The sequence below is a fragment of the Myodes glareolus genome, chromosome 2 (assembly GCF_982192425.1).
Source record: "Myodes glareolus chromosome 2, mMyoGla1.1, whole genome shotgun sequence".
Classification (NCBI taxonomy): domain Eukaryota; kingdom Metazoa; phylum Chordata; class Mammalia; order Rodentia; family Cricetidae; genus Myodes; species Myodes glareolus.
Genome location: NC_142027.1, coordinates 88,393,647 through 88,515,542, shown reverse-complemented (window position 1 = coordinate 88,515,542; position 121,896 = coordinate 88,393,647). Strand labels below are relative to the sequence as shown.

The following is a 121,896-nucleotide window of genomic DNA, read 5'->3' as shown; positions in this document are numbered from 1 at the left end:
GTAGCGATAATATATTTATGTACACATTTGTGTGGAGGAATTTAAATTTAGTAATAATATGCAGTTAAAGGATGAAAACAAAAAGCTGCAGGCTTGAACGGCAGAGAAGATTAGAAAACTGGAAGAACAAGAATGGCGAACGGCAATAATGGTACAGAAAAACCCAGAAGCAGGCAAAGAAAACATCACTGCCATTGTGGGGCTAAGCAATTTCTAGCGTCAAAAGACACAGTTTGTCATATTAAAAGGCAGAATGCCTCTCTGGACAGGCCCTGGAAGCAAGCTACAAAATCAGACTGAAGGTAGGAGAGATGGCTCGGTGGTTAGAACCCTGGATGCTCTCGCAGGGGACCCAGGTTCCCAGCAACCTCAGCGCAGCTCACAACCGGCTGTAACTCCAGTTCCAGGAGATCCAGTGCCCTCTTCCGGTCCCTGAGGTTACCAAGCACGCACGTGGTCACATTCATTGTGCACACAAAACACCCCCCAACACACAAAATTTATAAGGAGAAAGTAAAAAAAAAAAACAAAAAACAAAAAAAAAAAAAAAACAGACTGAAGGTTAAGACTGGAGAGTAAGCGTAGCAGGGGAGAGCATTGCGTAGAGACAAAGAGAAAAGAGACAGATGAATGCTATGTTCATAGGGATTTTAATGCAATTCAGTTTGAAAGCAAGAACCGAGTTTTTAAAAAGAAACAAGTTTTTCAAAAGAACTGAGTTTTTAAAAAGGACAATGTAATGAGGAAGTTAGTCAGCAGAAGCATTTTGCATAATCTCAGGGTCAAAAATAAAGCAGAGGGGGCTGGAGAGGTGGCTGTTTTTCCAGAGGACTCTGATGCAGTTCCCAGCACTCACAAGGTGGCTAACAATCATCTGTAAGCCTAGTTCCAGGGGTCAGACGCCCTCTTCTGGCCTTCCCGGGTACTGCTTGTATGTGGACTGTGCATATTCCTGCAGGTAAAACACCCATACAAGTAAACTAAAAATAAATCATTTATTTATTTATTTTCAAGACAGGGTTTCTCTGTGTAATCGTTCTGGTTGTCCTGGAACTCACTCCGTAGACCAGGCTGATCTTGAATTCACAGAGATCTGCCTACCTCTACCTCCCAAGAGCTGAGGGCTGGGAATAAAGGTGTGTGCCACCATCGCCAGGTCAAATATTTATTTGAATGAAAATAAATCCCCAAAATGCAGGGAGAGATCAATAAGGTCATGTTTATTATCTCATGTCTTTAACATTATTTTTCAGATCTTGACAGTTCAAAATATAGTAAGGCAGCAGTAAGAAGGACTTCAAAGTACATAAATAATTTTTTCTCATAAATTGTTGTAAGGTATAATTATATGCTGGATTAAAACATACTTCGAAACTTTGAAGAAGTCCCCAAAGTGGAGACTGCTTTTCTACAGTGTTCAAAACAAAGATCAATAATAGAAACATCTTTAAAATATCTTCATTACTGGGAAGTCGAACCTTCTCTGGAGAGGAACTCAAAACTTGAAACCAAAAACGATAAAAATAAATAAATAAAAAGAAGAAAACATGTGTCATCAAAACCTATGAGACACAGCTAAAGCTGTGTGCGGGCGTAATTTGTAACTTTAGCTGATTTCACTTGAAACTGGTACACTGCAGTGCGTACATACCCATACTACCCAATCTATTTGGAGCAATTTCACCTATTTGTCCTCCGCCATTAGAAAGCGACTGGGCTGGGGTGGGCGCGTCCGTTGGTCTCAGGGTCTCTTTCTGTGGCTGCGTTTCCCTTTCCCATTTATCCCCTCACCAATGTCACAATGCGAGTGAATGAAGCGATCAAGAATTTGTCTATCTGCCAAGAAAGAAAAGCAGAGGTTTCCAACTTGAGTATGAAGAAGCAAGGTCTTAGAGCAAGTGTCTGGTAGGAGTATGCTATGTACAAGTTTGCTATGAGAGAGTAATTTGAGGGTACCGTGTATAGTGTAGAGCGCCCTGGGGCCTACTTGTTCTGCGTGAATCAGCACGCTCCCTGGAAAGGGCGTGGGCTTACGCCACGGTCATCTGTCACTCTTCCTCTTCCTTGGTGTCACAATGCCGGCTGAAACCAGTAGCTGAAGGTCCCAGGTGCGTGTGTGTGTGTGTGTGTGTGTGTGTGTGTGTGTGTGTGTGTGCACATAACTAGCCCACCAAGGACCAATCTCTCACACATTTTTCACACCTTGTAAACTTTTATGCAAAGGAATTCAAAATTTTTAACTCCCCTACCTGGTAAAACTTTGTTCACGGAAAGTCCTAGTGCATTCCCAGACTTGATGGCTGGGAGCACTCACTCCTCCCTTGCTTTCTTTCTTTCTTGTTGCTTTCCAATCAAAAGTAGCCTATGAGGTCAAAGCACAGCCAGAGAGGAGGCACCAAGTTCCCCTTGCGTTAGAGATGGGAGACGCAGGCCACCTTGGTCTTGGGTGCCTGCTAGCCCAGTCTGGGTCACAGTATACATTTTTTTTTTTTAAACAAAAACAAATTGCCTTGCCAGCTTACTTTCCGTTTCTCTTGTGTCTCTTTGTGTGATACCAACAAGGTTATCTTTTCCCACAGTGTGGAAATGTAGCCTGTGTTCTGTCCAGCCACAGCTGCCTCTGTTTGTGAGCTGTTCCTACTCTATCCTCCCCCTCCCTTGGTCCCAGTACTTTTCCACTCAGCTGTGGCTCCCATGAAATGAAATGTGCTGACCTGACTGCAATGTTTGCAGGTGACATGTGACCTGTTTGTTTCCACCACCCAGGAAGTCCTTCTCGATGCTTCCCAGGCAAAACTGTTAACCCCAAGACAGCCTCTGGTCCCATTTCTTTCACCGTGGATGAGATTTACCTGCTGTGGACTTTCAGATAAACGGAATCCGTACAGAAGCGCCTGTTTAACGTTTGGATTTTGTTGTGGCTCAGCATCTTGAGTGCCGACATTTTGTCTCATGTATCAGGAATGTGCTCCCTTTTATTGCCAAGTTGTTAAAGCATCACACCTCGTCCATTTCTCCTGTTGCTGGAGATGGGGACTATTTCCAGTTCTGGGATATTGAGAATGAAATTGTATTTTTATGCAAGTCCTTTTGTAGCTGTCCGCCTCCTTTTCCCTCAGGCCAATATCCAGAAGTGGAATTTCTAAGGCGTGACGTAGGCATATGTTTAACTTTGTAAGATGCCATCGGAGCATTCTCCAGAGTGATTCCACTACTGGATACTCCCCTGCATGTGGGAATTCTGGATGCTCTGTGTTACCCCCAACTGCTGCCACCCAATTGGCTCCTTTTTCAGCTTGTCTGTAATTTTGAAGTTTATATTGAAGTATAGAAGCAACAAAGTGCCCTTCTTATAATAAAGACATGCATAGAGTGTAAATCAAACTGGGCACATATCAGCCAAAACAAGATGACCCAGTGTCCATCAAACTTAATGTCAGGCTGCTCAAAGGCCAACTGGGCTTTGGCTGTTGTGTTTGCGGTAGCTGACGCTGATTGACAACTTGACTGGATTCAGCCTTGCCTAGGGTGCGGCTGTGGGTTTTTCGAGGGGCATTTCCAGAGACGATCAATTCATGGATGGGTGAGCAGGTGGTATCTTTCAGAGGATGGCTTGGATGAAAAGAAGTCTAGAAGAAGCATCAGCCAGCAGGTGTTGATAAATACCTCTTCCTGGGTCACTGTGTCTGTCTTGCTGCTGGCATCCTGTGCTGACTTCCTTGACCTTCAAGCATAGACTCAAGACTCCCCAGTGAATGTCTGGACTTAATGCGGTTTCCTACTGGGAGTGCCGATCGGGTGCTTCCTGAATTGGACAATTATCTCATTCTCTTTACCTCCAGGTGGCCATGGTTGGACCACCCAGCCCCTACCCTATATGGCAAGCTAATGAATCCCCTTTTATACAAATATTCTATTGTTTCTGTTGTGGACCTAGGGCTGACAGCACCTCACACAGCCTTATTTCTCTAATGGTGATAGATGTCACTATACTTACACCTCTGTCTTCCACACTAGATGGTGAGTTCCCTGTTAGGATGGATTTGTTTTTATTTATCTTTATATTAAGTTAGCATGATAGACATGCAACCAATGATATTTGCTGAATGAGTGACTACACGTATTCTTTTAAAAATTATTTATGTTTGTGGGTGTTCCGTCTGCATGTCTGTCTGTCTGTGTGCCATATGCTTGCCGTACCCATAGAGGTCAGAATAGGGTGTCAGGTTCTCTGGATCTGAAGTTGTTGATGGTTGTGGGCTGCCAGATAGATGCTGGGAATTTAACCCGGATCTTCCAAGAGTAGCCAATGCTCTCAACCACCGAGCTATCTTTCCAGTCCCAATCCTTGCAATTCTAAAATTCTGAATTACGGGCTTGAGAGAAAGACATTACAAATTGTACGTCGGTGGAAAAAATAGGGAGAGAGTCACAGCTTAAAAAGATATCGAGAAAACCAGCTTTCAGATAATTTTATCACTCAAGTGGGAGGACAGTGGGCGGATGACAGGGTTTTACCAGCAGATAACATATGCAGGAACTGCTAGCTTCCAACTTGTTGGAATCAAACTCAGGGAATAAAATAACTCGGAACATAGATCGTCCACTAATGAACACAGTCTGAGCTTCTCAAGTTAGAAACGAACTCAATATGGGCTTCAACATCCTCCTTCCAAAATGCTCAGAACTCAAAATGGTTCAGATTTTCTTGGATTTGGGAATATGGGCATATACGTGGTGAGGTCTCTGGGAGATTGGCTCCAAGTCCAAACACAAAAATTGCTTCTGTTTGCTATACGCCTTGCAGACACAAGCCTGGGAGAATTGCATGCAACCCTTTTAGCATGCCTGTGCTTTAATGTTGACACGTGGTGTGAAGTGAGGTGTGGGAATTGTCCCCTGTGGTCCCAGGTGTACTCACAGGAGTTCAGATTTCATGGGAGAGATGTTTGTACTAAACAACAGCCTGCCTTCAGTGTCCCACTCTTCCTCCCCAGTTCTGATCTCTCCTCTACCCTTGCTCAGCCTGTCCACTCTTCACCCCAGCCTGGGATATCACTTAGGGGGGAAGACTAGTGTCTCCTCCCACCCACCCCACTTCTCTCTGTCTCTTTCTCTCTCTCCATCCTTCTCTGTGTGTGTGTGTGTCTCTCTCCCTGTGTGTCTCTCTCTGTCTCTCTCCCTCCCCCCTTCCCTCTCTATCTTTCTCTGTTCATCAAAATACCACTGCTGTGGTCTCCTAGCCCACAGAAGCTTACTACATGACTTAAGCTGAGCCAGTAATAAGTGAGCCTAAGACATCTTAGGTCCCTCCATTCTGACATCCAGCTGAGCCCCGCTGTGAAGGTGCTGCTGGGATGGTCACAGCTGACAGGCCTTGCCACCATCCCTGCCACTAGGAGATGGCAAGAGGTTGGCTGCCTAAAAACTTTAAGGGAAACGCCTACTTGCCAGTCGCCCCCTAACAGCTGCAATGATGGGTGAGGGATGAAAGTAGAGTTGAGACAGAGTGGCTTCTCCAGCAGCCCAGGGCATGGTGGCACAGTTCTGGGGTCTGCCCCCAGTGCTGCCCTGGACAACCAAGAAGAAACAAAAGCCTAACTTGTCCCAAAGCAAACCTGGCTGGTGACTGGATGGACAAATGTCGCTGGCTGGAAAGTCCATCTCATGTGGGAAGGACAGATGGCCAGTTAACAGCACATAGCATAGGAGCCTCCCCCACCCCCACCCCTGCACCTCCGCTCACTCCTAGGGAACAAGGCCAAGCAAGCCTCAGCTTGCACACATACAGAGAGCCAGAAACCAGGTGTCTGGCCTGTGTGATGGTCGCATCTGGTATGGCCGGTCCCTGATCCCTGGGCAGAGGCCAGCACCTTCTGAAGGAAGCACAACCTAAGGGATGTGGCTCTTAAAGGTAAAGCGAGCTTTCTGTAAATGCAGAGGGTGGTTTTACACCATTAGCATGGAAACTGAGAGCAGGCAGGCAGCCTGACTTTGCTGGTGGACTTCCCCTGTGTCTTCAGGGACTTGCTCAGCAGGTTTCCAGAAGGCTCTCAGTCCCTCCTGAAGAGAGAGCCTGGTCTTGAGGTGTTGAGAGGAATGAGGTTTCCAGAAGAAAACATACTTCTGCTTCCATAGGAGGCAAAGCAGCTGCTTAACCTATTTCCCTGATGCCCAACATCCAGGCACTTGTTCTTTTTCTTGGTGTGTGTGTGTGTGTGTGTGTGTGTGTGTGTGTGTGTGTGTGTGTACACTCAATCCTTAAAAGCATTTGAGAGGCTAGAGCAATGGTTCCGTGGCTAAAATTGTTTACTTTGCAAGCCTATGGACCTGAGTTTGAGTTCCTATTGTACACATAGAAAGAGCCACCCATGGTTTCAAGGGCCTATAATCCCAGCACTGGGAAGCAAAGATAAATGCCTCCCAAGGAGCTTACTGGTCAGTCAACCCATCCCTTGAGCTTCTGATTCAAGAGGAAAAGAGAAGGATGGGAAGCAAAGGAGGAAGACTCCCAAGGCTTCCTCAGACTTCTGTGTATGCACACACAGTAGGGTTTCAGTCTTGTTTGGAGCAGGAGGTCTTGGTGCTGGGGGTAGTCTTTGCCAAGGGAGGGGTTACGCTGGGACTGACGAGGAGTGGTGATTAGGGATGGAGGGGACACAAAGCGGGCCGAGAAGGAAGGGTGACATCGAAGAGTGAGCAATCAGGCCATCTACAGCAAAGGCCTGATTGCAGAAAAGGAAGAAGCTGGTGGCCTCACATTGCCTTGTGCACAAAGTTGGGTGTAGGAGGTATCTTAGGAATGTGAAAATATTAGATCCTCTTCTTATGTTTCTTTTACTTCCTCCTTGAAACTAGTGTGTTTTCTGGTGGACAAGCACATCTGTGGTATAAAAACTTATACCTTGGCCTGGAGGGATGGCTCAGCCGTTAACGGCTGGGCTCACAACCCAAAATATAAGAGTTCGGTTTCCAGCACCCATGGCTGTCTCTCTAGGTACTAAAAAAACAAACAAAAAGATGGGGGGGGGGAGACAAAAAAATAGGAAAAAAAAACTTATACCTTATAAGAATACTCACCTACACTGGGTTGTGAGCACACGCACACACACACACACACACACACATACACACACACCAGAGACCGCTGACAGGCAGCTCTGGGAAGGAATGCTTCCTGTCCTGAAACTTCTTTGTTTCCTTGTTGACATATACTTTCCCAGGTGACTGGACATCCCAGAGCTGGTCTGATAAGCTTGCTACAGGGACTAACTCCACTCTGTCCTGAGATGGCACTTGCTATTTGGGGGTGTGAAATATGAAGATTCTTGTGTGTAAACAGCCTGTCAGTAACAAGTACAACCAAACAGGAAGTCGAACGTCAACAAAATACAATGAAGTTGTGAGACAGTACAAAAGCTAACTGGAGGAAAGGGAAGTTACCCCAGCGCACAGACATGCGCCTCAGCCACCTGTGAGGTGAGACCAGACGCGTTAGACATAGAGCTGGCTATGTGAGCAGTGGACTCTGGTGAGCCTCTTAGGAAAAGTTTTCAATGATCAAGGTTTGCATGGCACTGTGGATTTCTTTTTTAAAAAAGCAGTTGTGGTGGTTTAAAAGAAAATGGCCTCCAGAGGCCCACAAGGAGTGGCACTATTAGGAGGTGTGGCCTTGCTGGAGTGGGTGTGGCCTCCAGAGGCCCACAAGGAGTGGCACTATCAGGAGGTGTGACCTTGCTGGAGTGGGTGTGGCTTTGTTAGAGGAAGTCTGTCTCTAAGGAAAGACTTTGAGGTTTCAGATGCTCAAGCCAGGCCCAGGGTAGTTCACTGTCTCTTCCCGCTGCCTGAGGATCCAGATGTAGAACGCTGAGATTCCCTTCTGGCACCAGCCTGCCTGCGTGCTACCTTGCTTCCCAACATGATAAAGGACTCAATTTCTGAATTTTAAATGTTTTCCTTTATAAGAGTTGTTGTGGTCATGGTGACCCTCCACAGCAATAAAACACTAACTAAGACAACAGTCTTTGTCTTTTTGTTTGTTTGTTTTTGGAGGGGGTTGTTTGGTTTGGTTTGATTGGGTTTGGTTTTCATATTCAATTCCAGTAGTTAAAATGGGAACAGCTCATTAGACATGGGAATAGCATGCTAAGAAAGGCATTCACTATGCTGGTAAATGAATGAGGCCTCTTACCTTTGTAGGAAACACTTTGCAGATACTTGTGGATTTGGGAGGGGGAGAATGAGTCTAAGAACATCAAGAAGTCCAGGCAGTCTTTCCCATAGTCACTCTCGTATGTGGTCTGATTCTTCGTGCGTTCCTGGTTCCGCATATAGCTACGCAGCACAGACGGCACTACAGGGACACAGGGCAGCAGCACAGGCTGTCAGCAAGCCAAAATGTCGTCCTTGTCTGAACACACCCTCACACTGAGCCCAGCCTGGAGCCTACTCAGCTCCAGGATACCACCTAGTCATCCTACCATCGACCAGGGGCTGTACCGAGTGGCTGTGGCTGGTGATGCTAGAAGCACAGGGATGGGAGACATGGCCCAGGGTTGAGTATGAGCACCGTTTCCAGAAACTCAACTCTTCAAGAGGTCTGCTCTCAACACTGTGTGTAATGTTCACCACTTGCTTAATGCTAAACGGACTTTGTAAATGTTTCATTGTCTCTCAGAACCTCTCCCTGCATCCTCAGAGGGGCACGTGAAGCGACCCATTTCCAGGGACTTGGAAAGCCTTAGGATGAGCACTTTGGAAGGAGGGTGACATTTACAGCAAGCATGTGCTGTCCATTCAGAGGGGCCAGTCAGAGGGGCAAGCAACTCCAGTCACTCACATTTGATATGAATTATGATTGGATTAATCTGGATTCTGAGATTTGTGGAGTTATTAATTTCAATAATAGAAATATGATGTTTTAATAAGTGATTTTTTTATAAGTGGCCCAACTTTTGTAAAACACAAACACCCTAAATACTGTCCCAGTCCCAGGCATCCCCTTCTAAAGGAACAAATGTGAGGAACAGGCTGGACAGGAGACCTAAGCCCTCCCCCAGGAGAAGAGCACCAGGGGCTGAGAACTGAGAAAGAGAATTTATGTCCCTCTCTCCCATGCTTCTCAGGGTTCCTTTACCCTGTGGCTTCACAGGGTGGGAAATTTCTACTCCTTAACCTCTTGGGAAGAAAGCAGCTACCAGCCCAGAAAGGACTGTCCCCGCTGTGAGAAGATTCAGGCAGATGGGATATCAGATTATGAGGGTACCACCTTGGAGTGTGGAGCACTGCCCTGGGTGTACACACAGGGGCAGGGGCAGCCCTCAGCAAAGGTGGGTCACCCCTCGTTGCTACCACTTGAAATTCACTCATGACTCAAGGCTTTAGACTAGGAGTCCGTGTTCCCCTTCCATCATGTAGGTCTGGAGTCTTGAACTTAGGCCATCAGGCTTGGCTACAAGCATCTTTAACGGCAAAGCCACTGAGAGATTTTCTTAACGAGCAGCTTAGTGGTTGCCCGGCAATGGAACTCGTGAGACATTCCTATCAAAAGTGATAGGGATCAGAATCGTGACAGTTCGCTGGGACAGGATGGGAACTGATTCTGCAAATGCTTACAGAGCATGCCACAAGCAAAGACTGAGTGATTGACGAGTCTAAAGGGATTCCCTCTAAGCTCGGTCACTTTAGGGCATCTCCCGACTCCAACCGCTGCTCCACCCAGGCAGAGTGCCATCAACTTAAGGCACAAGCTGGCAGTCTTCTGAGATTCACAGTTCCCTTGCCCTGAGACTGGGCACTACAGTGGCACAGACGACGTGGCCATTATCAAAACTGGCTGCCAGGGCCTTCAGCAACATCAGCGTTCATAATGGCAAGCTACTGAGAGTGCTCACAGCAGCATCAAACCATAGCAGCAATGGCTGCTAAAAAAAAAAAAAAAAAAAAAAAAAAAAGGCTGGGCAAACTTTTCCAGGCTCAGGCTTTGGTAGGACCCAGAAGTGGGAACCTGAAGATGGAAGATGGAGAAGCGGTTGTGAGGGACCAGACACAGTGGGTTAAACTAAGAAGAGGCCAGAGATGTCCAATCACAATGCATGTACAATTTACAACTAGTTCTGAACACTGGATGCCAGAGCAGATCAAAAATCCCAGGTTCAGGGACTGGAGAGACAGCTCAGTGGTTAAGAACTGAGCTCTTACAGAGGACCTGGGTTCAATCTCCAGGACCCCCATGGTGCCTCACAACCACCTGCAACTCCATTGCCAGGGGGTCCGATGCCCTCTATTGGTCTCCCAAAGCACAAATGAGCTACACAGACACAAACGCAAGTAAAACAGCCATGCATATTTTTTTTAAAAAGTCCCAGCTCCTCGTTCCCCCTCACCCTGCATTTTGGTCTGCTTGCTAGTGGACAATATGAGAGAAAGACCCCATTCCTCTACTTGTCAGTTAATAGCAATAAAACTTTTTTTCAAAAGTCAGCACCATAGTGTTGGCATCTATGTGTCAGGTCGAGAGCCCTAGGGGACCACTATGCATTTGTAATCCCTAAAAGCTTCCTTACCTAGACCCTGGGAAGCGACAGGCAGGCTCGAGTAGCATCCATATTTGAATTCCTGCAATTCAGGAATCTTAGCTGGAATTTGGTAATGGTGCCGGAATTCGGTGTCCAGAGGCCGGGGAAGGAGTTCTTTCCAGTCCAGGGACGTGGGAAAAGATTTCATGGTCTTCTTAGCTGGGGTGAGATGGGAAGACAATGATTACCCCTTGTCAACTGTCTGAGTGGCTTGCACTGCACCGTTTCAGCCAGCAGCTTCCAAAGCACACGGTTAAACTGACTCTCCTCGAGTTTAGAGGATTAGTCTGTGTACTCTATGAGTGCTTCAATCACGGAACTATTTCCACTCTCGGACATGGAGTATATGCTCAACTGGTCATGGTAGGTTTGATCTGTTTTTTGCTTTGTTTTGTTTTTACTCTTTGTTCTTTTGGGGGCCTGCCACCCAGCTCCCAAATAAACATATTGAGGCCTACTCTTACTTATGAATATCCAGTCTTAGCTTGGCTTGTTTCTGGCCAATTTTTCTTAACTTCAGTTATCCCATCTAGGTTTTGTCTCTGGGTTTTTATCTTTCTCTTTACCTTTCTTTACTTCTTACACTGTGGCTTGCTGTGCTGCTGGGTGACTGGCCCCCCGGAGTCCTCCTTTCTGTCTCCCTTCACTCCTAGATCTCTCTCTCTCCCCAGATTTCCCCTCCTATTTTATCTCTCTGCCTGCCAGCCCTACCTATCCTTTCTCCTGCCTAGCTATTGGCTATTCAGCTCTTTGTTAGACCAATCAGGTGTTTTAGACAGGCAAAGTAACACAGTTTCACAGAGTTAAACAAACACAATGTAAAAGAATGTAACACATCTTTGCATCACTAAACAAATGTTCCACAGCATAAACAAATGTAACACATCTTCGACTAATATTCCACAACAGACCATAAGTCGTTTTTGAATGGCTAGATACTCATGGCCATGAGGAGTCCTTAGGAACATGCTGCTGGGCACAGAGACCAGCAGTGACCCTGCTGGGGTCTTCCGAGGCCTTTTCAAGGCAAACCAGAGAGAGAGGTTTGGGGTATGGCCAGAGTTGCTGTGTGAAGCAGGATTCTCAATTAAATCTGAATGCCATAGTGTAGTGGTGATCATATCTGTTTCCATGCTGACAGTCCTAAATTCAATCCCCAATGGAACCATGATGAAAAGCGTTTCTTGGCCAGGTGTGAGGCCAGCCTGGTCTATACAGTGAGTTATAGGCTTGCTAGCTAGGGTTACGTAGTGCCATCTTGTCTCAAAGTCAAACTAAGACTCTGCAGAAAGGCATATCCTAAAGGTAAAAATAGAAGACCATCAAGATCAGCACCGGAAACATGAACTGTAACAAGGGGAACTGGCTTTGCGGTCTTCACATGCGGCTCTCATTTGTCTCATTCGTCAAAGCCGAGTTCTCCAAGCCTGAACGTGAAAACAGCCACTTTTCAGTGCTCCGCATCTTCATTTGCTTTAATTCCTCAAGGAACACTCAAAACCACGGCACAGCTCTCTGCTTCAGAAACGTAAAGTGGTAAAGACGTGAACTCAATATAATAACATGTGGTGGATCCTGTAAAAGTTGTTACAATGGAAACACGCATACACACACAAGAGCGAGAGAGACAGAGAAGGAGAGAGAGGAGAGATCCCCAAAGCCTAGACTTAGATGACAGGTCAAACATGGAGCATTGCGGAGGAAGGAAGTAGCATTGTAGACAGCAGGCAGCTTCAGGGCCCTGGCGAATCTGTGGAGTGGGCAGCCGGGGAGAACAACAGAGAGGGGTCAAGGACCAGATGACACAAATCGTGTCAATTGTCAATTGAGGCATTTAGCTTTCGCCTTGAGGTCAACAAGAGTCCACAGAGAGTCGTAAGCCAGAGCTGACGTTGGCTTGCACATCAATGAACCCACTGTGACAGACCAAAAAAGAGAGCAGGATAAGATGCCATTCAAAGAGAGAAACTGGCGCCCAGAACCAGGGCTGTGAAAAGGGCGAGAATGGGACAGAGTAAGAGACAAAGGAGGAGTCTTGATGGGACTCAAGTTTGCCTGCACGTGGAACAGCAGCGATTGGCTTACACTGAGCAGAAGAGAAACATGATTTTCATAAAGAACAGAGATCTGGATGCTTCTCAATGGTCCCGATGTCTATCTACAGATAGCATTGTCCTTTGATCTTACACCCGTCTAGCTCCAAAATAGTGTTTTCCATACATTCTGCCATTCAGCAAGTATTTCCCCAGCTCTTTCTAGCTACCAAGCCCTTCACTGGCTATGAGTAAACTAGGGCCTCTGGAGAGGGGTCTTAAACCAAATATGAAAGATTAAAACAAACAAAAACAATGACGACGAAAAGAATCCTTGATAAAAGGGGCTGGGAAGACGGCTCAGCTGTCAAGAGTTCTTCCTGTTCTTGCAGAAGACCCAAGTTGGTTCCTAGCACATCATGCCAGCTGACTCACAACCACCTGTAATGCCAGCTTTGGGGGATCCAACATCTCCAGCCTCTAAGGACACCAAGACCCTCAGCAGATAGAGTCCCTGTATCTACAACCTTCTAGCTTCCAGCACCATGAACCAAACTATGGTTTATAAATTCCTAGTCACTCATCAAATCTGTGACCCAATCCATAAGGACAACAATCTGCAGGAGAAAGAACTTATTTGGGGGGGGCACAGTTTCAGGGATTTTTGTTTATGGTCAAGCTGGCTCCATTGTTGCCGGGCCTTGGTGAGCCAGAGCATCATGGTGGAGAGGATAGGATGGAGCCGAGATTCTCACCCCACGGCAGCCAGGAAACACAGAGAGATGGAGAAGGGTCTGGATAAGATCTGCCTTCAAAGGTCCATCCCCACCAACCCTACTTCCTCCAGAGAAGCCCCTCCCACCTAAGTTTCAATTATCTCTTAAAATAGTACCACCTGCTGGGGACCAAGCTTTTAACACATGAGCTGTGTAGATACTCAGAGTGCCCAGACAGCAGTGTTCCGCTACAGGAGAAAACACAGACATTTCCCTTTGTAGGAAAGGGAATTAATACAAAAATCACTTTATGGTAATGAGCCTGAAGGTATAAACATCACACAGAAAGGTTGATGGAGTGACTCAATGACTTGTCCAGTCTCAAAACACTTTCTTCTTTCAGAGCTGTGTACTTAGGACTCAGAAGAGGATGGGAGGGACAATGGTTAGGAGGAGAGAGAGACTAAATACTGCTCGTCAGCCAAGAAGACCTCAACGCCTCCCTCTCCAGCCTCCCTCTAGCCCAGCAGTCACGTGCTTAGCCTCCTAGTTCTACAAGCACCCTCTTCTAAACACGATCATCCCCGTCTCTCATTTAAACCAGCCGCCAACTGGGAAGGTGTCTCCGGGCGTGACTCTACGCAACTAGTTCTGGATCACCCTCTGGGAATGGGAAGGGGTGTCTGTTCTTCTTTTTCCCTTTTCCCTCCCTTCTTTCTTCTTCTCTCCTCTTTCCCCTGTTCCTCTTCTCTTTTCTTTTCTCCTTGCTTTGTGCTTTGAGACAGGGTCTTGTTATACATGTCAAGCTAAACTTCCAAGTCCTCTTGCCTTGGCCTCCAAAGATGTGGTTAGAGGCATTCACCACCATTCCTGAATGACTAATGGCAGTCTTCTTCAGACTCTGGATTCCGTTGGGATAGACATTCATAGCAATGCACATTTATCTGCTTGTTCGCCTTTCAGTGCTAAGGATCAAAACTGCTACCACTGAGCCATGCTCCAGGCACCACCCCCCCCCACTCCCATGCTTCTTACAATGTGTACCTTGTTGGTAAAATTTCTTGCCCCACACTAGCTTGGGAGTTCGTGTAAGAGAAAGACTACCTCTGTGCCATTTGCCACCACGGTGGCAGTACCCAGGCCCATGCCCAGGGAAAGAGGGAGCACCTGCTTACCTTGAGCCACATCCACGAAGTCCCTCTTGGTATGGGAAACAAATTGATTTGCTATCGCCTGCCGGACTTTTTCCATGGGCGGAGGGACTATCCAAGGGAGGGGGCGGGTTGGTTTCCCTTTGGGGAGTGTCCACTGAAAGAATTCCTGTTAATCAATGCAAGCACGGTTTTAGTAAGAATTCAGGAAGGCTCGCCTCATGGAGTCGAGAATACCCCTGAGTGTTTGTGTGTCCGTAGTCTTTGGAAGCCTTGTAACCAGCAGCTACGCTGCAGCTGCCTATACAGAGAGTGTGGCAAGAGGGCCTGGCAGTTACAAGCCGTAGCACAAGTCCTGGCTCGGCTACTTTTCTTGCTGTGACAAATAGCTGACCGAAGCAACTAAAGGAAGGACGGGATTCTTTCTTTCTTTTTTTAAAGATTTATTTATTTATTATGTATACAACATTCCTTCTATGTATGCTTGCATGCCAGAAGAGGGCACCAGATCTCATTATAGATGACTGTGAGCCACCATGTGGTTGCTGAGAATTGAACTCAGGACCTCTGGAAGAGCAGTCAGTGCTCTTAATCTCTGAGCCCAAGGACGGGTTTCTTTACGTCGTGGTTTGAAGGTTATAATTCACTGTGGTGGAGAATGCAAAACTGAGAGGTGGCTGGTCCTGTTACATCCTTAGTTGGGACATATAGGCAGATAAATGCCTGAGCTCAGCTAGCTTCCTCCCCGCCTCTGTTTATTTAGTACAGGACCAGAGCCACCAGGGATGACAACCACTCATATTCGTGGTGTATCTCTCCTCAGTTAAATCTCTCTGCAAACTCTCGGACACACAGGCCAGGATGTCTCTGATGGGGTTCTAAATCCAGTCAAGTTAACAATGAAGATTCAACCATCACAGATAACCTCTGTGTGCTTGCTTTGACCTTTGACACTGACAAGAGAAGAAGACTGTCAACTTCATGTGTTGAGAGCAGAACTCTTGTGTGAACAAGAAGCATGTTAGTTCTGATTCCGGCGACACATCTGTAAGGAGCAGAAATAGTGTCTGGGGTCCCTTTGAGTCTTAGAGTGTAAAACTTTAAGACAATCTGAAGCCATTTCTGACAATTCTGAACCCTCTCAGCCTCCGTGCCATAGTGCTTACCCTCTTCCCCTGGGAACCAAGGACCTAACAGCTACACATGCACGTATGTTCTCCAGAATTTGGGGCAAGATAACCTTTAAGATGTTGACTCAGTTCCTGAACAATTACCCATACACGTATGTTTTGATTCAGTCCCCTGGGAAACTGGGTCAAAATGACCTCTTACCTCATCTGATCTGACAATAGCTCTCCAGCCAATTATTGGTATTAGCCCTTTTCGAATAAGTCAATCATAATGGTCAAAGAACAACCCCCCTTGCTTCTGTGGCTTTCTCCTTTAAAAGTAGACTGTACCAGCTACTCGAGGTCTCTCGGCTTCCCGGATGCTGAGGGACCCTGTCATGACAGAATTAATAAAATCCTCATGCTGTGGTGTGTGAGATGGTCTCTGGGGGCAACTCCTTCTCGGTGTTTGGACACTAGGTCCAACAAGAGGAAGAACCTCCCTCCCTTATAGAGCTGCAGCACAGTGATGAAGGATTTAAGGAGGGAGGCATTCTCCTCTGTTCACCTTCACAGATAGCCAGTGACTACATGTGCTGAAATCACCTCCCGGTCTCTCTTCTCACCTTCCTCTCTCATGACTGTGTGTTACAGGTAATCTTCATTGTCAGCTTGGTTGGATTTTGCATCATCAAAGAGATGCTTCCTACGTATCCAGGAGGCATTTCCAGAAAGAGTTACGTGTAGGGGTGAGAGCCAACTCCATCCTGCTGTTGGGATGCTCTGCTAAGTGCAGCCAGGAAATCATGGGTTGAAGAGTGAAAGCCTGAGTCACATAAGTTACCTCTTCTTTCCTTAGGCTGTCCCTGCCTGGTGCTTCATTTCAGCGACACAAAAGCAACCTCAGAAGATGGTACCGCCAGCCTGAGAGCTCCGCGGTGCGGTAGGAAATGGCTGTGGTGAGAAAATTCGAGGTGTTCCCAGCAGGGTCCAAGGCCAGCACTCTCCAACAGTTCTTACTTCAGCCTTGAAACTTCAGTTTCTCTCTTTCTGCTGGGTGGCTGCCACCAACCAAAAGAAGCCCGCTTCCCTTCCTTTCAGAGAAAGCCCTATCTCCATCTCCCTTTCCCCTGCATCGAGGAAAGTGCTTTTCAGAATTGCATCAAAATTCTGCAAGATATTTATGTGCACCTGTGCTTTGCAGCACCCCTTCGTCCCTTTGTGACTTGTCCTCTGTAGAGTGCAATTACCAACGTAATGTATGTGTTGGAGATGCCACTGGGTGTACAGGTCCTCTGTCTGGATTTCGTTGATTGCGTACTCAATGTGTTATTTAGCGAGTGTCTGTCCCCCGGTCATAGACTGAAGGCAGAGTCCTTAGGACAGACTGTCAGCGATGTCTGGGCAAGACAGAATGAGTTACATGATAGATGTTGTTTCTCTATGTGTAATGGTAGCAGCTGTTGGCACTCAGTGATGAATAGTGTCCAGAGTCTGGCGCTAACACTCGCTGGTTGAGAGCACAGAGGACAGTTGACACACCAACTCTCACTGTCTGGAAGCACACACGCATCTGACATGCTAGCTCTTGTTGTTGGTTGAGAACTTTCAGGAACGCCACGGTAACACTCGCTAAAGATCTTTAATAGGGAGCAATTAAGAACACCGGCTGCTCTTCCAGAGGACCCAGGTTTGATTCCCAGCACCCACAAGAAAGCTTACAAACATCTGAAAATCCAGTTTCCAGGGATCTACTGCCTCCTTCTGGGCTCCCTGGGCACCAGATACACCATGGTGCACAGACATACATACAAGCAAATATCTATATACACAAAAAATATCGGAAGTCTTTAGTAGAACTTTAAAGAAAGATTTATGACTGTGTATGTATATACATTTTAAGTAAATATAACAAATTATTTTACATTATTTTTAATTTTTAAGATTTATTAAGGCTATGTAGAGTGGTACACATCTTTAATCCCAGCACTCAGGAGGCAGAGGCAGGCAGATCACTGAGTTCAGGGCCAGCCTGGTGTATATAGCAAGTTCCAGACCACCAGGGCTACACAGAGAAACTGCTTGGAAAAAAATATTTACTTACTTCTATTTTCTATGTATGAGTCTCTCTCTCTCTCTCTCTCTCTCTCTCTCTCTCTCTCTCTCTCTCTGTATATATATATATATATATGTGTGTGTGTGTGTGTGTGTGTGTGTGTGTGTACATGCCTGGTGCTTCAGTTACAGGTCTCCTGGAACTGGAATTATGAATCATGGTTATGAGCTGTCATGTGGGTTCTGGGAACTGAGTCTGGACCCTCTACAAGAGCATCAAGTGCTCTTAATGGCTGAGTCAATGGAAGCCTAGAGAAGACAAATCCAATGTGGTATGATGCATGTCCTTTGGAGCCTCAAGTCTACGTCTCCAGCTCATCTACCTGCCCGTCAGCCCTCCGACCAGTGTGTCTTCCCATCTCCTGTTCTTTAACCACCGCACGGAGTCCATCCAGCCCAGTCTGCTGCATCAGCATTGCACAGACAAGTCAGAAATGTAAACGGGAGTCTTCCTCTCCCCCCTCTTAGCCATCAGCACCATCCACTCTTCCACCTTGTCATCTACCGGACACCCCCAGGTAGCTCCAACCCAAGCAGCCTTCCGGGTAATGAAACCCTTTACACCAGAGCCTTTTGTGATGGGAGAATGGGAGGTGCCAAGGAAACACAGCCGGAGGATCAGCGACCTCTGTCTTGTGGGGAAACGAGGGGTAGATCTTTGAACTGAGCGGTGAAGAAATGGAAGGGAGGCTCCTTTTGGGCAGAAGAGGGTATTCTAAAGAGAAGCAATAGTGATAAAGGGCAGGATGGCCTGAGCGTCCAGAACATAACCTTGACCACAAGCACTCCAGGGCATACCTGTTCATGCAGTGCTCTGCCACAATAACCAAAAGGGAGAACCAATCCAAAGATAGATCGCTGGAAACACAGATGGGAAAACTGCGGAGCACACACCGTATTATTCAACTGTGGATGGTCCTGATGCTGCTCTCACACGGGGAGCCCCAGAAAGAGAGACTAAGTTGAAGAAACCAGAAACGAAAATCACGCTACATGATCGCTCATAAAAATTATCCAGGAATAGGTAACGCATAGGGCTCAGAGGGGATGGGAGAGGGGCTGGGGAGATGGCTCAGTAGTTAGAGGCACTTGTGGCTTAGTCCCCTACCCATACATAGAGGCTCACAATCATCTGTAACTCCACTTTCCAGAGCATGTGGTGTACTCTTCCGACCTCTGCAGGTACCAGGCGTGCATGTGGTACACTCACATGAAGGCAAAACAGATACACATAAAATGACAAGTCTCTTTTGGAGCATATTGGAAGGTGCCAGGGTAAGGGACTAGGGAATGAAAGTGGCTGTTTAATGGGCATGGTGTTTCCTTCTGGGATGGAGAAGACGCTTTATAAGATAGCGATGGTAGACACACAGCGGCATGAATGTACTAACTGCCCATTGTAGTGGCTAATCTTATGTTACATGAATATCATTTCAGTTTTTAAGATCTCTGAACTCTAGGGACTAGAAATAGGGGGAAGGTGAGACTGTAAAGGCAGTCTGAAGAGAAGCATGGCTCTCACTAATGCAGACAGACGGACAGTCTCTCTCACTACTGCAGACAGACGGACAGTCTCTCTCACCACTACAGACAGACGGACAGTCTTTGGAGGCTCTTACAGGCTTAAGACAGTGTTAAATCCAACAGATGAGTAGCTGATGTCTTACTTGACCGAGATGCGCTTTATGGGTCCTTACTCCTCTTGAAGTCCCATTTTTTATCATTTTTTCTTTTGCATAAGTTTTCCAAGAATATTCGTCATTGTAAAGTGTCTGATTCAGAATAGGATCACTAAGTGAGTAGGTGTATCCCAATCTTCTGGTGCTCTTTGGACTATAAAAACAAGAAGTAGAGATTAGAGTAAGGGACTGTCTTGGTGTCCTTTTTTGTTATGGTGACAAAAACCCAGGGGAGAAAGAATTCTGCCCCACAGTCCGAGAGCACAGTCCACCATGACAGGGCAGTCAAGGTGACAGGGACTTGAAGCAGCTAGCCACATAGCAATGGTGCCACCCACAGTGGGTGAGCCTTTCCACCTCAGTCAATGCAACCAGCATCATCCCCTTGCAGGCATTCTCCAAAATCTGTTTCCCAGGTGATGCCATCAGGTTTTATCAAGATGACAACATTAACCATCAAAGAGACCAAGTACCACATCCTACAATGACACACATGTCAAATTATTGTATGCATTTTACAATTTTTTAAAAGATTTGCTGGCTTAAGACTTGCCAGATATTATTTAATATTCAGAGTCCCTTAATAAAATCAATTCTCTAAGTTAGGCTGATACTTAACAAAAAAAAAAGAGAGTGACATAAACGGAAATGAAGAATAAGTCTAAAATCTATCTTAGTGTTTTAAAAGAGTTCCAGGTTTTTGTGTACGAAGACTATTTCGATGCATCTGGATAACTGGTGAAGACAAGCATCTCTCTAGAGAAATATTCTTACAGGCTAAAGGGAAAGATGTAGGAATTGGGATGTTGCTATCTTTTAAACATTAAAACATGTTGATTTATGTGCATGGATGTTTGGCCTGCCTGTGAGGCACATATGGCACCTAAGGAGACCAGTAGAGGCAACCAGTCCCCTAGAACTGGAGTGACATAGTTGTGAGGCCACAGGTGGGTGCTGGGCACTAAACACAGGTGCCCTGGAAGAGCAGCCAGTGCTATAACCACTGAGTCATCCCTCCAGGCTGGATAGTCTTCTTCCATGTGCAAGTCCCCAGCGAAATGCATGCTGCCAGCACTGTAACTCAGCTCAGAAAGAGGACACCGAATATCATCGCCAGCTGTTACCACCCACGGCACCCCCTCCAAGGATCCCCCCCCACGTGGTATTATCATGAGATATTACAGCCAGATACCGTGTGCTCCTGGACATTTTATACCACCACCCATAAAGTAGGTTTTCTTTTTTGCCAGAATAAAAAATAAGAATCAACTGAAACCTTTAGATTATGGAATCACAGGAAATACATGAAAGGGAGAGAAAGGCAGTCACTGGGAGAATCCTGGTCAGAGAGCTTTCAAGGAAGTGTGCTTGTCACTCGGCCTCCACGCTTGGCCAGGGCTCATCCTCTGTGGCAGGTGTTTCTGTAGAGTAAAGGATGGTGCTGGGGCCTGGGTACCGCAGGCAGAACAGGATGCTGCAGATTCCCAAGCCAGAGGCAACCTGGCTGAACAACATCTGGATCCCTGTGTTCTAACGGCTATAAAATGTTCATCAGTCTTGAGGGGGAGGAGAGCTTCTGCGAAGACAACAGAGCATACAGGGTACTTTAAATGGCTCTCCCCCTCACATAAGTAAAGATAAGCAGATTTGTTTTTCAACTGCACCAAAAAATTCCTGGGAAATGTCATTAGCTGGAGCGGAAGACGAGACTGAATGCAGGAAGCTGCACAAGCTGCTGCGGACGACTTTAAATAGAACTAGACTTTTCTTTTCAAAATTACCGCACAAAACTGGTTCCCAAGAATCGTGCTATTCGATATCTTTCAGGGTTTGCGCTCATTGCTCGGCAAGGTGTTTTCACCTTATTTTTAGTCTAATCACAGTTTGAAATACTCACTGCGATCTAGTCAATTCTTTTGTGTTATAAATCAGTGAAGTTGTTTCTGATACAGAGAGAGACAGACAAATGGACAGACAGACAGCCTGGCCCTCAAACCAGTCTTCTTTCTCAGTCCCCTGAGTGCTGGGATTCCAGGCATGGGCCACTTTGCCTGGCTAACTCTGACTTTGTTATTTATTCTCAGAAGTTGAGCACGGTGTTCTATCCACCAACATACTTACCTAGGGACTATCACCTGTTTGTTTGTTTTGAGACAAAGTCCCATTACATAGCCCTGGACAGCCTGGAACTCGCACAGTAGACCAGGCTGGCCTTGAACTCACAGATTAAAAGGTGCAAGACACCACACCCAGCCTACATTGTTTTCTCCAATACCCCCCAGTTCATGGGAAACATACATGGTTTGGTTCTTTCTTTTGGATACTTAACTATAGTTAATCATGCGAAACTTAGATTGTTTTATACTTCTCTTGTTTACTTTTAATAATCTTTTCTAAGGAAAATTTATTCCTCGATATTATTCTTAATATTCCTTAAAATACATATTAACATTTATGTGAATAATAAGTGTAGGTAGATTTCGTCTTGACAGGAAACATAGTTTTGTATCTTTGGCAATAAAAACTGATTTTACCAGGTACACAAAGATGGCATAAACCGTACAAGCTAAAATTTTGGTTCCAAGATTTAGACAAAAATGTATTTAAAGTCAGAGATAGTTGTAAGCCTCTCTTTAAAAAATTCTGCCAAGGGCTGGAGAGACAGCTAGAGCACTGGCTGCTCTCGCAGAGGACATGGGTTCAGTTCCCGGCACCCGCATGACACTGACATCCACCCGTAACTCCAGTTACGGGGGCTCCAGAGCCCTCTTCTGGCCTCCGCAAACATCAGGCGAGCACATGGAGCACAGACATAAATGCAGGAAAAACATCCATACACATAAAATAAAAATGAATTAAAAAAATTTAAATCTATCCAAACACATTTGTCAAAATTCCTGCTTCTGTTTTCCAAGTCTGTCATGCGTTAGATGACATTTTTGAAGTTACATCAGCGTAGAAGAATAGGCATAAACCAGTCGCTCTTCTATTCGGGGGAACTGTTTGTTCCCAGACTTTGACAGCAGGGCTAACTCAGTGAATGGATGACAGGCCATGCCATTTGCTCTCAATAAAATGGGAGGGACTCCCCGCCAAGCCATCAACAAATCAGTCATTAATCTGATGACACTCTGGTATTGGTTCTCTCTCTCTCTCTCTCTCTCTCTCTCTCTCTCTCTCTCTCTCCCTCTCTTCTTTCTCTCTCTCTCACACACAATCTGTTCATTTATAGATGGACCATTTTTCTGGGCACTAGCGTCTGTACATCGGGGAAAAAAAAATCAAAGTGGAAAGACGCGGATACCAGGTGCCCTATCACCCTAAAAACGACACAGGAGGCTGGATGCATCAGCTCATTTATCTCATCAGCATACAGTTTCTCTAAAAGTACTTTTAATTTATTAATTATTAACTTCATGTATAATATATAAATTGTCTTATAAATAATATATTTATTATAAGCTTCATATAGATTGCTTTGAGCAATTATGTGCTTAAAATAACGGTGGTAACTCAAATCTTTAGGTCATAGATAATGTTTAAAACTTATTTCCAATTAATATAAAAAGAAGTATAATAGGGTGATCAATAAATTGCTTCCACAACCTAAATGTCCTTCCGCTGGAGAATGGATAGAAGAAACTGTGGTATATATACACTATGGAATACTATTCAGCATGTAAAGAAAAGTGAGATCATGAACTCTGCAGGTAAATGGGTGGAACTACAAAAGATTGCATTAGGTGAGGTGAGTCCAACCCCAAAAGACAAACATTGCCTGTTTCTCTCTCTCTTTCTGTGGTTCCTAACTCCAAATCTTCATATACAAGTGTATGTCTCACTTCTCCTCAGAGAAAACATTTGCAACAGAGGCCATTACACAAAACTATAGCCTATCAAAATGCAAAGAGCAAGTAGCTGGGTGGTGCCCCGTCCAGTTGGAACATCTTCACCGCAAACCCTGCACCTGAGGCTCAGGGGTAACTGCCCCAGCTGACGCATCTTCAACGCAACCCCGGCACCTGAGGCTCAGGATACGTTCGCTGTGAGTCTGCATCTCCTAAAAACGTCAGCGAAGCTACAGATGTGAAGTCTCACCAACGTGGCTGACTAAACAAGACCAGAACAAGGATGACGCCAATAGATATGCCAACGTGGAAGAGAAATCCAACAGGGCCTCAACCCTAGACAAAGGACTACAGACAGCTATGGAACTCTGAGAATGAGAGAAATAGTCTTCTCCAGGGAAGTGCACACCAGTTGGTTAACCAACGTCAAGTGGTCAACCATGAAATCATGCACATACAAGCAATATTATATGGACTAAGCAGCTTGTAGTTTTATATATATATATATATATATATATACACACACACACATATATATGAGACAATAATTAAATAAATAAATAGGGGTCATGAATTTGAGAGAGATCAAAGGGGGTTAAATGGAAAGGGTTGTGGGGAGGAAAGGAAGAAGTGAAATAATAAGAGAGAATAAACATGTCACAACAGGAGGAGCATTTGCGGACAAGTGGAGCACTTAAGAAGGAAAAAGACAACCCTTGAGAGGTAAAGTAAGGGGGGTGGATTTGAGGGTAACCTGAGCTATTTAGATAGCTACAGTTAATATTAGTGTGCTAAGACATTTGAAGTACCCACTGAGGATGGTTAAAAGCTTATTTTGAAATATCAATGTTTCGATTAGACTAGAAGTATCATCCTTTACAGCTATGAAAACTTTAAAAATATGTGTATCTGAAAACTCGCTGAATGCCTCTGGTTTTGGCTTTTATCCCAAACGCTCCCTATTTAGACAACCGTCAGAGCCTGTGAACCTGGCATCCTCCTCAGGAAAGGACAGTGATAACTTCCCCAGCTCAGTGGGACATCAGCAACTCAGACCTTAGGAGTCCTGCAGCCTTGTGCTGTTGTAGGTCTACCCGTTATTTTATTCGCCTATAAGTGGAAATGACTAACATCTTTGGACTAATTGCTCTGTGAGGGGCTTGAGAACTCCTTCCATCACTGGAGGATCATCGTACCCTTTGTACAGACAGGTAAATCGAGGCATGGGTGGTGTGATGCCTTCCTGGGTGGCAGAGATAACAAGCGCAAGCCAGAAGGTTGCTCATAATCCACCTGACTTCCCAGGACCAACTCTAAAGGGCAGATTCTCGTTCACGGAATCGGTTCCCAGAGTGAACACAGGCCTTGGAGACCCATCGAGGGTCATGCAGTGAAAGACGGGACTGCCCCCCTCCCTGCTCAGTCACCGTGGTGGTTTAAATGAGAAAGGTCTTCCACAAGCTCGGGTATTTCAGCACTTGGTGGCACTGTTTGGGGGGTTATGTAGCCCTTAGGTCGTGCATGCTTGCCGGAGGAAGTGCATATCTGTGGGGAGGCGGGCTCATCGCTTAGCCCACTGGCAGACTGCTCTCTATCTGCTTCACGGTGAAGATGCACTCTCTCAGCTTCCTGATCCCGCTGCCTGCTGTCACCTCCTTAACATTCCAGAACCATGAGCCTAACTAAGCTCTTACTTCCATCATGGCAACAGAAAAGTAACACACACACACATATCCACACGAATGTACGCATGAACGCACGCACACATGCACACACACCACTGAGCTCAGAAGTGGTCCAAAAACCCACAGCCCTCAGCTCACATGCACCTAAAGGAGAAGCTTTGCATGCTAACACTGCAGTAACTGGGAGAGTGGAGGCCGAGGACAGCTGTATGAGTTTCCAGGACAGCACACGTGACAGCGGTGACAAATGTCCTCCCATGCACTCATCCACGCACTCAGCAGCCACCGCATTGCCTGCCTGCTGTAGTTTATGGGAGGTGTCCGAGTCATTTCTAATGTCTGTCAACACAGGTCTACAGCAACCCACAGTGTTCAGCGACGTCAGGAAGAACAAGCGGGGGATTTTCTGACTTCCTTATAGAAAGGCTGGCTGAAATTTGAAAGGTGGGTTCTCAAGATAAGCAGATGACCGCAGAGTGGATGGTGGGCCCTGCTCTACCCGTGTCTCCAGTTGCTATTTCTACTCGTTTTGGATTCTGATTAACAAAAGACAAAGTCAAGGTGCAAAGGGTCCGTGGATGTGACACAAGCGGACACCTACCGTATTAAATTGGCCACCGCTCCTGCTTTAGGTGTGAATGCTGTCTTCATGGTGGTAGCATAGGAATCCCAGTTGGTGTCACCTGCTAAAAGGACACCAGGGTGATTTGAAATGTGGCAAAAAGCAGAAGATCCCGACCAGATGTTGTTTCCATAACTAAAATAAGACCGCAAATGAAAGAAAATCTGTACAGTAACTTCATCTTAGGGTCCAATGAACCATAAGGGTCAACTGATGGTCTCAGTAGGAAGGGGAAGGTGGATTTATTTATTGGGTTTGTGCCGACATTATAACAGGCTAGTCGCTTCTCCTGAGGGCTATTTCTCAATTTAGGTATGTGTGAATGCACGCATGTGTGAACGTATGTCACGTGAGCTAGTGACTGAAGAGGCCAGAAGAGGGCCAGGTGATTCTGAACAACCCAGTGAGGAGCTGCACTTGGGTCCTCTGACAGTGAGAGCTGTCAGTGCTCTTAACCACTGAGCCGGCCCTCCAGCCCCACACACACGCTATCTTAACAACTCTAAGGTGTTTGTTTGACAGTGTGAAGAAAGTTGACGTGAGTTCTACCTTCAAATGGCCCCTATTACATTTTAGTGACCCGCTGGCGCCATGTTAGGAAAATATGTGCACACGTTGGCATCTCCCCTTGTCTCTTCCTCTCGTGCCCACTGCCACCCTCCTCCCCAGTCTTCCTTCCTGCCAGCCCGTGTTAGCAGTCCTACCTATTGTGTTCCACAGCTGTATGAGGCCGAAGACAAAGAAAATTCAGAGGAAACAGGGACTTTTGCCTGCAGAGAACAGGCATGTTTTACCAAAGAGACGTCAAACAAGGATGTTAAAAACAACAAAAGCTTCGGGCCAGAAGTTTACCGTATGAGATCTCCCCAGTCATCCCTAAATCTATACGCACAACATAAAAACTTCCTTAAAATGTCAACTCCACCAGACATTCTTCATGCAAGAAAGAAGTAAGCTTGCGTATATATCGTTACTTAATTTTTAGATTTTATTTAAATTTTAAGCTTTGCTTAATCGTTAAACTATGTTGTAAATTACACCCTTGGAATGCCGTAACTTAGAAAGCCGTGGGATCATGTGTATGAGCTCACTGTAGACAGTGAAGCCGGGGGCTCCCTGGGGAAGCCCATACCCACACTTGGATATGTCTCATTCTTTCTCTAAGTGCCTCTCTTTCTCTTAACCCTGATGCTTAAGGTCCATGTTAGAAGTGTCTTTAATAAATTCCAGCTCTTCATCATATGCTTGCTCATTGAAATGCCTTCCGCAGTGGAGCTCCTAGGACCTGTCTTTCAGGTAACTCTTTGGATGCTGAAGGCAGCCCCACGGGACTGTGTCTCTGCCTCCCCTGGCATGCGCGCATGGTCATGTGATCATGCTGAAATATATGCATATGTGTCAACACAGACATAATGCATTTGGTGGTTTGAGTCAGAATGCCCTCATCGACATATATTTGAATGCTTAGTCACCAGTTCGCAGTGTTTGAGCAGGATTAGAAGGTGTGGCCTTGTTGGAGGAGGTATGTCAACTGTGGGCACACTTTGAAGTTTCGAAAGTCTAAGCCAGGCCAAGTGGCTTTCTCTCCTCTCTTTCCCCTTACTCCCTTCTGTGCCCCATACGTGGATCAGATGTAAGTGCCCAGGTACTGCTCCCAGAACCATGCTGCCCACCTGCTGCCACGGTCCATGACATGATGGTCTCGGACCCTAACCCTCTGGAGGGTTAGGAGGTTGGAGTAAGCCTCCAAATTCAATGTTTTCTTTTATAAGGAACCTTGGTAGCGGAGTTTTGTCACCACAACAGAAAAGCAACTAAGGCAGTGGGACTTGGCTCTCACCGTTTTGATTTACAAAAGTGAACTCATATATGAAAGGTACCTTTTGCTTTATCAGTGTCTTACAGTGACCTACCTGGGGCATAATAATTCACCCTTTTCAATAACTAAAGTTCTGTAGCATGGGTGTTACTGAAACTACGAGTACAGGCAAATCAGCAGGGAAGTTAGCTTACAAGGCTACATCCTGGACTTGAAGACTGAGAAGAGAACCCAGTGAAAGAGCTGTAAAGAGCATCCAGCTAGTACAGGAGACACCCAACATGTGGTGTCATGAAAGGTAAGGAAAGGGACTTCAGGTGACAGAGGAAACAGTGGATGCTGAGATCTACCAGTGAGCGTCCACAGTAGCAGAGCTTATGTGCCCAACTTCCTATGTCAGCCAATGACTCCAGAAGGATGCTGAGATCTACCAGTGAGCGTCCACAGTAGCAGAGCTTACGTGCCCAACTTCCTATGTCAGCCAATGACTCCAGAAGGATGCTGAGATCTACCAGTGAACATCTGCAGTAGCAGAACTTATCTGTCCAACTTCCTATGTCAGCCAATGACTCCAGAAGAATGTTGAGATCTACCAGCTCTCCACATCATCAAACCTACTTCCTACATCAATAGACCAGCTCTCTGTGTCAACAGACCAGCTCCCTACATAAACAAAGTGCGACAAAATTTGTTAAGAATACAGCAGTCGGGCTGGAGAGATGGCTCAGAGGTTAAGAGCACTGGCTGCTCTTCCAGAGGTCTTGAGTTCAATTCCCAGCAACCACATGGTGGCTCATAGCCATCTGTAATGAGATCTGGTACCCTCTTCTGGCCTGCAGGCATACGTGCAGGCAGAATGTTGCATACATAATAAATAAATAAATCTTAAAAAAAAAGAATACAGCAGTCTCCCTGATCTGCAATTTTAATGAAAGGTATTTTAGTCAACCTCCATCCAAAACTTCAAAGGCAAAATTCTAGAAATTAACTTGTAAGTTTAAAACCGCATGCCATTTTGAGTTCAGTGATAAAAATCTTGGACCATCCAGATCCCTCCAGCTCTGGCTGCGTACCATTCATGGTCCATCATATCCACGTTGCATACACTGCATGCCCAGTAGTAACCCAGCCCCTTTCTGGCAGTACACAATGGGTTGTATGTAGGGCCAGTACCAAACATGATGTCAGAGCATAGAGCCTCCAGAAGTGTTCACTGTAAAATCACAATTCAGTCATGGTCTCATTTTGCATTTCTGGGGTTATTATTGGTTGCTTTTTTTTTTACTTTATAAGAATATGGATTGGAATTTCTTGTGTATGTATGTGTCCAATCGTATAGAGACAAGACTGCTTTCATCAGATCCAGATAGGCCTTGAAAACCCCGGTGAAACTGCTCCAGGCGGTGCCTTCCAGTCAATTGCCCGGACACATGTTCCTGTACGGGGGTCTTTCCTCTGCCGAGGACAGCTGAGGACTGGCAGCTGCCAACATGGATTCCTCAACGCCTGGCTCTAGGAGTCGAGAGGGACAGGAGCAACATGCCTGGTTGCCTCCAGGGCCCGAGGCCAAGAAGGTCTCCTTTCCGTGCCTCCCGAGCACAGCCCAGCTTCTGTCTGTTCTCTCTGATTCCCAGCGTACCTCCGTTTCCTGTTGAATGCTCTTCTTACTGCAATCCTTTCTGTCAGTTTTGTGCACGTATGCCTTGATCTGCATTGACAAAGGTCCTGGAAACGGTGCTACTCCTCTACCTTACTTGAGCATCCCATGATCCATAATGACAACATCCTCAAACTGTTTGCCGGGGAAATCTTTGCAGGTCACTGGTTTCTTCTGCACTCTCAGAGGTCGGTGGAATCCCCAAGGCTTTCTCAGTAGCCCCAAGCCCATCTCTCTTGCGGTGCCCTTGTCCTCCTGGTTGGTTCTTTCTTCTCTAGTTCTAGTTCATCCAAACCCCCTCCCCTGGTGTGGGACAATGTGGTGCTCAACACTGGGACACGGAGACCCTTTCCAGCTTGCAAAAGCACATGGTGGAGATGCGTTGAGTCACAGGAGCGCAGAGTCAGCAGTGGGCTGACATCCTAGGCTCCCCTGGCACCCTGAGAAGGTTCCCATCCTTTTTGCTCAGATGTGGGGGAGAGGCGAGGTCAGATCCCAGAGGGATTTTATCAAACTGGGGAGGGGGACCACCTGAGTTGTGGTTTAGTTTGAGAGGGCTCTGATGGGGAAACAGATGTGAAGAAGGCATTTCTCTGATGTGCACAAGGAGCTAGAATTTGAAGCACCGAACGACCCATTGTGAATGAAACTGAGAAACAGTCCAGCTGCTGATCGCCTATCTCAGAAAGCCTTACCCTGCCTGGTAACCATGGTGACTTACCCAAGGTGTTCATGGTTGTGTTAATAGTGTTAATCAGGGTGCCGCCGAGGCAGAGGCCTTGCATCCTAGCCCTCAGGAGGCCAGAGACACCCTTATCTCTATTGAATTTGAAAGCATCCTAATCTACACAAAGAGTTCCAGGCTAGCCCAGGCTACACAGTGAGACCCTGCCTAAAAAAATGATGAATTATATATTATTATTATATTATTAAATAGTGACTAACGTGTGTATTGTACTAAACCATAAAAGTTTTCTGTGTATACTATTTTGTTTTTACAGCAATCTGATATGTTGATAGAAGTTTTTGCACATGCTGAGGTAGAGGCCCTTCTGGGACACCCATGAAACTGCCTAGTATGTTTATATGAGCTTATAAGGTAGGTATATTGTGGTATGATGTTTTTGTACACTGTGGAGATGTGTCTCTGCCAAGGCACCTTCTGATTGGCTTAATAAAGAGCTGAACAGCCAATAGCTAGTCAGAAGAAGATAGGTGGGACTTCCAGACAGAGAGAGGAACTCTGGGAAGAATCTGAGGCATGTGAGATTTGCCAGTGAGCACAGCAAGTCAGACGCACAGAAAGGTCTGTGTGTGGAGGAGAGGTAAGGAGCCACATGGCAGAATGTAGATTATATAAATAATCTATAGATTATATATACTCTATAATATATATGTAATCTGTAGATTATATAGAGAATAAATGGGTTAATTTACATTATAAGAGCCAGTTGGGAACAAGCCTAAGCTAAGGCCAAGCTTTCATAATTAATAAAAAGTCTCTGTGTCATTATTTGGGAACTGGCAATCCAAAGTCTGACTACACAGGTACTACCAACATCTAATAACTCTTTTTAACAGTTGACTCTTTTGTTATTTTTATGTGTATATGTGTGCCTGTGTGAGTTTGTGTGCCCCAGGTGCCTGCAGGGGCCCACAGAGGCCAGGATTGCACTCCCTGGAATCAGAGCTGTAGTTGCTTGTGAGCCATCACACGGGTGCTGAGACCGGAACCCAGGTCCTCTGCAGGAGCAGTCAGCGCTCTTAGCTGCTCAGCCTTTCCTCCAGCCCTGCATCTGTCGCTTCGCACTCTCACTGTTTGACGGCTGTGGAGACCCAGAAATGTGAGCCTATTCCACCTTGTCTGAAGGTCAGGCAGAGAGTTTGAGATTACTTTTGCTCTTTCAAAGTTGTTAAGGACACAAGCGGCTACAAATGAGAGATTCTGGCCTAGGGTGTGGTTAATTAGTATTTTGAGTGCTGAATTAGATCTGCTCCACCTGGACCAAAGGTTGGAGAATCCAAGTCCATTCCTTGTGTCATGCTAATGCAGTCTGTTGCCTCCCCCTCCCCTTTTGCAGTGAAGTATACAAGCACATGGAAGAATAAACGAGAGGAATTCAGTATTCGCTGAATGTCCCAATGCTGTTCTATGTTTCTGTTGTAGTTCTCTTATATCTCTGTTCCTAACATTTCTAATCCTCATGCTCCTACCCTGGAACGTGTGAATTATGTTGAAGTTGGCTTTTGACATACGGCCGCCCAACATGCACGGTTTTCGACAGATGACCAAATGCACTAAGTACTAAGTACTTCTCGTGTGCTCTGAGGCCTATGTCCGAAATCCTGGAACTTGGAAACTGACGGTGTTCAGACGAGGCCATCCCTAAGCATGCAGTCACGGACCTGGAAATGGGGAAATCATCCTGATTGTTCTCTGGGACCTTAAATGCCAAGACAAGTATCCCTGTGACAGACACTGGGACCTCAGAAGCGGAGACTTAATGACATGTCCACGGTTGTGAACGCTCACAGAAGCAGGGGTGGTGGCACGTGCCAGTGTTCAGAGCACTTCAGAGGCAGAAGAGGGAGGATTATGAGTTCAAGGTCAGGCTGGGCTAGTTAGTGAGACTCTTCTCAAAAATAAATAGATAAAAAAAACAAAACAACTACTGACAGCCAGCTGAAACTGAAGGAGAGAAGGAAGATTCCTGGCCGGGAGATTCCAGAGGCACAAGGCCCTGCCTGCACTTAGAATCTATATCTGGCCAGCGGGCTCCTAAATTGAAGTTATTTTAAGTTTGTGGTTTTGCATAGCAACCATGGAAAAAAGAGTACAGTACCCCAGAACTGCTCACTCACTCAGTCATGGGAGTGTCTAAAAAAACCGGCACCATCTATCTATTTGAGGACCAAAGATTAAATAGTGACACACCGCGGTGACTCTTTTCGGAGCGTTACTTTATAAGCAGCAGAAGATGGGGCTGGTAAGCGGCTGTGACAGACTGAAGGGTCAGAGTCAAGATGACCCAGGAGAAAAAAAGTGGAGGCTGAATCAAAGAGCTCTGTAAACAAATTAAGGGACCAATAAAGCTGCCTTCTCTAACAGCCTGGGCCCTCGGCATTATGCTCTCAGTGTCTGGAAGGTTCCCAGGAGAACAGGAATGGGATTTTGTGCATGCTGAGGTAGAGGCCCTTCTGGCACACACATGAAACTGCCTGGTCAACAGCTGGATAGTTCCGGTCTGAACCTTTGGAGCTGGGGTCAAAGAGTAGCGTCCCTGGCAGTTTGTGCAGCAGGGGAAGTCCTGTGGAGGCTGATCACCCAGGTAAGAGGGGGACTCCTAACCTCACCTAGTCCAGACAAGGAGGGCGACTACCGGCAGTGAACCCTGACAGAGTGCTTAGAAAGGAAAATGAGAATTAAGGAGTCCCTTTGGGAATTCTGGGAGCGTCCCTCCCCCCCATCTCTCCCATAGAATCCGAGAACGTTTGACGTTTTCGAACTGGTTTTTTTTTCTTTCACTTTCCATTCTTAGTTTACAGAGAACAAGATTGGAATGTAAACACACACTTCATTGTTCTCTTAGAAGCATAATTCTAAAGAATCTGCACAGCCCTATCACCAGCTAGGCTAGACGGCAGAAGCTGGCCATTATTGCTCGGAAGGGGTGGAGGAGCTGACGGTGCAGTTAGTAATCATGATACTGGTGTCACGGCTAACGGTCGGGGAGGTTGTCTTTCCGCGAACGCAAAAACGCTGAGCTGGTAAACTCCCGCTGCCTCCGCAAGCAAGAACCACAGAGAAAAGCTCTCCATCTGTCACCTGGCACAGCGCCTTTGAAACAGGCCCAGCTAGAGCGCAGCGCTGTCTGCAGCCGGAGCGGCCCCGACCCGCTGACCCCCACTCCTCCCGCCGCCCCGCCCACCGACTCCGCCCCTTCCCCTCCCCCTCCCCGGCCAACTGTATTTGCTGTTTGCCAGACCACGACTAAAGAACCAGCTTGATTCCTTCTCTCCCTCCCAAGCTTCCCCGGTTCTGTTCACTCGTCTTCGACCCTGTTATCCCTGTAAGGACACTGGGTTTTTTGTTGTTTTGTTTTATATTGTTTTGTTTTTTATCGTGTTCTTTCAGGATTATTCCTGAAGTGTTTAAAGGGGCACCCTAGACTTAGAGAGGGAGGGAGGGAGAGAGAGAGAGAGAGAGAGAGAGAGAGAGAGAGAGAGAGAGAGAGAGAGAGAGAGAGCAAAACAGGGCAGGGAGTATGGAGGGTCGGACAGGAGCGAGGTTGTGGTCTCCTGGTCTTTTTGACTCACTTGTGTCTCCTTGGGTTAGGCCCTCCTCTAAGAACGAGGCAACACCCCTAAAGATGGACACCCTTGAGCAGAAAGTACCCTACTTCAGACACCCCCACCGCACACACGGCACACCCCGCCCCGCAGACCCGCAGCGTGGGCAGTCTTACTTGACTGGAGCTTGGGGTCACATTCAGTGGGGCACGGAGCCTTGTCACTATATTGGGCCATCTTGTCTCCCGCCCGGACAAGGCAGAAGAAACACTCCACTCGGAGCCGGAGCCCCACCCTCTGAGCTGTGCCTTTGTGACGCGTCGCTATGGAAACACCCTGCGGGCCTTCTTTTCCACTGAGTCTCAGGCCCCAGGGCCCAGAGGGTGGATGCTTCACGGGGGCGGGGGCGGGGGCGGGGGGTGGATTGAGGGGGGGGGGATATCCCTGACCTTCACCGGCTTCTCTAGCCCCAGAAATACTTTCCACGCCATTGTTTTGGGTACTGGCAAGCAGGAGCAAACTGAAGACTAGTATCAGGCCTCGTGTACTGGTGCACACATGAGAGCGTGACCTCAGAATTAGAAGGCTAAGGTAGGAAGGAGGCCAGACCCGGAAAGAGATGCCTCAAAATATGAAATACACCAAGTATTAAAAACACCAAGGTGGACTGCCAGACTTCCAATCACACATTTCTGTCCACTCATAATTGTCAGTGTAAGCAAATGTAGGCGAGGTGGGCCTGGAAATTTGCAGGCACAGGATCTGGTATCAGTGGAAAGGCGCTCAGAGGTTCTCTAACAGCTCCCTGCTAGGTCAACCTAGAGCCTAGGTCCGGAAACACTAGGCACGGGCTAATTACGAAGAAAAGCTTATTTTTCCTTGAGGCTTTTGGAGGGGGAGGTACAAGTCCAAAGGGGTGTCCAGGCATGGTGGCGCAGGACTGCATTTCCAGCACTTGGAAGGTGGAGGCTGTAATGGTCTGTCTCTTTAAGAGACAAGCCACGCCCACTCCCTCCCCCATCCGCTGAGGCAAGCTGATCTTCCACTTCCTGCCCGAGTTCTCTCTTTTTTCTAGCTCCCTCTCTGAGAAGCAGCTTCCCTGTCTCTCATCATGGCTGTGTTCGTCGTCGCTCTCCTGTCCTTGCTGGTGACGGGTGCTTTAGGGAATGAATTTAGCATATTAAGGTCGCCAAGGTCAGTTGTTTTCCGAAATGGAAATTGGCCCATACCAGGAGATCGAATCCCAGATGTGGCAGCATTGTCCATGGGCTTCTCTGTGAAAGAAAACCTATTTTGGCCAGGGCTTGCAGTGGGTAACCTATTCCACCGGCCACGGGCTACCATTATGGTGGTGGTGAAGGGAGTGGACAAACTGGCTCTCCCCGCGGGCAGTGTCATCTCCTACCCTTTGGAGAATGCAGTTCCTTTCAGTCTCGACAGTGTTGCGAACTCCATTCACTCCATATTTTCTGAAGAAACTCCTGTGGTTTTGCAGTGGGCTCCCAGTGAGGAAAGAGTAGCTCTGGTGGGGAAAGCAAACTCCATTTTTGAAGACCTTTCAGTCACATTACGGCAACTACGTAATCGTCTGTTTCAAGAAAACTCCGTTCTCAGTTCTCTTCCCCTCAATTCTCTGAGTAGGAATAATGAAGCTGACCTGCTCTTCCTTTCTGAACTGCAAGTGCTACATGATATTTCGAGCTTGTTGTCTCGTCATAAGCATCTAGCAATGGATCATTCCCCCGACTTGTATTCACTGGAGCTGGCGGGATTGGATGAACTTGGGAAGCGCTATGGGGAAGACTCGGAACAATTCAGGGATGCTTCTAGGATCCTTGTGGATGCTCTCCAAAAGTTTGCAGATGACATGTACAGTCTCTATGGTGGGAACGCCGTGGTAGAGTTAGTGACTGTCAAATCATTTGACACATCCCTTGTAAGGAAGTCAAGGACCATCCTTGAGGCAAAACAAGAGACTGCCCCAAATCCCTATAACCTTGCATATAAGTATAATTTGGAGTATTCAGTGGTTTTCAACTTGGTACTGTGGATTACGATCGGCTTGGCCTTGGCTGTGATCATCACCTCTTACAACATTTGGAATATGGATCCTGGATATGATAGCATCATTTACAGGATGACTAACCAGAAGATTCGGATGGATTGAGTTTTCCTTATGCTACACTTAGACAACAGGTTTTGGGAATTGGCTGTTCTGTTAAAGTATATCTTTTAGTATGGTTTAAAGTAGATGGTATACCTTAAATTTATTTTAAAGAAAACATAGATTTTGTTCCCTATTTTGTGTGTGCCAGTTGTTTCCTTAGAGTGGTTTATAGTGTTAACACAAATGAATTGTGATGTAGATTCCATAGATGTTCAAATACTGTTGATATGGCCATGTAATAACGTAATTTCATTCCATTTAATACATTTGGAAATATGCACGGAAGGAAATGTAAACCACTTAGAGTAGTTGTGTTATTCATGTTGGAGAATGCACTGGGTTGGAAGCTTTCAAATGCTTGAGTTCCTTGCACAGGACAGATAAATCCTAGTGCAGCTGTTATTTACTATGAACTATTTGTAAATGTCTTAATCTGATGTAAATATCTCTGAGACAGGAGGGAAGGTTTTAACTAAGAGTAGCCCAAAAATACTGGATATGCTTACACAGTAGCTTAGTTTTGGAAGTGTGTGTGTGATTGGCAGGTTAGCTGTTTTTAATCTCTTCTGCAAGTTTGGTGATCTGTGTGGTTTAGTAGAGATATTAAAAATATTAAAAGTACTGTGTTGATTTCAGAAGAACCGAGAGCCAGGTCAGGTGACCAAGTTCTCCCATCTTTACTGAAGTATACCCTGCCTTGTCCCTGGTTTACTTATGTTTTTGTCTCTAAATTCTTCTTGCTGACTCTGTTACATGTGTGTTTTGCAAAGTGGCATGCCTGTGGTAGGGCCCACCAAAATCATCCACTTTGCCCAATTTCTGTTCATTCTGTGTATGTGTGTTCAACTTAAATGCACCCATGTTTACCGTTATATGTTATAATTGTCTGTTTATTGCATCTCATTTCAGACTACAAAACAATAAGTCTCATGTTTTAAACTGGTATGTACTTTTAAGTCTCTTACAAAAAATACTTTATATTTAATCCATTCCTCATTTAAAATATTCTCTACTATTATCAGTTCTGCTGTTAACCTTCTATTTCAAGCAGTTTTTTCTTCTTTCTGCCTTTTTATGAGTGTGAATCTTACCTGTTAAGTTGAGAGCCAGTACAGTCAAGCTCAGACCCAACCTTCCAGACAGATTCTATGCTGTAGTTATACCTAATAAACAGCCCTCAACTGCTCAGAGATCTGGGGAATATGACATTTAAATGTTTAATTATTAAAAAACTTTTCATAAAAAAAAGAGACAGTTTGGCTCCTAGTAACACTCTACTTCCTCCAAAGAAGACAGAAGACAAATGGGCACACAATGACGTCCATCTCAATTTGCTGCAACTGCCCAGTGCTAACCACTGGGCAAAACTGCCTTTCATCTAAAATAAGATCTCCAGACATGGACAGAGTCGCTGGAATCGACAGCCTAGCTGTTCAGGTCAAGGTAGGCTTGTCTTCCTACAGATTTCTTAGCCCACAGGATCTTCTGGAGCCTGACAGGCCCTGCGCTAAACAGCAAAAGGCAAATGCGACCTTCAGCAACCGTGGAGGACCCTGAGGAGCAGCTCTAGGTGTTGACCAAGTAAGTTCTCTGTCGTTTTTTAATCAGTAACTCAAGTAAAATTTTATCGTTCTCAAAGATCTCTGATGCAGTTTGACAGCTGAGAGGTTTTGTCAGTTTAAAAAAACAACCTCACCAAACAAATTTCAGTAAAATACAAATACAAGATCCGCAAGCTGTAAAGCTGTGAAGACAAATACGAGTTATCAAACTTCTCTCTCATGCTGCTTTCCATAGTCTTAAACATACTTTTCATTTTGCAAAAATATCTGTCACAGTCATTCTGACATAAATATGCTATTGTTTATACAATGTATATGCCTAAAACTTCTGTTTTCACAAATCCAAAGAATTCTCGTGAGTTCCAGGGAGCCAAATTGAAGGATCCACCTTAAACAGGTCAGATACATCCCCCTCAATTCCCTGGTCCTAAAATTGTTTTCCGTAACTTAACTTTGTCCTCTGTTCTGCCAATACCTTAAACAGATGTAAGAGACACTAAACAGTTCCATACCACAAACACCGGACAGGAGCAAAGAGACCAACTATGCCAGGATGTAACCAGTACCCAGCCTTCTCAGGTTCTCCCCTAAAGACGACGCCCACAAATAAGCAGGAAGAAGTCTTAAGAATCTGCCGCCCCAATTCCTTTAACCTGTGGTGCCTAACCTCCCACTTTTTTATTATAAAAAAGAGATGGGAATGGAATGATCTCTTTAAGAGACAAGCCATGCCCACTCCCTCCCCATCTGCTGAGGCAAGCTGATCTTCAGCTTCCAGCCCGAGTTCTCTCTCTTTTCCATCTTCCTCTGGGAGAGGCAGCTTTGGTCTCACCCCCGCCCCACACACACACACCTCTCTGATCTTCTTCCCTTCTCCCTTCCCCTCCATAACCCCCTGAATAAATACCCAACCTCACTCTTCATGGTGTGCCTATCTCTCTGTCTCTTACCGACCCCTGCCACATGGCTTGCTGCAGGGGACGCCACCGGAACCATCCACCTTCGGAGACCTGTGGCATGGTCTCATGCTAGGACTGGTTGCTCTTGGGACCCCCGCCCACTGCCTGCCGCAGCCAGGGAACCCACAGCAAGCTGCTCAGGGATCTGCAGCAATTTTTATTTTTCCATTATAGAGGCAGCAGGACCAAGAGTTCAAAGTCATCCTCTACTACATAGTGTGTTCAAGGGCAGCATGGGTTACAGGAGACCCTGTTTTTAAAAAGTATAAAAACGTGCAAACTGCATTCCTGGTACCAACCATAGGATGTAGTGAGGGCCAATGCGTTACTATTTGATGGCTCACCCACCTACCCACCTATGTATGCATACTAGAGTCTGACTTTTTATTTTCCATTTGTGACCACTCTGTGCCTGAGAAATTTTTATGTAAGCCAGGCATATAAGGTTTACAAAACAGATAGACGGGTCAAACATTTATTAATAACCACAGGGAACTTTAGTTTAAAACAATTCATTGCTGTGCATATAATTTTACCATCTATGAAAGATAAAAGCAAATTTTCATACTAATGAGATGGTTTTGCTTGTTTGTTTTATATAAAAAATTAAATCTTGGCTGACTATTTGATGCTGCCGGGCAACATCATCTTCAGCTCTTCTCAGCGTCGGCCAGGACTTTGGTTTCTGAAATCACCAACCCCGGAAGACCATTTTGCATAAATACCTAGTACAAAGTGCCAGAAGTGTGCTTAGGCCCATTTCAAAAACGAAGTTCTGTCCCAACCCTAAGCCAAAACTCATTACCAGATTTTTATGAAACTCAAGTCAGCAAATCAAAAGGCCCTTTTTTAAAATGAAGCACCCCTGATTGAGGCTTAGAGGAAAATAGCAAAACCTTCCTCGGTGGTCTCAGTGTGGGTGTGGACAGCGTGTGCAGAAAACGTGCATCATAACTTTCTCCCCAGAGATTATTACGATCTATATCTGTCTCCATGGATACCATAAACCCTGACTCCCTGTTTATCGCCATGTAATAACCTGGTCTCCTTGCTCAGATCTATGTAATAACCAATCTCTCTGTTCAACTCTATATGATAAACACCCTAAGCTTCCAGGGTCCTGAGGTTACATGTTTGGTTTTGAACTAACATTTAACACTGTACATGCAGGAAACTTAGTGTTGTTTGCAGCCCCTCGTTCACTCACAGAACCCTCTGTAGGACCAGTCATGACAAGCTCAATAGAGGCCTGACTCTCAGTAGTTTACCTGGTTCCAAGAAATACCACAAACTGAGACTACCTAGGCACCAGCTAGGAACAGAACATCCAAAGGAAATTCCTAAACATTCCAACCATTGTAGAAAGGATCACCTGCCAGCACACACCCATTGCTTTTCACTAGGACACCCCTAGACCAGTGTCAGCCAATCAGGGGTCCTGAACCTTCGAAAACCCTCACCCCCACCTTTGCTACCTTAAAATCCAACCCTAACTGAGCTCAGGGCTCTCTGACCACTCCAATACTATGGATACATGGAGAGTCTGAGTTTGTGAACTTGTGTAAAAATAAAGGCTATTTGCTTTTACATACAGAACTCGGTCTCCTAGTTGGTTTTTGGGGGGGACTCCGTGATCTGGGCATAACATTCCCTCATAGCACAAGAAGCTGCGTGTTCATCACTGGGTGCGCAGACAGTATCTGTGTTCATATTCCTGGCAACTGCTGGTTGTCAGTCACATAGTAGGTGCTTAGTAGCTACTGAACGGTTCCAGAAAAGACAGCTACCATTCATTCTTGGGAAGAGGGCTCTGGAAATACACAGTGGAGATTTCTGGAAACTTGTTTAGTAGATGATTGACAGTCTGGCCTTTCATCCCAGCACTCTGGAGGCAGAGGTGGAACTCTGAGAATCTGAGACAAACATGTCAACATAATGAGTCTAGGCACCCAGGGCTGGGTAAGGAAATCCTGTTTTTTTAAAAAAGGAAATAAAATAACAATTTACAACTCCTATTTACCCTAAAAGGAATAATTGTAACATCATCTTAGAGAAAAATAAGGCCTCCCAAAGAGGACTTTATTTTATCAAGAAACATTGAGTAGGCATCAAAGATCACATATGTGTCTGCAAGCGACATTTTTATGATTTATTTTTATCATTTTTAAATGTGTGTGTGTGTGTGTGTGTGTGTGTGTGTGAGCGAGAGAGAGAGAGGGAGAGAGAGAGAGAGAGAGAGAGAGAGAGAGAGGAGAGGGATGGACAGGTACCTGAGGAGACCAGAAAGGGACATTAGACCCCTTGGAGCTGGAGTTACAGGAGTTACAGGAAGCCATGAGTCACTAGATGTGGATAGGGGAATCTGGATGTGGGTGCTGGGAATTGGGCTCTGATTCTCTGCAAAAACCACAGAGCATCATCTTTAAAATTAAGAACTAATTCAGAATGTTCTGGTAGGGGAGCCTCATACACACAATATCAGGAATGTAGCCCTTTTTAATGTAGTAAACAGCAGAAGATGTTAGGAGGCACAGACTCCTGTCAGTGGTATTTAAGAGGGAATGAGTCTAAATTAGGGTTTAGTAGCAGCATCTAAATTAAGAAAGTGACACCCAATAACAGATTAGCTGTCTGGAAATGGTAGGGCTGATTAGCATAGCATAATTTAAGATAAATATATTTTTAAAGCAGAGCAACGAGCATATAGAATTTTTAAAGTGAGTTCTTATTAATATCTTAGATTTGTCTCCTCTTAGGCGAGCTAAAATGTGGGGTGTGCACTGAATGCAGATCCAGAAGCCATCTTTGTCACTTTCCCTCTGGGGGACAGCGAATCCTTTTGTGAGCTCCGGGTCTCTTGTCTGTAAACACTGGGCTTACAAAGACATAACCCTGACCACAGTTTACCAGCGGTTACCCACACAAGTGAAGATATTTCTCTTTTTCCTCATTTCTACTCTATGTTTCCATTCTTATTATAGTTCCTCATCTCTGATCAACATATATATTTTGGTCTGGGTCTCGTTACTGTGAATGGCATGGCTGGGTTCCTGACTTTGAAGTTTGTTTGCTTGAGGCAAGCCTATAACTGATTAAGCCGTTGCCTGTTTGGTTAGTTCTGTTGTGCGCTTTCCTTTCTTCTCTCTCCTCTCAACAAACACTGCTTGTGTATTGAATATAAGCTGCGTGATGGCATTGAAAGCAGCACCCTAGATATGATAGGGGCTTGCAGACAGCATGCACAAAGACAAGACGCCCACGTCTTAAGGATGCATGGAGCCAGCCAAGCAAAGGGGAGGGGTCCGGAGATGCTGAATAATTTCTTGGTGCTGGGGAGGGTGCGGGCACAGAGCTTGTGGCAATAGGACTGAGTTCTGCAAGACCAGCAGTCGAGCTACAGGTCACCCAAGTGAGGCAGGGGCTCAATTAGTGGCTTGCTCAGTGCTCAGTCGAGTGCAGGTACCAAGCCGAACTTTAGGAGAACTCAGAACTGTCACTCAGGAAGCAAAACATCTAGGTCACTGACTTGCCTCGATAGTTTTGCATAGATCTCAAACAACGGAGATATGGATTCCGTAGGTTAAAAGTTAATCAATTGTCAAAGACTGTGTGGTTACCCAGGGGTCTGATCAGACACCTTGGACCACATTTGGGTCCACGGCCCTACTGCAGCCAGAGTCTGTTGGTGTCCGGGGGCAATGCTGCTGCTGGGACCATGGCAATCTGGGTGACCTTTGCCACCACCTGGGTCCATGGTGATAACTGAGGACCATGTCTAGGTCCATGATCCTACTGTAGTTGAGGTCTGTGTTGAAGTTCATAGCCCAAGTTGCCACCAAAGGCCACATGGACCCTTGGGTCTGGGCCACAACCTATAGCCTTGTTGGTGACCAGGGCCCATGCTGAGGCCAGAGCCATCCTGAAATGAGTGGGTGGGGCGTCCACCTGGAGCTTGGGTTCATAGTCCCACTGCAGCCAGGGTCTGCACTAAGTCTGAGACCCGTATCACCACCAAAGGTCACACAGAAGCCCAGTGTTAGGGCCACAATGTGAGGCCTCTGTATTGTCCAGAGACCACATTACTATCAAAATCATCCCAACCCGAGTCAGGATGGTCTGTTTGTGCTTCCACCCAAAGTCAGGATGTTGTCCAGGCCCAAGTTGCTGCCAAGGGCCATGTCTGGGTCCATGTCAAGCTGTAGTTGGTACCTGTGTTGATGTTTGAGGCCTGTGTCACCTCGGGCTCATAGGAACCATGCCGAGCTGGCTCCGTGCTTCTTTGGTCCAGGAAAAACTAGCCTTGTCTCTCACTAAACATTCTAGCAAGAGATCTGGCCCTCATGGGAGAGCAGGCCTCTGCACTTGGGAGAGATGGCCCTAACCCACCCCACAGGCAGGGGTGAGCCGACCCTGAGGGTATGGACATAGGGGAACTGACACCGGCCTCCTCACCTGAGGCGGGTGACCCGAGGGACTCAGACTGACCTCCTCAGCTACCACTCGGGCCCACAGCCAGGCCCTGGGTTGACCCAACCTAACATCTACCCCATCAAGGTCCTGCTGAGCTTATGAAGGGACTGGTCCTTGGAACAGTACCTGCAGGATTTTTATGACTCTGGGCTTCCTCAGGATACCCCAGAGAAGTTCTGGTGAGGACCCAGGGATGATGGTGTGTCAGAAGCCAGATGCCTCGGACCAGACCAGTGACTCACTGCAGTGAACCTTTGCTAGTAAAGATGATTGGACAAAAGGATCTACTACATGGCATGCCGAGGAGTCCAGCGCCACCAGGACAGATGAAGACTGATGGAAAGGCGGGAGAGAAGAAACGGAAGAAGGAGAAACAGTTTCTTTCTTTCTTTTTTTGTTTGTTTTGTTCTTGTTTTTGCTTGCTTGTTTGCTTTGCTTTGTTTTGAGTTTTCTTAAAAATTTTATTTTGTGGGGGGAGGGCACAGCAGGGGGGAGGGGAGGGAGAACCAGGAGGTGAGCGAAATTGGGGTGCACGATGTGAAACTCCCAAAGAATCAATAAAGAAATTAAATTAAAAAAAAACATTAATCCATTGTTTCCAACGCCATTGTAATAAATCTATCTCTCTGCACACACAGTGTGAAGCGGTGAAGACAATGGCTGGTAAGAGTGAGCAGACAGCAATCACAGCTGTCAAGCTATAAATCTCCAGTGGGGGGGAGAGGGAGGGAGGGAGGGAGGGAGAAGGCTAAAGGAGCCTTAGGCTGCTCCTGGCTCGAGATGACTTCCTACCGTAGGAAACTTTCAGGCTGCACTTTCCCCATTTTACAAGCAGCATTGAGCTTCGCTGAAGGCACAAATCCTGAGGCAGAATGAGTGTGCACCTCATTCCCGCTGTGAACCCCAGGAGTTGTGCAGCACTCCCTAGGAGGTACTGATGAATGACTTACACCTAAATGTGCTGGCCACAGACTCACCAAGTAGAGTGGGGACAGGGACCCATTAAAGCCACATCAGAAAAACCAGGCCGAAGAGCTCATCAAACAGACCAGGCCAACAAAGGATAAAATGCTCTCACCTGAGCCACATGTAAAGAAGGATGCCCAGCGATAGACGACAGTGGTCCCACTAACCTGTCATCTCATCCCCCCAGTGCACACATCAAGGGCATCGTGAACAGCAGACTCCTGATTGTCGTCAGGGTTTCAGCACATCGCCAAGTCCCACTACCTGCCTCTCCAGGCCACCGAAATCATGGTCCTCTGTCCATCGCTCTGTCCATCCGGTGACCTTGACTCAGCTGGACTCCGTGATCTTGTGGCTCTATTCTGATCACCTCCACACACCTCTAGCTGGGTTCATAAGCATCTAATCGTCTGCAGTGGCTTTTTCTACCTTTCTACTGGCTCTGCCTTTACTTCCAGTAAGTTCGCTTTGAAGTCTGTGACCTCTCTTATACCTTTCTAAATACCTACATATATATGTGTATACTCTCTCACACACACATATATATTCTATAACTACACTTACATGTATACTCTCCCACACATATATATTCTATAACCCACATATACATGTATACTCTCTCACACACACATATATTCTATAGCCTACATATAGTGTGTGAAATGTTATGTATAATCTGAGTTAATGTTAGTAATTAAGATCAGGATAAAAGAACCGGTGGTTGCCAAGAGCTGGCTAGCAAAGGAAACCAGGACTTTTTGATATATACCAGGAAAGATGAAACTTTGCACAGCTTGTGACTTTATTGTTGACAAACAGCATGATGGAAAGCCATGGACTGGCACAGCTGGCCAATGGTAGTCGGGTGACACTATTTCTTAAGAGGAGAGAGACATGGTCAAGTTTGTAGGTCAAGAGTAAGGACCAAGGCGTGAGCTCGGAGCTTCAGGAGAGCAGAGGGGCCCAGGAAGACAAGGGGCTGCTGGAGAGAGGCCTCTGAGTCTGAGTTTCGCAGGGTCCTAGTCTGTTTTCTGTCACCATAGCCAAAAGCAACCTGGAGAGGAAAAGGTTTAGTTCATCTTGCACATCCACATCACAGCCCATCAGGGCGGGCACCTAGAGGAAGGAACTGAAGCATTGCCTGTAGAAGAATGCTGTCCCTCAGGGCTTACTCAGCCTGCTTCATTATGTAATATAGCCCAGGCCCACCTGCTCAGGGTTGGTACCGCCCAGTGGGCTGGACCTTTCCACACCAATCATTAATCAGTAGAATGTACCCCCTCCCCCCCCACCCCCGTCAATCTGATGGAGAAATTTCTTCAGTCGAAGTTCCTTCTTCCCAAATGACCATAGCTTGTGTCAAGTTCACACACACACACACACACACACACACACACACACGCACACCGACCCACACTAGAAATTGTGATCAATGCTCTAGAAATACAGAGCAAACTGTGAGTTCACTTCCTGACTAGGAGGAAGAGAAGAAAGAGGTGGTGGGAAAATTCAGAGAGAATTAGTCAAGGGTGAAGAAGAGCCCCACGGTGGCTTCTCCAGCAGCCCAGAAGAGACCAGAGCCAGTCAAGCCAGTCCACAGTCATGCCCCCGCCACTCTAAGCACAATGGTATCATCTGAGCTACTTTTCCTATTGCTGTGTTGAAACCCCTGACAAATGCCGCTGACGGAAGTAAGGGGTCTATTTGACTGTCTGTTCATCATGGCAGGAAAATCACGGGACAGCTGCTGGGGCCGTTTGCTTCTGAGGGCGGAAGCTGAGAGCAATGAATGTCTGTACTCAGCTAACTTTCTTCCTTCTGTGTAGTCCAGGGTCCCAAACCATGGGGGTGGGGCTTTCTGTCTTAATGAACTAGATAAACTAGCTAAACTTTCCCAAGCAAGAGGAAAGGTGTCTCCTAGGTGACTCTAGACCCTATGAGACTGACAATCTGTATTAACCGCGACAGGAACTGAGTGAGCTACTCTGCCTTGTTTTTCGACATGGCAAGACACTACTACTGTGGAGCGTGTGTTATTTGCATCAAGAAATGTGTGAAATGCACACTGTGCTCTTTTTAGCTAATTGGTGAACTAAGACATTGTCTCTATTTGTGGAATCATTCTGTGTTAGGATTCTAGAAACTAATAAGCAGGAAAACATATTCATTCTCTCTCTCTGTCTCTCATGTGGACAAAAAGTTCATCTGAAGCTATCAGAGCCCTAAGTCCCCCTGGATTAATAATGAACATGAGTCCCCCCCACATCTTTCTGTCTCTCTCACTCTCCCATGATCTTCCTCTATGTTCTTCTCCCTCTCTGTCTCTGTCTGTCTGTCTGTCTGTCTGTCTGTCTCTCTCTCTGTGTGTGTCTCTCTCCCCCAATCCCTATTTCTCTGTGTGTATGTCTCTCTCTCCCCCATCCCTATCTCTGTGTGTGTGTGTCTCTCTCTCCCCAGTCCCTTGGGTATTTTCTTGTTTTAGGCAAGACTCATATATTCCAGGCTAGCCTTGAACTGAAGGGTTGGGCATCCTTAGATGCACCATCTAGGGTGAATCAGTAGGTGGACTCACTGTCAAAGCATCTGCACTGTCATCCAAAGGCCATCAACACTGGCAGAGTCCCTCTTGCTGGGGTGGAATCTTTTGATTAACTTCTGGCCTTACTCAGAGGTCATTAATTTAAGGTTAACTTCATCTCTCACGGAAACATCCAGAATGATGCCTGACCAAATCTAGGCTCCTCGGTCCAGTCAAGCTGACACGTAGAATTGACTGACCATCACAGGCCTTGAAACTTCCTGAGGCTGTGGCAGCTAAGGAGCCCTAGACTAATCACTGTCCTCAGACAGAAATTTCCAGAAAACAGCCATGGAAGTAGGAGTGGAAGCCAGGGAGGAAATTGGCAGAAGAGCAAGTTGGGGTGTGTGAACGTGATCAAAGCACATCATGCACATGCATGGCATTATCGTAAAACACACTGTTATGTGTGGCCAACAAGTGCTGATATGAATGCAGGAATGGATGACTCTGAGGATCACATTTCAGGCTGAGCTCTGGTGGGAGCAGGCCACAGAGTTTTCCTAGTCTTCCACGCTAGGTGTCCACATCAGGCCGCATGTGTGCCCGGTTCGAGGCCTCCTTCAGCCAGGAGGAGCTATCACCAAGTTATAGATTTGCCAATCTTACTTCTCTGAAATAATTGCCAATAAAATACACTATCACTGTGCGTTTGGGGACAGGCAACTGATAAAACGCAGTTGGGTGAACAATGGAGTTAGCGACTTCAGAGTCAACCGAGAAATCTTAACGAGATTAGCGTCCCAGATCTCCAGTCCCTTCCTGGGGATGCTACTGACTATTTTCTCAATTCAGTTTCAAAAGCAAATTGCCAGTCTTATGAACAGAGTTTTTATTTCCTCGGGGAAGAGTTTAATTCTCACCATGCGCCGGTGGTTTGTTTCCATGGGTGGAGAGCTGGTTCCAACTCTTTATTATTTTTCTTTTTCCTGAATCTAATAGTGTATTTATCCTCCCATGAAGCACTTCGCTCCTCTTGTCTCCATACAAACCTCATCTTCTTTCTCCAACTACTCCCGGCCTCGCTCTTGAAGTGTCTCCGTGAGGAAGTGACTCTGAAAATCACACCTGTGCCGACATCGAGTGCGCCACAGAAAAAAACCCACCACGTACAGACCTCAAGGGGCTCACCCCACACCCTTTCGGCCACAAATGTAATCACCTACAGGTTAAACGCCAAGGAGAGTTCTAACTGTGCGTATGCACTAGATAGCATTTCAGAGGCAAACGTCAGGCCATCAGTAAGTAGTGTTATCAAGATATGGAGCATGGGAATGATATTAAAGGGTAGAGAAAAATGATAACTCAGGGTCCATACATCTGGCTTCCTGTGGCTATTTGCAGTTGTCCACAAATGCGAAGCTTTGTGTTTGTTTTCATGAGACAGAATCGTCTGTATAAACAGCCCAGATAGGCCTAGAGCTCCCTATGCAGCGAGGGTGACCTCAGACTCCTCATTCTACTGCCTCCAGGCCCCAAGTGCTGGGATTATAGGTGTGTCCCACACCTGGCCACTCACATAAGCATTTACACGTAGACTGGATAATATCTTTCCTCTCAGTGAATTCCATTTTAGCTGTAAGGCGGGACGGGCACTGGTGTCCGATCCACTTTGGTAATGGCTTACTTTCCTTTGCGCGTTAAGATTGCTAAAAAGCATATTTCAAATGCCAACCTGCATGGTGTGCCTGCAGGGAGGGGGACACGGTCTTGTCACTGGTGGGTTGCTGCACCACCCAGCTTTACACTCCAGGCAGGGTTCATCCTGGCATCGGGCAGCTCCACCAGCAGCCAGGTTCTTCAATGTCCTTGAGGTTTCCCAGGGGCAGAATAAAAACCATCCTTGTCTCCAAGTGAAATATGGTACCAGCTTTGCCTAACACACTTGCAAGAGAAGAGCTTACCCCAGGCCTGTGGGGCAGTGAGCCTAAAAGTGTGTTCCAAGCAGAGGGCATCCGTGATCCCCTGAAACACCAGGGTTAAGGTCCCAGTCAAGTGCCTCCCAGAGAGTCCAGGGTGGCAGTCCCCTGAGAATCCCTCAGAGTCTTCAGATGTTCAATGTCATTGACACTGCGTGCCATAGGTACAGAACCCTTCCATCCCATAATCATAACCCTGAGGGAAGGCATGTGCACTGGGCCAGCCAGGGCAGGATGCCCAGGGAAATGGGGGAAAAGGCCTTTATAGAATCTTGGAGGATCAGGGGCTGGCAAATGGATGGAAGTGCCCACTTCCTCTCTCCTCTTACCCCTTCAACCCACTTTCTACTTCAGGGCCCCCGTCAAAGGGCGTCAGCTGGAATGTTCAGACCAATCAGATAAACTGGCTGGATGTCTCTTCAGATTCCAGAACACTTGGAAATGATAATCCTGCCAAAAGGGGCTCTGTAACCGATGATCTGGGTGACAGGTTGCAGTTAAAAACGTCATCGATTGAACCTAAAACACAGTAAATAAGGTGACATCACGACAGGAAGAGAAAGGGCCATCAAAACTCATCCAAAATAGCCACTTTAGTAATGAGCCCTGGCTTCCGCGGGGACGCTCAAAGAGCTAGACAGAAATGTGCTGATTCTTGCTCATCAGTGCTAGTTCTGCTGGCTGGGTGTGATGGCATGTGCCTTTAATCCCAGCACTCAGGAGGCAGAAGCTGGTGGATCTCTGTGAGTTCATGACCAGCCTGGTCTACAGAGCGAGTTTCAGGCTAGCCAAGGCTACATAGCGAGACTTCATCAAAAAGAAAAAAAAAATTGTTAATTGACATCGTTGCTATGACTACTACTTGCTTTCCAGAGGGCTGGAGATTTGGGGTGAACAGCAGGTGTTGGGAAACGGATGCTTAGAACAGAGGTCAGAGGTCAGAGGTCAGGGGTCAGGGGTCAGATGCTGGTGGAAGACAAAAAACAAGCCCTCTACTACTGCATTCCCAGCTAAAGGTCAGCTTCTGAAACCAACAGAACAGACAGCCAACCTTGGTGGGCTGCCAGTCAGTCTGAGAGCTGGGTGCCAGGCTCGGCAGCCTGCCAGCGCGACAGGTGTGTCATAGCCGTGCCATCGGCAGTGCAGGCCAACTCCCAGGGCCATCCTCTCCATGGCTCTCGAGCTGTGGAGGCCCCAGGCCTGGCTCAGGGGAAACTTTCTAGGAAGCCCGATACTTTCACGGTGCATGTGCCCTAGTGGAAACCCTACTCGGGTACAGAGGGTAAAGTCACAGTGATGCAGAGATGCTGCCCAGGATGCTGGGGCCAGTGGGTGAGACTGAGACCCAGGCAATGCGGCACAGTCAAAGCAGGGCCACCCACAAAGCTTTAGATTGTAGCGTGAAGGAGAAAGCACAGGCAGAGAGATAAAGCTAAGACAAGATGGATTGGGGATGGGGATAGGGGCAGGGGGAGAGAATGAAACAGACAGAAGCTGAAATGGGGGGGAGAAACAGAGATGGAGAGAAAGAAAGACACGAGAAAGAGGGAAAGAGTGGGGCACTGATGGAGGCAGAGGGCGGGAGGGAGGGGGAGAGAGACAGACAATTTCCGGGATAAGAAGCCCCTGAGTAAGGACTTCCGCTGTACACAGAAGAAAGAACTGCCATTAAATACAATTAATCTAGACCATTGCCATCTGCGCTGCACAGCACTGCGGGGCCCTGGGCCCAGGTTGCTGCAAACACCCACCGGAGAGAGAGAGAGCCCTGCCTGATTCTGGAAGCACTCTGGGGCCCAGACCAGCTATCCCTCAGAGAGCTGCTCACAGAGAACGGCACCATCTGCCTGAGCCACACGCATTTCAAAACCAAGAGTCCGCCATATGTCATGTTCGGTTGTTAAATGAAACCTTCCCAGGAGTTATTCTTGTAGAATCTGAGAGCCCTTCGGAACACAACGTTAAGACAGAGACCACAGCCACGGAGCCTGCAAGCTGGCCGATGGCTCTGCTACCGGGAGTGCACACAGACAAAATGGGGGGAGGCAGCACTCTTTCCAAAATAGTCAAACCCTGTGCTGACGTGAGCACAGATACTAAATTCAACAGTTTTCCATTTAAATTAGCATTCTGCACTGACTGCATCAAATAATTGATGTCAGAAAACACACTACATCTTTCTTCCCTTTTCCTTTCTTCTCTTTTCTTTTTGTCTGAAACAGGATTCCCCCCATGTTGCCCAGGCTAGCCCCAAACTCCTGGGCTCAAGTCATCCTCCTGCTTCACCATCATATCCAGCTGATAAGACAGGTACACACCACTGTGCCCTGCTTCTCATTTAGGCTAACAAGCACCTCTTATTCCTTCCTTTCCAAGTTGCAGGTATCCGGTGTTTTTGTTTTTGAAGTTACTATGTAGCTCCTGCTGCTCTGGACCTTGCTATGTAGTCCAGGCTGGCCCTGAGCTCCCAGGGCGCTGGGATTAAAGCCACGTGCCCAGATATCATCATTCTCTTTGGATGCGGCCACTTGGCTCTTACTAAAACTGGGCTCCACCCTTTGAACTAGCCACCTTTCCCACCCCCTGGGAGTGTGCGACGTACCTCTAGATGTGACACTGAACTTCCGGTCCGAGAAACTACTCCTTCGGATTAGAGGTTCACTCATTTTGTCCAGAAATAACCTAATTGTTTCTTTCTTTTCAGGGTTCATGCTCGTCAAGTTCAGAACCTTCCCGCGCACTTTTACGGTGGAATTGCTGAGCCCAAACCAGTAAAGGAAATCGAACAGGGCATCTGCCTTGAATTCGTAGGCGAAGCTCAAGTTCTGCCCATTCAGCACTTCAGTGCCTGGAGGAAAAAAATTCTGCACAACTTCCTGGAAATCAAACTGAGAGAGAGAGAGAGAGAGAGAGAGAGAGAGAGAGAGAGAGAGAGAGAGAAAAGAGTTAAGTGACATGCGTACCAAACCACATGGACATTACAGAGCCAACCATGCCCGAATGTCTGCAGCCTTGCAGCTCTGAGAAGGCCGCCCACCAGCAAGGGCCGCTGGTAGCTTTGTGGAGAGGCAGCACTCCTGCTGAAAGCCCGGCTCACCTGGAGTCGGTAGCTTTCTCCGATCACTGAGGAAATGGCCATGTCCATCCCTTGCTCTATCTGTCTCCTTATCTTGGGGTGCCTTGTGTTCACAAGAAATGCATAGGTCCTTTCTAGAAGAGCAAGCAGAAGTCAGAAAAATCGTCTGTGTGACCCGAACGTACTTCTTCCGGTTAGCAGAAGCACGCCCCGAGCCGCTTCGGAAGATTTTATGCATCTGTTCCCTTTCCCAACAGCTTCCTTGGGTGCCCAGCAAGATTTCTAGCAATGTTTCTCAGAACCTTATCGATGTGAATGAGGCTCTGGACTACTGTGAATGCAGGCTTGGGCTTCAGCTACCTTGGAAATCGAAAGCCCCGTCCATGAGAACTTCCCCTCCACAGTGTGTCTCCAGTGTGGAAAAGGTTCTTTCTACAATGTTTTTCTACACACATTTATCGATTGTGTGTGTGTGCATGTGTGTGTGAGTATGCACGCACACTCAAAGGTATACACATAGAAGGCAGGGGACAGCTTGCTCCAGTTGGTTCTCACCACTACATTGTGGTCTCCAGGATGGAATTTAGGCTCCCTAAGCCGGTAAGCCAGTAATTCTCAACCTGTGGGTCACGACCCTTTGGGGTCGGATATCAGATATCCTGCATATCAAACAGTTACATCATGATTCATAAGAGTAGCAAAACTACAATTATGAAGTAGCAACCATAATTTTATGATTGGAGGCTCACAACAATGTGTGAAATTGTATTAAAGGGTTGCAGCATTAGGAAATTTGAGAACCACTGCTTAAGATATCGCCATTGCTCTAGGCTAGAGTCCCAAGCACCAAGGTGTTGGAGGTGGAGTCTGTCCCCTGAGTCTTGCCCAACACATACAATATAATTAAAGGGAAGATTGTTTCTTTGTTTAAAAAAAAATTGGAATTTTATTAACCAATTATCTCTTTCCCAGCCCCAAGAACCAAGCCCAAATTAGTTAATCAAGCAAGGCAATGCATGCATACCAGTCCCTGCTTACAGGCGTGGACCAGCTGTTAATGTGATTTTGAGAATATCTATTGCCTTTGAGATATCTCAGAGGCAAACCCTGTGGGCCAAAGGCAAGCATTTACATTTTTTAGGAGTGCATTTTTTGAAGATTTATTTCTTTTGATTTACATATATGGGTGTTTTGCCTGCATGTATATCTGTGTACCACTTGGATGCCTGGTGCTCTCAGAGGCCAGTAGAGGATGCCATATGCCTATAACTGGAGTTACAGCTGGTGGTAGCTCCACCTGGGTGCTGGGACTAGAACCCGGGTCCCGTGGAAGAGCAGCCAGTGCTCCTACCTGCTGAGCCATCTCTCCAGCCCTGGATGCATTTTATGCTAATCTTACTCATTTTTAGTTTTCTGACCCACGTTTTTCCTCCTTCTGAATTTTTAAACGGAGCTTTAGATAGAAACCACCTTATCTGCTATTTGAGACGAGGGATAAAGTGAACCTGGAACCAAATTTCATGCAGATCCACCAGGCTCTTTCAAAGGCGCATTAAATGCCCCGGTCTAGCCTATGCTGCAGCTAGGCAGGATGCACGCTGCACATTCACAGATCTGCCGGTCTGCACGCTTACCACGACTGACTTCGAGACGACAGCAGTGCTTGTCTGGAGGACGGGGAGCTCCTAATTTGCATAAACTGTAGTCTAGAATAGCAGGAGGGCTGACATGTTGCCTTAGTTACAGTCATCCTCGTGCAAGCTTAGCCATCTTTTGGTTCTGATATTACAGAACTTTTTCATGCCCTCGCCTTTCTCACAGCTGGCCAGCTGTTGTGGTCCTATGTCTTTACCCGTAGACGTTACCATGCAATTACGCATGCTCTCTGAACCTCTCACAGATTCCTTCTTGTACCATTCTTGGAACCTCGATGAAAATGCTGAACTAGGAGTTCTCATTCTTTCTTTAGATCCCTCCCGGGGGAACAGGTCAGGGGGTGCACTTGTACATCTGTGAGTTACAATCCTGGAGACCTGGCCAGCTTCCAGGACATCACCAAACCAGATCACACGTGGTAGTAGGATGCGGCTGGTCACGTGTGACTGGTCACCGTGCAAACGAAGCATTCTAACTTTGAGTCAGGATGATGAAGAGAGAGTGTTCCAGTAACAGAGACGGGGTGGGGGTGGGGGATTGAAGGAGTCTGTCTGAAATGAGCCAGTCACTAGTTATTACCTTAAACTCACTTTAGGACTACTACTTAGGTGAGGTGGCGGCGGCACACATCTTTAACCCTAGCACTCAGAAAGCAGAGGCAGGTGAATCTCTGTGAGTTCAAGGCCAGCCTGGTCTACAGAGTGAGTTTCAGGGCAGCTAGGGCCACACAGAGAAACCCTGTCTTTTTTGTTTTGTTTTGTTTTGGTTTTGTCTTGTTTTTGTTTTGAACAGGGTTTCTCTTAGCTTTGGAGCCTGTCCTGAAACTAGCTCTTGTAGACCAGGAGTTACAGGCAGTTACAGAAATCCAATGCCCTTGCCTGGTCCCCAAAGATACTGTACACACACAGGCACATGTGCCACACTGGACACACACATAATTTAAAATGAAATTTAAGGACGGAGAGATGGCTCAGAGGTTGAGAGCACTGGTTGTCTTTCCAGAGATCCTACATTCTATTCTCTGAACCCACACAGCAGCTCACAACCACCTGTAACCCCAGTTTCAGGAGATCCAGCCCCCTCTCTGGCCTCCAAGGGTACCAGACATGTAAGTGGAGCCTAGATCCCTGTGGAGACAAAACACCCACCCATCTACACAAAATACATTGAAAAATAAGAACCTTAAATCTTTCTCAAAGATAAATGATCAGCTGTACCTCTGGACCACAGGTCCTGCAGGCTGTTAGTCCAGCTAGTGACGAGAAAACATGCCTCAGACACCACATCTGATACCTGAGAGCTTCACCACTCCGACCATTCCTCCAACCCCAGAAGGACCAGAATGTCAAATCATTTCCTGTCTAGAAAGGAAGTCACACTTCTGAAGGCTCCGTGTCAGGTCACTTCCTTCCTGAACAGGAAGTGAGAAGTGTGTGGCGGGGGTGTCCATCATTAGAGGTTCGCTGAGCCAGTGTGTACAGTGCTCCAAATGGCTGCACTGAGCAGGTTGCTCGCTGTTGCCCTTGGCATGGCTGAAGTCTACCGTCCCTTCTTTGGGCCTCTCTCCTACCTCAACCCATCACCCAGCAAGGCAGAAGCAAATGAAGACTATTTATACACCTACCTTTGGAGGTGTCCTTCTTGGTCTGCACGTTAGTAAAGAACAGCATGGGCTTGCTCAATATCGTTTCCCTGTAGTCTTTATAATCAGAGTAGGTGGTCAGTTCCACATATCTGTGGGAAGAGGAGAAATAACTGCAGATGTAGTGGCCGCTCCCACATGAGGAAGGTGACGTACTGACTGGACGTAAGCCTACCTCAGCCACAGCCTTTGAGGAATGTTTCTTAAAACATGTCCTAATAAAGGTCACCACGTCTTACACACACACACATAAGGAAATCACCTTTGGGTCGTTGCTGAGTGACTGAGGGTTCTATGGTCCTTGGGGTGGATTGGTATCAATGTGTTGCTTTGAGAGAAGCCTTTGCCAGATGCGACCAATGTCCTACATCACATGAACAAAGAGTTCATGTGAAGCTGTCAGAGCCCTGAGTCCCCCCCCCGGGTCAATAAGGAAAAACTGCACCCCATTTCTCGGTCTCTGTCTCTCACTCTCCCATGCTTTCCCTCTCTCTATGCTCCTCTTCCTCTCTGTGTCTCCCTGCCTCGTGTGTGTGTGTGTGTGTCTGTGTGTGTGCCTTTCTCTGCTGTCTCTCATGGTCTGGTCCTGTCTGCCGACTATGTTCAGTCTACTGCTTTCTCTCTCTGCTCTGGACTTTTCCACATGACTGTTATATAACTGCCTCTGACTAGTCTCTCTCTCTCTCATAGCTACAGTAAAAAAAAACCGTTCCCTTAACCGTAAAAATGAACAAGAAGAACAGAACGGAAGAGGTAGAATTCGCTGACCCTTCTTCCGTGGATTCATCCAGTCTAAAAGGTCTGGAATTTTCCCTCTCCTCCCCTCATCCCCCCGTAATCCCAAGGGAAGCACAACCCCCTGCATGGGTCACACCATTAATCATCTTTCCTACAAACTATTACTAAGTCACATTTCTTCCATTCTCGGTACGTGTAATTACAAACACCAAACTGCTAATGGAATTCTGCCCATATCCTCATTAAATATAGCTTCCTTGTTATTGTACTCCAGAAAGTTCTCTCTGAGTCAGTCCCGACTCTCATCTTGTGAGTTAGCTTTCCTCCGCTACCCTCCGATTTTCCCAAACAGCCTTCATATGCCTCTATATGGTTAATAAAAAGATCCAAATGAAAACCGGCTTTCTTCAAGGGTGTAGTAGTCTGAATGAGAATGGTCCCCGTAGAATCATATGCTTGAATGCTCGCTCCCCACTTCATAGAACTGTTAGCGAAGAATTAGGAGTTGTGTGGTCTTGTTGGAAGAGGTATGTCACTGGCCACAGGTTTCAAAAAACAATGCCAGGCCCAGTCTTCTCTCTCTCTCTCTCTCTCTCTCTCTCTCTCTCTCTCTCTCTCTCTCTCTTTGTGGCACCTGTGATCCACCCACCTATTTCGCACTCTCACCACCTTCCCCACGGCAATTCCCTTTCCCTTGTCTGCAGTCTGATGGCTGCTCTCTAGAGGTGCACCTAGTGCTCACACACAATGGAGCCCCCATTGTGCAGGTCCACACACTTTTCTGAGGACACAATGACAGTGTGGCAGTTCCTTCTCCCTATAAGATCAACTGACATCTGGCCAGAGACATCACTGAATTTTGCTATCGCCAAGTTGTCTTCAGCAAACTCACACACAGTACAAGAAGAAGAAGCATCAAGTCAGAAGCGAACATTAGCTGGAAGAACCAGGGGCCCTTAGAATTCCGTGACAGGCCTCTTTCATCGGCATAGGGCTCAGAGAGTCATGGCTGCATGCAGAGGAGAGGATCTAGGAAGTCCCACACTGAGTCTGTGTGTAAACTAGACATAGTCACACACTGTGTATAGAGTGTGAGCGCAAGGAAAAAACTGGACAGTAGAAGCAGGTGCTGCAGAACTTCCTTGCCTTTGATGATTCAGAGGCCATTTAAAGGGCCATTCATCCCAAGTGTATGCAAATGCTGCGTATCAGAGAATTGTGACAGCATAATTTATAGAAAAGGAATACATTCCCTATGTCTAACCTGGCCACAAAGAAGAACCACAAGAATCCCTTCTTATCCACCCGGAAGTCGTGGAACCATTGGAAGGCACCGCATCCGCACACAGTGCTGCAATCTGCAATATCCAGAGAGTGGAGCTGAGAAGCTAGGAGTCTAAATGATGGCAGGTGGGTAGCAAAAACAGCCTGGGCACTCAGAACAAAGGGATACGCCACGCGCTGGGGCGGGAAGGAATGACACAAAAGATTGCGTAGTGCAGTGCACAATGGTGCACGATTTTAAAAGTACAATTCATTGACTTCTGAAGCTTTCAGTTTAGTACTGTTGACCACGTTAACCACTTAAGTAACCTATGTGAAAGGCTGCCACTCTGTCTCATTAATCCCATTCCCAGTTCCCAATCGTGGTCCCTTTGTCTAACGTGTCAAAATTCCAATGAAATAAGTAAACGTGGGTGCTTATTTGAAATTTAGGATTGTAAAATTTGAACACAAAAATCATTACAAAACAGAAAGATCAGAGGGTCTTGCCATTCCGTTCCACAGGTGTTTCCGTGTCTGCCTGACATTTAGTTATTGCTTTTAATTCAGGATGTCTTACTAGCTGGCACTAGGGACCAGTTATTCCGTGTTTAATCACGAACACTCCTGAATTAGTAATGCAAATATCACCTCCGTGCCCTGAATATTATGTTCGCTAAAGTTAGCATAGGGGTAGTTAAATGTAAACAGCCTTAAGGTTACTTTAAGATAACAGGTCCTTTTAATGATCATGTCTTCATTTTACACTGTCCCCAAATTACTTTTAGACTATAACTTTCTAAGCCTGACCTCAGGGCAAAGATCTGAGGCAGGACAACATCGGAGAAAGCCATGTCTCAAAATAAGATGTAACTGAAGCCCAAGTTCAGTGATATGTGAACTCCATTCCCGAACCAAGGCTCACAGTGACCCTGAGCCACATCTAACCTTGACCGTCAGTCATAGCTCTCTGTGACCCACTGTGAGGTGGGTCTGCTAACACAAAAATGAGCATGAAAGTACCTTTGCCACCAAGAGTCACGTGGTACATTTGAGAGCCAAGAAAAACCTATTATTTCAATGTGCAATGATAGCGGTTGAAGTCCTTCTTGCACAGGGTCTGGTCCCTGGACCACCTGCATCAGCCTGCCTGAGAATTTATCCAAGCGCAGAACTCAAGTCCCTGCCCAGTTTCATCCACCCAGAACCTGTGTCTTCATTGAGAACCCCAGGAAACTTGCATGTTAAGTTGCCAATGGTTTGAGAAACACCAATGGAAGAGGGTGTCCCACCACTCAAACTGAAAAGTTGGTCCATCATTCACGCACAGAGACATCAGGGGAAAGCCAAGGTAGGTACCGGTAAGAGACTGCCAAATCCACATAGGCAAGGAGCAAGAGGGCTGCTGTAGCTGACAGGAGGCACAGCTAGAGAGGGCAAAAGACAGGCAGCCATTTAACAATCACCGGGTGTGCTACTAAGAAGCAGACAGCATAGCTTAAAAGACACTAATGGCCGACGAGGGGTCAGTCTGTGCCAGTGTTTGCTTTCTCGGGACTTCAATTCTAATTCTAATGCTGAGGTGATTATTTTTAAGAGGTTTTATTTTCCATTATGGATGTACATGTTTCTGTGGATGGGTTTGTGAATGTGGATGCAGTGCCCACAGAGGCCAGAAGGGGGCATCAGGTACTCTGGAGCAGGAGTTGGAGGCCATGGAGAGCTGGGCATAAAGTCCTGTCTTCACCTAAGCCCATTTTATAAGGTGATTGTTATTCTCATCTGACAGCTAAGGAAACGTACTTTACAAAACGTAAGGAAATGTCCCAGGGTCCCTCCCCAGACACAGTACAGGGCTTGCTGCTCAAGCTCACATACACTTCCTCGAGTTGGCGCTCACCCTACTCACTGCTCAGTGTGCAGACGGATTGGTGTCACCTCACCAGTATCACCCTGTGTCCTGGGGAAGAATGCTGCACAAGTCAGCATTCTTCTGAGGCAGGAGGGAGAGCAGGAGGTCACAGGACAGGGCCCAAACTGGCCAAGTAGAGACCTCCATGCTGACACAGGGAACTGCGGCCCTGCCAGAGCTGGCAGGAGGCTGTCACTTCTCACTGTGGGATGGAGATGAGGCTTGGACAGCCCAGACTTACTCTTCTTTACCCACAGTTCCCAAGCGTTTCTACCCTACAGGGTGCCCTGACAGAAGAGGGTTGCTTAGCTCCCAGGTGGTCGGCTATGGATAGGGCCAGATTCTATATCTTCTTCCTTAAAAATCCCACCCTTAGTTCCTTCATCAGACTGATTTATACTCAGTGTGGACAACGGATTAAAACCCAGCTATTTACCGGGGGGAGGGGGGGTCTCCGGAAGTGTGAGAAGCTGCCACTCCATTGGAGGGCAGAACTGCTGCTTGCTTGTGGCAGTCTCCTGAGCTCACAGGCATACTCCGGCAGTCCTGCTTAGAAACCACGGCTCAGCCGATGCCAGCGTCTTCCATGGGTTCATGACTAACTTTCATTTTCCCTTCATAAAAAAACAAACAACAGCAATAGTGTACATGGTGTGTGATTTCACACGAGGATACTGGGGACTCAAGTCAACATCAGTAGCCACACTTCTTCTTTTATTAATTTAGGTTACCCAGAAGCATCTTTCATACCAGGAGAGCAGTGCACAGTGCAGAGGTCATGTTTGCCAGACATTGTCAATGCATGTTAGTAATAGGCTGCATCCTAGGGGAAAGATGGTATGTGTGTGTGTGTGTGTGTGTGTGTGTGTGTGTCTGTCTGTCTGTCTGTCTGTCTGTCTGTCTGTGTATGTGTGTCTCTGTGTGTGTGTATATGTGTGTGCACACACAACAATCAATGTGGGTTTGTCTTTCGAGCCTCCTGGTAACCATTATATACGGGCAGTGTCCTGAGCAGGCTTTAGATATGACATGGACAGAAATCTTGAATGATGATGATGTTGATGGTAGAGATCTGCTCATTAACTCCACAAATTAAAACAAATATTTTAAAGCAGGTTCTCAGAGGATCTTTATGGCCATCACTAAACAGCCAGGAAAAGCTTGTCTTCTATAATTTACTTAGTGTTGTGTTGAGAAAATGCTAAATATCAGAAAAAAGAACCCGAGGAAGGAGGAGAGATGCCCTCAGTGAGGGGCTCGTTTGGGTGCCAAGGGCAATGGCTCCTAGCACTTTGAAGTTTCTCAGGAAAGGAGCCCAGGAAAGAAAGAGAACGCACCGTGAGGCCTTGCATCTTGATTACATTATGGACTACCCCACACACAAAATGCTTATCATGGGGGATAAAAACCTAAGTAATTAGTAGAGCGAGGATTCTTAGCCACATGACTTGGAACATCTGAGTTGGCCGGGATACTGGTACTGCATCTCCCTTTCTGGGAAGGTCTGTGTACTGTTCTCAAAGGTCAGTGGTGCAAAGCGCTGAAGATCCTGCCCCTGCCTTTCTCAGTCTAACCGCCTTGCCAGCTGTTGTTGGTTAGATGCTATCCCGCACCTAAGGCAGGAATGCGGTGGCTGCAAAAAAAAAAAAAAAAAAAAAAAAATGAAAGCTCGCTGAAGTCCGTCACGGCTAGGGCTCAGCTTGTTATGACAAATGTCAAGTTCCTATTGTGGACAGACAGACAGACTCTGCAGATGCCAGACACACTGAAGCCAGGCTGCTCGCCTACACCAATCACCCAGCTCTGAGAAAATCCAACTGGAGTGTTATGCCAACAACACTCAACATTGATGGACTCTATGCCACAGTAGCAATGACATCAAATTGAAAGCTATTTTAAATAAATAGATAGATAGGTTATATATGCATATATAAATAAATAGGATATATATATATATATATATAGAGAGAGAGAGAGAGAGAGAGAGAGAGAGAGAGAGAGAAGACATAGCTTTGGTGTATATATTTACAGAAGTAATATATACTATGGAGACAGACATCCTGATCCACTTGGTTTGGGCTATGCACACACTCTCTTCTAATATTGCACTTAGCCACTTGCAACCCTTACCTACAAACTGCACACACACACACACACACACACACACACACACACACACATACACACCGGAGCAATGCACCTAGCAGCCTGTCAGCAACCTAGAATACCCACCTGCATCGAGCCACAGCTCCCACTGGGAACAGTGGAATAACTTTCTCCCCCATTTAACAACCATCGAACTTAAATTCTATTTAATTATACACTCATCAGGCCAGTTGGGAGGTGGGGGACAATCCGACCTGAACTAGCTTTGAGTACATTCACAATAAGGCAAGCTGTGCTCTCTAATGAGCTATAGAATCCTCTAATTACCATCTTATGCCCGGGCATTATCAGTGCGGATGATTAAAGTCGGACGCAACATGGAAAGGGGCGGGTGTAGTGAGCAACAGCTTACATAATTATAGGCCATCAATCAAAACAGACACACCCAAACTACATCCCTCAGAAACCAGCTCCTCTGTTCTCTTCTGGTCTCCACAGGGACCAGACACACACATGACAAACATACATACAAGCATGCAAAATGTTCACACAATAAAAATAATCTTAGAAAAGGAAAAGAAAAAGAAACCAGCTCCACTTTACTTTCCACCATATAAAGAAGCCTCGGGCAATACAGGCCTTGGATGTCTTCATTCAAGGGGCCCACTGTCACTCTTAATAGTGTATTCCTGACTAATCTGTGTTACTGCTTTGCTTTGATTAAAGTTGTCCTGGGACTGGAGAGATGGCTCATCACAAGCCTGTACTCCAGCCCCAGGGGATCTGCTGACCCTGGCCTTCACCTGCATTGACAGAAACGGGTTCTCTCACTAAACCCGGAACTTGTCAGTTTAGGGACAGGGTGGAGGCCAGCAAGCCCCAGTAACTGTCCTGTCTTCACACCCCTAGCACTGGGGTTCCAGGCACACGGGCATTTTCACATGAGGGATAGGAATTGGAACTCAAGTCCCCACACTCACACGCACACTCGGATACACCTACCCATCATTTTAAAATAGTAAAAAAGAGATTCTCTTGGAAAAATAAAGCTTCCCTGTTACTTTGCAATTATTTCTTTTCATTAAATTCCAAGAATCTGGAAACATTCAGGTGAGACTTGTGCCATAGGTCAATGCCGAATGGATCCATCTTACCAATCAGAGCATGAGAATCTTACTAAGTCTAAGTTCGGGATGCTCCCACCTCCCGGCTGCTGCCCGAGCCCAGTCCTCCATCTAGAAAGCACGCTCTAGTCAGACTGGCTCCCTCCCCGCCCTCTTCAGACTGCCCGCACAGTTACAAAAGCTCCCACCGTGCATGCCCCCTACAAGAAAGCATGCTGCAAATTCGACTGTTCAGTGGAGAAACATCTCAGTGAACTTTGTATCTCTGAGGTATGAAAGCCCTCGCACAATTGTGTATGTGAGGGGAAGCCAGGGTGTATAAAACACACTTGCATCCTGCTGTGTCACCCAGTCATGTGACTACACTTTAGCTTGCCCAAGAGCCACGGCTGTTTTTCCTTTACTTTTTTAAAGCTGTTCAAATAAACAAAAAAACAAAATAAAAACAAAAAACAAGTTAATGACAAGCCTCAAATCTATTCTAAAGTTTCCAGTATTATATACTAAGACTGGGGGAGCTGATTGATGCCAAGTGCCTTACCTTGGCTTCAGGTCATTGGGAACATTGTAATTGTGTGTGTGTGTGCGTGTGTGTGTGTGTGTGTGTGTGTGTGTGTGTGTGTATGAGTACATGCAGGTGCACCAATAAGTGTCCATCTTATTAGTTTCAAACGGGTTCTCTCACTAAACCCGGAACTTGTCAGTTTAGGGACAGGGTTGAGGCCAGCAAGCCCCAGTAACTGTCCTGTCTTCACACCCCTAGCACTGGGGTTCCAGACACACGGACATTTTCACATGAGGGCTGGGAATTGGAACTCAAGTCCCCTCACTTCAGGAGCCAAGCCGTCTCCCCACCCTAAACCTGATTTCTAACTGAGTGCTCCCCTCTTCCTCTTACAAACTGGCATTTTTATTTCCCTACCAAGGAGAAAGTTGGTATGGAACGTTTTCTCAGGCATTCAAAAGGCATGTTATTCTGAGGGTCCTTTCTGCTGTGGGAAGAATGCACCGGTCAATGTCTCATTTGCTTGGCCCTTGGGCTCCACCCTCTCCACAGAGTACACATCACCCTTTCCCAGTGGCAAAGATATTATGTCTTCACATCTGGAGGGCTGCATTGCTCAGACCCAGTTGGTTCTGGGATACTCAGTATCCTAATAAACATATATAAAGGTTATGTGCCTTCGTCTTCCAGGGCGACCCGGCCAAGTGGAATCCAGCGCGGATGGCCCTCCCTCCTGCCACTGAGATCAAAGCCCATTTCCACATCCTTGCCGCCTTCGAATCTATCACGGACTGTTTGTCCCTTTGGCCACAACAGTTCCTGAGAAGTGGATCATTGGATGAAGGCTGGGATCTCTCAGTGCTCTGTAGCAAACCAGGCAGATACACTCTGTGCTTATTTCTGCCCAAGCTGGCTAGTTACCGAAGAGCCAATAATGACTCTGGACTGGGCTTCTGGGAGCTTTTCTTCTCCGTTAGGGTTGTTTGGAGTAAGAAACACCAAGAGAGCAATTGCCTCCAACAAAATAACCTTTTTGCACATTTCTGCCGAGTAAAGTTCTTAGTGCTCACAACTATAGCTAGGTGTGAGGATCTGCATCCTAGATCCCCCCCCCCCAGGGGTGTGCCCGTGCGCTGAGCTCATCTGACCCATTTAATGGGCATAATAGAAAAGGCAGCCACCAGCTGGAGTGTTGGGTGGGGCTGAGTGTGCTCCCACCCTGTACTCCCTACACTGTCGGCAAGACACCGTTCTTAGCTGTTACAAGAAAAGCACCCTCCAAGGCACCCTTCTCAGTTGCTTCAGAAAAAAAAAAAGGTTCGGCTGTGGACGGCAGGTAGGGTGGCCAGGTCTCCTGGAAAGATGACAGCAGCCAGGTAGATTTGCAGGGACAGAGTTACAGGCTAGGGCGAACGGTGTGGCCACCCACCTCTTGATGTAGCTGCTGAGGCGGTAGACCTGCCCGTCGAAGCTCACTAGGCCGTCTCCGAAGACGTTGAAGCCCCCTCGCGCGTCCGTGGGCTCCCCAGGCCCAGGCACCACGAGCTGCTCGCCACGCAGCTGGAAGGCACCAGGCTGTAGGCGGAGCAACTGCGACAGGGGCAGCAGGGCCAGTTCGCAGTCGCAGGTCCACAGGCTGCGAAGCTCCCCGGAAGAAATGGAGGTCAGGCTGGGTCTGGTCACAGGTTCACACGCTGCGGTGGCCATACCCAGGCTGTGGCTCGGTTCCCTTCCTACCCTGAGGATCGCCAAGTAGGAGGATTAACTACTGCACACAGCAGTCGCTCCGGAGCTCTCCTGTCACCTTTAAGGCTGCCCACCGTCGAGGCGCGCTGCAGGCAGGGCACGGAGAAAGCGGTCCCTGCGCTGCGCAGCCCCTTTTATCAAGCGCCGGGCACGCCCCTCCGGCCCCCAGGCAGGACCCCAGATGCTCCACTCCAGCAAAGCAATCAGCGTTTCATAACTTGGCGCTCTCCCACCTCGCCTGCTCACAGCCAAGACGAACTTAGTCATCCCAACGGGGTCAGACACTCAGCCCCCGCGTGGGGCCCTCCCTGCCTGTGCACACTGCCTAGTGCAGCATCTTCTCCACAACAGATGCCCAGGCCTGGCTCAGTGCCCATCCATCCCTCAGGTACCACTGCTCCCAGGGTCCTTGACCAACCTTTTCACCTGGGTGGGGCCCAGGGGCAGTCAGAGCTCAGGCTGGGAGTTCCGTGTGCGTCTAGATTCCCTCACCGCATGCGCAGTCTAAATCTTCAGCTTCCTCCCTCTCTACCTAGATGACCTGGCGTTTCCTTCTCTTGGTCCTTCCTGGCGGGGGTTCCCACCCAGTCAGCATCATTCCATGAACCGCCTGCCACTTTCCCACGAGGCTTTCTGTGTAGAAGGCCGCAGCCACATTCTCCATTATCAAGATGGCGCTGACATCCGGCTTCACCGCCAGGTGAACGCACATGTGCTCGGTAATTTCCCACTGAGTCCCCGCCTACTCCCGAGGCATCACCTGGGACTGGGAGCAGCGGACCTATCCAAGAGTGACACGTCCAAAGCAGGGTCTGTTTCCTATATAAGGGATGGGTTCCATCTTATCTGGGTCTCCGCCATGTTGGCTGATGCCCGCTCTCCCAAGGGGCATTAAAGCTTTACTGCAGAAGTATCCTATGTGTACCGCGTGGTTCTTGCTGGCGAGACGGTAGCGCGGGACATCTGGTGCCGATACCCGGGAAGAAGAAGAAAAAGAAAAAGAAGAACTTTGCACCACCGGAGACCCCTTGGACACAAGGAGGATTCAGAACTGTAGGCATGCGTGCTCAGAGAGGTACGTTCTAAAGTCCAGAGAGCATATCAGAAACTGAGCAGCAGTGGGAGGTTGTGCGCGCACCCAGATAAGTTAAAAAGGACCCTCCGGTAAAGAATGGGGGAGACAGAAAAGAAAATAAGTTAAAAAGGACCTCCCGGTGATTTTGGGAGAGTGGAGATGGGGGAGAAGGCTGATTTACAGGGTCGAAGGCTTTGTGTTGTGTTGTTCGTGTTGTCTTTTGTGTACTGGATAGGAGAAAGATATTTAAACTTAGAAACTGCTAAGGATATGATGTTTTGGGAAAGAGGTTCTGTTTTCGTCTCCACAGAAAAGGAGAGCCTAAGGGTGTACTTGAGATTTGTGTGGTTTGAATCACCGAGACCTCCTGAAATGTTGTAGTGTATACCCCTAAGAATGCAACGGCCCAATAACAGCAGGAAGCAGCAAAGAGACTAAACGACGCCCAAATTCCCTAAAAGATTAAATGAGGTCCTTTTAATGATTGCAGACCAGCAAGCCTGCTTCTCTGAATTCCGCTTTGCTCCGTACACCGGTTTGGGCACGGAATGGGTGCAGCTGGGGCTGGAGGGCGGCTGGAGCGGAGCTTTGCTCTGTGGCTATGGTGGGGAGCACGTTGCGCTGGCTCAATTGGTGCGGCTCGGTTGGTGCCTGGCCTGGAGGATGTCACAGCGGTGCCACAGGCAGCCGGGCCAAAAGGCTTACAATGTACCTAAAACTGTGAGGGTCTCTGAGGGTAAAATGGCTCTAATTCCATTTGGCTATGCTAAACGATGCTGACTTCAGGCAGGGCTGGTCGTATTTATCATAATAAAAGCGCAATTAAGGTTTAGATGCAGTAAACAGACAATACCGTATTACATCTACATAGTGCGACTTAAGTTTTTAAGAACTGCTTAGCATTTTAAGAACTCAAGTCCTCCTAAAAGATTACTGTGTATACGCTTGGCTTGTCTGGTGTTTCAGGATCCGCAGGGAGGTGGATGCGAAGGGCCCTTAGATTTTTAAAGTGATTGGGTCGTTGGCTGGGTCTGTGAGAGTTTGTTTACAGCTGCTTTTGCTGTGACACAGGTGTTGAGAGTTTGCTAGTAGGGAAGCGGCCCTGTTCGCCGCCTCTCCCAGCGGCTCCTTGAGCCGCAGCGGCTCTGGCGCGGACCTTGAGATGTTGCGGCCTGTGCCGCCTAGGTCTGAGTGTCGGCTCCCGCCACACTCCGCCACCAACACAGCCTCAGAGAACTAGGCTAGCCCCGCGGGGAAGGCAGGGGCGCCTGGGGGTGGAGCCGCCACTTCCTGGCCTGGGACAGGCGGAGCCGCACAGTGGGACACAGGGAGCTGCGCAGCGAGCAGGCCCAGGGCCGCACACAGCCCTTGGATGACGGGCGGGCTCTGGAGCCCGAGGCCACCGTACCAGCAAGAAATACGGGAGCCAATAAATCTTAAATCTAATATCAACAAACAGGGCCTGGGTTTTTCCTAGGCGCCACTGGGGCAACACGGCCCATACCGTAAAAAACAGAGATCCCCATATGGGTTCCCCAATGGCCACGTCATCTTAGGACTCCAGGCTGGAAACAGGAAAACGGTTTTCTCATATTTTTAAAACAATAATCTCATCTGTGCCAGATTTAAAATGGTTTAATTCTAAGGCCTACTATAATGACACAGACAAACAAGATTGCTCTTTAGAACAGAGACCTATAGGTCTCTAAGTTCAAGACCAGCCTACTTCCAGTACTGACTGTGCTAAATTTTTACACTGAGTTTTTTAATACTCTTAAATGTTATTTTGGGAGAAGAGTTTATGTGTTTTTTTCTAGAAATGCTACTATTCATGCTGTGGATTCATCTGTCCAGAGGCCTGAGGACAAAGCCTCTGCTATGGAGCTGTCTGGCCTGATTGCTGCGGAGCTGGCGGGTTCCTGAGGGATGGTCCAGCTCCTGCCCTTGGTCTGTCAGTTATTGCTGTGTTGTTGTTGTACATTGCAATGTTGTTGTTGCTGTGCCATTGCTATGCTGCTAGATTTCCCCTTGTTTTGTCAGTTATTGCTTGCTATCAGTTTCCCTTATCCTGTCAGTTATTTCTGCTAAACACTATGGGTATCTTCAAGACAGGTTACAAAATGCCATGGTTATTTAAATTAAAAATTGGATAAATATCTATTTAAACAAAAAGGGGGGGAATAATAAAGGAACTGCCCCCGATGCCAAGAATGGCCATCGCCATGGCTCTGTTCACCATAAAATTTTTAAATCTGGATGATAATGGCCAAAATGCTGCAACACGACATTGTTCGGATCCGCAGCGGCCCAAAGAGTTGGTTAAGTGGAAAGATGTGCTTTCTAATGAATGGAAAGGCCCGGATCCCATCTTATTGAGATCCAGGGGAGCTGTTTGTGTCTTCCCACAGGATCAAGAAAGCCCATTCTGGCTGCCAGAGCGATTGACCCGAACAGTGAAGAGTGATCCACAACACACGGATTCGCCTGAGGACCTGGCTGCTGTTCCTCCTGCCATTTTGCAGATGGATGACAGAGCACCGATGGAGGACACTCTCAGCTTTCCCGAAGCTGTTACCAGTCAGCCATAGGATGGCGGTGTTTCCTCGACTTTTTACAACCAATATGACTCTGGGGCCCCTCATACCATCCTAGAGATGATTTATAAGCCTGGCCGTAGGACTCCAGTCCTGGATCGTGTCCTTCATCCCCTACTTCAAAGAATGGGTGGGGGTGGGAGTGTTTTGGAACGGTCCTGCTATGGAATAGTGTTTCTCCTCTGGATGGTCTGCTGACTCAAATCCCAAAATCGTAGGGACAAAGTGGTTATTGCACAAGCGCTGGCTGCCCTGGAACAGGGGGCCTCTACTGATGTGTGGTTATCTATGTTAAAGCAGTAAGGTTTAAGCCAACCAGCTCCTGCACCCCTAGGACTGTGGTCCATTGCACAGGGTGGAGTGCTTGGCTTAGCTAGCCCTGAAGGTTGTCGAGCTGAAGAGCATCGCACAGAGAATGGCCCTCTCTGAGAGATAAGTCGCTTTGCTTAAGGGTTTCCTGCCGTATATTCCCTTTCCCAGAAAATTGGCAGAGGGCAGGCTGGATAGGTTCCAGGTGTCATGAGCCTAGGGACAGATTCCGTGTAAGCCCATTTTTTATGTTTTCATTTTGGGAAGTGCGACCTCTATCTTTACCTTCCTAGGGAGTTGCCTTTCTGCAAAGAAGTAAAATTAGGGGGAGATGTAGAAGGCCGCAGCCACATTCTCCATTATCAAGATGGCGCTGACATCCGGCTTCACCGCCAGGTGAACGCACATGTGCTCGGTAATTTCCCACTGAGTCCCCGCCTACTCCCGAGGCATCACCTGGGACTGGGAGCAGCGGACCTATCCAAGAGTGACACGTCCAAAGCAGGGTCTGTTTCCTATATAAGGGATGGGTTCCATCTTATCTGGGTCTCCGCCATGTTGGCTGATGCCCGCTCTCCCAAGGGGCATTAAAGCTTTACTGCAGAAGTATCCTATGTGTACCGCGTGGTTCTTGCTGGCGAGACGGTAGCGCGGGACATTTCTGCATCCCCTTGTGCATTATATTTCTTGATTCTCTTGTTTCTGCTGCCCCGGGGGCCCTTGGGTGGCTATGTGCTTGGATTCAAGCCGGAAGACCCCCAGCTGGCCTCCTTCGTGGACTGAGAATCTGATCATCAGTTTATAGATATTTGGGTGCTGTAGCTATGCGCTCACAAGTTTCCTAAGGGATGAAAGGACGGTTGTCCCTTTCAATTTAATTAAAAGAAGAAGGGTAAAGAACCACACACTTGTAGTCTAACGGAGGAGCAGGCAAGTTTCCCAACAGTTAACACTGACTGAGGGAAGCTCTCTGCTCTCAGTAAACGTGCCTGAGCGGGCAGGAGACTCCTGGCAACACTGAGGAAACCTGACGGTAGAACCTGAAAGGCAAGTAGAATTCAGAGACTATATTCAATTTGTCTCCACAGAGCCTGGGTTTAATTGAATCAAACAAAAACTTTTCTACAATATTTCATTTATTCTTTATTTTCTTGAGGATTTTAAGTGATTGTCTTTTGTGTATGAATGTTTCCCTGCGTGTCAGAGTGCAATACCTATAGAACCCAGAAGAACACAGCCCAGATTCCCTGGAAGTGGAGTTACAGGTGCCATGTGGGTGCTGGGAACTGAACCTGGGTCCTCTGCAAGAGCAGTAAGGCTCATAACCACTGAGCATCTCTTCAGTCCCTAGTGTAGAATTTTTATTCTTCTTTTCTCCTTTAACAGGAAATGCAGGCTGTGTTTCAAATGGCTTTGGCTTTTTAAACTGTACTTCACACCACTACACCATTTTCCATCAAAGGAAGGAGCTCTTGCTTGTCTAGGCTTTTCCTTCCTGGAACACGAAACTCGCTTTGTTTTCTCCCTTACTACAATGATATGTCGTCACACTTTAATTCTTTTCAGCACTCCACCCCTCAGAAATGGAATTATTGGGATAAGAGGCACAAGACTATGCAAGGCTCTAGATACCTGTCTGTCCTGGTCTTCTTTCTGTTGCTATGAAGAAACACTGCCCAGAACCAATCTGGGAGAGGAAAGGGTTTATTTGGCTTACAAATTACAGTCCAGTCCATTATCAAAGGAAGACAAGGCCTGGAGGCAGGAAATGAAGCAGAGGCCTCAGAGGAACACTGCTCGCTAGCTTGCTTCAGGCTTTCTTATACAGCCCTGGCCTACCTGCCCAGAAACAATACCATGCACAGTGGGCTGGGCCCTCCTGCATCATCAATTACGAATCAAGACAACACCCTCACAAGTCAGTATGATGGAGGCAATTCCTCAGCTGAGGTATCCTCTTCCCAGCTATGTCTGGATTTGTGTCAAGTTGACAAAACCTTTGACAGTATGTCATTGTGTTCCAAGGGGACCCAACCTTTCTTTTTCCTTGCTCTCATCAGCAGTAAATTCTTACGGTTTGAGTCTTTGATACTGGGAAAGCACATCCCACAGCTAAATATATGCATCTGAATTGTTTAGACTACAATTAAGTTCACAAAAGAGCATTGATGTTACACTGAGAAAGAGAGAGAGAGAGAGAGAGAGAGAGAGAGAGAGAGAGCATGGTTAGGCTTCTAGTTAAGAGGAGACAGCCTGAAGATCTCGCCATCCTCAAGAGCCCCTACTGGGGTGCTAGTTACATCATCAAAACATGGAGGCAGCCTTCTAGCTGCAGAGCTTTCAACGGTCCCGTCCAGTGACTGCGATGGTCGCCTTTGATGGTCAACTTCACACAAGGCAGAGTCACCTAGAGCGAGTCGATGGATTGTCTCCATCTGTGAGTGTATCTGCTGGGGATTGTTTGACTGTCTTAATCAATGGGGGGGGGCACCCGCCAACGCAGGCAGTGCTTCTGATGAAGAGACATGGAAGAAAGAAGGCTTTGCCTTCTCTCCTTGCTTGGCTTTCGCTCTTGCTGGTGAATTCATCTACTCTGAGCTGCAGCAACTGCTGATTCCTTCCCTAAAGACCATGCTCTTCAGGCTTCCAACACAGACTGAAGGCCAGAAGCTCTCCGGCAATCCTTTAGGTTTCTGGCACCAGATTGGAGCTGCTGAGATTCACTGCTTTTTGCACGACTCCAGCCATATCCTAAAGGCCAATCTGAGGCATCCCCTTTGTCCTAGAGATTCATCTTATCGGTTCTGAGACAACCTTGAGCGACGCAGAGAGCTTAACTCAAACTCTCACAGACCAGTTCACACCACCGCTGCATTCACTCCTAGACTTTCCTGTCAGAGGGCAAGTATCTGGGGCTGACACACAAGAGGGAGTCTCTGGGTTCAGATCCCCAGCGCCCATATAGAAGCTGGGCCTGACACAGGGGCACACGTCTGTGACCTGAGGTGGTGGAAAACGAGTAGATGCATGGAGCTCACTGGCTAGGCAACCCGGCTGAATTGATGAGCTCCGGGTTCACTGAGAGAGCCTGTCTCATAAATATAAGGTAGAGAGTGATCGAGAAAGTCACCCGGCACTGACCTGGGACCTCCACATTTGTACACCGATGCACACCTGTGCTTAAAACCCTCCTGTATTCCTGTATGTGTGCACATATCCACAGGAACACACATGCACATGACACACACACACACACACACACACACAGAGAGAGAGAGAGAGAGAGAGAGAGAGAGAATACAAATATCTGTTGTCTTCCTCTCTCTTACATTAAATGGTCTTTATTCTTTTATCTCACCTCCCATATTGGCTATTTTTCCCTAAGTCAAACTCACCCAAAGAGTTGTGTAAATCCCTTCTCTGCCATCTCACCCTGGGGCACCATTGAAACTGACCCTAATAAAACATCAGTGGCCTCCATATTGCAAAGCTGGCAGACATTTCCTGTTCCGATGTCTCCATATCAGCCTTGTCCTTGCCCTTCCCCCCTCGCCCCAGTAAACTCCTGAAGAAGTTGTGGGGTAGTTCATGTACTTAGTTAGGATTTAATGTCTGGCTTCAGAACCCATTAACTGTGTCAACTAGAATCAGTTTCTTAAACCCCTAGGTCTTTAGATGGTCTCACCTCTAAAATCTGGTGCAATTTGAGACTACAGAGTGGCAGGGCAGGAATACAGCCAAGGGCTCAGGTTCAGGATGCTGGGCACACTGGGATCAACCCTGTGTGTTCCAGCTGCATCACATGCAAACTGTGGGGTTTGTAGGCAAAGCACTCTAAACAGTGTCTAGCCCATAGCAAACGTCACCCAAGTGTGTGTGTGATGCCCCCATCAGGGGACTTCTGTGAGTTCAACAACTGACAACCCACACACTGCGCCCCAAAGTCATCACAAGACAGTGCCTGCCACCTCTTGTCTATTACTGGTTATTTTCTCTCATCTCAGGCCATTTGTTTGTTCCGAGTCTCAGGGTTCCGTCCTTGGCAGCTTCCTCTTTTATGGATGATGTTGTTCAAACCTTTGGCTCTAGTGGCCCCTAAGACTGATGATCCCTATATATCTAGATACAGCCCAGACTCTTGCCAGGCTCTCAGCCAGACTACCCAACTCCATCCAGCCTCTCCATAAGACTTTCCACCGGTGTCTCAGGGAACCTCTTCCTCCTACCGAATGTGCTCATTCCTGCCTCCATCATCCAATGAGATGTGTCTGTCATCCTATGGGGCATGTCCATCCCTCTCTCCAGAATGCTGAAGGCATCCAAGACTGTCTTTCATCCCTCCCCACCCTGGCCCTCCTTCCCTGCCACCCCACCACAGTCCTCCTACCCATTGGCTACCTCTGCCTGCTGAATGTGGCACCTGAAAGTCTCAGGTATTTTCTCACTTCCTTTTCAGCCCCTTGCTCTTCAGTGTTTTGCTGGATGTGGCTTCACAGTTCCATCCATCAGGGCAGAGAAGCCAGAACAGCCGGAGCTTGAAGCAGCTGGTGATGGACTGGGACTGAAACTAAACAAGCCCTCTCTCCTTTAAGTTGCTCTTGGCAGAGTGTTTTATCAAGCAGCAGACAAGCAGTTGTGACAACTGGGGCCTGTAAGAGACTCCAGGGAGTTTGCGGCAGGCAAGAAAAAGAAATACCATCGTTGGACCCATTAAGGTCATCCCAAGCCAGGAAGATACCAGAAACAGAACTTGTCCCTTGATCTTGCCTTCTAGACTCAATGCATAAAAGAAAGGAAACTTGTTGGTTCTTAAGGCTTTTATTTAGGTTTTTAAAGCTTTAACTTTTTGATTATTTATTTTACGTTTATGTTTCGCCTGTCTGTGTGTATGTGTACCACACGCGTGCCAAATGCCCATAGGAGTGAGTCAGAAGAGGGCATTCAACCCCTGGAACTGGAGTTACAGGCACTTCTTTTTCAGTATTTTATTATTTTTACTTATTTGTACGTGGTGGGAAGACAGAGTGTGGATTTGTGCCCACGGATGCAGTACTGACAGAGACCAGTAGAGGGTGACAATTCCCCTGCAACTGGAATTACAGGGGGTTGTGAGCCAGCAGATAGGGGTGCTGGGAACTGAATTCTGGTCCCCTGCAAGAGCAGGACATGCTCTTAATCACCATCCACGTCTCTAGCTCCTAAATCTGTGCTCTGAGGCTGTGAGTCTCAGATGCTTCACGACAGCGAAACCCAACAGACTCCTGATTCCCACATACATGCTGAAGAAGTGGAAAACGTGGCTTGAGACTCCTTGGAAGGTGGGGCTGGCATTTCCACCACGGTGCACAAAGGCTGTTCCTGCCGTGTGGCTCTCGTCTCACTTTACAGATCTCTGCTCACATTTTAATGCGACAGACATTACACATGAGGTTAAGTCAGATGACCCCTCCTCGTCCTAGGGGCACATGACCTCTGTGGTGCCTGCCTTATCTCACCATTTTCTGGAAATACTGCCATTCCTGCATGTCTCTGTATCTCTCACTAGGAAAAGAACAGCTCCATCCCATGCCTTTTTATTCCAGGCACATTGTGGCTTCATAAAGATATCCAATTTATTTTCACTGAATGAATGAATAAATAAATGATAAACAGCGCTGTGTCATGGTTATGCATAACATTCTAAAAACAGTGCCAGGCATAAATAAGTACTATTGAATGTTTGTTAAATAAGCGAACAAAATACAGCGAGCATGCCTCAGATCGTTTTTTTCCCTGTGGTTACAACTGTCAAAGCCGTGTGAAAGCCGAGGCAGGAACATATGGAGCAGTGAAAGCCCAGATTTGCAAAGATGTTTTATGCAAAGAAGTTCACATTCATATTTACTGTGCTGACTCCTGACAGCTTTAGTCATGACCGAACCAGAATGGAAAATTTTCCTTCCTCCCATCCAGGCTTACCTCATTGGGCTGTGGCTGTGCGGTTGGCTGAGCTCACTGCTTCTGTCTGCCTAAATCCACACACATGACTACCCGGGCCCGTGGGATGATCCTGGTGAGCTTTACTCCTCCGCTCTTTGATGGCATCTTCTTAAGCACTGGGCGGGGCATTCAGTGTTCCGGGGTGCTGAGGCTGGTGGGGGTCAGGAGACTGTTCTGACTGTGAGATCCTGAAAGCCGGCCAGAGGCAATGCAAACGGCTCCTGGGAAGACTGGTTTAGTTCATGAGAACCAAGGGTGGCACTGGGATATGGTTTGAATCGACAGAACACTTGCATGGGATAGGACTGGCTGCTTTGGGCCATCAGCGGTGGTTGGTCTCCTTGCCTAGTCCTGGGCCGCACCAAGCAGAAAGGTGGTGACACCTCCCCTGAAGTGCCAGCTGGAGGTCTGCCTCTGCGTGGCGGCTTTTACACATCAGAAGCCGAGTCCTGGGTCATTAAAGGAGGGCTGATTCCCGTTCCCAGTTCTAGGGGATCAATCCGTCATATGGGGAGGTCATAGATGGCATCAGGTGGCAGGATGCGAGGCCAGCTGGTCACATTGCATCACCCGTCAGGGACCACGTAGTGAACATGAAGTGGCCCAGGGCTATGGAGCCTCACAGCCGGTCCCCAGGGACCCACTTCCTCTAAGGAGCTCCACTTCCCAGAGGTCCAGGTCACCAGCTGAGGACCAAGCTTGAAAACATGTGAACCCCTGGGGGTCATTTCTCATCCAAACAGCTCTCTGAAGCAACCAAATCCTAACTTATTCATCTTGCCTTGTCTTACCTTCCTCTAGAAACCCCAATAAAAACACCGACCTCAACCTTCCTTTTCCTTACTCCTGCTTTCTGCCCACTGGACACATGCGGGCCTTATCGGCATTGCCCTGTGTGAGTCTAGAACCTGCGATTCCCCCAGCAAAGTCACACCTCCTGAACATCTCCAAACCGTGTCGACAGCTGAGGAGCAAGGGTACGAATGCCCAAGACTGGGGCACCACCCCCATTCAAACTGCTGTGAGCATCTGTTGGCTTAGATCTCTCTTCTGGCTTCCTTGAAGATTAAGCAGCCGGTTGTTTGAAGGCTCATTTCCCAGCGCCACTCAGAGAGGGGGAAACAAACAACATTCGGATGTGGATTCTCTTCTCCTTCACCCACCAGGGACGGTGCGAGAGAAGCTATATTTAGCTCCCTATTTACCTGTGTGGTGCCTGATATTCTCACACAGCCTCCCGCTTGTTTTGTGGATTTCCAAAGGTCTTCCTCTCTTTCCATCTTTGGGTCAGAGTCGATTCTTCCTTATCCTGATGCTCCCCTTCACTGGGTCACACAGAAGCCACTTCTGCCTCACCATCTTATGTGGGAGGCGCTGGAAATGTTTTTCATTATGACCGCTGACCTGGCAATGTGTATTGCCAGGTCCTTCTCCCTCCACCAAGTTATAAGAATAAACTTTCTTTTTCTTCCAACCCATTTACAATTTCATGGTTATACTTTAAAATGAAATAGATTTCAATTATTCCCCCCACTTAAATCTAATCTGTTTTATTCTCTAGACTCAGTGACTCTCTAAGCTGAGCGTGATCCAAGTTGGTAATGGATATATAAAACAAAATCTGTCAGTCCTTTGTCCTTCTGTGGAAGCTGGAAAGATGGCTCAGCAGTTAGAGCACTGGATGCTCTTGCAGAGGACCCAGATTCAATTATCAGCATCCACATGGTGGCTCACAACCATCTTTAACTCCAGCTCCGGGGATCCAGCGCCCTCTACTGGCTTCTACATGCAATGCACACACCTGCCGCATCTACATACATAGAGGAAAACACTGGGACTCATACAAAGCAAACAAATGCTTTTAGGGACACTTTATAACATTGGTCTATCACAAAATTGATTGTTTTTATACCTTTAAAAAATAAAACAACATGTTTATAACTTTTTAAACAAAATTGCTAATAACCAGATATTTTAGCAGAAACTCCTACCTTGCCTAGGTTGTTTTGATTCTCAGAAAATCGATTGCCAAATTTGTTATTTTTACACACCAGCTCTGCTTCTACTGTAGGATATCTATGGATTTTTATCCAGTTAGTTTCTTTTATCAAAAAAAGTGCAACTGGGATCGGAGAAGTTCATCACTGAAGAGTACTTACTCGTCTTACAAAGGATCTCAGTCTGCTTCAGGACACTCACAACCCTCTATAATCTAGTGCCAGAGGGACTCAATGCCCTCTGCAGGCCTCTGCATACATGTGGTGCTCATACATGGTTACAAACAATAAAATGAAAAAAAATTATTAAAACAAAGGGAAAAGGACAGATAAACGTCCCAGGTGCTAGCCTCCACCTACATGCTCTCGGCCCTGCTTAGACCCATGAGGCTTTGCAGGGTGGGGGTAGGGTGTTCCTAAGAGCTGATAGACTCCTACCATTCTGCCTCTGCTTTGAACGTGAGTGGCTTAGTCCATTGATATGTGACAAGACTCATGCTCCAGGATGGCAGAAACCACCCAGGGGCAAGCATCCCAAGTTTACGAGTGAAGAGTGAAGAGATTGTTTTTGAAAAATATCTGAACATTGGCCAAGAACTTGCTGAGTAACTCACAGCCATCATCCCTTTCACAGTTTGTCCGAGGGCCAGCGGGACAGCAGCTGAAGCCTGAGCCATTAGGCAACAGTGGTGAAGGATGTGAGCTAAGCCTCCCCTGCTTGCTCAGATGAAAGCTGGCACATCTCGGTGGGTACCAAGAGGCAGGCTCCTTCCCCATCCTTCCAGCGTACCTGCGGTCACACGGGAGGACATTCTCTGGAATGCCTCGAGCGTTCATCTTCTTCCCCTTCCTCTCTGTGCCGCTGGCACAATAAGGGACACGTTTTCATACATTTTAGCCACAGCAGGAAGTAAGGGTGACAGCGCCTCTTTAACGAGCCCAAGTCTGCCCTACTTACGTAAAAAGAAGAGAACAGATAATATTTTCCACTTCCTATGAACTTGGCCTTATTTGGGTCAATAGATCGGCTTTCCAATGAGGAGATGAAGCAAGTTGCCTAAATTGTCAGAGGTCAGGGTTAAAACCCTGCTTGGCCTCACTCTAAAGTTTTTGCTTTTTCCATTCTCGGGGATGGTGCTCCCAAACTTAATCTCCAAAAATTACCCAACACACACTCCCCACCCCGTGCTTCTTAGCCAGCTCAGAACTTAAAGGGACAAAACATCAGTAGGTTGTTGTCTTGTTTCTTTTTTATCTTAAAACTATTTCCATCTATCGACCCCATGAGTTTAACTCTTCCCAGCCCCTATTGAATATAAGCTAAGTTTCTCGACCATGTTCTTTCTCACTTCTGCATCCCGTGTGTAAGGAAGCCATTCAGACTCCTTCCTGGAGGCTTGGTGTGCAGTTTCTTCTCACCTGACGCCTCCCTGCCACTTTTCTCGTGACCTGATAGTTGGACATATCAAACCTGCATGTTGCCTTCATCTGAGAGGTGTGGACTCCTGATATCCTATAACAGATACCGAGAGCTGCATAAAATTCAGCTCTTAATGGTTCCCCGGAGATATAAAAGGTTGTCCATCTTAACATACTGCTGGAGACGTTGACTTCCATATACAGTCTGTGCTAAGGACACACAACATAAAACAAACATAGGCTTTTCTACCCTGAAGGTAAACCAGGTAGAAGCCATAGACACACGAGACAGAAAGGACTTTTGAAGCCCAGGGATCCTCCCTAGCAAGTCACTACAGGATTTTTAAATATAAATAATCTTTTAACTTTAAAAAGAAACCCAAGGACATTGAAGATATTGACAATTCTCTCTTTTAGCTTCCCGGCACAAAGAGCAAAGGGTTTCAGGCCTTGGACTCATGCCTAGCCCACAGCAGACATTTGGTAAATATTTGCTGGGGGGAAAATGAATGAATAATTGTCATGGTCCATTTCCTGCTGTAGTGACACACTACCACAGGACGGATGAGCATTAAACAGAGGATGTTTCAGTCCCTGGTTACAGCACAAGAGAGGGCCTTATCTGGTGATAGCCTTCTTGTTGGCAGGGTCTCAGGGTCCTGTGGTACCACATGGCTTTTGTGGCCATACCCTCAGGATGCCCCACTAACCACCGGTGCTTTCCACTGTAGCAGCAAATACTGGAAAGAAATCATTTAAAGGAGGAAAACTTCATTTTAGTTCAGGGTTTTAGAGGTTTTCGTGTAGAGTTACTCAGTCTCTACACCGCTGGGTCCATGCACAATGGGTCAGAATGGACATGGCAGGGAGCATGTGTGAAGCAACGTGGCTCGCCTCATGGCAGACAGGTAGCAGAAGCCAGGACGCGGTGACAGACATGTCCTTCAAAGACACCTCCATGACCCGCTCCCTCTAACAAGACCCCACTTCCTAGATGAACTTATCAGCTAGTGCCCCCCCCATGATCCAGTCCCCTCTGGAATGTCACATCTGAGGACTGAGCCCTCAGCACAGGGGTTGTCGGGGCGATGGCACTCATAACGTCTATGAACTGAGTCCCCCACTCAGGGGGTAGGGGCAGGACCTGTCATCTCTTGCAGGTCCCACATGCCCCCACCTTTAATACTCATCCTGGGGCTTAAACCTCTAAAAGCCTGGATTTTGGAGGAGACAGACTATATCTGAAGGACAGCAATAATTCACAACAAATCCTTCCTTGCTTTTGCTATTGTTGCTCTGCCTTTTGATTTGTTCATGCAATACACATGTATTCCATCCAGCTGACAGGACATAGCACATGCCAGAAATACACCCTTAAAGCAGACATATTCTTCCTGGCTCTGTGTGACTTGGCGTAGCTTGCTTCTGCCTACCCAGGCTTTTACCCTAGAGCAACGCCTCCCGTGTTTCCTTCCAGTTAGAATGAGAGAAATAACAGCTTATATGACTGTCTCTGAGGAGTTACTCTGAAAATGAGGTAAAATAACGTGATTTGTAAGCTGTTGGCGCCAAAGTATTACCAATACAGTATGTATGCTATGTTACTGTGTGTCTATTTTTAATTTGGGACACATCTAACAGAGGACCATAAGTCCAATGAGGGACTTTTACATTAGGAAATATTTGCATAGTTGGCCCAGCAGCTAGATGCGTTAGTGTCCTAGTTAGCTTTGACTAGTAAGGCCAAAGGTCACCTGAGGAAAAGGTCTCGACTGAGGGATTGCCTTGATCAGATTTGTCCGTAGGTGTGACCGTGGGGGCACTTTCTTGATTGTTAATTGATGTAAGAGAGTCCAGCCCACTGTGGGCGGCACCATCCCTAGGCAGGTGAGACTGCACTGTCTGGGAAAGGAAGCTGAACACGAGCCTTTCTGTGAGCCAGGAAAGTGTTCCCAGGAAAGTGTTCCCAGGAAAGTGTTCCCAGGAAAGTGTTCCTCTGTGATCTCTGCTTCAAGTTCCTCCTTTCAGTGAGGGACTGTAATCTGGAGGGGCAGTCTGAACAAGCCCTCTCCTCCCCTTGGGTGCCTTCGTCAGCGTTTATCACAGGAGCAGAAAGGGACTAGCATGGTTGGTCATGTGGAAATAGTATTTGAGTACAACAGCCGTCCTGAGGGTAAGAGGGCGGCCATCTTCACTGTCGGGGGCAGGCAGCAGGAGAGTGAGCACTACTCCTCTTTCCATTGGTCACAGCAGGCCACCTGGTTTCCTGAACCCTGGTCAAAGTACCTCATCATGATTCTGACAGAACCCAGAGTGGGTGACAGCTGCTTCGAGACGCTGAAGTCCTCAGAACTTCATCTTCCTCTTGGTCAACAGAACCTCTGAACGGGCTGCTGACTCTACACCCCATTGCTGGTCTGCTGAGTTAGTGTATTTGTTCATGGCAAACTTCCTACGAGGGCTGGCCTGTACAGCCCACTCTGTGTCTTCTTTGGATAGGCGACAGTATGTGGGCAGCAGCCTCCTTTTGAGTGTCCACCACACACTGAGCTCCTCCTCAGGACTTTCAGTTTGGGGCTCTTCCTTCACATTCCCTGAGGCTATCCATGTCAAAACCCCAAAGAAGACGACAGAGTTCAAGTAAACTCAGGGACGCTGCAAGATAAGTGAGGGTAACAGGGAAGGCTTGGTGGGACTGGCTTTACCCAGTCGTATTTCACACGACATCAGCAAGTGCCATTGTCCTCTTAGATGACGATGTTCCTGAGGGATCTCTGGAAGACTTGATCAGTGTTTCTTACAAAGCTTGATGGCATTTTCACAGGGGTTGGGTGGGTGTCAGATCTCAGGGAAGCTCAAGGTTGAGGCTGCCCTGTTGGGGTGTGGCCCATTTGGCCCTTCTTCATAGAGGCACAACATGGCCTTGTCAATCACGGTTGCTTCTAGCACTGCCTGCAGAGTCTATGGCCTTCCAGGTGGAACAGCGGGCGGTACTTGGCAGACCCGCTTTCTCATTCTGAGGGACTTTGTGGTGGTCACCGAAATCTCCTACCCTTTGAACACTTCGCAGGACTCCTGTGGGGTCTCTTTGGTCTCCTTGTTTGTGGTTTTCAAGTAAGAATACTGCTCGACTTTTGGGTTTTTTTTTTTATTTTGTGTTTTGTTTTTGCCTTGTTTTTTTTTCATTAAAACCTGTCTTCATGCCAACTAGATGAAAGACTCCAGAGAGACTGCAACGGTCAAAACACCAACAGCAGAAATTTGTTTTTAATAGGCTTGGCTTCTCGCCACCCATGGAAGTGAGTGAATTCGGCCCAGGTATCGGGCATCGCGTTCTTTTAGAGTTGTGGCTTCACCATGGCAACAGTGCTGTCAGGGACCGAAGAGTCCCAAAACAGACAACAGATAACTCTGATCCGGAAACCTCTGCAGGCTTCTGATACTTCTGAATCCACAGCCCTGAGAGCAGAAACAGGCGTTTAGCACCGGGAGTCCCGAAGACCCTGCCGGACCCCTTCTCCAGCATAACCAGGTTGTGGCCCCAACTTCAGGATCCTGCTTCATGCCCTGAGCAAACATGAATCTATACGTTCAGTAGCTCACACAAAAATATTCATTTTTGTCTGTGTTGATAATCTTGTTAATAAACAAGAATGTAAATGTGTGTGTGTGTGTGTGTGTGTGTGTGTGTGTGTGTGTGTGTGTGTTGACTTGAAAGCAAAGGCAACCGAAAAGCCTTTGTCAAGTGGGGCAATTCAAACAATGGGCAGAACACACATCTTTCACGCCTGCAGGACTGGGTGCTTGTGGCAAATTACAAAGAAGATGTGGGAGTCAAATGACACACTTCATAAAATTCTTTGCAAGTTAGAGCTTAAAAAGTCAACTTTGTTAACTGATAAAGAGGACCACCTGTGAGAACAAACCCAGCATGCCTGGTGGGAAGGCCCCTGGGCCATCTGGACACATCTGGACACATCTGGACTCTCTGGGGCTGGAACTCCTGGAGAAGTGAGCTCACCATCCCCAGCCCTCTCACCCCTGGCAGCTTCAGGACTAGACGGACATCCTGACCTAGGAGAGTTGGGGATTGTTCCCTCCACATTTCCAGGAAGATGGCAAGTTCCCAGACCTCCAGTGGGGACTCAGGGCTACAACGCTTAGGACTCAGGACACCACTAGCCAGCTGGTCCTGATATCTAGGCACAAAGTCCCCCTTATCTAGCCATTAACACATACATCCCTGCGAGACCCACCTCCCAGAGGAATATACTCTGCAGAGAGTAGCCAGGTGCACTGAGTTTAACCTTCACACCTAACTGCTCATAAAAGATAAATGTCACCACCGTGAAACACTAACTCCAACTTCCTGTTATCAGATAGTCCCGGCTAGCTGTCGCAAAGGGCATCCTGGGTCTCAGCTTGTTCAGCTCCCAAGCCACAGTCCTCCTAAGGGAGCTCAAAGAACAAGAACGTTGAACTCTGGTCTGTGGCCCTCTGGTTACTTAGATCTCTGTAAATCAACTCTTAGAATAAAAATAGGAATCCCAAGGCAGGGCCTCAAAGTGCCCCAAGTTTCTAGACGGAAGACAAATGTGACCTGTCCCTGTTGAAGGGACAGCCTATTGGGATGGCGGCACTGTTTCATGCTGTTGACCCTGGGTCATGACACTGACCCTGGTGAGCGGCTCCACAGCCCCCAGAGCCACCGGGCTCTCTGCAGCTCCTCACAGCCATGTGAAAGGATGGGAAAGCTTGCTCTGCGGTGGCCATTCTTCAATCATAAGTCAGTGCTTAATCTCTTTTGCATTGTCAGCTCCCCGGGTTTCGTTCAAACCCTTCTTTTTCTTTGACATGACAGTAAAAACACAGAATCTTGAGTTTCCAGACATGACAGAAAATATGTGCAGTGGTATTCAAAATGCTAAGGGGATACTGAAAACTGAACACCCCTAAAAGGTAGGATGAGCCGGGAGGAAGCAGACAGCTTCAGTTGTGTAGAGGGGGCCTGCCACCCAAGACAGAGGCAGTCCCAATGTCTGACCCTCCATTGGGTGGAATAGTGGTGTGCAGGTCTTTGAACAGGAGACAAGGCGCTTTGGGGGAGTTCTGCCTGCGTAGAGTCGAGGAAGGCGGCTACACCCACCGGCTCTCTCGGCAGTCTGCACAAGTATAAGGGAAAAGGATGCAGCCAGATATTATAGAATCAGGGGCATGAGGCGGCTGCCAGCATTGCAGGGTGCGTCTCACCTCTGAGCATGTTCAAATAACAATAAAAACATAACATGATAAAAACATAGCCCAACAACACTCATTTACCGTCACTGTCGGGCATTGTACACCACACACACGTATGTACTGTTTCTGTACAGTGGGACCGCAGGACAGGCTTGTTTGCACCAGCATCAGCGCAAGCACATCAGAGCTGCACAGCATCTTGCTGTTACCATGGCTACAGCATCCCAGAGCACTGGGAACTTTTCAGCTTCATTATACCCCATTAGACTTGCACTGCCTGTCCAGCCTGTTGCTGACTGGAATGTCATTATGAGGTATATGGCTGTGAGAGAGGAGGAGCTTGGAACTAATTTTGGTGCCTTTGAAAACAACATTTTAGAACCGCTAGTAAAGAAGTGAAGAGGACAAGTGTTTGTCCTATCGCCTCTGGGATGTTAGTTTTCCATCATGGTTTGGAGGCTTGTGTCCCAAATCCGGAAGACATGGTACTTTGGGTCTCTGTTGAGAGGACCAGGCAGTGAGGGCGGGCAGTGCTAGGGAAGCCAGCTGCTTACCTGATGACAGAGATGTCAAAGGGATAAAGGAAGAGATGGGTGTCCCACGGTTCTCTTCAAAGGCACATACCTAGTGACCCAAGGGCATCTCATCAGGCACGACCTCCCACCAGTACCACCCGCTTAGATTAAGACTTTACTGCATGTGCTGTTAAGGGATACTATTCAAATCATAGCAATAGTCAACGACGGTCACAGGGCATCTCTGCTTACCCTCTGGAAGGATGGCATGACTTAGGGAGTTGCCCTTGTAGTCCCTGGTGGGCATGTTTTGCTCTCTATGCCATTGAGTGACTTGGGAGAGATGTACCACCTAATGGATGGTCCTTTGGAAGAAGTCAGACCTGTCCTCCTCCATCCTCCTGATGCCATACGCCTACTGAGAGTCCTCACATACTGCAGAGTGGGGAGTGGTGTCCTCTTCCACAGGACAAGTTAGCCTCTATGTAAACGGAGCCTCACCCAGAGGGTGTCCTCCTGGGGACAGCCCTCTAAACTCTCCTCCAGGCCTGTCTGTCCCCTGGAAATCATCACACACTCAAGCTGTTTAAATTGCAATAAGAATACACATAACCAACATATTAACTACACACTTTCAAGTATGCGGTTCAGCACTATGAGATACGTTCATGTTGTGAGCAACGGTCACCACTGCCTAGCTCCATAACGCTTTCTTCTTTCCACACTGAGTTTCTCTGTGTTTTAGAGGGTGGAGAGATGACCTAGCAGGCAAGAGTTCTCGCTGCACAAACACAGGGACCTGAATTCCAATCTTCAGCACCCTCGTGAAAAGCCACACAACAGAGAACACACACCACCGGTGGGCAGGTTGCTAGGGCAGGCCATTGCCCATGTCAGGCATCAAGGACACACCCTAATCTCAAAGAAACAACATAGCTAGAGAAAGACACTTGACAGACTCCTCTGGTCTTGCACACAGGTGTATATATTCTGACACACATACCAGCACACACACATGTGCACACACCCCACTCCCGTTCTTATGCCAGCCCTCGTAAGCTCTGTTTTTCCGTGATGAGTCTAAGGACTGAAGAGTCATACACTATTTATTCTTTTGTACACACATGATTTAATCTTATGTACACACAGTAATATTCCAAAAAGCAGATTCCCAACCAATATGCCCGGTTCTGTAGTCTTGACAGTGTTGAGTTAAACTGAATAGAATTTTCAAAGCCTCAGCACAGCCTTGTATGTGAACTGCAACCAAACTCGGTACACAAACTTAAAACCTGCCTCAGGAACTGGTAACTAACCTCTGAGTGCCGGGCCATTACAGAAGCTGAGTGGCCAGCTAATCTCTGTGTTAGCCAAAGTCTCTAGATGCCGCCGCGTCCCCTTTTCTGTCCACAAATGTTATCCAATCACCTATCAGCTGGAGTCACCCTGACCTCTTTGGGTTCTGAGAACTGACTCTCTAATCACGCCTTGCTGAGTTAATCACCTCCAAAGGATCACTTTGAATGCGGGCTTACTGGATGCTGCTGTCTCCCAGTGCACTCCACGGGAGGGAGACTCTGACAGCTGCTGCAGCGGGGATGCTCTCAGTCCTTGGAACTGAATGCAGCATCCCGTCAGAAAGATTCACTAAGGTCTTCTCCAAAAATAGAAATGGATTGGGAGCGAAGTCAGATATTTTTTAAAAAGTAAACTCATATATATGGGATACGATACGGCTCTTGTTACCCTGGGCAACATCTTCTGAAGCCTTGAGAAGCAGCAATTAAGCAAGAGAAAAAGGTCGGTGACTTTGAGGGGAGTCAGCAGGAAGAGTGAGAGGCACAGCAGTACAAGGAAGGCTCCTCGGGGCGCCACTTCAGGACCACCTCAGGGAAGCATCTGAGGGGTTCCTTTCTCCACTGTGGATATACCTGCTGAACCCATTGGCATTAAAACTGTCTGGGGAGTGTGTCTTAGGCTTACTATTGCTATGATGAAACACCATGACCGACAGCAAGTTGGGGAGAAAGGGTTTATTTGACTTACACTTCCATGTTGCTGTGCATCATCAAAGGAAATCCGGACAGGCTCTCAAACAGGGTAGGACCCTGGAGGCAGGATCTGAGGCAGAGGCCATGGAGGGGTGCTGCTTTCTGGCTTGCTCCTCATGGCTTGTTCAGCCTGCTTTCTTATCGAACCCAGGACCGCCGACCCAGAGATGGCACCATTTACAATGGACTGGGCTGTCCTTCATGAACCACTAATTAAGAAAATGGTCTCTAGGCTTGCCTACAGCCTGATCTTATGGAGGTGTTTTCTCAATGGAGGCTCCCTCCTCTCTGATGACTCTATCCTGTGCCTAGTTGACATAAAACTAGCCAGTACAGGGTTGTATTTTTAAGTCTGGTAAAAAGGCTTCTGCACAAATACTGAGCTGCAGCCTAAGGTGATGTGGAACCCACCTTGTAATAAACTACAGAGCCTGGGCCTGTCACCAACAGCCAGTCAAACAGTTCAAATAAGACAGACACAGCTGCTACCAGTCAGAGCGTCTCTACCTCACATCCAACTTCTTCACCTCATTTCCTTCTCTCTGGTTATAACAAAACCTGCCCTCTTGTTCAGCTGCCTGGAACATTTTGGGTGGCCAGTCTAGAGCCACGAGTGACACCAGTCAGGACCTTCAAGAGTAGACTTGTTGTATTCTCCCTCCAACACTGTGCACTTAGGTTTCCTGATTTTTATTCGATGTGTATAGGTGTTTGCCTGCACGTATGTATGTGCACCATGTACTTGCAGTGTCCCCAGAGACCAGAAGAGGGTGCCAGATCCCCTGGAGATGGAAATACAAATGGTTCTGAGGGCTGGGAACAAAGCCTTGCTGGTCTTCCAGAGTGGCCAGTGCTCCTATCCCCTGAGCCTTCTGCTCAGGGCCCTGCTTTTTTTCTTTTGATGTCCCCAGGTGGGTGGTGTCTGTTACAGAACAGAAAACACAGACAGAATTAGAAAACAGACCACAGTTGGAGCCCAATTTCCCTTCAGTGGGCAATTTAAGGCAGCTAATGTTCTCTTGCCAAGCCTTAGATGTCTGTGTAGAAAAAAAAAATCAAATCCGTAATTGTTACAAAATCTTACCTTTTTTGTTACTGATACAATTGACATGGCCCTTTCATGTAGACATTATCCAATTTAAACACAATAATACAGGGCAAAGTGTTGGGGGGGGAGAATAAAATGCTTAACACATGTGGGGAATTCTCTCCCTTCTTGGAGAAGTGCCCGGGGTGGTTTGGCTCTTGTTTACTTAAGAGAGCTGCACAGTTTCGAGACAGGGCTCCTTATCTTGTGTAGACTGAAAGGTGATCTGTTACTCATGTCAGAAGCTGAGGGAAGGGAAGGGCTACTTCAAAGGGGCCACTTACCCAGTGACAGGAGCTGAGCAGAAACAGAAAGCCGGGTGTAATTTCCTCTCAGCATACCCACTCCATATGGCCCAACGCAAGAATTCCAGACCCATCTGAGCAGAGAAAGAGACAGAATTTCCTGCTGTGGCATAGACTTGTCTAAGGGGCCCATGCGAGCATCCTTCCCCCTCTAAAGATAACGGACTGAGAAAGGATGCTTTCGTCCTGCGGGGATGGGATTGCTCAGTGATGACGTAATGTCTTTTTATCCAAAAAGACGGTTCTAGCAACAAAAGACGATCATAAACGGACATTAAACTTGGGGAGCTCCTGTGTTGCCTGCCCCACTTCCGAGTACAAATGGTGGGAACAACTGTGGGATGTAGTAAAGTCATTGATCCACGCGCTGTCGGCCAGGCCACAGGGACTCCAGAGCTGGGAAAGGTATGAAGTCAACAGCAAACACGATGGAAATATAAACCAAGCCACCCACACCCCACCTCCACGACACCCAACTCTCCTCGCACCTCCCTCCTTGGTTCAGTCTGACCCCCACGTCTTCCTAGCTTGCCCTGCTGAGATGAACAAGCCTCAAACCCCGACACAGGTGTGAGCCGCGCAAAGCCCGCTCCGCCCAAGAGCGCTCAACCACAATCCTGTGAGTAAAATATTGTCAACTATACTTTTTCTAAAAGCCAGAGGGGACCCAAAGGCGTCATTGACCGTGTACGGAAAGAAAGCACCATCTTCTGTGTGTTTCCGGTCTGCCCCACAGTTGCCCGCAGCTGGGCTTGGCACAAGCTCACTCTTGGCAGAAGCTGCTCAGTTGTATCCTAAACTTGTCCAAACATCCAGTTCCCAACACAGTTCCCTATACCCCACCCTTCTAGTTTTCATTCCAGGGCTGGGGTTGGACAAGAGCTGGGGAGGAGGCACTGAAGCACACTGGCCTCGGCCGTGACAGAACAGGGTGGAGGGTGGAACGGTCAACAGTCACAGGACATGGGAAAAGGACTGAAGGAACTTTGAGTATTTGGGGCTTGGAGAGATGGCTCAGTGCTTAAAAGCACTGGCTGCTCTTCCAGATGGTCTGGGTTTAATTCCCAAAACCCAAATGGTGGCTCACAACCATCTGTAACTCTCATGCCAGGGGACCCAGCACCCTCTTCTGGTGTCTTCAGACACCATGTGCACAGTGGTGCACAGGCCAGACAAAATGCACATACACAGAATTTAAAAAAAAAAAAACAACTTAAACTTTCTTTTAAAGTTTAGGAAATCCTTGGAAAAGTTCTCTTACCACCTCCTTGTCCCCATCATGGCCCCTGAGGCTGCCACTCAAAACTGCTTTTGCCTGAGCAAAAACATGGTGATGCTGGACAGCTTCTGCCAAGAGTGAGTGTGTGCCGAGCCCAACCCACAGCCACGCCCTCCTTGGCATCATAGGGCCTGGATGGAATAGAACCCAGCATTTCTGAAATCTTTATTTCATCCCTGATTGGTGTAGGACTGAAAATTCAGGGCAAAACGGGAACTTACTTTTTTTTTTTTTAACTAAATCTGCCCCAGAGACAGATGTGGGTGTTGGAGAACATGCTCCCAATGAGCACTCCCTCTGCCCAGTAACCTCTGGTGCAGGGCCTTACCATTAGTCATAGCTTGCCGGGAAGGCGTTTCAAATTCCAGAAAGTATTACCGAACCGGCTGTGTGGTTCTAAATCACAGGGGAAAGGGCGGAGAGGCAGCTGGCGCCCCACTTAAAGGTCACAGAACATTATTTCTACGTTAGTAACCCGAGCACAAGTAGAAATAAAGGAGAAGGTGAAGATCCAAGTTTGTTTTCACAAAATAAACTGAGGACGGGGAGCCATGGAGTTCTCCGAGGCTTACTTGCTGCAGGGGAGGGCAAACCTCTCCGGCTGCCATTCAGAGGCCATCCACAGAGGCCACTGAACACAAGACATGAGCGACAACAAGGATGGCCACATATTGCATATAGGCAGGGAATGTCCAGATCAGTGGGGGAAATAGCTACTACATGGATCCTGGAAACTGGGCAAATATAGAAGTCAGATGCAGATCAACAGACAGTAGCACCACTGTATGCAAGCACCAGTTCCTCAGGCAGCGACATTCTGGCGGGCCGCTTTAGGGAACCAGGGTGTAATGACCAATAACCATGGTCCCAGAATCCCACTGGCTCTGCTCCTCATCGAAAAGAACCTTCAGTCTCCGTTTCTCTCAAGAAGAGCTCTGAGAGTTCACATCATACCCCTGGTGACTGATGCAACTTTCTGGTTCTTTCTAGCCATCCTTTCTGCCTTCCTCTGCCTCCGCTTCAGTTACCAGAGATCAGGCATGCCTCAGCATGGGAGCTGATTGCTCTCTCAGCTCTTGACATTGGTTTTCCTGCCCTGGATGTTCCCAGATGGAAAAAGTGCTTCTCTTGACCAGGTTTGAGGGGAAAAGACATGGATTTGCATTCTTGGTGTAGGGAGGCACGCCCCTAGAAGAGCTAGCTGCATGGTTTCCACGACAACCAACAGACTTCTTTTAACAACCAATTTAAGTACCATGATAGATGCTACGAAGGAGCTCTCCATTCCCAAGGCAGGTATTACCACCGTCTCATCTTGAGGACACAGACTTGTAGAGACACAGAACTCCTGACTCAGTTTGAGAGGGCGGGGCACTCTAGCCAACTCCTCTTTGGGAGGAGCTTTCACTGGTGCCATCAAGTGTCCAGAGGCACCAAAGCTGCAACTCTCCAATGACTGCTATTTGACGCATCTGAGGAAGAGCTGGACATTACCTGTGTAGACAGCTTTGGTTTCCTTTTGGTTGTAATGCATTTAAAACTGCGAATAATGCCTTAAGAAGTAAGGAAGTAAACTGACGAAGAGAAATAGCTAAGATGCTGAGTAGTCAGTGATGAGAGACTCCGCTTTGTGGTGACTCAGTCCAGGTAAGAACCTAGGGAGCAGGCACTAGTAGTGTTTCCAGCTCACAGGCACAAGGACGGGAAGGAACTCCCTTAGTCTTTCTATTGCTGCAATGGAGCACCATGACCAAAATTCAAGCTGGGGAAGAAAGGGTTTATCTGCCTTACACTTCCACATCGTAGTCTATGACACTGAAGGAAGTCAGGACAGGAACTTAAACTGGGCAAGACCTTGGAGGTAGGAGCTGACGCAGATGCCATGGAGGGATGCTGCTTACTGGCTTGCTCCTCACGACTTGCTCAACCTGCTTTCCTATAAAATCAAGGACTACCAGCCCAGGGATGGTGCCACTCCCCCATCAATCGCCAATTAAGAAATGCTCCACTTGGATCTTATGGAGACATTTTTTCGATTGAAGTGCCCTCCTTTCAGGTAACTCTCTAGCTTGTGTCAAGTTGACATAAAACTAGCCAGCACAGTAACTCATGCCGAGCGCATAGATATTAGAGAGGAAAGGGCTGTGTCACAGCTAGCTGCAGTTGTCAGCACGACACACTTGGGGAGAGGGAGCCTTAGTAGAGGAACTGGCTCCTCGGACAGGCCCTTGGGCGTTTCTGTCGGGCATTTTCTCAATAATTGCTAATTGATTCAGGAGAGCTCACAAGACATCAGATTAGCAATAAGATACACGAAAAGTAGCTAACGGATGTTTGCACATATAAAGAGGACTGTGGAGTCCAGTTTTCTATCTGATCCTCCTCTTCATTAGTGAATATGAGTCTGCACATACAAACGTATTCAAATAGAAAGAGGCGAGTGTCTTAGGAAGGACCTAATTACATCCCTGGAGGAGCTTAGGTGACAGGAGGGGACTGTTAAGTCACTGAAGTAACTGTAAGTGGAGATGGGAAGGACAAGTAGGCATACTTTCAGTAGAAAAAGAGCTTAGTGGTGAGAATGGGCCCTCGGGTCCAGAAATGGCTTCACATTGAAATGGGTTCGGCCAGCATGATGGATGGATGAGTCTAAACATGAAACCGCCTGAATTTATCAGAACTATTAGCACAGAGAGCTCTCTAGCATTCCTAGCATGCACGTAGCCTGGACAGTTCTTGGTAGTGCCAGGGGCAGAAGAATTCTGTGTATCTGTGCCAGGGAGCGCTGCTCTATCCTTGCACATGATCCACACACACTCTACACTCTCAATAGCCACCTCTCCCATCTGGCATGTGGGAAAGTAGGCTCAAACACGGCAGTGAACTGAAGGTCCTTGGGAGATCACGGTTTGGGGTAGAATGACTCAGCTTGTCACCAAGCTTGATGACCTGAATTTGATCCCCAGAACCCACAGGGTGGAAGGAGAGAAGTGATTCTGCAAGCTATCCTCTGACCTCCACATACGCATCCATGGGTGCCCTCTGCCATAAATAAGTACAGTTAAAAAAAAAAGAGAGAGAGAGATTATGGCTTTCAAGTTTACATCTCAGGGCCCAAGTGACAGAGGCAAAGTCTCTTTTCATCTGCAGCTGTGTATGACCTCAACCTCAGCTGAATTTGGAGTCTAGACTCAATTCTTCCTGCCTCATCCCATTTGGCAGGGACCTCGGTATATAATCAAACAAACCACCAGCAAAAATCCAGCTGGTTTCTTTCACAAGGCCGTAAAGAGCATCTCTTTCCATCAACGGTCCTCCTCTGCCGCAGTCGGTGGCCAGCAAGGAAAGAAGCCTAACGCAGTGACATGAATCTACGGATGAGATGGGTTTTTGCTGTTGTAAAACCGCCTTTGAGTTTCAAACAACTAAACCCAGGAACATCAAAACAGAGTTGACAATGGATTTCAAAATAAAACACAAAAGTACTCTGAAACAACTAAAGTGCCCAGCTCTGTGGTTGACCAGTTGTTCGGTTCTCTACAGATGAACTAGCCTGATTGCACATGATCTGACAGATGCCTAGGGGTCCTACAGTCGTGCAGAAGAGGGAACTGGGCACCAAGAAGACAGCTCTGACCATACTTTCTGCTTGGACATAGATAGACCCTGGCTCCCTTGGGTCGAGTGAAGGCTTTTTCACATAGCAAAGTCTGTCTTAGTCAGTTGATGCTCTTGTTACTGGCTTTTTTTTTTTTTTACTGCATGAAGCTGAAAGGCTTGATGTTAATGCAGCTTAAACTTCAAGACCACAACACACGCTTCCATTGAAGTGTGGCCCCGCAGACCAGTGTTCCTTGACCAGCTGTGTGTCGTACACTTTGGGCATTGCCGACAGGCGATCTGTTTTTTTCCTGTCTCTTTTTCTGGTTGTTCTGTGGCTTGCTTGATAGAAAATGAATAAATGATTATTAAAAAATTGTTAATACTGCTCTGCTCCCAGAAGCATGATTTTGAAAAGAATTTGGAATAAAAACCACGGAAATGAAGCAAATTGAAATAATTGTCACTATGATTAAGGAAGAAAAGAATTTAGATGCTTCCTGTTTGGGGATTCCAGTCTCCAAACATTTCATAAATCAAATACAACCAGCTGTCCAGCATCAAGGTACATACTGTGCGGGTTACACACACAAGGGCCAGACTGTTTTTCAAAATTCCTGCCCATAGAGTCAAGCTTCTTCTCAGTGCTGCTTTTAACCCTGTCAAATAACACTGCTCAGCTGAAAGGCTAGTAATAAAGTCGTAGCACAGAGGTTCTCAACCTTTGGGTCACCATCTCTCTGGGGCCGAATGACCCTTCACAGGGGTCACATACGAGATATCCTGAATATTGAATATTACATTACAATTCATAGCAGTAGCAAAATTACAGTTATGAAGGAGCAATGAAAATAACTTTCTAGTTGGGGGTCATCACCACCTGAGGAACTGCATTAAAAGGTTGCAGCATTATGAAGGTTGAAAACCACTATCCTAGCACATTTTAATATGAAAGCTTAAAATTTGTCCTTCATTTTTTTTAGAAATGTCACACCTAGCTATTGTTTTTTTAAGATTCATTTATTTTTATTTGTATGGATGCTCTGCAAAGTATATATAAACAGTGCATGTGTGTGTGTGTGCGTGTGTGTGTGTGTGTGTGTGTGTGTGTGTGTGCCTGAGGCATGTGTAGACCAGAAGAGGGAAACTGATCCCCTGGAACTAGAATTACAGGCAGTTGTAAGCTGCCATGTTGGTGTTGGGAATCGAACTGAAGTCCTCCACAAAAACAGCGAACACTCTTGACACTGAGTTGTCTCTCCAGACCCATGACTGCGTTTTTAAAAAAATAAAAAGTATGTTGCTAACACATAGAAATCATGGTCTTAGTCACTGTTCTATTGCTGTGAAGAGACATCATTGATGCCGCAGTGCGATCAGTAATGAAAAGTTCCCAGAATATCTTACAAAAGATACAGCTTTAATAAAACAGAAGGAAAAACTTACACAGAATCCCACCCGTCTGGAACGCTGGATCCAGGCTAGGTCGAGAGGGAGAGAGAGCGTGGGGAATTGCACCTGCCAGGTTTATAGGAAAACTTTTGCCTTAGGGCAACATGCCCCACGAACCGAATGTAATTGGCTGAACTCCCCTATCACATCATGACCAAAGTAACTCTTCTAAAAGAAAGCATTTAATTAGGGGTTTGTTTCCAGTTTCGGAGGGTTAGTCCATCACCATCATGGGAGGAAGCACACAGGCAGGCATAGTGCTGGAGCAGTAGCTGAGAGCTTTACATTTTGATCCATAGACAGCAGGTAGAGAAATAGAGATAGTCTGTTCATTCATTTCCCAGATGCCCAGATCCAAACAATAACACAGAAACTATATCAATTACAACACTGTTTGGCCAATAGCTTATGCATATTTTTAGCTAACTTTTACATCTTAAATTAACCCATAATTCTTGTCTGTGTAAGCCATGTGATGTGGTACCTTTTATCGGCGAGGCATTCTCTTCTTGCTTCCTCTTTATCTGGGTGACAACTGCAGATGGAGCCTTTCCTCTTCCCAGAATTCTCATACTCTGGTTGCCTCGTCTATACTTCCAGTCTGGCTACTGGTCCAATCAGCATTTTATTAAACCAATACAAGTGACAAATCTTTACAGGGTACAAGACCATTGTCCCATAACAGGCAGGACTAGGCATGGTGTGGGCTTTTGAAACCTCAAAGCCTCACCCCCAGTGACACACCTCCTCAAATAAGACCTCACCTGCTAATCCTTCCCAAACAGCTCATCAACTGGGAACTAAGCAGGCAAATGCATGAGCATACAGGGGCCATGCGCATTCAAAACACCACAGTCACTGTCAAAAATAGGATAGGATGTGGTGATGTTTTGTTTGTGCTGTGACAAGTAAAGCTTGCCTGAAGATCAGAGAAGCAGAGCAGCCAGCCACTAGTTCTTCCCTCTACTGAATCCTCAGACCAAAGGGGCAGCCCTGTCCCTATGAATTCTCAGACTGAATGCCCTGAGCTCCTGTCTTCTCCTGTTTCTTATTCCTCTCTCTGCCCAGCCTTATCCCTTCCCATCTCTACCTCCCTAGTGCTGGGATTAAAAGTGTGCACCACCACTGCCTGGTGTCTATGGCTAACTAGTGGCTAGCTACACACTCTGATCTTCAAGTAAGCTTTATTTGTTATAACACAAACAAAATATCACCACAGCAACGTATACACACTCATGCATAAAATCATAGGTAGCCTATAAATGCATGCCTTTTTATCCAAAGTATAATGAAATTCATACATGAAAAATTATCTCAATCAAATCAATTCACTTTCAGACCCTCCAGGTCTGAGGAGACTTGATTCACAGAAAGAAAAAGACTGGGGAAAAAAATATTTGTTCATGCCTAGGAAGTCCTGGCATACTTGAAATGTGGTGGAGTAAAACAATAGTATAAAATATTTCAACAGAAACCCAAGGGGAGCTAAGAAACTATTTAATTAGTCTAGCTGCTATTTTTATAATCAAGGCATGCAAAAACATGGAGCTCTGGAATGACGCAGATAGAGCCCTTGGGTCCAAGTGTAAGTTCAAACCAGCAGAACAAATGAACTATGACCACGTGCCAGGCCCTGTTAGCTATGAACACAACATTAAGATGGGTTAGACAGTAGTGGCCCTTGGAAAAGTGTTCCACACCCTGCACCCGAATTCCTTATGAATTTAACTTCACTTGAGAAGGGGTCCCTTTTTAGATCTACACAAGCCACACGGTGTTAGATGAAGTGACCTGGTGCCTTAGTTCCTTTGTTCATCCCTGTGACAAAGACACAACTTAAACAATGAGGGGTTCTCTTTGGCTTTGAGGGTAGCCCATCACAGCAGCGAGAAACAGGAGCAGAGGCAGCAGGTCCCGTTAAGTCTGCAGTCAGGCAGCAGAGAGATAAAGGCTGACATTGAACTCACTTTCCCCACTTCCTCTTTCTGTCTAGCCCTTAACCCCAGCCCATGGAGCAACGCCACCCACATTTTAGGGTTTGTTTTCCCTCTTCAATTCAGCCTCCCTGGAAACATCCTCACAATACGACCCGAGGTGTGTCTCCTAGGTGACTCCAAGTTCAGTAAAGTAGCTGCGTAGAACCTAAATTCAATGGTACACACAGGAGGGGCATTCAGGACGAGAAAAGAACTATGTAAAGTTCTAGTCTGAGATGGGAGATATGTAGTCACTGGAGAGGAACCTCTGCAACTATTAGAAGATGAACAAAATAGAAAAGATCCCCTTGAGAGCTCTCAGGAGGAACATGGCTCTCCTGACACACTGATTTCAGACATCTGCCCTCCAGAACTGTGGGAGAATGGATTTTTGTTATTTCAAGTCACCATGTTTGGGTTAATTAGCTACAGCTGCCGTCTGTGATGAATACAAACAGGACCTAGGAACTGAAGGATGTGCAGGGCAGAGGAAGCTAGATAAAACTAAGCCTGTGACCAAGAAAACAACAAGCAAACACGTTTAAGGGTATGTGTGATCTTCTCTATTGCTTTGTGAGATGGGATTTAGTGTGTGGCCCAGGCTAGCACCAACCCCACAATCCCACCTCAGCCTTCTGAGTGCTGGGATTGCAAGTGTGTATCATCATATCCCAGCTTGTTCATGTGATTTTTTTCTGTAGTTTTGGAGCTGTCCTAGAACTCGCTCTTGTAGACCAGGATGTACACGTATGATTTTGGAAGAACACAGGACTCTCATGAGTGTCTTCGAAGAGACACTGTCTGGAAGCCTCCCTTCACAGCTGCAGGAATCCTGAGGTATCTGGGTTTGGAATGAGGCCTCCATATGCAGATCTTGGGGGATGACTTAAATAGACAATCTTGCTTTTCCTGCTTGTGTATGTTCAGCATATACAAATATATGGAATATTGGAAAAAAGTCTGCACGTTCTGAGGGCCTCTGCTTGACCTGAGTCACACCCACAAGGGACTTGTGTATGGCTGGGTGTGTCTGACAGCGTGTGAGTTGGGCTGGACTGAAATCCACAGCTGGGACTAGAAAGTTCTAAAGAGAAAATTCTTGCTGAGGCCAGATTCTTCTTCCTGGTAGGCCGTAACCCCACAGTCTCTCTGTGAAATGCCCTCAGTGTGCACAGTTTTCTGAGAAAGGATGAGAAATCTTTCAGAGATTTTTTTTTTTTTGGCTCCCAGAAAAACATGTCCTCAGATCTGAGAGCGAGCTTGCCTAAGCTTGACTCATTAGAAAAGGCTCCATCGTCCAGGAGAATCTTCTAGGTGCAAAGATATGGACTGTACTCGCTGGGGTTCCTGGAGCCCATAGGATGGGCAAGGCTGAGTCTGACAGAAGGAGACGGCATTGTGAGGAAAAACTGAAAATCTGGTGTAAGAAGGGAGGCCTGAGCAGCCTGCCTTGGGGCTGCCCTCTCATGAGTAACATAGGCATCTTTCTAGCACTCACACCTGTGTACACACGCACACACACAAATCCTACAACAGCCACCCCTGGAAAATAGGCATGCCGTGGATAGTAGAGCATTGAGAGGCACCCCTGGGGGCTCTGATAAAGATGGAAGGGGAACTCCAGGCTAAATGCCCTGCGTCAGCCTGAAGGACTAAAGGGAGTAAAGGAATTCTAGTTTTCATGTTGCTGGGAGCTTATTTCCACCTACAGATGTGGGTGTATTGAAGCAATATAAAAGATATATAAATATATAAAAGATGCAAATTTTATATAAATATATAAAAGATCTTCTCAACAGATCATCCAAACATCTGCATGCTATCATTTCACAGTAAATCGGTGACAATTTTGGCATTTCGTTCCAGTCTGAATCATCCTTTAGATTCATGCTAAGATTCTTGTGGCCAAAATGGTAACAGTAAGATCTGTGTGTCATGGAGCATAAAATATTAGCCAGAGGTGAGGCTGGAGAGATAGCTCAGCTCTTATGAGCGCTAGTTGAGGTCCCAGGTTCCATTTCCAGCACCTACTCTGTGGCTCACAACTGTCTATAACTCCAGTTCCACGGGATCCAATGCCCTCTTCTGGATTTTCTGGGTTCTGCACGCAATCATACAGGCCAGCAAAGACTCATATCCATAAAACTAAAATACATATGTCTATATTTTCTAATTAGTCAAGCGTTTCAGTTGAGGACACTGGAATTGAAGAACTGTCACTCAGGAGTTGTCACAGCAGATAGCACAGAGTGCCACTCACGTTTGGGCTGATGCTAGTGCGAACACACCTCCTGTACCGACTACAGGCCGAATCAAAGCTCAGCACATACATTTGTGCACACCACGTGATTCTTGATCACGGTGCGTCAACACCGAACAGCTCTCCCTCCAAAGAGAGTAATAGCTTATTCTGAGCCAAGTGAGAGTGACCATGGCCCATAGACATAGATTCGAGCTGCCCCAAATAACACGTTCTACCACGGAAGTGGTTACATCAACTTAGCAGTCACCAAACAAAAGACTGAATGCATTCCACCCAACACGTTGGTGAGCGGGTCACAGCAAACAAGGGAAACTCTGTCATAGGTTCCAAATGACGACACTCTTATTAGCTTTGGGGTTTGTGGAAGCTAGGGGTCTGTTAAGTCAACGCATTACAAATGCTTTTACCTGGTAGTCAAAATAATGGGGCAGTCTAGGTCAGAGAGTGAGAGCCATAAAGGTTGCCAAGCTGCACGGGAAAGAAACCCATAGGACAAGCGGAAGGCTGGAGCCCTCCCTCCTCAACCACAACACGCTGTGTCAGCCCTAAAGAGCTAGAACTGACTGGAGCGCAGAGGGCACCCCAGCCTGTGTGAAGATGACTTGTGGCTTATTATAATACTAAAACACACCCCCTGGGTGGAGATTTAAAATGCTAATTTTCAGAGCTGGTAACTGCAGTTGTGGGAAATCCGGCGCTATGCAAATGAGCCAAAAGCCACGCTGGACGCCGCAAAAGTCTCCGCCCTTTGTACAGCGGTTGCCCTTGGGCTTCCAAACTTTCCCCCTGGGCTGCCCTACCTCCTCCCTTGGGAGTGTATTCTTTCTCAACGAAGGCTAGGTCTCCATTCATTGCTACCAACCATCCACAGGTCTCCGCCCAATCCAGCCCTCTGAGACACAAGCACGTGGAAACCCTTCGGAGGGAATCATGGAACCCCAATGCCCACCAACATCAAAAGAACACTGTGCTAGATACAGAGGTTGGGAACAAAGAGCCACGGATAATTTTGACTTTTCATCTGCAATAAACCAGCTTTCAACAATCACGAAAGTTTTACTTGGTCAGCCATCCTGCGGAATCTTCTACATAAACGTGGTTCTTTGGAGAACTCTGGTTCCTCAAAAGATGACAAACCACATTACCCTTCATGTCGCCGCGCTATTACATTTTATGGCTACTTAGAATACATTCCTTCTGTTTATAAATAAAGCTTTTTCTTTTTAAGTTTACTGTAAATAGTGGCCACGCCACAACAGCAGCCACCCTCGGCTGCTTCCGGCTGCTACCAGCTACAGCTTGGAGCCTCTTCGTTGTGACAAGACGGCCTACAGACTCTAGTTTGTAAAGTACCTCTCCAGTGTTCGCGCAGTGACGTCAACCAACAGCGACTCTCCCACCATATTGCGGGCAGACCCTACTCACTGTGAACACCGGGAGTAGTATAACAGCACGCCAGTTCGGGTGGGTCTGCCAAGCAACAACAGGATGTTTACAAACATCCTGTTTACAAACAGGTCCCCCTCTGGTACTGGCGCAGTGATTGGTTGGGCAGGTATTCCACCCTCTGGGGTGGGAGTGGGGGCTGCAGGCCTCTGCGAACAGGTTGTAGCAGCTCACCAGAGCCTGTACACAGACATTGACTCCATCCCTTAGGAAGAAAGGGGAAAAGGAGAGATTGTGTTTCTCAGGCTATGTTACAGTCCTCTGAGGTGGGTAATGACACGGATGTATTTATATACAATGGGATTTTCTATAAAATAGTTTAGGGAGTTCCCATTTTATCCTATATTTTAAGCCATTTTCAGCCTTAGTCACTGCTGAAAAAATAGGAGGAAAAAAAATCAGACAAGGGAACTTGTTTGTGGGAAAGCGCCGCTAGTGCCTCTCTCCCTCAGGCCTGCTCAGCTGTCACCATGGAGACGCCTGCCGGGTCCAGGAATGACTCCCTGGATTCACTGGCAGAGCCTTTGAAATGGAAGCAGCTAGAAGCACAAAGACAAACTTAATGTGCAGTCCTTGAAGAAAGCGCCTTTGACTCCTGCCTGCCATGAGCCGGGAACAACAGACAGCAGGCATGCCGCACTCTGCTCCCAGGCGTCGTCGTTATTTGAGATGCCCTGCTGCAGAGAGGAGAGGTCCAAACCACGCCTCTGCCTTGGATGGGCTCTCCCATTACTGTTGAAGAAACACCCCTGAAAGATCCGGGGGGTGCATCCTGGAAAGGGAGGCCAGGTCTTTGAGATTGCGGGCAGGGTGTGTGAGAAGCACCCTGGACCTATGAAAGGCGTAGGGACGATGCCCTGGCTCCAGGACAGCTGCAAACACTCCCCTAGCTGGCCCTCCTGTTGCCTTAGGTTCCTTCAGAACTGGAGATGGCAGGCTACCTGGGAAAATGGCTTTGGGTTTCATCTCACTGTGACAAGGATTCCAGAGCCCCAGAAAGAACAGCAAAGGAAAAGGGCATGCGGGACCAGGGAGTGCCAGGGCTTTATCCGCAGAGTTCTCTGCAAACACCCTGTGCAATTGGTGGGTGCTGGCCCTGGGAACCCCGTACAGATTTCTGATGGCACAGTGTGGTGGTATCTCTCACAGGGACTTCCATGGGTGCCAAGGTTCCCAGCATAGTTGGTACCCTCGGGGCCATGTCACCACCCAATACACTGCCAACCTGGCACCTTCTCTGTCAAGGAGGGTACCATCTCCTCCAGGCCTTGTTTGTGACTCATCCTTACCACAAGTCACAGCCAGGAGAACTCTGCCAAGGTGTCTCCGTGCTTCCTGTTGAAAAGGAAGCTTGGCAGAATGCCCTAGTTCCAAAAATGCATGGGAGCTCTCCCCTTTCTTCCCTGAAAGGGCGAAGCCGGAACTAAGCCTTGTGTTTTTCCTTCTCTGACTCGGCAACTGCAGACCAGCCTAACCTGGAAGACAGACAGGAAATAAAGGCCCTGCACGCAGCTTTGGCTGCTTCCTTGAAGCTATTTATTCTTTATTCTGATTTCCCCGACAAGCGAGTTAATTGGATGGGCTTCGGTGACAGACATCCCAGACACAAACTCCTAGCTTTCTGCCAAAACAACATATTGCACACTACTCTACTTCCACATTGGGACTCAGAGCCACAGTGCGTGTTGGGAGCCACCTGGAGGCACAGGTGGTCCTGCAGTTTGGAGGTAGCCACGTGGGGCTGAGCAACCCTGCCTGCACCCTTGCCTGCACATGCTCAGACCAGCAGAATGGCATTAACCAATCAGGACAGCGTTCAAGCCGCTCCACCGTTTAAAAGCAGATGCCTCGGGACCCTACTTCCTCTCTCTAAGCTTTCTCTCGTCCCTGCTCTATCGTCCCTTCCCCCAATTTTCCTCAAGGGAATGCTCCAAATAAAGATGTGACCAGAGAAGGAATTCTCGTTTTTGGTGGCGTTCATTCCTGCGGGACAGGATGGCCCCCCGCAACTGGTGCTCGAAACTCCGGGACGCTGAGGGACCCTGACAACTACGCCGGGGGACCCTGAGAAAGCCCGGGAGAAAAAGCCAAGATCAGACACCAGCACAGAGAGCCTTGAATTTCAGAACTCTGAGAACATGGAGCGGTGAGTGACGTCGGTTGAAATCCCCAGAAAGGGGAGGAAAAGAAATGTAAAAAGGAATTTCAAAGGATAGGCCTAAATAGAAAAAAAAATACAAAAAAAATCAAAGTTAAGGTATCTGAAAGAAGGTACAGAAAGCAACGGGGAAGAAAAATCCCTTAAGTTCAGTGCAGGAGGAATGTGAACAGCAGCAAAAAAGGCGAGGTAACTAAGGCGGGACTTTGAGGACGATGGGGTACGGGAGACCGCGGCTTCCGCTCCCTCTCCGTCCACCTGCGTACTCGCTGATAGAGACTGGAGGCAACAGTCTCGTAGGGAGGCAAACTTGATCACTGCCTTCCCTGTTCTTAAAGAGCCACAGAGCTTTTGGAGGTGATTTTCGCCTAATTTTGTTAAGAGAGCTCAGTCTCTGGCTCTCACGTACAAAAAACTTTAATTTTTGACTGAGAAAGACAAGCTGCTTGATCGTGCTGAGAGTGCTGGCGGCAGCCGGCCCGCCTTTGAGCGGTAATGCCTGATTAGAAACACGGAAGTGGGCCAGGCACGGTGGTGCACACCTGTAATCCCAGCTACTCAGGAGGGAGACGCAAAATTGCACTCTCCAGTGCTAGCTCGTTCGGGAGGCATGGCCATGCTAACCAGTTGCTGGCGGGAAATTTGCTGGAGTCCGCAGAGGCCTGCTGAATAGCCAGGTCGCGGGCGGGCTAAAGTCCGTGTGACATCAGAGGCCTTCTGGCGGGGCTATGGTTTTTGGAGGACTTTTTCAGCACCTGAGCGGACTCGCCTGACTGAGGCGGAAGCTGCGTGGTGAGCAGCGGCGCCATAGAAAGCAGAGAGGAGCTGAATCGGCTCTGCGGAAAAACTGTGTTTCCATAGCAACATGGGCGAGCGGGGAGGTGAGTTCCCAGAGAACGGGGCTCTGCGCGCGGGCGGACCGGGCAGGAGAAGCCCCTCCACGGGTGGGCGGATGCCCCCCCTCGCCGGAGCTTGGAAAAGGCTCACAGCCGGCGGTGCGAGTTCATTGCCTGAGGTGAACCGGCGAGCCCGCGCACGGCCCGGGGCGGAGCCATGCCTTTGGGCCATGCGGAGCGCGCCATTATGGGCTTCAGAGGCGGAGCTGTGGCAGCCGCCGCTGTCTGCTGCTGCCGCCGCCCTCAGCCAAGGTCGCCAAAAATTCAGTCAGATAAAAACATTTGTCGCCAAAAATTCAGTCAGATAAAAACATTTATCCCCTAAACAACGTCCCTTCGTCAGCAGGAAGTAGCCAGATCGATGCTACGCCCATTCTCCCTTAAAGAACTGGTCGTGATTATCATAATAAAGGCATGTTTACCTGGTTACCGTATCCTAGGTAACAAAGAAAGGCGGACCTTTTGCCTGAGGCACCTGGTGAGATAAACAATGCTACCTAGAGGTTTTTCCATCTGAATAGAGGAGCTGGAGAGATGGCTCAGAGGTTAAGAGCACTGATTGCTCTTCCAAAGGTCATGAGTTCAATTCCCAGTGACAACTGCTTTGGTTTTTAAACAATAGAGGGGGAATACACTACCAGTGACAGCTTCCCCCAGAGAAAGGATTTCTCTTGCATTCTATACACTTAATTTTTAATTCAAAATTTTGCTGGTACAGGCAAACAAGATTTGCTTTTTGAAACAGAGACCTGCAGATCTCTAAGTTCAAAACCAGCCTACTTCCAGTACTGATTGTGCTGAATTTTTACACTGAGAGTTTTTAATACTCTTAAATGTTAATTTGGGAGGAGAGTTTTGTTTATGTTTTTCTAGGAATGCTGACATACATCTGGATGCCAGCGAGACCGACCAGAGAGATAAAGAAGACGACCCAGTGGATGCTGAGTGTCCTGCTGTGGAAGATTCGTGCGGAGGCAGCAGAGATGACCTTCTGGGCGGTGCCAAGAGCAGCTGTTTCACACCATCGACTTGAGCAACACCCTGTGCAACCTCTTATCTCTTACTCTACTTTGCCTTTTCCTTCCTTAGGAATGGGTGGGAGCAGAGATATCCTTGGCATGCTGCGTCTAGGTGGGGACCAGATTGGAAAATAGTTTTGCCTTATTGCTCTTAAAGACAATAATTAGGGGGAGATGTTGGGAGCCACCTGGAGGCACAGGTGGTCCTGCAGTTTGGAGGTAGCCACGTGGGGCTGAGCAACCCTGCCTGCACCCTTGCCTGCACATGCTCAGACCAGCAGAATGGCATTAACCAATCAGGACAGCGTTCAAGCCGCTCCACCGTTTAAAAGCAGATGCCTCGGGACCCTACTTCCTCTCTCTAAGCTTTCTCTCGTCCCTGCTCTATCGTCCCTTCCCCCAATTTTCCTCAAGGGAATGCTCCAAATAAAGATGTGACCAGAGAAGGAATTCTCGTTTTTGGTGGCGTTCATTCCTGCGGGACAGGATGGCCCCCCGCAAGTGCGTCCGGAGCAGCTGAATAGGGACCCGGGAAATCAAGGCGGGCCACGTGGACCCAGTCCCCCAAAAGCACTGATTCTCTGCGTGGTTTTGCTGCCATTTGGGGGTATTACTGGGTTCAAAGTTCAAAGGCAGCCAGGGAGGAGAAGAAGCAGAAGCATGTTTGATCAGAACCAGCTAGAGCCTCCCAGCAGGCCAGAAGGAATTACACTGTCTGACACACACACACACACACACACACACACACACACACAAACACCGCCATGTCTCTGACACAGGCAGGATCCCTTCACACATATGGCCTGTGTTCTCATGCCCATGGAACACACCCACTTAGGACACCTGGACCCCCCACCTCTATCCCCCAGACAGTGTGGTCTAACTCACTGTTGCTCCCAGGAGGTAGGACTGATCCCGAGTACTCAAACAGAAAGGCAAACACCAGGTAGGCCTTCGTGACCCACAGGGTCACCCAGAATGGTTCTGGGTTCCTCCCTCCTGGCCATGACCATCGGTGACTCAACATTCCTGCCCTCCCCATCAACTGGTCTGGAGCCAAGCACCACCATGCTATGGAGAAAACCCAATTTCAATCCCGACTTGGAAACAGAGCCATTCTGATTTAGAATGGTTAAGAAAGGTGTACCGAGACTCGCAAGAAGAAAGTGGTTAGAGATTCCTGCTCCACGGGCCTGTGACTATGAATATTCTCCGTCCAGCTGGTCTCCCTGGACCAGGTTTTCTCTGAACGCCTGGTCCCGAAGTTGCCCATAAAATAAACACTCTGAGGCTTAATATTGATTACATACTTTGGCCTATTCGCTTAGGCTTCTTATTAACTAACTCTTACATCTTAAACAAACCCATTTCTATTATTTTATATTTTACCGTGGGGCTTGTGGTTTGTTACCTCACATCATACTTCTTGGGCGATTGCATGGCATTTGCCTGACTCCACCTTCTTTCCCCCTGCATTCAGTTTAGTTTTCCCACCTCGCTATATTCTGCCCGGCCATAGGCCAAAGCAGCTTCTTTCTTAACCAATGGTAATAAAACATATTCACAGCATACAGAGGGGCATCCCACATCATGGGCAGGATGGTATGATCTCCCTACAGTCAGCTAAGCCGTGCCTTCCTCAGGGCAGGAATTCAGGGAGTGAAGGCACCCCACTTCATAAAGCGCAAATAATTTCAAAGCAGGTGGGGCCTGTCCTGGGCCAGCAGCGCCAGCTTCTCCCATTAACACAGCAACCTCTGAGGAATGGGACCCCAAGACGGCCACCAGGGCTTCCTCCTGCTGAACGTGGCATGTCCATGTGACTTCAGGGCATCCTTGTGTCAATGAGCCATTTTATTTACATTTTCATTGATTTGTTCCTATTGGTTAAACTTCCTAAGTGGCTTGAGCCGTAGCATGAAAGGATTCTTAAAACAAAGCAAGAAAACAACTAGGTTTGGGGAGCTGGGGGGGGGGGGGGTCTTATCCTGCTGTAGTAAGGTTTTCTCTACTAAGGAAAACCATCTTGCGAACTCTCCTGTGTGTGTGTGTGTGTGTGTGTGTCTGTGTCTGTGTGTCTGTGTCTCTGTGCATGTGCATGTCTCTCTGTGTGTCTGTCTGTGTGTGTCTCAGTGTGTGTGTGTCTGTGTGTCTCTCTCTGTGTGTCTCTGCGTGTGTGTCTCAGTGTATGTGTGTGTGTGTGTGTGTGTCTCTGTCTGTCTTTCTGTCTGCCTCTCTCTCTCTCTCTCTCTTTCTCTCTCTGTCGGTGTCTCTCTCTCTCTCGCTCTCCTTTTAATAGCTGAAAGTCCTTCTGTAGCCAGAATGAGTTTAGTGGACTCTAAATGAGGGGCCCCTTGAGGCATTTGAAGGTAGCTTGAAGGTTCCCGGTTTATAAAGTGGCATTGGGCGCATTTCAGTTCAAAGTCCAGGTCACAAATAAGATGGATACGTACAGTCTGCAGCCTTACTTGCTTTCGCACACTTAATGTTCTCCACGAAAACCCCCAACGTTTGTTGAAGAAACCCAGGGCTCAGTAGGCCACAGGCCTCCTCAGACAGTGCCTGCCTGCTCTGTCCCATCCCCACTGTCCATGTGACCTTCCTGGTGTCTTTAGGTGTTTAAGTTGGTAACATCATGGGACACTGTCAGGTGTCAACCTCTCAGAAAACGCCCCTTCCCATTAAGGTAAACTCCGAGCCCCGCCAAACGCTATAAAATGGCATCGTATGCAGACAACAGCTTTCACACTAAAGGGGCTACTCCACTCCTGTTTGACCTCTCCCCGGTCAAACCAAGTCTCCTTCTTGTTTTCCTTGGGGGAAGCCAGAAGTACTCACTCACCAAGTGTTGAAATACAAACTTAGTTCTCGCCATTGACAACACGCGCACAGAGGGGCCTGTTGATTTCTGCCTAATGAGAGACCCAGGGTAGGCAGGAGTCTGGAAGACACAGCCCAACCCACTGTTTACTCTGGTGCTAATCACAAGCATGTTTACAGGAAAATGGCTCATCTGCTTCCAGCAGCTCCAGCCACTCAGCCATGGGAGAGCTATCTCCAAAGTCAATTGCCTGTCATTTTACTGATTTATGTTGAACAGCGAGCAAGGACCCCTCGAGGTATTTGTAGCGAGCTTGACGTTCCCAGTTAGAGAGCGGCACTGGGCAGCTTGTTGGGGTTCGAATTTCATCAGGACAGAATTTAAATGCCAAGCCCGGCCACTGTGTTCACAATGTGAACACTTTAGACAAGCGGGACCATCAAACCCTAAATGGAGGAGGAAATGAAACCTGGATCTCTTCAAACAGAGCCTAAGCCGGCATCTTCTTCCAGCCCTTGGCTGTGAAAGAGACTCTCCCAGTGTTTAAAACAGCCAGCACGTGTGATTTTCCCCCAAGAAAGGCCAATGAGAGGCAAAAGATAAGAATCATCAGATAACGTGGGGGGGAGGGGGGAGACCGGGATCCTTGCATTTCCGATTTCCTTGGAGCCTTCTAATTGAAAATTTCCTTTGAAAAAGTGAATCTTGTGGGAAAGAGAGGCTAGAATCCTCCTTCACTTCCAGGCCAGTTCCCTCCCAACACCCCCACCGCCCCACCTCCCCCTGAACTGAAGTACTGGAAACTTCCAGATCGCTGGGAGCTGACTCTCCTCAGCTGGCTTGACAGCAGGTTCTGAGTTACCACTTCCCGGAGGACTCTCTTCGACACTTTCCCGAGGAGTCTTGAGCATCAGAATGCTGAAGACAGGCAAGATGGAAGTGTCTAGGTCTCCCCTTACAACAACCGGAAGTCGCACAAGTGATTTAAGGGTTGCAGTCCGTACCGCATTTCTCAAGAACAAATTTATACAATGTTTGCGTGAAGGGAGACTTAGAGGTCTGACTCAGTGCACAAAGCAAGGACATTGAGGCCCTGTGACTTCCCGAGCTCAACAGAGCCCCAGGATCCTTAAGAATCCCCGATGCAAGCCTGACTGAGCCATCCGCATGAAGGCTGACTCGAAGCTCTTCCCTGCATCTCTAGCTCGCGGGGAAAACTGCTCACGCCTACCAATTCATTACTTCTAATTCCTCTCTTCACGCTCCAGCTTCCCCTCCCTCTCCCCTGTCCCCCCCCCCCCCCGCCCTTTTTCCAGTCGCCTGCACTATTTGGCCTTTTCCAAGCCTGCTACTGTCTTTGTGCCTGATTTTTTGTCACCCTCCCCTTTGAGCTTTTGCAGCCCGAGTCCCGTCGTCCTTGCTGCGTAACTGTCGTGCCTCATCTCGCCACTTGGTGGCAGTGTTTCAGAGCAGTCCTGAGACCCGGCAACGTGGCTCTGGGCTGCGCCCAGGTTCTTTCCAGCACAAACAGTGGGCGAGGAGGCAGGGAACAGATACGCTGTCGTGTTTGGGAAAGGATGAGCATTCAGCATTATGGTAACGCGGAACAGAGGTCTGTAACCTGTCCGTGTGCTTTCAGTGCCTGCTTTATCCACAAGGCTGACATCCGCTGTCACCTTAACAAAGGAATCTCAAATAGGAAAAGCTGCTTGGGAGGTGTCCTTAAAAAAGAATGACTGTCACCTTCTGCCCTTCTCATTTTTTGATTTTTTCAACCCACCGTTGGGCCCTGATTTTATCAAAAAAAAAAAAAAAAAAAAAAAAGCATCAAGCAAAGAGGAAGAAAGGCAATCCCGGGAACATTATGTGTGTGCTGGACAGGATAGTAATGGTCTAATCCTTCTAATGGCTTTGGTCACTGCAGGATGCTAGCTATTAGAAGGGTCTGTTTTAAGAGAGGAGGAGGGAGTGGGTGAGGTAGGGCCATCTGCTGATTACAGTACAACCAGGAATGGAACGTACATTTAAAGGGACACAGTCCACAGAACCGGACACAAGCAAGTTGTTTTGGGTTTGAGGGATGGTTAGGGCTTGCGCTGTAGTATCTGAATTATTTCTCGTAGTTGTAACTCTCTATGTGATGTCTGGGGTGGTAGATGATTCCCGGAACTCCTAAGTTCCACTCCCTTATCAAGAAGTTCCCAGGGGGACTCTCAGGAATGTGGCCCAAAATCCTTCATCGATTGCATCACGGTCGGCTCCCGAGGAAGACAAGTCAAATGTTTTTATTACAAACAGGTCAGTGCCAGACCTGAACTGTGAGGCACACGTTTGCTTGTCCTGCCTTCTGCCCCAGTTCGCCCACCCCAGAGTCCTCAAATTCCACTGGGCAACCCCCTCCAGCTTCCCTGACCCCACCCCACCCCACCCCCTTTCTGTGTTTTGCCTTCCCTTCCAGGCCTGACTGTAAAATGAAGAAACGTAAATCTTTCCCCAAGTTTGAACCATTAGGAAATGAAGGACACCATCTCCACTAAAGAAAGCTGGGCGCTGGCCTTCCTGATGTCCAGAATGGAGTTAAGACGGGGCTTCCCCTCCGGGCAGCCTCTGAGTCAATAGGTGGTAACTGTTGGTCTATCTGGGGATTTTATAGTCCAGCTTGATGAGAAGGAAGATGTCAGTTGCTTAGATAGTAATGCATCCTCTCATCGAGCAAACTAGCAAACATCTGTCCCCTGAACCGAGAGCACATAAAGCCTCGAGGAGAGAGAGAGTTCCGGACAACAGATCGGGGGACGGCCACACACACACACACACACACACACACACACACACACACACACGACAATGGTGTGAAGAGAAGGACACACGAGGTCACAGAGGCCATCACGGGACAGCTGACTGTGAAATCTTGAATAAAGAGAATAGTTTAAGCCCAGGAGAGGACAGGAGTTGGTCTGAAAGGTGGCCTCACATTGATCAGACACAGGGGACAAGAACAGTCAGTACTCCCAGGCTTGGGGAGCTGGGCTGGGGAGCTCCACGGGGGAGCTCAGCAGAGAGCCTGGCAGAGACAGGGGTGAGCCAATCAGCAAAGGCCTGTTATGAAGGAGAATAGCAAGCCACCTGAAGGCAGATGAACCACGTTTAAGTACATTCACCTAGGGCAAGACAGGAAGAGCCCCAGTCTTACCTCAAAGAAAAGAAGAGTGAGGACAACCACAACCACACAGCCAGACTCCACAGACATGGGCATGACTGTAGAACCCAGTGTTTTAGACACGAGGCCTGATAAAGTCAACAGATCAGGAAGCTGTTGCTACTGACATGATAGTCCATTCCAGTTCCAAGAGGATGGAGCATGCTATGCAAGGTGGGGGGAGGCACTGGGTTGCACCCGGTCAGGAGGAGGGGGCAGCAAAATAAGCAGGTTCAGCATAGGCTAAAATGCATGCTTCATAACTCTGGGATCTAGGCATTGCATCGAGCTTGGTATCTGGACTAGAAGTGATCAAGAGAGGAGGCCAGCAGAGAACCCTAGAGAATGAGGTGGTTGGGGTGGGGGCTTTGCTTGGTTTGCATCTGAAAGACATGCTGGGGTGGGAAAGGAGAAGGCAACTGATTACTAATTCTCCGACTTTCCACTCCAGAGTCCGCAAAGCCCCCAGATGTCAAAACATCAGAATACAGAAAATAAAAGGCTTGGTCAGTGCTGCATGAGATCATTCGGGACAGGACGTCTCGCGGTGCCATCATCTCGTTATCCTCATGGCTGTCACTCCAGTGCTCTGGATCTGGTGACTCATGCTCAGCCCCTCGCTGACTCGCCTCTGCTACTCCCTTCAGGAATGAGGCTCCCAGGAGAGGTTCAAATGGATTCAGTGGCCTCCAGCCAGCACTGGCTGTTCTGCACAGGGAGCTCTTTATGTCAAGCCGCCCGTGCGAGCCGCCCAGGAATCAAGTGCTCACCCCTGCTCCAGTCCATCTACTGGAGTCTCACAGCTTGGCAAGTGATGTGGAGATGCCCTCCTCGGGAGGGTGGGGGCTGCATCGGGAAAGATGTTCTGAGCGTTCCGAGCAAACGTAAGGAACTGGCACTTGGCTTACTTACCTCATACCAAGATTATAGAAACCAGGAAATGAGTCCGTGTCGCAGTGGCAAATGTGTCCGAGGGCTTTAAACTAGGTGAGAGGTGGAATCATCAATTTTAGACAGAAGATTAGTTTGGTAATAGTTTGTGAAATAGGACGGAGAGGAAAGTGCTGGAAACTTCAAGATCCGTGAGGTTCTTATGGCCAGCCCTTATGGATCCCAGCAACTGGAGAAGGTCCCGGCTGTGGTACAGAGGAGGAAGGGCAGCTGAGGGACCAGCTGAGGGAAGTACCCCCAGGGCTTCCTAGCTGACTGGCCAAGGAAGGAGAGAGAACAACTCACAGTGTTGAGGGAGAAGAACAATGTCTCACTAACAAAACCCAGCCAAGTATGGAAAGGGGACAGAGGCAGGAGGCATCAAGTTAGATGCGTGAGTTGTGTTTGATGGTGGACGCCTGATTGATTACTTTTGCACCATGGTAACCAAAATATTTGAGGAAACAACTTATAGGAAGGAAAACTGACTTGGCCTTGTGTTTTCGGAGGTGTTTCTCCATCGTGGCAGGGAGGGCATAGTGTGGCAGAACAGACAGGATGGACAGGGGAGTCACCAGAAGTGACCAGGTAAAATACAGCCCAAAGGCCATACCTCCGGTGACCTACTTCCTCTAGTCACAATGCCTCCCAAGCATCTAGAAACTTTGAATCCATCAAACGGATCAGAGTGTTCATTAGGTAAGAGCCTTTGCCATTGAATTGTCTCTAGATGTACCCTCAAAGGCTTGCCCTTGGGTGTACTCCCAGTCTCCTGGGTGGCTTTCAGTCCAATCAGAATGACAGTCGAAGTTAACTATGACACACAGCAATGGCTCCCAGTGGCTGCTGGGCAGGCAGCCATGTAACTCTGCCAGCGATGCTCTCCTAAGCTATCAAAGGAGTGGCTCTCATTTCTCACCCATGTGTCCAGCCACTCTACAGACACAAGTACCACATTCCTGGGTAGCCTGAGAGCCCTCCAAAGTCATGACCCTGTGTGCATAGTGAATAGATGCCGGTAGCACTTGCTCCGTGATCTTCCCCCACCTCTGTCTCAGGGTAGGTGGTAGAGGATGAAAACATGACTCTCTGAGCATCTGCAAAGGGCTTGCCTCCCTGGCTGTCGCTGGTGTTGTGGAGTGTTAGTTTAAGGTGTGTTTCATTCATTTATACTGTGGAACATTTGTTGAATGATGCAAAAATGTGTTGCATTCTTTTATATTGCATCTGTTTAACTCTGTGAAGCTGTGTTACTTTGCCTGCCTAAAACACCTGATTGGTTTAATAAAGAGCTGAATGGCCAATAGCTAGGCAGGAGAGAGAAATGGGGGCGGGGGGTTGGCAGTCAGAGAGCATAAAGAGAGGCTAGAAAAAAGAAAGGAGGATGCCAAGAGCCAGCCACACAGCCACACTGCCAGCCATAGAGTAAGACAGAAAGATAGATACATAGAATAAAGAAAGGCAAAAAGCCCAGAGGCAAAATGTATAAGAAGAGAAACGGGTTGATTTAAGTTAGAAAAGCTGGCTAGAAACAAGCCAAGCTAAGACTGGGCATTCATAAATAAGAATAAGTCTCCATGTATTGATTTGGGAGCTGGGTGGCAGGGCTCCCGAAGAGCTAAGAGAAAAGAAAAATACATGCTGGAGCCAGAAGGATGGAAACCCAGGCTCAGAGAACATGTGTGGAATTGGCTGTGCCATGCATTCTCAGGAAAGAATCTTGAAATGTTCATTAAGATGGATGCAGACAAGCTAGCCTTTTAAGTTAGCTTTTTGCTCTTAATTCTTTTATTTTTTATGTGTATGTGTTTTGCCTGCACGAATATATGTGTACCACTCATGCATGCAGTGTCTGCAGAGACCAGAAGAGGGCATCAAATCCTCTGGAACTGGAGTTACAGATGGGTGTGAACTGCCACGTGGGTGCTGGGCACTGAACCCAGGTCCTCTGCAGGAGCTGGCAGTGCTCGAACCACTGAGCCATCTCAGAGTTCCCTAGGCTGTCTTTTCAGAAGTCGCTGCCACTCTAAGACATAAAAATCATAATAATCATAATTGGTAATTTAGCAATATTCTGTGAGTTAACATCTCATGTCACACAGTTGTATACCTCATTGACAGTTAATAGTAGGCCAAACTCAATAGAGGATTGGGTTGTGTTTGCCTGGGCTTCTTGGATGACGCCCTAAGGCATGACCCTGAAAAGTCAGCCACCATCCCTTTGTTTCTATAGAAGCTCTGGGTAACTCGTAACTTCTATCCTGCCTTAGAAAGTTGGAGCTCACATCCAGTACCGTTTTCTCAAGAAACCACCCTAGTTACTGCCTATTGCTGTAACACCACACCCGAGACAAGGTTATTTATGAAGAAAGGGGGGTTATTTAGCTATGGTTCTGAAGGTAGGAAGTTCAGTATGGAGCAGACTCATCCGCTGAGGGCCTCCTGCTACATCACAACGAAGGAGATGACATCTATCACGTGATGAGGTGAAGGGCAGGAATGGCACTGTGGGAGAGATGAAGGCACAGAGGAGGCTACTTCACACAGTCCACTTTCACAAAAGTGGATGCAGTCGTGGCTGGCCACACCTCCCGATGCTGCTACATGGACTCCCGATCACAGCCTGAGCCTTAGCCAGGACAGAACACCCCAAACGCTCACACCAACCTTTCGTGGCCTCCCAGACCTCAGGTTGCCGGTTCATTTTATTCCATGAAATCGAATGTTTTCTTTTCATAGCCACTGCAGTAAAAATCATCCTGACATCTGTCAAAGCAGCAAGGGAGACTTTGTTCAGGACTGTCGCAATAGATGTTATGACGCAACCCAGGCCCCCTGCCTAGGGGTAGTACCGCCCATAGTGGGCTGGGCCCTCCCTCTTGATAGAGGCAGTTCTTCAGTTGAGGTGCCCACGTCCCTAGTGTGTCAGGTTGACAACCAAGGTTATCTGTCACAAGTGGGGCTTTCTGATCAATAATCATGGAAAAGGGGCCTGGGGATTGAATATTACTAAGAAGAGATGGGAAGCTCCTCGCTAACTAGATGTGTTAGTCCACCCTCTATTGCTATGCTAAACTACCTGAGAGAGCCAATCTATAAACAGGAAGGTTCCTTTGTCCCAAAGTCTTAGAGGTTTCAATAGATGACTGTTTTGAGACCCAGGTGCAGGAACACACATAAACACACATGGTGGGAACACACAGCAGGGTAAAACCGCTTATGTCATAGCCAGGGGCAGGAAGGAAGGAGGCAGCATCCCACAGTCTCCTTTGAGGACACACTTTCCATGACTCGGAGACTCCCCCCAGACCCCATCCTCTTGAAGGTCCTGATACCTCTCAGTAATGCCACCCTAGGGTCCAAGCCTTTAACACACAGGCTCCGGGGAGCATTCGTGATCCAAACTACAGCACCATTGAACAAGAATTTTGCTGAAGACTGGCCCACAGTAATCAGAGATTGGCAGTGGGGAATAGAAAGTTGATCAATTGCCCTATCGAGCGTGGGAGTCTCTTCTTAAACTGACGGAACAGGAATCGTGCTAACAGGGACCCAGATCGGGCAAGGACAGAGCGACGGTCAAGGTTGAAACCTGTAGTCCCAAGTCTACGCAAGGACTCAGCTGAACTGACCAAAGCTTGTCTAAGGAGAGACGGTCCGCTTTTGCTGCTCCAGCTCCCCCGAGTGGCACGGTCACATGGTGATGTGTGTCTACTCTGCCAGACCGACAACTCTTAGAAATCAAGGCCACCGCTGGCTTCCTTTCTCACACCAGCACCTGCCCTGGGACTTGCGGCACTGGCGGTGCTCAGGAAACATCTCCTGCCTAGGCCCAGGGGTGCGGTCCGTTGCTAGTGCACTTGCCCAGGATGCATGAAACTCTAGTCGCTAGCCCTGAAAATAAAAGCATACATTTTTAAGATCTGAATGTATGCAATAAGGTATTTTGTGCACATTTACTTGGTGAATGAAGGTGAGGACAGCCAGGGTCCTGAGCCTGGGGAAAGCCCTGGAAAGCAGGAGGCAGACCACACACAGCCGCGTTCACTGTCTGGCTAATGGTTATGTTCTTCTTTGCTTCTGTTTGTTTTATTGCCTTTTCTCTCAGTTGGCTTCCTGGCTGGGGACTTATCTCCAGAGGATGGCTGAGCAACGTTGAATGCGAGCTCCCAGCAGCACATCCGGCTGCTGGCTCAGCACTCCACCTACAGAAACTCAGGAAGGGATGGTGGGGAGGACTGCCTTCTCTCCCCTCCATGTGGCTGATTTTGTATTTATGCTGCCCACCTTCCGGGTAGAATGGCTATCTAAGGGAAAACTTGTTAGAGGGGCGGCAGGAGGAATCTCGCCGCTCAGCTTTGAGAACTGATAGGTTCACCGTGGGGAAACTTCTCAGGGAACAGTCTTCTTGAGAAAGGACATGAAACGGGACCCTGCACTTCCAGGGCTCAATCACATCACTTCTATTTCCATGTCCCCAATGCCTGAGCATCATTCTCATTCACAGCATAGACTAGATCTTAATGATTTCCTTTTCCTACTGTTTGACTCTTATTAGATTCTGCTTCCTGAAGGGTGGCGATCCTAAACCCACAGCTCAGCACATCTCTCTAAAGACGTAATCTCCCAGTTCTGACTTAGAGACACCAGTGGCTGTCTGCTCTGTCCATCCCCAAGACCCCAGGCTTAGGGATTGTGTCGGGTGGCTCTTGCGGTGACTTGTGTTCAGAGTCTCCTAGCGTCTCCAGTGTGGATCGCCAAGGTGAGAGAGCCATCTGGTCAGCTCACACTGACTCTATCACTGCTCACTGTGAGGAAGGACAGAAGTGGTGATCTCAGACCCTGTGGCTCAGCGTGGAGGGCAGTCTTCAAACACCAGCCATGAGCATCTGAGGCCTCAGGCCAACAGCTTTTGAGGACACCAACCCTGCCAACAGTCCATGAAGAGCTCAGAAACAGACCCCTTCCGGTGAACCCTCTGACCTGAGTGGACACTGTGCCAGGCAGCTCCAGCCTCGCCCTGAGCAAACAACCTAAAGTCAGGTCAGGACAAGGACCTCAGAAGCCACCTCTGATTCCTGTGGGAGATACTCAAAGCATGTTGTTCCAAGCCACTGCACTTAGGGACAATTTGTGACATCGCCAAAGGCAGCCAGCGCGCTCTACCTGTTCTGCAAGGAAGCCTATTTCACCCTGCTCACCTAAGCCTTCATCTCCTGCCCTGAGACCACAGGGAACAGAGCAGAAACATGGGCTCGTGCAGAACTGCTGAACCACTGTGTCACGGTTGACACCAAGGACTCTGGGCACCCACCTGCTGAGAAACCTCAGCGGAGGAAGCGGTCCCCCACCCCCATGTGGGTCTCAGGAGATCCCCTTGGGGATTGGAGGCAGGGGTCACTAGGTCAGGCTCCAGCTGACTGTGACTATCCCGTGCAGCGGTGTGCATTGGCTACAAGAACTAACTGTGCCTGCCTTCATGGACACACAGACATGATCGGGGAGTTCAGCCAATCACATTCTGTCCGTGGGGCGTGTTGCCCTAAGGCAAAAATTTACCTATAAACCTGGCAGGTGCGCTTCCCCGCTCTCTCTCACTTGGCCCCTGCGTTCTTGGATGGACCGTTGGGACTCCGGTGTAAGTTTTCCTTCTGTTTATTAAAGCTGTATCTTTTGTATTAAGCTAGTCTGGTTGATCTTTAATTACCGATCAACCTCACCTCTTCATAGACAGACATCCCAGGCGGAGAAAGGGAGGGTGTCGCCTCTGGGACCGCAAGCCATAGGCATTGTACTGGGTTCACAGTATTTCATCACTTTGGAAAGTCACCTAAGGACCCAAGAGACATCCATAGGTGTGTCTTCTATGGGACTCCAAACCCCGCGAAGAAGACATTGGAGATGATCCCTCCTGGGTGTTCGGTGTAAGGAAGGTGGCTGCCATGGGCAGCGAAAAGGAAGCAGAAACATCCAGGGTTGTGCGTGAACTCGGCGAGGACTTGGCCAAGCTGTAGAAGTGGAATTTTGACACTAGCATGACTTAAGCCCCAAGGAGGTCCCCGGTGGCGTTACCTTATTCAGGAGACGATTATCAGGGGGGTAGCGAACTTACACCATCAAACTCCCCCAAGCTAGGGTTCTTTCTTAATCTTTCACAATCCTATATGTGTTAGGCCGGATCATTCACCTCTGAGAGAGTCCCCCGTCTCCAGGTGACAGCCTATAACATTCGTGGGCTCCACACCCATCTCTCCCCCTCTTATGTTCCAGATGGCCTTATTTGAAATGCCAGCCTCCGCCTAGCCTGCGGATGCTTTCTGAGTCTAACGGAATGCCCTTTTCTAAAGATTTGCTCTCTCGACTCATGAAATGGTAGGCCCTTACAAATCCGTCTCCAGTTTGCTGGTTTTGAGAGTGTGCACGAGGGGCGTAGAGTGAGCGTGTTTCCCGCAGAGTCACCACCCAGAAGCACCATGATGCTCTCTGCCTTTGCCTTTCAAACCACAGCTCTGTTGCTGATGAGGCAAGGGGAGGCCGAGGTCATTGGCTGGCAGTTGAGACCCGTTCTGCACAGCTAGGAAAAATATCCAGGAGAGAGACAAGCTGAAATCATAGAGCAAAGTCATTCTCTGGGCCTGCCGTCCACACGGTCACATGAGGCAGACCACACGCCAGACACTGAGTGCTCTGCTTACAACACGCAGTGAGTCACAGAAGCTCGTGGCCCGTCCTTCGACTGGAAAGGCAGTGAGCGCAGACTGATAAGAAGCTAAAATGAAGTGGCTAGTGGTGACTAGTCATAATCCAGAAAGACAAAAACGTTGGATGAAAAAGGAATCTCAAATAATATCGTAATTCTGAAAGATCGGAGTCTCCAAAGTCTAAATCTCTACAAGTCTAAAATCCTAAATATTGAAATCCTGGAAACTGCAATTCATTTCTTATAAGAAGACTCTGCAAGGGGGAGGAGAAACTTGGGAAGAGATGAGTACTCAGGACAGCTACCTCCCCACAGTCTGCTCCTGAGGTGCGCCTCCCCGTGGCCTGCTCCTGAGGTACACCTCCTTGTGGCCTGCTCCTGAGCTCCTGAGGTACACCTCCCTGAGGTACACTATGCCTCCTAACACGCTGCTCCAGTGTTTCAGCTTCTCCCATGCCAAATTTTCTTCTTAGAGATTTTGGGTTTCTTTTGTTTGTTTTCTTTTTGTTGTTGTTTTTGTGGTTGTTAATTTTATATAGGCAGCCTAGTTTCTTAGAAATCAATATGCTGTCCATTTCGTCTTTCATTCCTTCTAATATTGGAGGCATAAATTGTGTGAAGACTCTTAAAGATTTCTTATTTTATGCAAAGTTTTTTTTTTTTTAAAGTTGACTTTTTGTAAAGTTGACTCATTAAAGTTCATTACCACGGCCCCGGCTTTGCGTATAAGTTCTTTGTATGTGTGTGTGAAAAGATTAAGATTTTCTCAGTAAATGGAGACATGTCCTTTCTGTGTATCTATGCTTGTGAAGGGCAGAATTTCAGAAGTTTTGGCTCCTCCGACGGCTTATTGCTCTTTCCAATTTTGATGCATCTCATTGAACCACTTGGGGTGTCTTTTACAATATTGTAGGTGACCAATTATAATGTTGGGTACACAGAACTATCAGCCCCAGTAGGATTTAAACATTTCACTTTTTGACAGATCTCTTTAAGAGCACAATTTATCTGTTCACGACCATGTATATCCCGTAATTGTCATTGTAGACCTGAATGCTTACGCTGGTAAACCCATGTTATGACGGCCTACTTTATCGTGTGAAGTTGCCGACAGCTGTTCTGTCCCTTTCCATGTGTTCCTCAAGTGGATTTCCTTTTAAAAGATAAACAAGTGGCTTTTAAATATGCTTGTTATATAGAAGAATGTCTGAGCCAGAACGAGAAACAGGATGTACAAAGGCCCCGAGGTAGAACTCACCTGATGAGGTGAAGCACAGAGAGGCCAATGCATGTAGATGGACTTAGCAAGGAGGAAGGGGAGGGACCAGGGAGAGGCGCGTGGAAAGATCATTGGAAGGCTGGGGATTTGGGGCTAGGACAGTGAACCACTAGCATCAACATCATCTGAGAGCTTCAGAAGATGCAAAGTGTGAGGCTTCCTTCAGAGCCCCCAACTCCGAGCTGTAGCATCACGTGATCTAGCTCCAGCGCACTGATGGAAGGACTGAGAGACCCACAGTTCTGTCTTTCTTGTTTACCCGAGCAATGAGGCCACGGCAGTGGGGAATTCTGACCGCAGAGGAACGTGACCTGAAGCCCTGGCCGGTGTGACAGGAGACCAGCAATACTCATCCGCTTTTATTGTCCACTGTGTCCCCTAGCAGGCGCTGGTGCGGCACCAGGGCTGCTTCGGGGCTAGGGAGTCTCCCCCCAACCAGTAAGGGCAGCCATAGTCGGCCCCTCCTCAGCGCCATCCCTTTCTCACTGGCAGGCCTGAAGAGGAGAGTTCTGGAGAGAGAGTAAATCAGCTCTCATGGGGCTTGTTGGCTTCTGACCACGCGGTTCTCAGAAATGTAAGCATCCCGTGGCTAAGCACCGGTGCCGAGGCTAAAACTGAACACAGCTGTGATGGTGCCATGCTCTGAAGACAGAAGGCGATGCCCGGGCTGCTCGGCCCACTACAAGGAAGAGCAGCTGCTAGCAGGCCCTGTTGACCAAGGGCAGTTACGTGGTTGGGCAAGGGAAACTTCAGACGGAGAAGCCTGCAGGGCAGAACTCTCAGCTCACTGCTTGCACTCAGCACGCCTTATTTCTAATCCCTCAACACCTGCTCACAGCAATGCACGCTCATACGTGTGTGTGTGTGTGTGTGTGTGTGTGTGTGTGTGTGTGTGTGTAAGAGAGAGAGAGAGACTAGCCTAGTGTGCTGGCTTCAAAATGAATTCCACAGAAAGCCAGCCACCAGAGCAAATGTCAGTCTCCACCCCGGAAAGTCGCCCACACATTGTCAGTAGCTTTAAATTCTCCCTTTCCAGCGACTGATTCCTGCAATAGGAGTCTTCTTCTGCTTCTCCTTCCTCCTCCTCCTCCTATCTTCCTTTTCTTCTTCTTCCCAAACAAATCATCTTTAATTGCCAGAAACATAAACCAAGGCTGAAAAGTGGAATGTTCTGTCCACACGTTGATTCTTTCTTAAGACGAATGTCGTCACGCGCGAATAACCAACATTTTAAGACGCAAGTGGAATAGAAGTTGGGCTCCCCTGTATCAGAGCGAGCTCTGGGCTCACCCAGGAACAAGGTCCCCTGTTCCGTAGACTGACGGATGTGTCCTCAGACACGCTACTTATATTTGAATGTAAGATCAGGGTTCTTGCGTCGTGCCCTGAGGCGGGGCTGAGCTTGCACACCACCTGGGAGTCATCAGAGTCCACGGACACCCACAGAGATGGACTCTGCGGCACTCTCACTGTGTGTATTTGTGCCAGTTGCTCTGCCTCAAGTCCCAGGTCACGATACCCACACCCTGGTGAAGCCTACCTACCCACTGAGATTCACAGCCGCCTCAGAATCAGGGTCAAGGGCTGAGAACTCCTCGACACTGTGGAGTGTTAAGACGTCACACCTGACTTGTGTCTGTGTGACCCGCTCAGATGTCACCAGGCATCAGGAGAAGGTGAGCGTGAGCAGGGGCGCTCAGGTGCCACCTCCTGGAAGCTCCATCCCCCAGGTGTTCTCTGCAGCTGGTCCAGTGTGGGAAAATGCTGCTTTATGCAGTTCATGTCGCTTTAAAGACAACCAAAAAGCTGACCTGGTAGCTCCATCTCCCAGGCAACCCATCTCTGTTAGAAAAAAAACAACAACACACTTCTCAGAAGAGCAAATTCAAACCAAGGCTTCTTTCATTGTCCCTGTGTGTTCTGTTTCTAATCATTGAGGGTATCTGTTTTGGATGTGGGGGGTGGGGTGAAATTTTATACATCTTTGGCATTTTGGACTTTGATAACCTTGCAGGGACAGCTCCTCCAGGTAGCTCCCTGTCCCAGAGAGATAAAGCAACTCACCCAGCTGTTTTGGAAAAAATAAAACAAGAAACAAAACAAAACCAACTGTTTTGGAAATGCAAGTCAGCCGCTCTCAGGTCCAGAATCCAACCTTCTCTGTGGATTTCTTATCCAAAAGCCATGATTCACCTGCCATTGCTACCTCAGTCCCCAAGATTCGAAAATTAGGGGTACCTTCTGCAGGCCGGGGCTGCTGAAAATACGCAGATTAGCCCAACCTGAACCTGCTTGCCTCGCCTCATTTATTCTTTCCTATAGAAGCCATAATAATGAGTTTCCGCTCCTCCCATGCTCCTACCTCCTGACAGACATGGGTGCTGCCCCGTATGCCCAGTCCCATGCCATGGCTTGCCACCCTTCTGGAACTGTGAACAATGCCCTGTCTTTTCAGCGCCAGACATCTCTTCATTTGCTGGTCTTTCTATGCCTCTAATTTCCTATGAAAATGCTACATTTTGAAACAGACAGCAAGGCACGTGCCTGGGGAAAGAGACAGAGAACCATCGTCGTCATTTTAGGATCTCCCTCTGTTACTGTAATAGCACAGTCTTTACCCATATCACAGTAATGTTGGGACTTGAGTCCTGTCTGCTGGTGCTGACATCCCCAGAGGGGTGTTTTGAGGTATCTCTCCCTACACTGTAGAAGACTGAATCCAAGCTACACACACACACACACACACACACACACACACACCGTGCCCCTCCCCCAGTTCCCTACCTCCATGTTTAGCATCTTTAGCCCCTGATTTTCTCAGTGCTGAGACCCTGCTGTCCTAGACCCTTCTCTCTCTGTCCCAGTCTGGCACTTCACCCTGTCAATCACTCCACCCTGTCAATCATTCCACCCTGTCAATCACTCAACCCCTCCTCTGCTCTCCACCTCTGCTTCCCTAGGTAGCTGTAACTGCTATCCTTGCTGGTCTGGGTGGTTTCAATACCTCCCTCTCCATCTCACCATGCAATAACCCAAAGACCACTGTAAATGTAAATTACTTACCCTAACACCCTGCTGTAAAGTAGTCAGTGGCCGGCCAGGTATAGCCTCTGTCCTTGGGGGAGGGAGCGGTGAGGCAGGAAGATCAAGGCTTGGAAGCAGCCTGAGTTGTGTCCTGAGAATTCATAGCACACCTGCGGACCACCTCTCTGATCCCACTCTTCTATCTTTGGTAGTCACCCCCCCATCTCCTATTTTGTTTTTTCCCACCTCAGATGCTCTTTGAGGCACGCTTAGCCCAGGTGGGCCCAGGTGGCAGATGTCACCAGCACTCATGAAGATCTCTGGTTCTCTCTTCTGCGAGGCTCCCATCTCCTAGGAATTATATGTGACGTGGGATTTGCTACAGCCAGGGACATGTCAGTGGAAAACACATGTGTCACCTCCAAGCTTCTGAGTCTCCCTGTCACGGGCAAGCTAACGTGGAGGTGCCAGCACATCAAAGCCTCCGGGAACCCAGGGTCACACACGGAGGACAATTGCCCTGAAGAGCTTCCCAGATCCTCAGTCCAGTGATGTGAACAAAAAGTATAACGGAATTATGCTGAGTCCCTGAGATCTGGGGGTTGGCTCTCCTCCTTAGGACTAATGCAGCTTAGTTCAGATTGTGGTTCTTCATGCCACCGACGTGTCCCTAAGTTTGGTCCCCTTTCAGTCCTCTGGAAGCCTTCCCTCTTTTCTCTTACTGTTTATCATAGTTTGTAATTCTGTGCTTGCCTTATATTTTTAGTTATCTGTTTCATCCAGCAGTTACAGAATCAATCTGGGCAACAACTTGGTCAGATGTGTGTGCCGGGGAGCCTCTAGTGAGTCTGCGCACAGAACCAGCGCACCAGCGGAACTTAAACAACATGAATGGATGAATCAATGGATGAACGGATGCCGAAAAACATAGTTGCTATGTATTCAGCCAAACCAAGAGAGAAAAGTGGCATGGTGGGAGTAGAAACGGCCAAGAAACATGGTAGCTATTCAGCTGCCTGTGTGCTGCTCTCATTCCACCGTCAGAGGCGGGCAGACCCTTTTCCTCTCAGTTTTTGGTAAAAATTCTTTATGCTTCTGATGACCAACCCAGGGGTAGAGTGAGCTGCAAGGACTCCGGAGCACCACATCTGCCCCATGCAAGGACTCCAGGGTGCTGTACCTGTACCATGCAAGGACTCCTGGGCACCGCATCTGCCCCATGCAAGGACTCCAGGGTGCTGTACCTGTCCCATGCAAGGACTCCTGGGCTCCACATCTGCCCCATGCAAGGGCTCCAGGGTGCTGTATCTGCCCAGACTCTGAATGACCCTCCACAGAGATTCCGATATCAATTCAGGGGAAGGTGCCAAGAGCAAAGTGAGATTCAGAACAAATGGGAGCCCTGTTGAAAGTGCCCAGTATTGCCCCCAAGACCTTCCTGTAATCGTGAAAGGGGAGTCACAGGAGGGACAGAGAACCAAGGGAAAGCATATGGTGTCCCCGTCACCATCACCTCCCACTCGGCAGCTGTGCTTGGTACAGAGGCTGAGGCGGCAGCGGGCACCAAAACAGTGCCCGCCCTGGCCCAGGGGACG

General features: G+C 47.7%; 2 protein-coding genes, 3 long non-coding RNA genes and 2 pseudogenes across 11 annotated transcripts; 4 read left to right on the top strand and 3 right to left on the bottom strand.

Annotated features, from left to right (window-relative positions):
• Nucleotides 1-1,193: 1,193 nt before the first annotated feature.
• On the bottom strand, nt 1,194-33,624 carry Tex26 (testis expressed 26). Of its 4 annotated transcripts, XM_087902717.1 has the most exons (8): nt 33,478-33,604; nt 26,240-26,305; nt 25,515-25,599; nt 19,369-19,534; nt 14,502-14,646; nt 10,566-10,736; nt 8,192-8,353; nt 1,194-1,836 (listed from the first exon to the last, which is right to left on the bottom strand). In XM_087902717.1, the coding sequence occupies exons 3-8, from the start codon at nt 25,562-25,564 to the stop codon at nt 1,742-1,744; spliced, it is 789 nt and encodes a 262-aa protein (XP_087758843.1). In that variant the 5' UTR covers nt 25,565-25,599; nt 26,240-26,305; nt 33,478-33,604; the 3' UTR covers nt 1,194-1,741. The 4 variants fall into 4 exon arrangements, with proteins under 4 accessions (XP_087758843.1, XP_087758841.1, XP_087758840.1 ...); XM_087902715.1 differs by lacking the exon at nt 26,240-26,305 and having other exon boundaries at nt 25,515-25,596; nt 33,478-33,624; XM_087902714.1 differs by lacking the exon at nt 26,240-26,305 and having other exon boundaries at nt 33,478-33,623.
• LOC125390154 (renin receptor pseudogene) lies at nt 31,991-37,953 on the top strand (annotated as a pseudogene). Of its 3 annotated transcripts, none has more exons than XR_015736921.1 (2): nt 31,991-32,340; nt 34,377-37,953. The product of XR_015736921.1 is annotated as a renin receptor pseudogene, transcript variant X1 (transcript). The 3 variants fall into 3 exon arrangements; XR_015736922.1 differs by lacking the exon at nt 31,991-32,340 and adding an exon at nt 32,970-33,081; XR_015000511.2 differs by lacking the exon at nt 31,991-32,340 and adding an exon at nt 33,752-33,892.
• Nucleotides 37,954-44,205: 6,252 nt separating this feature from the next.
• Medag (mesenteric estrogen dependent adipogenesis) lies at nt 44,206-63,651 on the bottom strand. The gene is made up of 5 exons (XM_048418938.3): nt 63,374-63,651; nt 54,279-54,388; nt 51,020-51,132; nt 50,525-50,810; nt 44,206-48,441 (listed from the first exon to the last, which is right to left on the bottom strand). The coding sequence occupies exons 1-5, from the start codon at nt 63,649-63,651 to the stop codon at nt 48,317-48,319; spliced, it is 912 nt and encodes a 303-aa protein (XP_048274895.3). The 3' UTR covers nt 44,206-48,316.
• A 291-nt stretch (nt 63,652-63,942) lies between these two features.
• Nucleotides 63,943-73,325, top strand: LOC146895543 (uncharacterized). Its single transcript, XR_015000510.1, has 2 exons — nt 63,943-64,078; nt 72,125-73,325. It is a non-coding gene; the product is annotated as an uncharacterized LOC146895543 (long non-coding RNA).
• On the top strand, nt 64,323-68,277 carry LOC148123053 (uncharacterized). The gene is made up of 2 exons (XR_015736923.1): nt 64,323-64,765; nt 66,583-68,277. It is a non-coding gene; the product is annotated as an uncharacterized LOC148123053 (long non-coding RNA).
• A 10,686-nt stretch (nt 73,326-84,011) lies between the features above and the next one.
• On the bottom strand, nt 84,012-87,611 carry LOC146895542 (uncharacterized). The gene is made up of 3 exons (XR_014997383.2): nt 87,521-87,611; nt 86,239-86,333; nt 84,012-85,789 (listed from the first exon to the last, which is right to left on the bottom strand). It is a non-coding gene; the product is annotated as an uncharacterized LOC146895542 (long non-coding RNA).
• A 13,654-nt stretch (nt 87,612-101,265) lies between these two features.
• On the top strand, nt 101,266-101,455 carry LOC148123052 (Nuclear RNase P; annotated as a pseudogene).
• Nucleotides 101,456-121,896: the final 20,441 nt, after the last annotated feature.

Excerpts from the sequence above, each read along its gene's own strand:
- Tex26 (XM_087902714.1), bottom strand. The coding sequence starts at position 33,538 with ATGGCCCAATATAGTGACAAGGCTCCGTGCCCCACTGAATGTGACCCC. Across the intron at positions 10,737-14,501 it reads CTTCGTGGATGTGGCTCAAG|CTAAGAAGACCATGAAATCT; the intron begins GTAAGCAGGTGC and ends ATCTCACCCCAG. Across the intron at positions 1,837-8,191 it reads GCAAAGTGTTTCCTACAAAG|ATAGACAAATTCTTGATCGC; the intron begins GTAAGAGGCCTC and ends CTTTCTTGGCAG.
- Medag (XM_048418938.3), bottom strand. The coding sequence starts at position 63,651 with ATGGCCACCGCAGCGTGTGAACCTGTGACCAGACCCAGCCTGACCTCC. Across the intron at positions 54,389-63,373 it reads CTCAGCAGCTACATCAAGAG|ATATGTGGAACTGACCACCT; the intron begins GTGGGTGGCCAC and ends CTCTTCCCACAG. Across the intron at positions 48,442-50,524 it reads GTTCAGTGTCACATCTAGAG|GTTCAATCGATGACGTTTTT; the intron begins GTACGTCGCACA and ends ACTGTGTTTTAG.